The sequence below is a fragment of the Rhinoderma darwinii genome, unplaced genomic scaffold (assembly GCF_050947455.1).
Source record: "Rhinoderma darwinii isolate aRhiDar2 unplaced genomic scaffold, aRhiDar2.hap1 Scaffold_928, whole genome shotgun sequence".
NCBI lineage: Eukaryota > Metazoa > Chordata > Amphibia > Anura > Rhinodermatidae > Rhinoderma > Rhinoderma darwinii.
In genome coordinates, this window is record NW_027464501.1 from 1 (window position 1) to 131,723 (window position 131,723).

At 47.9% G+C, this 131,723-nt stretch overlaps 1 protein-coding gene and 1 pseudogene across 1 annotated transcript; one reads left to right on the top strand and one right to left on the bottom strand.

Annotated features, from left to right (window-relative positions):
• The first annotated feature begins 16,242 nt into the window (after window positions 1–16,242).
• On the top strand, window positions 16,243–92,700 carry LOC142732888 (solute carrier family 22 member 7-like; annotated as a pseudogene).
• Window positions 92,701–107,540: 14,840 nt separating this feature from the next.
• On the bottom strand, window positions 107,541–114,447 carry ZNF318 (zinc finger protein 318). Its single transcript, XM_075849507.1, has 8 exons — window positions 114,296–114,447; window positions 112,772–114,190; window positions 111,830–111,929; window positions 111,468–111,718; window positions 110,831–111,316; window positions 110,597–110,687; window positions 110,395–110,513; window positions 107,541–110,193 (listed from the first exon to the last, which is right to left on the bottom strand). The coding sequence occupies exons 1-8, from the start codon at window positions 114,362–114,364 to the stop codon at window positions 108,049–108,051; spliced, it is 4,680 nt and encodes a 1,559-aa protein (XP_075705622.1). The 5' UTR covers window positions 114,365–114,447; the 3' UTR covers window positions 107,541–108,048.
• Window positions 114,448–131,723: the final 17,276 nt, after the last annotated feature.

Genomic DNA, 131,723 nt, shown 5'->3' on the forward strand with positions numbered 1-131,723 from the left:
TGCCCCCACACAGTATAATGCCCCCATAGCTGCCTCCACACAGTATAATGTCCCCATAGCTGCCCCCACACAGTATAATGTCCCCATAGCTGCCTTCACATAGTATAATGCCCCATAGCTGCCCCCACACAGTATAATGTCCCCATAGCTGCCCCCACACAGTATATTGTCCCCATAGCTGCCTCCACACAGTATAATGTCCCCATAGCTGCCTCCACACAGTATAATGTCCCCATAGCTGCCCCCCACACAGTATAATGTCCACATAGCTGCCCCCACACAGTATAATGTCCCATAGCTGCCCCCACACAGTATAATGTCCCCATAGCTGCCCCCACACAGTATAATGCTACCATAGCTGCCCCCACATAGTATAATTGAATCTCCTTCAGTTCCTTAACCTCACTCGTACTGATAATAGGGTAGGGGAGAGGTTAAGTTCCAAATACTCAGCCTTACCGGAAATAACAATACCCAGATATTTACAAGAGTTAGAGTGGATAATACTTCCAGCACCAGTGCCAATCTCATTGATTGTGTTATCTAGTGATGCCAGATAAGACTTGCCCCAATTTATTATTAGACCAGAGAACCCACCAAACTTGTTAATTATCTCCATGATAACTGGGTAAGAATTAGGGACGTTATCCAGAAAAGGCAAAATATCATCCACATACAAAGATATTTTATTCTTGCTGCCGCCCAGACCAAATCCACTTATTCTATCATCACCTCTGACTGCAATAGCCGGAGGCTCGATAAAAATAGCAGAAAGTAGCGGTGATAGAGGACACCCATGTCTCCTACCCCGCTCAACGCCAAAACTGTCCATAGTGTGGGTATTCACCAGGACTTGGGCATTCGGGTTGGAATATAACAGTTTAAACCACTCTATAAAGGTGTCCCCAAAACCAAAGGCCTTCATCTCCAGCCACAGGAATGACCAGTTCCTACAGTCAAAAGTCTTTGTAGCGTCTAAGGCCACAAGGCTTTTCCCTTCTTATCCATGAGGCCAATCTGGATGGCAGTGAAGGCTTTCTTTAGATTATACAGTCGAGCCCTGTGGCATAAATCCCATTTGATCTTCTGCCACTATTCTTCTTAGAAATCTCTCCAAATCTTATAGCAAGAATTATGGCCAAAATGTTACAATCGGCAGTTAGTAGGGCGATGGGCCGGTAGGACTCCGCGGACGACGGATCCTTATCCTGCTTCAAGATTAAACTAATGAAAGTCTCATTCTGGGATTTGGGTAAAATATCCCGTGTCTGTGAATCATGATAAACCTGTAACATAAGTGGAAGTCGGGTACTTGGTACCTTGGATAGACCGTCAGCTCCAGGGGCTTTAGGACTCGGCAGCAGCTGAATTACCAGTTTCATCCAGCGTTAGTGGGGCCTCGTGCACATCCTGCGCTTCTCTCCTCATTTTTGGTGGGGTAAATTTTCTAAGTATAATCGTGCAGCCTCAATATCTACACCTCCCTTATTACTATACAATTGTACAATTGTAGAAACGCGGCCATTTGAAAAAAACGGCATGTAAAAAAAACGCCCCTTAAAAAGAAGAGCATGTCACTTCTTGAGCCAATTTTGGAGCCGTTTTTCATTGGGTCAACCGAAAAACAGCTCCAAAAAACGCCTGATGCATAAAAAACGGCTGAAAATCAGAGGCTTTCCCTTGAAGAGCTCCGTATTTTATGCCCGTTTTTTGTTTAAACGTGTGAACATAGCCTAAGGCAGATAGAAGAGGGGGAGGGGGCCGCCCTGTCTAGTGCCTCTAGCGATCCCAAAGGATTTCAAAATTCTACCATTTATTGATATTCTCACCATTGGACCGGTATATAATAACTGAATCCGACCTATAAATTTATTGCCCTCATAGTCGCCCATAAAAAACACTGAATCAGAGGCTTCATTGGTATCTAAAGACAGAATCGCCCCCTCCTCCCCCACCTCTACCGCCCCCACTTCTACCGCCCCCACCTCTACCGCCCCCACCTCTACCTCCCCCACCTCTACCTCCCCCACCTCTACCGCCCCCACCTCTACCTCCCCCACCTCTACCTCCCCACCTCTACCTCCCCCACCTCTACCTCCCCACCTCTACCGCCCCCACCTCTACCTCCCCACCTCTACCTCCCCCACCTCTACCTCCCCCACCTCTACCGCCCCCACCTCTACCGCCCCCACCTCTACCGCCCCCACCTCTACCGCCCCCACCTCTACCTCCCCACCTCTACCTCCCCCACCTCTACCTCCCCCACCTTTACCTCCCCCACCTTTACCTCCCCCACCTCTACCGTCCCCACCTCTACCTCCCCCACCTCTACCTCCCCAACCTCTACCGTCCCCACCTCTACCTCCCCCACCTCTACCGTCCCCATCTCTACCTCCCCCACCTCTACCGTCCCCACCTCTACCTCCCCCACCTCTACCGTCCCCACCTCTACCTCCCCCACCTCTACCGTCCCCACCTCTACCGCCCCCACCTCTACCTCCCCCACCTCTACCGCCCCCACCTCTACCTCCCCACCTCTACCTCCCCCACCTCTACCGTCCCCACCTCTACCTCCCCCACCTCTACCGTCCCCACCTCTACCTCCCCCACCTCTACCGTCCCCACCTCTACCTCCCCCACCTCTACCGCTCCCTGTAAGTTCAGGAAGAGTCGCCTTCTATTGATATCTGTGGATTTCCCTGCCATGAATCCTGCCCGATCTTCACGCATCACATTATTTCTGTAGCCTCCTGGCGAAGACCTTGACGAACGCCTTTATGTTGGACTTCCTCTAGCAGATTGGTCCATCCGCATTCACATCCGTAAGATCTTTGCCCGTTTTATGGATAAGAATTCCGGCGGCTCCTCCATGGACGATGGTTTATTTTATCGCTTCGTCCAGGACATCCAGTAATTATTTTCCAGTATCTCGGAGAATTCCTTCTAGATCTGGATTGGGGGACCTGCGGCCTTACTTGCGGCCTCCCTCAGGCTCTTCATTACTTATATTTTCCTCGTGGATGACAGACCGGCCGCTCTAACGTTTATTTCAATCTGTTCTTGCCGCACTTTTAATATTAAGAGATTAATCGGGGGTCAGTCACCTCATTGTCACTCTTGTTTTACCTCCTCCTCCTCCTCCCATTCCAACAACTGGTTTTTGTTTTTCTTTTATAAAAATGTATTTCCCCTCACAGAACACCCATTAACCCCTTCGTGCTCAGTGACATAATATTCCGTCATGGTAAGTGCATCGTTTGCGCTCAACGCTGGAATAGCACGTCGCGGGAGGAAAAGCCATTTCGGCGGTCTTCCCGGCACATACAGGAGCTGTGACAGCTAGTGTGTCGTACAGCGGTTGCCGCAGCTCCTATACTGGGGACCAATCGCTGTGACCCCGCTGATTAACCCCTTAGAAGTCTCGTTCAATAGCCATCGCAGCTTCTTAGGGATTAAACCACCATCGACGTCCCGCTACCTGATAGCGGGCGGCGATGGTTGCTATGGCAACCAGAGGCCTTATAATGGCGTCCGGCTATGCCATCTACGGAAGCCGAGTGGGTCCTGACAAAGTCATGGTGCTTGCTGTCAGTGAGTAGCTGACAGCTTTAATACACTGCACTACGCATGTAGCGATCAGCGACTCCTGCCCTCGAGTCCCCGAGTGGGACAAAGTAATAAAGTAAAAAAAAGTAAAAAAAAGATGTGTAAAAATAAGAAAATAAAAGTAATAAAAGTAAAAATCCCCCTTTTTCCCTCATCAGTCCTTTATTATTAATAAAAATAGATAAACAAATAAACTTTACATAATTGGTATCGCCGCGTCCGTAACGGCCTGAACTACAAAACGATGTCGTTATTTATCCCGCGCGGTGAACGCCGTAAAAGAAAATAATAATAAACCGAACCACAATCACAATTGTTTGGTCACTTCACCTCCCAAAAAATGGAATAAAAAGAGATCAAAAAATGGTTCGGATCGAAACTACAGTTCGTTACGCAAAAAATAAGTCCTCGCACGGCTTTATTGATGGAAAAATAAAAACGTTCTGGCTCTTAGAATAAGGAAACACAAAAAGTGAATGATTTATTACAAAACGTATTTTATTGTGCGAACGCCATAAGACATAAAATAAACTATAAACATCAGGTATCGCCGTAATCGTATCGCCCCGCAGAATAACGTGACTGTCATTTATAGCGCACGGTGAACGCTGTAAAAAAATAGAATAAAAAACAATAGTAGAATTGCTGTTTTTTAGTCACCGCGCCACCTAAAAATAGAATAAAAACTGATCAAAAAGCTGCATACACCCCAAGAAAACTACAATGAATTCCTCCAGGGGTCTAGTTTCCAAAATGGGGTCACTTTTAAGGGATTTCCCCTGTACTGGTAACTCAGAAGCTCTGCAGATGCGACATGACGCCCAGAAACCGAACCAGCAAAATCTACATGCCAAATTTCTCTAAACTGCAGAATCCCGGCAATAAATATTGAGTTGCGTTTCTCGGGTAAAACATTTTGTGTTACAGAAAAAAATGGAATGAAAACGATTTTCTGAAAAAAAAAATGAAATTTGTAAATTTCACCTCTACTTTGCAGCTTTAAATTCCTGTGAAACACTTAAAGGGTTAATAAACTTTCTAAATGCTTTTTTAAATACTTTGAGGGGTCTAGTTTCTAAAATGGGGTGTTTTATGGGGGTTTCTAATATATAGGCCCCTCAAATCAACTTCAGAACTGAACAGGAACCTAAAAAAAAGTGGGTTTTGAAATTTTATTCAAAATATGAGAAATTGCTGTTTATGTTCTAAGCCTCGTAACGTCCGAGAAAAATAAAAGAATGTTCAAAAAATGATGCCAACATATAGTAGACATATGGGAAATGTGAACTAGTCACTATTGTGGGGGGTAGAACCGTCTGTTTTACAAGCAGATGCATTTAAATTCAGAAAAATGCCTTTTTTTTTTTCAAATTTTCTCTAAATTTTGCTATTTTTCACAAATAAACACTGAATATATCGACCAAATTTCACTACTAACATAAAGTCCAATGTGTCACGAGAAAACAATCTCAGAATCACTTGGATAGGTTTAAGAATTCCCAAGTTATTACCACATAAAGTGAAATATGTCAGATTTGAAAAATGGCCTCTGAGCCTTAAGGCCCAAACAAGGCCTCATCCTGAAGGGGTTAAATCTGCTTAACGTGTCCCAATGAGTTGCTAAGGTGACGGACCCCCTAATCATCTGAATAAAGACCCTCAGCTCCTCTTTGGTTTGGTCATGTGGGATTTATTTGAAGTCCTCGCACATTTATCTGAAGTACAGGTTTCGGACGAGGCGCGTGATCTGATAAACTCGTCCCTTTAGATTTCGTTTTCTCTCCTCTATTTAACCTCTCAGTCCCCAGCGCGAAATCTATTCTACGAGACGTCTTATAAAATGGTGAAAAACCAGAAGAGGCCTCGGTGAGTGATTTTCTATTCTCCACAAGTCGTGTAAAGCCGCGTTTTATATACAAGTCCCTAATCTGGTGCAGCCCGAGCCGTCATATAATGTCTCACCTAATCTGTCACGTAAGGGGTCTAACGCAGCATTAAAATCCCCCATAACCTCTTGTGTTGCTTCTTTTTTATTCTTAAGAAACCAATTTAACCTTAACCCCAGTAACTATACGAGGTGACTTCCCGCACGAGGACGTATACTTACTGAGCCGTTCCCGGTGCACACTGTTGGCGACAGGGTGCACCGGGAACCGGGAGATCAGCTGTCCCTGACAGCTGACAGTCCAGTGTTGCCGATCAACGGCTCATGGCTGCTGAATTTGGCAATTAACCCCTTAATTGCGGCGATCGATTGCGCACATCGGCAGCCCCCACGCAATCGTGGGGGTTGCCATGGCAACCGGATGCCAGACATGCCAGACAACGGCCTCTGGGTCTGCCATGTCTGGAAGCCTATAGGGACCAGCCCCTGGCTGTTCCTCGTAGAGTTATTGTCAGAGTGACGTCACACTGACAGTTGGAATACACTACGAGGTGCCATCTACCAGTGTAATGTCTTCTAGCGGCGATCAGAGCTGCAGGTCAAAGAATAAAGTGTCAAAAGGAAAAAAAAAAAAAGGAAAAGAATATTTAATAAAAGTGTAAAAATATTTTTTTTTCCCCTAAAATAAGTTTTTTATTAAAGAAAAAAAATGAAAACGTTAAAAAGTACAAATATTTGGTATCACCGCGTCCGTAACGACCCAACTATAAAACGATAACGTTATTTTACACGCTCGGTGAACCACCGAAAAAAAGAAATAAATGAAACACAAAGCCAGAATCACTATTTTTTGGTCACCACCCGTCCCAAGATGTAGAGTAAAAAGTGATCAGAAAAATCGCATGTACCCCAAAATAGTACCGATAAAAACTACAACCCGTCCCGCAATAAACAAGTCCTGACACGGCTCCTAGGACTGAAAATATAAAAGTTCTGGCGCTCGGATTACGGGGACACAGAAAATCAATGATTTTATAAAAACGTCATTTTATTGCTGCAAAACATAAAACATCGATAAACATCTGGTATCGCCGTAATCGTGCCGACCCGCAGAATAAAGGAAAATGTCATTTATAGCGCACGGTGAACGGCGTAGGAAATAAAGAATTGAACCCGCCAAAATCGCTGTTTTGACGCCCCTAAATCCTCTGGGTGCTCCTTTTGCTTCGGAGGCCGGTGCTTCAGTCCATTACCTTTACCGCACTAGGGCCACATGGGGGATATTTCTAAAAACTGCAGAATCCGGGCAACAAATATTGAGTTGTGTTTCTCGGGTAAAACCTTCCGTGTTACAGGAAAAAATTATTACAATGGATTTCTGCAAAAAAAAATTAATTTGTAAATTTCGCCTCTACTTTTCTTTAATTCCTGAGAAACGCCTAAAGGGTTACTAAACTTTGTGAATGCGGTTTTGAATACTTTGAGGGGTGCAGTTTTCAAAATGGGGTGATTTATGGGGACTTTCTAATATATAAGGCCCTCAAAGCCGCTTCACAACTGAACTGGTCCCTGAAAAAAATCGCCTTTTGACATTTTCTTGAAAATATGAGAAATTGCTGCTAAAGTTCTAAGCCTTGTGATGTCATAGAAAAATAAAAGGATGTGCAAAAAACGATGCAAACAAAGTACACACATGGGGATGTTAATTAGCAACAATTTTGTGTGGTATTACTATCTGTTTTACAAGCAGATACATTTACATTTAGAAAAATGCTAATTTTTGCACATTTCCTCTAAAATTTGACGTTTTTCACAAATAAATATTGAATTTATCGACCAAATTTTTCACTAACATAAAGTACAATGTGTCACGAGAAAACAATCTCAGAGTTATTACCATATAAAGCGACACATGTCAGATTTGAAAAAAATCATCTGTGTCCACAAAGCCAGCACAAGCTGCGTCCTAAAGGGGTTAATAACGACAATGGCGGAGGTATACGTATATATGGCCGCTATTACCGCTGTAGTCACAGACAAGTCTAATCATATATGGGGCAATAACTTGCTTCAAGTGCTGTGTGGCCACCTATTCCTCATTTACAAAATCTACAAAAAACAAAAAAAAGACATTTAAAAATAATAATAATAATATCACGTCCCGCCTTTATCGAACATCAGCAGAATTTTGGGCAAATCCCACAAAAAGAGCGAACATGAAAGCTTCGTTTTAACACGTCTTGATTTTCTAAAGTCCATGTTACAACCGTTTGGTCTCAACGTGTCCAACCTGAAAATCCATTCAAACTCCCGTGTATTTAGAAACGTTGGTCTTTCTCCACCACGTTTTGGAGCTGGGACATGGTGAAAAATCATGAAGCGCAAATCTCGTTCTCCATGTCCCAGCTCCAAAAAACGCGTGGAAACGGGAAGATCCTGACGCTGCTTTCTGATAGTGTATCTGTGGTTATTATTCAGTCTCGTTTTCATATCACACATGGTCTCCCCTACGTGGACACCAAATCACATGAACTGCCCGTCCTGATTCGCAGGTCAGAAAACGTTTAATATTAAATTCTAGATGTGAACGAGGATGCACAAAAATCCCTCCTTTTTTCATAAGGGAACAGGTAATGCAACTAAACGGGGAAAACGTTCCATTGTGGTGCTTTCAGGAACATTTGTGGTGTTTAGGAGCACTATTAGTGTCAGTCGTGACCAGCCTGTCCTTCAGATTGGTGGGGCGTCTATAAGACATAAGACGACATCCTCAATGCTTCTATGACCATCCCTCACCACCGGCCAATGATTCCTAATGATGATTCCTAATTCATTACTAAGATCATTGGATTTAGAAACAAACGGCATTCGGTTCAATCTCTTATCCCTCCGGTTTCTCCACAAAAACTGTTCTCTAAAATATTACAAAGCGCGTTCTCTATATGTATTCACAATATTTTGGGGATATCCTCTAGTACTAGATTTTATTTTTTTTAAAAATCAAAGTAAATTTGATATCAGGGTCTATAATATCTGAAAATGTATGGAATTCTATAAGTTGTATTTCAGTACCCAACCAAATGAAGAAGATGTCATCGATGTATCTCCACCACCACCACCACCACCACCACACATGGCTGAAGTAGTGGGATACATAGATCGATACCTCTTCCAGATCAGCAACAAATAATTAGCATGTGTAGGTGCAACATTCGAACCCATTGCTGTTCCCACTAAATAATTATTAGTAAATATCAATGCAATAAACTCTGTACTGGCTGGAGAAAAATCCACATTTGCTAATTGTCGTGTTGCTGCTTCTACACCTCTAGTCTGGTCACCTGAGGTGCAGAGGCTAAAAATATCGCACCATGCAAAAATGGAAATTGTATCTCTTGTAATTTTACTACAATTCAGATGTATCACGTATGTACCATGTCACATTTATGGAGAATTGCTGAGTAGTCGATCCAAATGACTTGATACATCTGACTTCTAAGCTCTCGTGATCAGAGTCCTCCCTCCTCTTCTCCTCATAGATTGTAAGCTCTTGTGAACAGCGTCCTCACTTCTCTTCTCCTCATAGATTGTAAGCTCTTGTGATCAGTGTCCTCCTCTTCTCCTCATAGATTGTAAGCTCTTGTGATCAGCGTCCTCACTCCTCCTCTCCTTATAGATTGTAAGCTCTTGTGAACAGCGTCCTCACTTCTCTTCTCCTCATAGATTGTAAGCTCTTGTGATCAGTGTCCTCCTCTTCTCCTCATAGATTGTAAGCTCTTGTGATCAGCGTCCTCCCTCCTCTTCTCCTCATAGATTGTAAGCTCTTGTGATCAGCGTCCTCCCTCCTCTTCTCCTCATAGATTGTAAGCTCTTGTGATCAGTGTCCTCCTCTTCTCCTCATAGATTATAAGCTCTTGTGATCAGCGTCCTCCCTCCTCTTCTCCTCATAGATTGTAAGCTCTTGTGATCAGTGTCCTCACTCCTCTTCTCATAGATTGTAAGCACTTGTGATCAGCGTCCTCACTCCTCTCCTCATAGATTGTAAGCTCTTGTGATCAGTGTCCTCCTCTTCTCCTCATAGATTGTAAGCTCTTGTGATCAGTGTCCTCACTCCTCCTCTCCTCATAGATTGTAAGCTCTTGTGATCAGTGTCCTCCTCTTCTCCTCATAGATTGTAAGCTCTTGTGATCAGCGTCCTCCCTCCTCTTCTCCTCATAGAGTGTAAGCTCTTGGGATCAGTGTCCTCCTCTTCTCCTCATAGATTGTAAGCTCTTGTGATCAGCGTCTTCACTCCTCTTCTCCTCATAGATTGTAAGCTCTTGTGATCAGCGTCCTCCCTCCTCTTCTCCTCATAGATTGTAAGCTCTTGTGATCAGCGTCCTCACTCCTCCTCTCCTCATAGATTGTAAGCTCTTGTGATCAGTGTCCTCCTCTTCTCCTCATAGATTGTAAGCTCTTGTGATCAGCGTCCTCACTCCTCTCCTCATAGATTGTAAGCTCTTGTGATCAGTGTCCTCCTCTTCTCCTCATAGATTGTAAGGTCTTGTGATCAGGGTCCTCACTCCTCTTCTCCTCTATTTCCTCATAGATTGTAAGCTCTTGTGATCAGCGTCCTCGATTTTTTTTCTCTACAGTCCTGGCCAAAGGTTTTGAGACTGACACAAATTTTGGTTTCACACAGTTTTTGCTGCTTCAGTTTTTGTAGTGACAATTTGCATTACCTCTAGATTGTTATGACGATTGATCAGATGAATTACAATTAAGTACAAATTTGTTCCTTGCCATAAAAATAAACGTAATAACAAAAAACCCATTTCTACTGCACTTCAGCCCTGACACAAAATAACCTGCTTACATAATATCAGTGATCTTCTCATTAGTTCAGGAGAAAGTGTGAACGAGGACACGGCGCTGATATCACTCTGTCCTGCTGATTTAATTATAAGTGCAGACTGGTTGCTTTAAAAGGGGGGTGGTGCTTAAAATCATTGTCTTCTTCTGTTAACCATGGTTACCTCCAAGGAAACAAGTGCAGTCATCACTGCTTTGCATCAAAAGGGCTTTACAGGCAAGGACATTGCTGCTTCTATGATTAGCCCTAAATCAACCATTTATCGGATTATCAAGAACTTTAACCCCTTAGTGACCACTAATACGTGTTTTAACGTGATTCACTACTGGGCTTTAGGCTAGGCTGACGCCTTTTCACGTCAGCCTAGTCTAAGTCCTGCACGGGTCTCCCGTGCAGGCAGGAGCCGGGGCTCTGCTGTCTGATGACAGCTGAGCTCCTGCTCCAACGCCCGCGATCGAAGTTTACTTCGATCGCGGCCGTTTAACCCGTTAAATGCCGCCGTCAATAGCGACCGCGGCATTTAACTTTGTTTACAGAGGGAGTGCGCTCCCTCTGTCACCCATCGGCGGCCCGCGAATGAAATCGCGGGTCTCCGATGGGGTGTCATGGCAGCCGGGGGACTGATAAAAGCCCCCAGGTCTGCCCTGGACATATGCCTGTTAGGACGCGCCGGAGGCACGTCCTAACAGATTGCCTGTCAGATTTACACTGACAGGCAATAATGCTCTGGTATACGAAGTATACCAGAGCATTATAGCAGCGATCAGAATATCGCACAGTAAAGTCCCCTAGTGGGACTAATAAAATAAGTCATCAAAGTGAAATAAAGATTATTAATAAAAAGTACAGTAAAAAAATAAATAAAACCATTTTTTTCCATAAAAAGTGGTTTTATTTAGTAAAAGTGTAAAAAAAAAAAAAAAAGTACACATATGTGGTATCGCCGCGACCGTAATGACTCCATTAATAAAGTTAATATGTAATTTAAACCGCAAAGTGAACACCGTAAAAAAAAACCGCCAAAAACTATGGCGAAATTGCAATTTTTTTCCATTGCCCCCCAAAAAAGTCATAATAAAAATGAATCAATAAGTCCCATGCACCCCAAAACAGTACCATTCAAAACTACGTCTTGTCCCGCAGAAAACAAGCCCAAAAAATCACTACATTGATGGAAAAATAAAAAAATTACGGCTCTTGGAAAGCGACGATGCAAAAGCAAATAATTTTAGTTCAAAAGTGTTTTTATTGTGCAAAAGTCGTAAAACATAAAAAAACCTCCACATATGTGGTATTGCCGTAATCGTACCGACCCATAGAATAAAGGTCACATGTTAATTACGTCGCACAGTGAGCGGCGTCAATTTAAAAACGCATAGAACAATGGCGGAATTTCAGGTTTTTTTTATAATCCCCCCCAAAAAGGTTAATAAAAGTTAATATAAAAATTATATGTACCCAAAAATGGTGCCATTAAAAAGCACAACTAATCCCGCAAAAAACAAGTCCTCATACAGCTATGTAGACGAAAAAATAAGAACGTTATAGCTCTTTGAATGCGACTATAGAAAAACGAATAAAATAGCTTGGTCATTAAGGCCTAAAATGGGCTGGTCACTAAGGGGTTAAAGGAGAGAGGTACAATTGCTGTGAAGAAGCTTCAGGGCACCCAAGAAAGACCAGTAAGTGCCAGGACCGTCTCCTAAAGAGGATTCAGCTACGGGATTGGTTCAATACTAGTGCAGAGTGTGGTTAGGAATGATAGCAGTCAGGTGTCAGTGCATCTGCACGCACAGTGAGGTGAAGACTTTTGGAGGCCGTCCTGGTGTCAAGAAGGGCAGCAAAGAAGCCACTTTTCTCCAGGAAAAACATCAAGGACAGACTGAGATTCTGCAGGAAGTACAGGGATTGGTCTACAGAGGACTGGGGTAAAGTTGTTTTCTCTGTTGAAGCCTCCTTCAGACTGTTAGGAACATCTGGAAGAATGATTTTCTGGAGAAAAAAAGGGTGGGCGCTACCATGACTCCTGTGTCATGCCACCAGTAAAGCATCCGGAGACCATTCATGTGTGGGGGTGCTTTTCATCCAGGAGAGTGGGCTAACTCACAATTTTACTAAGAACACTTCCATGAATAAAGAATGGGATCTAAACATCCTCCAAAATAAACTTCTCCCAACCATCCAGGAGCAACTTCTCCCGACCATCCAGGAGCAACTTCTCCCAACCATCCAAGAGTAACTTCTCCCAACCATCCAGGAGCAACTTCTCCCAACCATCCAGGAGCAACTTCTCCCAACCATCCAAGAGTAACTTCTCCCATCCATCCAGGAGCAACTTCTCCCAACCATCCAGGAGCAACTTCTCTCAACCATCCAGGAGCAACTTCTCCCAACCATCCAGGAGCAACTTCACCCAACCATCCAGGAGCAACTTCTCCCAACCAAGAAGGAGCAACTTCTCCCGACCATCCAGGAGCAATTTCTCCCAACCATCCAGGAGCAACTTCTCCCAACCAAGAAGGAGCAACTTCTCCAGACTATCCAGGAGCAACTTCTCACAACCACCCAGGAGCAACTTCTCCCGACCACCCAGGAGCAACTTCTCCCGACCATCCAGGAGCAACTTCTCCCAACCATCCAGGAGCAACTTCTCCCAACCATCCAGGAGAATCTTCTCCAAACCATCCAGGTGCAACTTCTCCCAACCATCCAGAAGCAACTTCTCCAAACCATCCAGGAGCAACTTCTCCCGACCATCCAGGAGCAACTTCTCCCAACCATCCAGGAGCAACTTCTCCCAACCATCCAAGAGCAACTTCTCCCAACCATCCAGAAGTAAATTCTCCCGGCCATCCAGGAGCAGTTTGGTGATGAGCAATGCTTTTTCCAGCATGATGGAGCACCATGTCACAAGGTAAAAGTGATGACTAAGTGGCTCATTGAACAAAACATTTAAATTTTTGATCCATGGGCCGGAAACTCCTGAGATCTCAATCCCATTGAGAACCTGTGGTCACTGCTCAGAAAGCGAATGGACAAACAAAAACACAGAAATTGTGATAAACTCCAAGCACTGATCAGGTAAGAATCGGTCATCAGTCAGGATTTGGCCCAGGAGCTGATATCCAGCATGGCAGAGCGAATTACAGAAGTCTTGAAAAAGAAGGGCCAACACTGGAAATATTGGGACTTTACATAAACTTGATGTATTTGTCAATAAAAGTTTATAAACTTCTGAATTGTTTATAATTGTACTGCAGTAACCATAGAAACATCCGACTAAACGATCGAAAAACACTGAAGCAACTGTGAAAACCAAAAATTGTGTCAATCTCAAAACTTTTGGCCAGGACTATATGTAATTTCTGATATTGTCTGTACTTGATCCCTGAGGGATGGCTGGATGGACTGAGGGATTGATGGACTGGGGGAGGAATGGACTGAGGGATGGGTGGATGGACTAAGGGATGGGTGGATGGACTGAGGGATATGTGGATGGACTGAGGGGTGAGTGGATGGACTGAGGGATGGGTGGATGGACTGAGGAATAGGTGGATGGACTGAGGGATGGATGGACTGGGGGAGGAATGGACTGAGGGATGGGTGGATGGACTGAGGGATGGGTGGATTGACTGAGGGATGGACTAAGGGATGGGTGGACTGAGAGAGGGATGGACTGAGGGATGGGTGGATGGACTGAGGAATGGGTGGATGGACTGAGGGATGGGTAGATGGACTGAGGAATGGGTGGATGGACTGAGGGATGGGTGGACTGAGGGATGGATGGACTGAGGGAGGGATGGACTGAGGGATGGGTGGATGGACAAAGGGACGGCTGGATGGACTGAGGGATGGGTGGATGGACTGAGGGATGGCTGGATGGACTGAGGGATTGATGGACTGGGGGATGAATGGACTGAGGGATGGCTGGATGGACTGAGGGATGAGTGGATTGACTGAGGGATGGGTGGATGGACTGAGGGATGGATGGGCTGAGGGATGGATTGATGGACTGAGGGATATGTGGATGGACTGAGGGGTGAGTGGATGGACTGAGGGATGGGTGGATGGACTGAGGGATAGGTGGATGGACTGAGGGATGGATGGACTGTGGGAGGAATGGACTGATGGATGGACTGAGGGATGGGTGGATTGACTGAGGGATGGGTGGATGGACTAAGGGATGGGTGGACTGAGAGAAGGATGGACTGAGGGATGGGTGGATGGACTGAGGAATGGGTGGATGGACTGAGGGATGTGTAGATGGATTGAGGAATGGGTGGATGGACTGAGGGATGGGTGGACTGATCGATGGGTGGACTGAGGGATGGATGGACTGAGGGATGGGTGAATAGACTGAGGCATTGGTGGATGGACTGAGGGAGGAATGGACTGAGGGATGGGTGGATGGACAAAGGGATGGCTGGATGGACTGAGGGATGGGTGGGTGGACTGAGGGATGGCTAGATGGACTGAGGGATTGATGGACTGAGGGAGGAATGGACTGAGGGATGGGTGGATGGACTGAGGGATGAGTGGATGGACTGAGGGATCAGTGGATGGACTGAGGGGTGAGTAGATGGACTGCGGGATGGGTGAATGGACTGAGGGAAGGGTGGATGGACTGAGGGATGGGTGAATGGACTGAGGGATGGGTGGATGTAATGAGGGATAAACTCAGGGATGGATGGACTGAGGGATGGATGAACTGAGAGATGAATGAATTGAGGGATGGAAGGACTGAGGGATTGGTTGGCTGAAGGATGAGTGGATGGACTGAGGGAGGGATGGACTGAGAGGTGGATGGAATGGACTGAGGGATAGGTGGATGGACTGAGGGATATGTGGATGGACTGATGGGTGAGTGGATGGACTGAGGGATGGGTGGATTGACTGAGGGATGGGTGGACGGACTGAGGGATGGGTGGACGGACTGAGGGATGGATTGACTGAGGGATGGGTGGCCTGAGAGATTGATGGACTGAGGGATGGGTGGATGGACTGAGGGATGGATGGACTGAGGAATGGATGGACTGAGGGATTGGTTGGCTGAAGTATGGGTGGACGGACTGCGGGTTGGATGGACTGAGGGAGGAATGGACTGAAGGATGGATGGACTGGGGGAGGGATGGACTGAGGGATAGGTGGATGGACTGAGGGATGGGTGGATGGACTGAGGGGTGAGTGGATGGACTGAGGGATGGGTGGATGGACTGATGGATGGATGGATGGACTGAGGGATGGATGGACTGAGGGATGGGTGGATGGACTGAGGGATGGATGGACTGAGGGATGGATGGACTGAGGGATTGATGGACTGAGGGATGGATGGACTGAGGGATTGATGGACTGAGGGATTGGTTGGCTGAAGGATGGGTGGATGGACTGAGGGATGGATTGATGGACTGGGCAAGACTGTAAAGTCATGAAATGATGTAACTGTTCTGAGTAAAATAATTTCTCTGCCAGTTTCCTCATATTCTCCAGGATTGACCTGCTGACATAAAGTACAACTACCCTAGCCCCCACCTTACAAAACTGCATAAAGTGCTCACAAGTCTACGTGTGACTCCTGTCAAATGACTGTGTGTAAGCCAAAGAGAGCCCAGGGCAATCGATTTGTACAGCACAATGGCCATGAATGAAATGTGACCTATAGTGATGTATGTGGTGGGAACGTCGCTGGCATCTCCACATTTTCCCGTGACTCGGCTCCTCCGCAGTTCTTAGGAGTAAGAGGCTTAAAGGAGCAGGCATGTGGATTTGGGAAGGAATGTGTTAGTTGCAGGGGATCAAGGAGAGTTCTGGAGGAGGTGAAGAAGAGACGATCTTGTCCTTGTAGATCTCAGTGGAGAAGGCCACCACTGAGCTCATGAAGACGTTGTCCAGGATCCTTCATTTATAAAGCTCCTTGGAAGCCATGAATTTCCTGCCTCTGTCCCCCAGCTCCATACTTCCTCCCATAAAGCTGAGCTTTGATGACTTGCTCCATGAGGCTGGAGGGTTTGGAAGATTCCAGGTCTTCACATTATTGATCTTGTGCATTCCCAGGATCATACTTCCCCTCCATTTCCTCCAGCACATCTTCATCTCAGCTGTTCCTCCCCATCACTGCGCCATCCCCAACCACAGGAACCCAGGGAACCTCAGCCAGGAAGACCTCCTGCTCATCAACATCCCCCAAGAACCTGATGGGACCTTCAGCTCCTGTAAGATGTTCTCGGAGCCACAACCTCACCTGATCCTGAACAGATCCCGGGGGACGGTGAACGGGTCCGAGGTGCAGAACTGTGATCAGGGGTGGGAGTACGACCGCTCCATCTTCTCCTCCACGACAGTCACACAGGTAGGATCTTAATATGAGAGACTTCTGGGCGGAAAATCTGCCAAGTTATGCAGCAATATGGGGGCAAGGAATGTACCGCTGGATTCTACAATGCAACAATGCAATCCATGTGTTATATAAGACTGAAGAACATGACAAAAGGAAGTGTAATAAGAATAAAGGGGACTATTAAAAGGACAGATGGAGTGTTATAAGGACGGAGGGGTGTATTATAAGGAAAATCGGTATGATAAGGATAAAGGGGTAGTATTATAAAGATAGCGGAGTATTATAAGGATAGATGTAAGTATTACAAGGGCATAGGGGTAGTAATATAATGTACGAGAGGAGTATTCTAAAGACAGGGGGAGTATTACAAGGACAGAGGGAATTATTATAAGTGCAGAGGGGGAGTATTGTAAGGATAGAGGGGGTATTATAAGGATAGAGGGGAGTATTATAAGGGAAGAGGGAATTATTATAAGTGCAGAGGGGGAGTATTGTAAGGACAGAGGGGAGTATTATAAGGATAGAGGGTGTATTATAAGGATAGAGGGGGTATTATAAGGATAGAGGGAGTATTATAAGGATAGAGGGGGTATTATAAGGATAGAGGGGGTATTATAAGGATAGAGGGGGTATTATAAGGATAGAGGGGAGTATTACAAGGACAGAGGGAATTATTATAAGTGCAGAGGGGGAGTATTGTAAGGATAGAGGGGGTATTATAAGGATAGAGGGGAGTATTATAAGGGCAGAGGGGAGTATTATAAGGACAGAGGGGAGTATTATAAGGATAGAGGGGGTATTATAAGGATAGAGGGGGTATTATAAGGATAGAGGGGGTATTATAAGGATAGAGGGGGTATTATAAGGACAGAGGGAAGTATTATAAGGATAGAGGGGGTATTATAAGGATAGAGGGGGTATTATAAGGATAGAGGGGGTATTATAAGGACAGAGGGAAGTATTATAAGGATAGAGGGGGTATTATAAGTGCAGAGGGGGAGTATTGTAAGGACAGAGGGGAGTATTATAAGGATAGAGTGGGTATTATAAGGATAGAGGGGTATTATAAGGATAGATGGGGTATTATAAGGATAGAGGGGAGTATTATAAGGATAGAGGGCAGTATTATAAGGATAGAGGGGAGTATTATAAGGGCAGAGGGGAGTATTATAAGGACAGAGGGGAGTATTATAAGGATAGAGGGGGTATTATAAGGATAGAGGGGGTATTATAAGGATAGGGGGGGTATTATAAGGATAGAGGGGGTATTATAAGGACAGAGGGAAGTATTATAAGGATAGAGGGGGTATTATAAGGATAGAGGGGGTATTATAAGGATAGAGGGGGTATTATAAGTGCAGAGGGGGAGTATCGTAAGGATAGGGGGGAATATTATAAGGACAGAGGGAAGTATTATAAGGGAAGGGGGGGCATTATAAGGATAGAGTATTATATGTGTAGAGGGGAGTATTATATGGATAAAAGGGTGTATCATAAGGGCAGAGAAGGAGTATTATTAGAATAGGGGGTATTATTGGGATAGAGGGGGTATTATAAAGGTTAAAGGGGCTATTATAAGGGTAGAAAGAAGTATAAGGATAAAGGGGAGCATTATACAGATAAAAGTATTTATTATAACGGCAGAAGGGGAGTATTATAAGGATAGTGGGTATAATAAAGACGGGAGTAAAAGTACGGCAAAGTGGCAGTATTATAAGTATCATAACGGCAAAGCAGGAGTATTTTAAGGATAGAAGGGTGTTTTATAAGGACAGAGGGGTATTATAAGGACAGAGGGGTATTATAAGGACAGAGGGGTATTATAAGGATAGAGGGGAGTATTATAAGGATAGAGGGGGTATTATAAGGACAGAGGGGTATTATAAGGATAGAGGGGAGTATTATAAGGATAGAGGGGGTATTATAAGGATAGAGGGGAGTATTATAAGGATAGAGGGGAGTATTATAAGGACAGAGGGGAGTATTATAAGGATAGAGGGGAGTATTATAAGAATAGAAAAGAGTATTAGAAGGTTAGAAGGGAGTATTAGAAGGATAGAGGGGAGTATTATAAGGATAGAGGGGGAATTATGAGGGCAGAGGGGGAAGGTTATAAGGATAACGGGGAGTATTATAAGGATAGAGGGCAGTATTATAAGGATAGAGGGGAGTATTATAAGGATAGAGGTGAGTATTATAAGGATAGAGGGGAGTATTATAAGGATAGAGGGGAGTATTATAAGGATAGAGGGGAGTATTATAAGGATAGAGGGGAGTATTATAAGGATAGAGGGGAGTATTATAAGGATAGAGGGGAGTATTATAAGAATAGAAAAGAGTATTAGAAGGTTAGAAGGGAGTATTAGAAGGATAGAGGGGGTATTATAAGGATAGAGGGGAGTATTATAAGGATAGAGGGGAGTATTATAAGGATAGAGGGGAGTATTATAAGGATAGAGGGAAGTATTATAAGAATAGAAAAGAGTATTAGAAGGTTAGAAGGGAGTATTAGAAGGATAGAGGGGAGTATTAGAAGGATAGAGGGGAGTATTATAAGGATAGAGGGGGAATTATGAGGGCAGAGGGGGAAGGTTATAAGGATAACGGGGAGTATTATAAGGATAGAGGGCAGTATTATAAGGATAGAGGGGAGTATTATAAGGATAGAGGGGAGTATTATAAGGATAGAGGGGAGTATTATAAGGATAGAGGGGGAATTATGAGGGCAGAGGGGGAAGGTTATAAGGATAACGGGGAGTATTATAAGGATAGAGGGCAGTATTATAAGGATAGAGGGGAGTATTATAAGGATAACGGGGAGTATTATAAGGACAGAGGGGGTATTATAAGGGCAGAGGGGAGTATTATAAGGATAGAGGGAGTATTATAAGGATAGCGGGGGTATTATAAGGACAAAGGGGAGTATTATAAGGATAGAGGGGGTATTATAAGGATAGCGGGGGTATTATAAGGACAAAGGGGAGTATTATAAGGATAGAGGGGGTATTATAAGGATAGCGGGGGTATTATAAGGACAAAGGGGAGTATTATAAGGATAGAGGGGGTATTATAAGGGCAGAGGGGAGTATTATAAGGATAGAGGGGAGTATTATAAGGGCAGAGGGGAGTATTATAAGGATAGAAGAGAGTATTATAAGGATAGAGGGGGTATTATAAGGAAAGAGGGGAGTATTATAAGGATTGAGGGGAGTATTATAAGGATAGAGGGAGTATTATAAGGATAGAGGGGGTATTATAAGGACAAAGGGGAGTATTATAAGGATAGCGAGGAGTATTATAAGGATAGAGGGGGTATTATAAGGACAAAGGGGAGTATTATAAGGATAGAGGGAGTATTATAAGGATAGAGGGGGTATTATAAGGATAGAGGGGTATTATAAGGATAGAGGGGTATTATAAGGATAGAGGGGGTATTATAAGGATAGAGGGGTATTATAAGGATAGAGGGGTATTATAAGGATAGAGGGGGTATTATAAGGATAGAGGGGGTATTATAAGTATAGAGGGGAGTATTATAAGGATAGAGGGGAGTATTATAAGGACAGAGGGGAGTATAATAAGGGCAGAGGGGAAATATTATAAGGATAGAGGAGAGTATTATAAGGATAGAGGGGGTATTATAAGGATAGAGGGGGCATTATAAGGGCAGAGGGGAGAATTATAAGGATAGAGGGGGTATTATAAGGATAGAGGGGGTATTATAAGGATAGAGGGGGTATTATAAGGATAGAGGGGAGTATTATAAGGACAGAGGGGGTATTATAAGGATAGAGGGGGTATTATAAGGATAGAGGGGGTATTATAAGGATAGAGGGAGTATTATAAGGATAGAGGGGTATTATAAGGACAGAGGGGGTATTATAAGGATAGAGGGGGTATTATAAGGATAGAGGGGGTATTATAAGGATAGAGGGGGTATTATAAGGATAGAGGGAGTATTATAAGGATAGAGGGGTATTATAAGGATAGAGGGCAGTATTATAAGGATATAGGGGGTATTATAAGGATAGATGGGGTATTATAAGGATAGAGGGAATATTATAAGGATAGAGGGGAGTATTATAAGGTCAGAGGGGAGTATAATAAGGATAGAGGGGAGTATTATAAGGATATAGGGGGTATTATAAGGATAGAGTGGTATTATAAGGGCAGAGGGAAGTATTATAAGGATAGAGGGGAGTATTATAAGGGCAGAGGGGAATATAATAAGGGCAGAGGGGAAATATTATAAGGATAGAGGGGAGTATTATAAGGATAGAGGGAGTATTATAAGGATAGAGGGAGTATTATAAGGATAGAGGGGGTATTATAAGGATAGAGGGAGTATTATAAGGATAGAGGGAGTATTATAAGGATAGAGGGGGTATTATAAGGATAGAGGGGTATTATAAGGGTAGAGGGGATATTATAAGGATAGAGGGGGTATTATAAGGGCAGAGGGAAGTATTATAAGGATAGAGGGGAATATAATAAGGGCAGAGGGGAAATATTATAAGGATAGAGGGGAGTATTATAAGGACAGAGGGGGTATTATAAGGACAGAGGGGGTATTATAAGGATAGAGGGGAGTATTATAAGGATAGAGGGGTATTATAAGGGCAGAGGGGAGAATTATAAGGATAGAGGGGGTATTATAAGGATAGAGGGGGTATTATAAGGATAGAGGGGAGTATTATAAGGACAGAGGGGTATTATAAGGATAGAGGGGGTATTATAAGGATAGATGGGGTATTATAAGGATAGAGGGGAGTATTATAAGGATAGAGGGGAGTATTATAAGGATAGAGGGGAGTATTATAAGGACAGAGGGGGTATTATAAGGACAGAGGGGTATTATAAGGATAGATGGGGTATTATAAGGACAGAGGGAGTATTATAAGGATAGAGGGGAGTATTATAAGGACAGAGGGGGTATTATAAGGACAGAGGGGTATTATAAGGATAGATGGGGTATTATAAGGGCAGAGGGGAGTATTATAAGGATAGAGGGGGTATTATAAGGATAGAGGGGGTATTATAAGGATAGAGGGTGTATTATAAGGATAGAGGGGGTATTATAAGGACAGAGGGGTATTATAAGGATAGAGGGGGTATTATAAGGACAGAGGGGGTATTATAAGGATAGAGGGAGTATTATAAGGATAGAGGGGAGTATTATAAGGACAGAGGGGAGTATTATAAGGATAGAGGAGAGTATTATAAGGATAGAGGGGGTATTATAAGGATAGAGGAGAGTATTATAAGGATAGAGGGGGTATTATAAGGATAGAGGGGGTATTATAAGGGCAGAGGGGAGAATTATAAGGATAGAGGGGGTATTATAAGGATAGAGGGGGTATTATAAGGATAGAGGGGAGTATTATAAGGACAGAGGGGTATTATAAGGATAGATGGGGTATTATAAGGATAGAGGGGAGTATTATAAGGATAGAGGGGGTATTATAAGGATAGAGGGGGTATTATAAGGATAGCGGGGAGTATTATAAGGGCAGAGGGGAGTATTATAAGGATAGAGGGAGTATTATAAGGATAGAGGGAGTATTATAAGGATAGAGGGGAGTATTATAAGGATAGAGGGCAGTATTATAAGGATAGATGGGGTATTATAAGGATAGAGGGAGTATAATAAGGATAGAGGGGTATTATAAGGGCAGAGGGAAGTATTATAAGGATAGAGGGGAGTATTATAAGGATAGAGGGGAAATATTATAAGGACAAAGGGGAGTATTATAAGGATAGAGGGAGTATTATAAGGATAGAGGGGTATTATAAGGGTAGAGGGGATATTATAAGGATAGAGGGGGTATTATAAGGATAGAGGGGGTATTATAAGGGCAGAGGGGAGAATTATAAGGATAGAGGGGGTATTATAAGGATAGAGGGGGTATTATAAGGATAGAGGGGAGTATTATAAGGACAGAGGGGTATTATAAGGATAGAGGGGGTATTATAAGGACAGAGGGGTATTATAAGGATAGAGGGGTATTATAAGGATAGAGGGGAGTATTATAAGGATAGAGGGGGTATTATAAGGACAGAGGGGTATTATAAGGGCAGAGGGGAGTATTATAAGGATAGAGGGGAGTATTATAAGGACAGAGGGGGTATTTTAAGGGCAGGGGATGTAATCGTAATGGATGAATTAGTTTAGACATTTCGGATCGGGGGAACCCCTCTTTGGGCAGTCGTTGTCTTCTTTTTACGGTTAACCCTTTTTGTGTTACAGTGGGATCTGGTGTGTGAGAAGAAAGGGTTAAGCCAGGCTCTGACCACCTTCTTCTTCATTGGAGTGACAGTGGGGACGGCCGTCTTTGGATATCTGTCTGACAGGTAAGTGGGTGCTGAGGGTGCGGAGTCCCAGTCAACCATGAACATCTATTCATCCCTACAAGATGTGGAATACTGCGATTATCAGTTCTGCAGGGGTTAATCCAGCCGCTAACATATGGCGGACACAGACAACATAAACAGCATGAGCCCCCTGCCCCAGCCCCTCCTCATATCTAAAATTATTACATTCATTGCTCCTATATCTCCATAAAATTTTTTCCCTGCAGCGATGGATAACATCCCTGGTGGGCTGCAGCAGTGACGGGGTTAATGATAACATCCCTGGTGGGCGGGGTCAGTGACAGGGTTAATGATAACATCCCTGGTGGGCGTGGTCAGTGACGGGGTTAATGATAACATCCCTGGTGGGCGTGGTCAGTGACGGGGTTAATGATAACATCCCTGGTGGGCGGGAACAGTGACGGGGTTAATAACATTTCCGGTGGGCGGGGTCAGTTCTGGTGGGCGGGGTCAGTGACGGGGTTAATAACATTTCTGGTGGGCGGGGTCAGTGGGTTAAAGAGGCTGTCACCACATTATAAGTGCCCTGTCTCCTATATAAGGAGATCGGCGCTGTAATGTAGGTGACAGTAATGCTTTTTATTTCGTAAAACGATCTGTTTTCACCACATTATTAGCGATTTTAGATTTATGCTAATTAGTTTCTTAATGCCCAAGTGGGCGTGTTTTTACGTTAGACCAAGTGGGCGTTGTACAGAGGAGTGTGTGACGCTGACCAAACAGTGACCAATCAGTGACCAATCAGCGTCATACACTCCTCTCCATTCATTTACACAGCACTAGTGATATAGCTATATCCCTATGTGCAGCCACATACACACACTATAACGTTACTGCAGTGTCCTGATAATGAATATACATCACTACTAGCCAGGACGTGACGTGTATTCACAATCCTGACACTTCTGAATCTTTTCTGTGAGATTCCAGCAAGGCAAGCGTAATCTCATTTGAAATGACAGGTTACATCGTAATCTCACGAGATTACGTTTGCATTGCTGGAATCTCAGAGACGCTACAGAAGTGTCAGGATTGTGAATACACGTCACGTCCTATCCTGGCTGGTAGTGATGTATATTCATTATCAGGACACTGCAGTGATGTTATAGTGTGTGTATGTGGCTGGACATAATGGTATAACTATACCGCTAGTGCAGTGTAAAATGAATGGAGAGGAGTGCATGACGCTGATTGGTCGCTGATTGGTCAGCGTCATACACTCCTCTGTACAACGCCCACTTGGTCTAAAGTAAAAACACGCCCAGTTGGGCATTAAGAAACTCATTAGCATAAAGCCAAAGATCGCTCATAAAGTGGTTTAAAATAGATCGTTTTTCGAAATAAAAAAATACTGCTGTCACCTACATTATAGCGCCGTTCTCCTTATGTAGGAGTCAGGACACTTATAATGTGGTGACAGAGCCTCTTTAATGATAACATCCCTGGTGGGCGGAGTCAGTGACGGGGTTAATGATAACATCCCTGGTGGGCGTGGTCAGTGACAGGGTTAATGATAACATCCCTGGTGGGCGTGGTCAGTGACAGGGTTAATGATAACATCCCTGGTGGGCGGAATCAGTGACGGGATTAATAACATTCCTGGTGGGTGGGGTCAGTGACGGGGTTAATAACATTCCTGGTGGGCGGGGTCAGTGACAGGGTTAATAGCATTCCTGGTGGGCGGGGTCAATGACGGGGTTAATAACATTCCTGGTGGGCGGGGTCAGTGACGGGTTAATAGCATTCCTGGTGGGCGGGGTCAATGACGGGGTTAATAACATTCCTGGTGGGCGGGGTCAGTAGCGGGGTTAATAATATCCCTGGTGGGCGGGGTCAGTGGCGGGGTTAATGTTTCGGCTTTGTATGGGTGGAGTCTGTTGTATCCTCGGTGTTCGTCCTCTCGTGTGGTCAGTGACTGTTGGGGGAGGAGAAGACTTTCCACCATCTCCTAGGACCTTCATCTTCCACACGTCTGACATTTCCCAGGGAGCAGTTTTTGGGCAGGAGCGGGAGGGAAACACTGGAGTCATAAATCCCCCATCACGTCCCATTTGAGTGGCGGGCCGCAGGAATTGCTTTATTTCAAAACTTAGCTACTGTGTCACACCTTTAGGGGACTGTTCAGACTGTCTCCTGCCGCTCTCTCCTGTTGTTCTCTGCTGCCACTCTCCTGCCGCTCTCTCTCCTGCAGCTCTCTCCTGCCACTCTCCTGCCACTCTCTCTTCTGCCGCTCTCTCCTGTCGCTCTCCTGCATCTCTCTCTCCTGCCGCTCTCTGCTGTCGCTCTCCTGCCGCTCTTTCTCCTGCCGTGCTCTCTCCTGCCACTCTCCTGCCGCTCTCTCTCCTGCCGCTCTCTCCTGCCACTCTCCTGCCACTCTCTCCTGCCGCTCTCTCCTGTCGCTCTCCTGCCGTGCTCTCTCCTGCCACTCTCCTGCCGCTCTTTCCCCTGCCGCTCTCTCTCCTGCCGTGCTCTCTCCTGCCGCTCTCTCTCCTCCTGCTCTCTCTCCTTATGATATCTCTCCTGCCGCTCTCCTGACTCTCTCTCCTGCCGTGCTCTCTCCTGCCACTCTCTCTCCTGCCTCTCCCTCCTGCCGCTCTCTCTCCTGAAGCTCTCTCTCCTTGCCGCTCTCTCTCCTACCGCTCTCTCTCCTGCCGCTCTCTCTCCATCCGCTCTTTCCTGCCTCTCTCTCCTTCCGCTCTCTCTCCTGCCGCTCTCCTGACTCTCTCTCCTGCCGCTCTCTCTCTCTCCTGCCGTGCTCTCTCCTTCCACTCTCTCTACTGCCGCTCTCTCCTGCCGCTCTCTCTCCTGCGGCACTCTCTCCGGCTGCCCTCCCTCCTGCCGCTCTCTAACCTGATGCTCTCTCTCCTGCCGTTCTCTCGTGCCGCACTCTCTCCTGACGCTCTCTCCTGCCGCTCTCTCTCCGTCTGCTCTCTCTCCTGCCGCTCTCTCTCCTGATGCTCTCTCCTGCCACTCTCTCCTGCCCCTCTCTCTCCGTCCACTCTCTCCTGCATCTCTCTCCTGCCGCTCTCTCTCCTGCCGCTCTCTTCTGACACTCTCTCTCCTGAAGCTCTCTCTCCTGCCGCTCTCTCCTGTCGCTCTCTCCTGATACTCTCTCCCAATGCTCTCTCTCCTGCTGCTCTCCTGACTCTCTCTCCTGCCGGTCTCTCTCCTGCCATGCCCTCTCCTGCCACTCTCTCTCCTGCACTCTCTCCTGCTGCTCTCTCTCCTGAAGCTCTCTCTCCTTGCCGCTCTCTCTCCTGCCGCTCTCTCTCCTGCCGCTCTCTCTCCGTCCGCTCTTTCCTGTCTCTCTCTCCTGCCGCTCTCTCTCCTGCTGCTCTCTTCTGACACTCTCTCTCCTGCCGCTCTCTCTCCTGATGCTCTCTCTCCTGCCGCTCTCCTGCCACTCTCTCTCTCTCTCCTGCCGTGCTCTCTCCTGCCACTCTCTCTCCTGCCTCTCCCTCCTGCCGCTCTCTCCTGCCGCTCTCTCTCCTGCCACACTCTCTCCTGCCGCACTCTCTCCTGCCGCTCTCTCTCCTGTCGCTCTCTCTCCTGACGAAGCCGGTCACAGGGCGAAACGCGCGTCGAGGCGTTCACTCAGCCATTCATCTTCCTTGACCTTCTGCGCTCTGCATCATGTCCCAGGGTATGTGCTAGCTGTTTACATGACCGCTTTATCGTGTCCTAGTCGTTGTTAAGTCTATATTTTGGCTATTATTGTAACTATTTGAGTTTTTTGGACACTTCATCTTCTCATGTATAACTACATATTCTGCAGGTTATAGTGGGCATGGGTAGTATCCATTATCTACTTCTGTACATCGCTAGTATTAGCTGGTAGCACTATATCATGTGTGGGCTTTACTACCTATAGTTATAGGTGTATAATTCTGCTATATGCACTATTGGAGCGTGGTCTGGTCAATTTTTTGGATGATTGACTCTGTTGTCATTGTTCATTCCATCTGACCCTGTTGTTTGTATTTCTGTGTATGACGTATCCCATTCTCTTTTCATCATATGTAATTGTCGATTATATTCAATAAAGATTTTTTTGCATTTTTGTATATTATTTTAGTATACTATTTCTCTTAGGGCTATGTCCCTTTATGGTTCGTTTTTAGGTTGTCTACCTGCAATAAGGGACCCGAGGTTTTTTTAGGTTGTCTGCTCTCTCTCCTGATTCTCTTTCTCCTGCCACTCTCTCGTGCCGCACTCTCTCCTGACGCTCTCTCCTGCCGCTCTCTCTTCGTCCGCTCTCTCTCCGTCCGCTCTCTCTCCTGCCGCTCTCTCTCCTGCTGCTCTCTCCTGCCGCTCTCTCTCCTGCCGCTCTCTCTCCTGCCGCTCTCTCTCCGTCCACTCTCTCCTGCATCTCTCTCCTGCCGCTCTCTCTCCTGCCGCTCTCTTCTGACACTTTCTTTTCTGAAGCTCTCTCTCCTGCCGCTCTCTCTCCTGCCGCTCTCTCTCCTGCCGCTCTCTCCTGACACTCTCTCCTGATGCTCTCTCTCCTGCCGCTCTCCTGACTCTCTCTCCTGCCGCTCTCTCTCTCTCCTGCCATGCTCTCTCCTGCCACTCTCTCCTGCCTCTCCCTCCTGCTGCTCTCTCCTGCCGCTCACTCTCCGTCCACTCTCTCCTGCATCTCTCTCCTGCCTCTCTCCTGCTGCTCTCTTCTGACACTCTCTCTCCTGAAGCTCTCTCTCCTGCCGCTCTCTCTCCTGCCGCTCTCTCTCCTGCCGCTCTCTCTCCTGATACTCTCTCTCCTGATGCTCTCTCTCCTGCCGCTCTCGTGCCGCACTCTCTCCTGCCGCTCTCTCCTGCCGCTCTCTCTCCTGATGCTCTCTCTCCTGCTGCTCTCTCTCCTGCCGCTCTCTCTCCTGCCGTTCTCTCTCCTGCCACTCTCTCTCCTGCCGCTCTCTCTCCTGCCGCTCTCTCTCCTGCCGCTCTCTCTCCTGCCACTCTCTCTCCTGCCGCTCTCTCTCCTGATACTCTCTCTCCTGATGCTCTCTCCTGCCGCTCTCGTGCCGCACTCTCTCCTGCCGCTCTCTCCTGCCGCTCTCTCTCCGTCCGCTCTCTCTCCTGCCGCTCTCTCTCCTGATGCTCTCTCTCCTGCTGCTCTCTCTCCTGCCGCTCTCTCTCCTGCCGTTCTCTCTCCACTCTCTCCTGCATCTCTCTCCTGCCGCTCTCTCTCCTGATGCTCCCTCTCCAGACGCTCTCTCCTGACGCTCTCTCTCCTGCCGCTCTCTCCTGCCGATCTCTCTACTGTCGCTCTCTCTCCTGTCGCTCTCTCCTGATGCTCTCTCTCCTGCCGCTCTCTCTCCTGCCGCTCTCTCCTGCCGCTCTCTCTCCGTCCGCTCTCTCTCCTGCCGCTCTCTCTCCTGCCGCTCTCTCTCCTGCTGCTCTCTCTCCTGCCGCTCTCTCTCCTGCCGCTCTCTCTGTCCACTCTCTCCTGCATCTCTCTCCTGCCGCTCTCTCTCCTGATGCTCCCTCTCCTGCCGCTCTCTCCTGACGCTCTCTCTCCTGCCGCTCTCTCCTGCCGCTCTCTCCTGCCGCTCTCTCTCCGTCCGCTCTCTCCTGCCGCTCTCTCTCCTGCCGCTCTCTCTCCTGCCACTCTCTCTCCTGCCGCTCTCTCTCCTGATACTCTCTCTCCTGATGCTCTCTCCTGCCGCTCTCGTGCCGCACTCTCTCCTGCCGCTCTCTCCTGCCGCTCTCTCTCCGTCCGCTCTCTCTCCTGCCGCTCTCTCTCCTGATGCTCTCTCTCCTGCTGCTCTCTCTCCTGCCGCTCTCTCTCCTGCCGTTCTCTCTCCACTCTCTCCTGCATCTCTCTCCTGCCGCTCTCTCTCCTGATGCTCCCTCTCCAGACGCTCTCTCCTGACGCTCTCTCTCCTGCCGCTCTCTCCTGCCGATCTCTCTCCTGTCGCTCTCTCTCCTGTCGCTCTCTCCTGATGCTCTCTCTCCTGCCGCTCTCTCTCCTGCCGCTCTCTCCTGCCGCTCTCTCTCCGTCCGCTCTCTCTCCTGCCGCTCTCTCTCCTGCCGCTCTCTCTCCTGCTGCTCTCTCTCCTGCCGCTCTCTCTCCTGCCGCTCTCTCTCTGTCCACTCTCTCCTGCATCTCTCTCCTGCCGCTCTCTCTCCTGATGCTCCCTCTCCTGCCGCTCTCTCCTGACGCTCTCTCTCCTGCCGCTCTCTCCTGCCGCTCTCTCCTGCCGCTCTCTCTCGGTCCGCTCTCTCCTGCCGCACTCTCTCCTGCCGCTCTCTCTCCGGCCGCTCTCTCTCCGTCTGCTCTCTCTCCTGCCGCTCTCTCTCTCCTGCCGCTCTCTCTCCAGCCGCTCTCCCTCCGCCGCTCTCTCTCCTTCTCTAATGTTCTTGGTACTCCGGAACGTTCTAAACCCTTCATCGAGTTTCTCTCTGGAGTTGACTTCTCACCGGTCGGGTAGAATCGGATGGGAGTCTCCCCCGCGCACTTCTGCTCTGCGTTTTTTTAATATTTAAATATTATTGTTTTGATTTTACGGAATTCTTGCCCCACAGATTCGCGGTCCGACAATTACAGACTAATCACTCGGTTTCTATGATTTTTGCTTTTCTGTGCACAGGAAAATTCTTCTTCTGTCCTGGAGATTCGGGGACCTCGTGGGACCTCCGGGACGTCGGGTGGTTCACAAATATCTTCCCATTTACCAAAAGTTGCATTTAAATATGAAACGTGCGTCCAGACTTGATATCTTTCAGGGGTAATCCTCAGCTGGGACCTCCACATTGAGCCCATCCCCCCACCAGAACACGTCTCGCTGGCTGCTGGACATAAGGAAGGGTCTTTTTCCAGGATCGGGAGAGATTAAGAATTGCGACCTACCTTGTAGCTCGGACCGCGGCCCGGATTTGCGGGCGCACGCACTGCACGGAACTCGACTCCTGTCCACATCAGCAAGCGGCGTCTCCACTGTGATCGCCACGGACAGTCAGTGATGGCTGCCCCTTCTGCTACATAGGGCAGGGATATATAAATAGCTGCCCAGAGACCCGCGGTCTACCAGTCGGGACGGCCCAGAGCGACATTTCTCGGCGGGAGGGAATCGCCGCACTCTCTCATGTTCTTCTCACGGGCTGTGCTGCCACCGTCTATGCGCCATTCTACTCACCGTCTTTCCTACCTGAAGAGACACATCATGATTTTTACTAACAGACAAGAATTGCATTCTCCAACCGGCTCCGCTCCTTCTCGTGGCTTGAATACGGACGCAAAAAGAGTGAAGTGAAGCGTTTGGAACTTCGTGTTTTGTGCAGCTGTCAGTGTGAATATTGGTGTAATTATTTACTCATGGGGAAAGTGATCCGGGACAAACCCAGCAACGGCGCTGTCACCCCCAAGCCTGGAAACAGACGGGACAAACTGAAAACATTTCTACAAAAACGCCACACGGTTTCTGCAGCCCAAGCGGGAAAAAAGGCGCCAGAGTTTTGCGACACTGAAGAATCCATGGATGACGAGTCTCACAGGACGCGGTGGAGCTGGAAAAGAGCTGGAAAAGAGCCGGATTCTACAATGATCTCTAAATCATTCTCAGAAGAGACTCCCGCCCATGCTCTGCAGCCCTTCGTAGAAGAACTGATACTGAGACAGATGTCCGCCATATTGACCAGAGTGGAGCGCAAAGAAACGGCACAACTTGAAATGATGGAATATGCCGACTTTCTGAGGCGAAATTTACAAGAACAGACCCAAGATCCTAACAGACCCGTCCTTCTGAAAGAGGAGCAGGAAAACCGCCGCCGGCCGAAGAATAGAAGATTCAGGGAAGGAATAGCAGAATCGGTGGCGGCAGAAGCTTCACCCAAAGTTGCCAGAGGACGGAGGAGAAAGAAATCCAAAGAGGGCGCTCAGACCCAAGCCAGCTTCTTCGGAACCACCGAGATGTCATGTGTGGGTTACTGCGCTATGTCGGCACTATGGACACTCTGCAGGAGGCTGGACACTCTGCAGGAGGCTGGACACTTGGCAAAAAGCTGGACACTCGGCAAGAAGCTGGACACTCTGCAGGAGGCTGGACACTCGGCAAGAAGCTGGACACTCTGCAGGAGGCTGGACACTCTGCAGGAGGCTGGACACTCTGCAGGAGGATGGACACTCGGGAAGAAGCTGGACACTCTGCAGGAGGCTGGACACTCGGCAAGTAGCTGGACACTCTGCAGGAGGCTGGACACTCTGCAGGAGGCTGGACACTCGGCAAGAAGCTGGACACTCCGCAGGAGGCTGGACACTCGGCAAGAAGCTGGACACTCTGCAGGAGGCTGGACACTCGGCAAGAAGCTGGACACTCGGCAAGAAGCTGGACACTCTGCAGGAGGCTGGACACTCGGGAAGAAGCTGGACACTCTGCAGGAGGCTGGACACTCAGGAAGAAGCTGGACACTCTGCAGGAGGATGGACACTCGGCAAGAAGCTGGACACTCTGCAGGAGGCTGGACACTCGGCAAGAAGCTGGACACTCGGCAGGAGGCTGGACACTCGGCAAGAAGCTGGACACTCTGCAGGAGGCTGGACACTCGGCAAGAAGCTGGACACTCGGCAAGAAGCTGGACACTCTGCAGGAGGCTGGACACTCGGGAAGAAGCTGGACACTCTGCAGGAGGCTGGACACTCAGGAAGAAGCTGGACACTCTGCAGGAGGATGGACACTCGGCAAGAAGCTGGACACTCTGCAGGAGGCTGGACACTCTGCAGGGGGCTGGACACTCTGCAGGAGGATGGACACTCGGGAAGAAGCTGGACACTCTGCAGGAGGCTGGACACTCGGGAAGAAGCTGGACACTCTGCAGGAGGCTGGACACTCGGAAAGAAGCTGGACACTCGGCAAGAAGCTGGACACTCTGCAGGAGGCTGGACACTCGGGAAGAAGCTGGACACTCTGTAGGAGGCTGGACACTCAGGAAGAAGCTGGACACTCTGCAGGAGGATGGACACTCGGGAAGAAGCTGGACACTCTGCAGGAGGCTGGACACTCGGGAAGAAGCTGGACACTCTGCAGGAGGCTGGACACTCGGGAAGAAGCTGGACACTCTGCAGGAGGCTGGACACTCGGGAAGAAGCTGGACACTCTGCAGGAGGCTGGACACTGCAGGAGGCTGGACACTCGGCAAGAAGCTGGACACTCGGCAAGAAGCTGGACACTCGGCAGGAGGCTGGACACTCGGCAAGAAGCTGGACACTCTGCAGGAGGCTGGACACTCTGGTGAACTGTAACATGAAGGAACTTTTTACATCTATCAGGACATTGTGGCATCTACTTTGGCTAAAAAAACGCCCTCTGAGACCTCTTCTGGACCAGTTAAGAGAGCGTCAACTACAATACAAGTGGTTGTTCCACTATACAAATTACCATCAGGGCTCCCGAAGACTTGGCGACAGCGTTGGAACGACCGAATATGGATCCCATTGATTTACCATCCTGGATACCGATGAAGACACAACTCTACCCGAAACAAGAAAACCGACTGAATGGCAAATAACCAGAAAACTGAAATCACCGAAACTGAGGACGCACCCTCCCCCCCCCCGGAAGGTAAATCGTCAATGAACCCAGAGACGGCACCGGTGTCTGACCTCCTTTATCTGGGTGAGAAGTCTTCTGGGCGCCGCTCTGGGGCTCTTATCACCGCCTGCGGCTTCTCCAGGTCTGGGTCATTTTACTGCCTCTTCTGTATTTAGCATTTTGGCCGTTTTCCAGAATATTGACCTTTTACGTTTTGTCTAATTGACAATTTCCTTTATGTAGACGTCTAGACCTGCCGGCGGCGTCTTCTCCTTCCCACACTTCGTATTACTGAGTTATAAACAATCGCTATGCGGCAAATACAAATCAAACCTCGTGGATTCTCAAGGCCGTGGATCATCGGTTTGCTGAGGGAATTGTTATATTTGGTGGCCATTCTAATGTCACGCTCGACCCGTCTTTGGAGAGCTCTACTGGGCAGTCTTGGCCCCAGAATTACGGAAAGTGACGCTAGCTCTTGTTTGATATATGGAGGACACAGGACCCCCACGTGATGGAAACTTCCTATTACTCCACCCTCCACCTTTCCTTTTAATGTCTGGACTATATTCTTCTCTCCGGCTCATGCAGAAATTGGACACCGGTTCGGCGTGTTACCGCTAACGCGTTTTGAACAAAGTGTTCTTACTCATAGCGTAATGTAACAGATTCGAAACGCGTTTTAAAATGAACATTATCCAATCCTGACACATCCGGGAAAAGCAGAACTAACACCATGTTCAGAAACAGATAAATGATGCTGCAGAACTGCAATATATACAGTGGAGGAACTAAGTATTTGATCCCTTGCTGATTTTGTAAGTTTGCCCGCTGTCAAAGACATGAACAGTCTAGAATTTTTAGGCTAGGTTAATTTTACCAGTGAGAGATAGATTATATATAAAAAAAAAAAGAAAATCTCATTGTCAAAATGATCTCTATTTATTTGCATTGTGCACAGAGAAATAAGTATGTGACCCCCTACCAACCATTAAGAGTTCAGCCTCCTCCAGACCAGTTACTGCTCCAAATCACCTTGGTGCCTGCATTATAGACAGCTCTTACATGGTAACCTGTATAACAGACTCCTGTCCACAGACTCAATGATCAGTCTGACTCTAACCTCTACAACATGGGCAAGACCAAAGAGCTTTCTAAGGATGTCAGGGACAAGATCATAGACCTGCACAAGGCTGGAATGGGCTACAAAACCATAAGTAAGACGCTGGGTGAGAAGGAGACAACTGTTGGGGCAATAGTAAGAAAATGGAAGACATACAAAATGACTGTCAATCCACATCCATCTGGGGCTCCATGCAAAATCTCACCTCGTGGGGTATCCTTGATCCTGAGGAAGGTGAGAGCTCAGCCGAAAACTACACGGGGGGAACTTGTTTTTTTTTTTATAATTGTATGTTTTTTATTTTCATTTATCATAACATAAATATACAAAACCGTAGTAAATTCAGACAAGTAGATACATCTTATTCGGATAAAGGCGACAACATTTTGCATAGTATATTGGTCATTTTTACAGACGTCAACATCTTATTACCCCAGTGTAGCATATGGATTCCATATGCAAATTGCCCTCTGTCCGCTTATATATCCGAGAAACATTAAAGAGGTTATTGTCTGTTCTGAGTATGAAATAAAGGATATGAAGTTTTAACTCGTTCCTCAATTCACAGTTGTATCTCTCGCCTACACAAAATAAAGATTAATTCCAACAATATTAACACGACAATCGACAGACACATTAGGATAGGGAAGGGATAAGGTAAGAGTTGTAGCTTTAGGAGATATCTTAATCTCTATATTAAACCTGGATGTACTTTAAGAACAGTGGTCTTTCTCTCTCATGGAGGTCTAGAGGAATCGTACATGTCCCAAAACCTCCACACACTTGTAAAGCGGTCTACGCAATTATTCAGTGAGGCCGTCAATGATTCCAATCTCTTGACCTCCTTTATTCTGTTGTAAAGGGCTTCTAGCGTAGGAGGCGTTTTACGTTTCCAATTGGCCGCAATAAGACATTTCGCTGCTGTCAGTATATGTAGAAGTAACCGGGACTGAACTTTCCCCCAACCCTTCGGAGGCACATTTAAAAGATAAGTCAATGCTTGGTTCGCAGGTCTATTCCCAAATACTTCTTGAATGAGATTTTCTACTTCCCCCCAAAAGGGTCGCACTAGTTTGCAGTCCCAAAAAATATGAGGAAGTGTCCCCACGTCGCTGTGGCATCTCCAGCACCTATCCGATACCAACGGGTAAATGCGATGGAGGAATTCCGGGGTGTGATACCAATGCATTAAAATTTTATACTGGTTCTCCTTATAAGCCGCACATAAAGATGACTTCGCTGCCTGGGACCAGATGATTTGCCACAGCGACCTGGGTAACTCCCTACCCAAATATGCCTCCCACCTGGCCATGTATCTATGTCTGGCTGGCTCTTGAAGGGGGGAGTCTGCCAGAATAGCATACATCTCCGATATTAACCCTCTAGTTGAAACAGTTGTTTTGCAGAGCCTTTCAAAGGCTGTGGGCTTAGAGAAACCCTGTTCTGTTCGTATAGAGCTAGCAAAGTGTGTGATTTGAATGTAACTGTAGTATGAGTTGTTGGGCAAATTGTATTTAGCTTGCAACGTTGAAAACGGTAGAATTGTGCGTTGACAAGGGTCTACTATATCAGCAAAGTAAAATAATCCTGCTCTCGACCATGGCTGTGACATCTTTGTAGTGAGGCTCTCTGGTAGGGAGGGATTATATAGGAAAGGTGTCATTAGGGACTTTAAGGAAGATAATGCATATTTCGCCTTCGATAACCTCCAGATATTCCTAGTGAATGTCATTGTGTGTAGGAGGGGGGTCGCTAAAGTGTCCGTCGTCCCCGACCATAATAATGCATTTGGGTGTGTAGGTGCTATCCACAGTTTCTCAATCTCAGTCCATTTATTATATGCCCTTAGAGAGGTCCAACATGGTATCCTTCTCAAATGTACCGCTAAATAGTACCGGTAAACGTCTGGAACCGCCAATCCACCCGCCCCCACCGATGTAAGCATGACTGATACTGGGATTCTATGTCTTTTACCCGCCCAAATGTATTTCAGTAGTGCTGTTTGAAATCTGCAGATGTCTTTTCGTGGTATAGGGACCGGGAGGGTTTCCAGAAGGTATAAGTATTTTGGTAGGATATTCATTTTAACCGCCGATATCCTGCCAAAAAACGACAGGGGTAGGACAGACCATCTAGCTATGAGTTTGCTTATATCCTCAAAGAAGGGGACATAATTATGTTTGTACAGAGAGGTATATGAGCTAGAGATCCGAGTGCCCAAGTATTTTATTGTATCTGTCTTCCAAGTATATTTAAAGGAAGACTGCAGGGTTGTTATGAGCGCTGGGGCTAGATTGATCGGCAAGGCTTCTGTTTTAGAGTTGTTAATTTTATAACCTGAGTATCGACTATATTCCTTCAGAACCAAGTGCAGATTAGGCAGGGATATTTGTGGATTGCGTAGAGTCAGGAGAACATCATCCGCGAAGAGGGATATCTTAAATTCCCTGTCTCTTACCATGATACCCTGTATATCTGGATTTTTCCTGATATATGAAGCCAGTGGCTCTACGCAAAGCACAAAAAGGAGGGGAGAGAGCGGGCAGCCCTGGCGGGTACCATTGAATATAGAAAAGGTTTGGGATGTAGCATGTGGCAATTTCACCGCCGCGTTTGGAGAAGAGTATAGTGCTCGTATCGCTTGGAGGAAAGGGCCAGAAATGCCTATTGTCTCTAGGGTGGCGAAGAGGAAGGACCAATCTAATCGGTCAAAAGCTTTCTCAGCATCTAAGCTCAGGAGTAAGCCCGATGTTTCTGTTTGATTAACCACATCTATCAGGTCTATAGTTCTTCTAGTATTATCCCCTGCCTGTCTATGCATGACAAATCCCACCTGGTCTTTGTGGACTAGTCCAGGTAGTAGGGAGCTCAGTCTATTGGCTAAAATCTTAGTAAATATTTTTAAATCCGCGTTCAGCAGCGATATCGGTCTATAGTTAGAGCAATCAGTATGATCCTTTTCTGGTTTGGGAATAACCGTAATAAAAGAGTGGAGCATTGAGGGAGGTATCTGTTCCCCCATCAGGAAAGAGTTAAAGAGATCTATCATGTGTGGAGTTAGTGAGTCCTGAAAAATTTTGTAATAAAGATAAGAGAAACCATCAGGCCCTGGTGATTTGCCGCTAGGGAGCTCCTTGATCGTATCTTGCATTTCTTCTAACGAAATGGGTGCATTAAGCATATTAATGTCTGATGCTGTGAGAGTAGGTAGAGAGCTGGGTTTTAAATATTCCAAGAGACATTGGGTTCGGGTTGTGGGATCTGTAGGGAGTTGGGACGGTAGTGAATATAGCTTTGTATAATATTGATGGAATAGGTCAGCCTGTTGTTTAGGGTCAAAGAGTAACTGTCCTTGTGAGTTTTTAAGTACCGCTGGGGTCGAATTTAATTGTTTAGTACGTAACTGTGCTGCTAATAGTGAGTGTGCCTTGTTTCCCCGTTCGTAATATTTCTGCTTAGTATATAATAATAACCGTTCCACTTTGGCTATGGAGAGATCTTTCAATTTTCCTCTCGTCTCAATAATGCGACGGAGAGTAACTGTAGAAGGCGATATAGCCATTTTACGCTCCAGGGAAGCAAGTGTCACTGTCAGATCTTTCTGCTGTTGTTTTGTGTCTCGCTTAATCCGTGAAGAAATAGAGATACAGTGCCCCCGAAGAACTGCTTTATGAGCTTCCCATATTGTAGATAGCGTAGGGACCGAGTTTTTGTTAAGGATGAAATATGTGTCAATGTGATTCTTAAGAGCCTCTCGGTGTATCAGATTTTTAATCAGCCTTTCGTTTAGTCTCCAGTGGCATTGTCTTGTAGTCCGCAAGTCTGAACTGAGGTCAAGTATGATCGGTGCGTGGTCCGACCAAGTGATAGGGCCAATATCTGTCGAGGACGTAGAGCGTAATCCCGGTACATTACCTAAAAAGAGGTCTATCCTTGTATGAGTGTTGTGTGGGTGGGAGTAAAAAGTGTATTGTTTAGCCGAAGGATTAGTTACCCTCCACAGGTCATGGAGATTATGTTTACGGATCAGTCGACGAAAGGCTAGGGTATGTCTGCGTAAGTTTGCTGGTGGTGTGGGTACAGTGAGGGACTTTCTATCCCTTATGTCCGATACTGGAAGGTTAAAGTCTCCCCCTATGTAAAGAGTGTTAGGCGGAAGACGTGCGAGTTTTGCAAACACTTTCTCTAGGAAAGGGACCTGCAGGGTATTTGGTGCATAAATATTACATAACGTGAGTGGGACTCCTCTCAATGTCCCTACCAGGATAACATATCGCCCCATTGGGTCCATAATGGACTTATTAACTTGCAGGGGGCAATCTCTAGATACTAGAATCGCGACTCCCGTTTTTTTCTTATTTTGTGTCGCCGTGTATACCATAGGAAAGTGGGACTGCGCAAATTTAAAGGAGCCCGATCTGTCATGGTGCGTTTCCTGGAGAAAAGCAATATCTGCTTTCAAATCCTTTAATTCTTTGAGCGCTAATCTCCGTTTCACATTAGAGTTTAGGCCTTTAACATTTAATGAAACTATACGCGCCATGACAGATCTAATGTCTGTTGATCAAACACAAATATTAACCCCTGTAAGGGGCCCAACCTGTATCCATGGTATGGTGGCAAGAGACCGCAGTTCCTCTTTTTTTCTTTTGAGCCATGTTCTCGAGGATAACTCCTAATATATGTTTCACTACCAGAGAAAGAAGGGGGTGGATAGGGGAGACATAGACATAAAAACACATAAAATATTAGCCATAAACATATACAGCACCGGTACGTTATCAAGTCATACAATTGACTGTGAATGGAAAATGCTTTCCATATGGAGACATAATAATTCAACCGAGTATTATGCATAAAAATCAATGAAAACACTAGGTGCATATAATGCCCTAGGAAAGTGACTCGTCTCCCTAGGGGATACATTTCCCCAGAAGTCGATACAGCCAGGACCCGTCCTAGCATCCTTTCCTCGAAGATCAGCCAAATCTGGTGATTTGGCCTGAGAATCCTCCACCCCCACCCATTCGAGTATAATACAATTTTTGAACAGAAAGAAAAAAGATAGAGAATTAACACATAACAACTGCATCAAGAAAACATTCAATGCGGCTTGTGCACTAGGAAGTGCATATTCGAGTAATAGCCTCCCGCAACAGTTTCCTTTATCTCCGGATTGGAGATCTGCGACCCCTGTCAACACTAGGGTTCTCCCGTGTATCAGGTTTCTTTTTTTGTAGGACTTTATGCCAGATGGGTGGAGGAGGTGGAGGGGGTAAGACTAGATCCCAACTGGGCAACTTCGGTGCAGAGATATCCAATGTGGCGCAGAAGTCCTGAACATCTATAGGCGACCGTAAAACTGCAGAGCGTCCATCTTTTCTAGCTGTAAGACTAAAGGGGAAGCCCCATCGATACAGGATATTAGCATCTTTCAGGATGGAGAGCAGCGGGCGCAGTTGGCGCCGCTTATGTAGGGTTATCCAAGAGAGATCCGGCAAAAATTGAATTGTAGCATTTCCATATTCAATGGTTCGCTGGGTTCTAGCCTTGGCCATTATGGTTTCCTTCAACTCAAAATCCGTGACACAGCAAATTATATCTCGTGGCAGGGTGCTGGCTCCTTTAGGTCGTAAGGCTCTGTGAGCTCTGTCTAATTTAATAGGTTGGTCCGCGGCTGCACCTATGACTTTGTTAAAAATGGTAGTCAGGATCTGTTTCACATTTTCGTCTTGTTTCGGTTCAGGCACACCCCTTACTCTGATGTTGTGGCGTCTACCCCGATTATCTAGGTCTTCCAGGTGGTTATGGTAATCACTGAGAGCCGTATTTTGGGCCACTACCGTGGATTGTAGCTGGGAAATATATTGGCGGGTGGAGTCGTGGTCATCTTCCAGCGTTTCCACTCTATTTGCTACATATCTTATGTCTTGTCTTACAGCTGCAATGGCGGCGTTACAGGTATCTTTTACCTCCGCTATAAGCACTTTAAAATCCTCTCTGGTAGGAAGCTGACTTAGGATGGCATGCCAGTCTGCCCTTTTAGGTGCAGGGTACTCAGAGTCTGAGGATGAGAGATCCGCCTGAAGATCTAGGGTTCGGTCACATGAGGATGGACGCACTAAGATGGAGGAAGCTTCTCGCTCCGTCTCACATACCTCCCTTCCCCTGTCCCTAAGACGTTTCGAGGAGGAGGAGGAGGAGGGGGAGGGGGTCTCATCTCTCGGAGGTCTCAGAGCCCTGGGCAAAAGTGGGAAATCTTCCAAGGTAAGAGGTAAGTCACTAACCTGTAGGTTCTTGTGTTTTGGGAAGACTCCTTCCGAGAAAATAGGCAGAGTCTCTGCATGTTGCACTAAAGCATCCAAAGATGGCGGACTGATCTCCACGTGGCTGCCCTCCTTCTTCTGGTAATATCTCTGGTCGGCAATTGTCAAACTAGGTGGCTCCGGTATCTGGGTCTGTACTTGCCCTGTGAGCGGTTCTGTATGCGGGTCTCCCTCCAGGGTTTCCGACGGGCACCATGAAGCCTGCGATGCTGTGTCCGAGGAGGGTGCCAGTAATGGCGCCTGCTCTGTCTGCGCGTCTGCACGGAGGAATGCCTCCAGGGTTCCGGGAGTTGGCGCTCCGGAGGGTGCCAGCTTATTCTCCGGTTTCTTAGGACCACGTTTCACCATCTTGCGGGCTTATCGGGAGGCTAAATCCGAAATTAACCGCTGCTAAAAGGGTGGTTAGTAGAGGAGCTCCGGATCGTGCGTCCTACTCCATCGACATCCGGTCACGCCCCCCCGGGGGGGGAACTTGTTAATGATCTCAAGGCAGCTGGGACCACAGTCACCAAGAAAACCATTGGTAACACATTACAATCCTGCAGTGCCCGCAAGGTCCCCCTGCTCAAGAAGGCACATGTACAGGCCCGTCTGAAGTCTACAAATGAACATCTGGATGATTCTGAGAGTGATTGGGAGAAGGTGCTGTGGTCAGATGAGACTAAAATTGAGCTCTTTGGCATTAACTCAACTCGCCGTGTTTGGAGGAAGAGAAATGCTGCCTGTGACCCAAAGAACACCGTCCCCACTGTCAAGCATGAAGGTGGAAACATTATGTTTTCGGGGTGTTTCTCTGCTAAGGGCACAGGACTACTTCACCGCATCAATGGGAGAATGGATGGAGCCATGTACCGTCAAATCCTGAGTGACAACCTCCTTCCCTCCACCAGGACATTAAAAATGGCTCATGGCTGGGTCGTCCAGCACGACAATGACCCGAAACATACAGCCAAGGCAACAAAGGAGTGGCTCAAAAAGAGGCACATTAAGGTCATGGAGTGGCCTAGCCAGTCTCCAGACCTTAATCCCATCGAAAACTTATGGAGGGAGCTGAAGATCCGAGTTGCCAAGCGACAGCCTCGAAATCTTAATGATTTACAGATGATCTGCAAAGAGGAGTGGCCAAAATTCCATCTAACATGTGTGCAAACCTCATCATCAACTACAAAAAACGTCTGACTGCTGTGCTTGCCAACAAGGGTTTTGCCACCAAGTCTTAGGTCTTGTTTGCCAAAGGGATCACATACTTATTTCTCTGCACAATGCAAATAAATATATATCATTGTGACAATGTGATTTTATGTTTGTTTTTTTTTATATAATCTATCTCTCACTGGTAAAATTAACCGAGCCTAAAACTTCTAGACTGTTCATGTCTTTGACAGTGGGCAAACTTACAAAATCAGCAAGGGGTCAAATACTTATTTCCTTCACTGTATGATGATGATGGATATATATATATATAGAAACTTACACGCAGCAGATCAAACAGGAAAAGAAAGGATTTATGGAAAAACAGCGCAGAATAAACTGGAATATCATCAGGTGGACGTCAAACATGGGAAATATCAGGAGAAAGCGAGAACAGCCGATCCCTGTATTGTTAGATCCACTAAGTGAAGATCCGCAGATGACAAAGCAACGATCACATCAGCGGTGCAGCAACTTTATATCTGCAAAATGATTATTTGTTTGAGAAAAATTGGACCAAACGAAAATTGTTGACAAAGTAAATTCTTTTTAGAAAAAAAAATGATTTAACCAGAAATTGGGAGATAAAATGTCGGTGCCTGAGCGCTCACCGCACCCATTCCCCCCCCCCCCCCCCCCCACAGAATAGACGTGCAGGTGCCGGGGGATACACTGTCTAACTGATAATAGTATGTGTTATATATATAAAAGCTCAATATGAATTGCAACCCCGGCAAACGGATCTGCACAGGACACATCATGTACCATAGGCCAACATCATCAATATCATCATCATCAATCATCATCATCATCATCATCATCATCCATCATCATCATCAAACATCATCATCATCATAATCAATCATCAATCATCATCATCATAATCAATCATCATCATCATCATCATCAATCATCAATCATCATCATCATCATCATCAATCATCAATCATCATCATCATAATCAATCATCATCATCATCATCAATCATCAATCATCATCATCATCATCAGCCTAAAAAAGCTCCTCACATGCAAAGAGAATTAAACAGTGGAAATAATTGGGGCTGGAAGAATTGAAATAAGTCTCATTTGAAGCCAAAAATAATATAAAAGTAATATAAATATAAGAAATCTCCCTCCAATTTAACCCTTTAGGGTGACGGGTGTTCATTTGGAGAATCCAAGTCTTCACTATTAAAAAGACGTCTCTTCCGATCTCCTCCTCCGGCTGCTTTTTCACTAGTTCAATATCATGAAATGTAAAGAGCTGTTGTGTCTATCAGTGAAATGTTGGGCGGCCCCGGAGCTCTTGGGTATATCTTCTGTATATCTTGGGTATATCTTGGGTATATCTTCTGTATATCTTGGGTATATCTTGGGTATATCTTGGGTATATCTTGGGTATATCTTCAGTGTATCTTCGGTATATCTTGGGTATATATTGGGTATATCTTGGGTATATATTGGGTATATCTTCGGTATATCTTGGGTATATATTGGGTATATCTTGGGTATATCTTGGGTATATCTTGGGTATATCTTGGGTATATCTTGGGTATATCTTCGGTATATCTTCGGTATATGTTGGGTATATCTTGGGTATATCTTGGGTATATCTTGGGTATATCTTGGGTATATCTTCGGTATATCTTCGGTATATCTTGGGTATATCTTGGGTATATATTGGGTATATCTTGGGTATATCTTCGGTATATCTTGGGTATATCTTGGGTATATCTTGGGTATATCTTGGGTATATCTTGGGTATATCTTCGGTATATCTTGGGTATATCTTGGGTATATCTTGGGTATATCTTTGGTATATCTTGGGTATATCGGATGTATGTTTTTATTTGGTAAATGAAATTCTTTGGTTTTTATACTATGTGTGCAGACATTTCCTCTGTCGCCTCTGCACTGTATCTTATTTGCAGCATTGGGTGTAAAGCGCTCGGTGAGGGGATATCACCCAAACTTCTGCCCTTTTTATGGTTTTAGACAAGGTGGTGTCTTGATTTTCATGGGATGTATTTCGTTGGAGTATAGTTGGAACTATGGGCAGTAGAGGAAACTATTGGGATATTGATGGAGAATTCATTTTTCTACCTTTGTGACTTATTTTTGACAGAATTGCAGCCTTTTTCCCACATCCACTTGTTGTGGCCTCTGTGAGAGTCTCTGCTCTAAGTCTTTACATTGTGCAGAGAAAGATGATGTGAACAGGCTCCTGTAGTTCTGCTGAGCTCACCCTGCGGCATCGCTCGGACAGTGTGACCAGGGCGACCGCTGGATGCATGTGAGATAGGATCACCAGCCAAGGCTTTGCCATATAGAGAAGTAGAAACACCTTTACTTTCTCCCCACTTAGAAGTAAATCCAAAAAAGGGAGTTTGAAAATGAGAAGTAAAGAAGGTAAATTTTAAATTCAGGTGGTTAACATTAACAAAATAGACGAGTTGTGGTATGGAAGCCGCATCTCCGCCGCAGACCATCAGCAGGTCGTCAATATAGCGTCCCCACCACATGACGGCATGGCTGAACGGGTTCATTTCTGAGAAAATAAATCTTTCTTCCCATCAGGACACATATAAATTAGCCAGTGGAGGGGAACATTTAGAACCCATTGGGGCACCTTCAATTTGTATATAAAACTCATTGTCAAAACAGAAAAAGTTATGGCTCAAGAGATATTCTATCGACATTATAATGAACTCCTGCAATTCTAGACTGTATGTACTGTGATTATTTAAATGGATTTCAACAGCATGACGTGCCAAGTGGTGGGGAGTACAGGAATATAGCCCCACGACATCACACGAGAGCCAAGACCAGGTATTGGACCATGTGAAGTCCTGGAAAGATTTAAGAACCTCTTCACTGTCCTTCAGATAGCCTGGGCTTTGTTGGACCAGAGGTTGTCTATCCACGCACTCAATTTTCCGTTGAGCGATCCCATGCCCGATATTATCGGACGTAGGGGACATGGAAAGACTTCTTTGTGCACTTTTGGAAACCCATGAAAAATGGGCAGAATTGGGAAGTCGGGAATAAGATGTTTAGAGATTCTTAATTTAGAACTCTTACCCCTAACCCTCGCTCCGTGTTTATTTAATGATCATGCGCACATTGCGGTTGGATCGGACGGTAGTTTTCGATACGTTTTAGTGTCGGATAATAAATGGTTTACTAGTTTTTTATACAAGAACGAATCCAAGATCACGACGCCCCCCCCCCGACGTATGACAATATTTCTATTTTTATTTAAATTGTCAAGAGCAGAAAATAAATTTTCTGTGAGGTTGTATTTTTGAGTAAATAGATCAGAATTTATATTGGATGACAAAGGGGCTGAGATTTTATCCTGTAGGGATTTTAAATCACTTTCTATGCAAGATTGGAAGTCACCCAAAATGTTAACCCTTGATTGAGTAGGATAGGACCCGGGGTTAGACGTCTTACAACCAACTATCTGTGCATTTTGACAAGTCGGTTCATTCAAAATTTGAAAATTCATTTTCGGAAATAACGCGTTCATGTGAAACATGACCAAGAAAGTGCGCATTGCTGAACGCAAAGGAAATTGAAGCAGATTCAACATTGGTGTTGGAGGAAATTTTCTCCTGGGAATCTTGACATTGATCATTTATCTGCTTCTGAACATGGTGTTAGTTTTGCTTCTCCCGGATGTGTCAGGATTGGATAATGTTCATTTTAAAACACGCGTTTCGATCTGTTACATTACGCTATGAGTAAGAACACTTTGTTTGAAACGCGTTAGCGGTAACACGCCGAACCGGTGTCCTTCTGGACTTTTACATTTATGTCCTAATTAAGCTCTTCTTTTTTTTACATTTTCTAATGTGGACGTGCTGAGGATTTTCTCTATAGCCGGGATGACTTTATCTCATTCTCTACTACACCAGATAACATAAAAAGGCTGACCTGGCAGGTCTGCGTAATAACCTCAAAGATGTCCTGAATGCCAAATCCCCCAAATCATGTATGTTCCATAAACATAAAATTCACACTCATCAGGACAAGGAAAGTTATGACGACCTGAATGAAGAAACAAAAAGATCTGTCCCACATTAAAACAACCAAGATACGGGAAAAATCTCCTGTTCCACGACAGCCGACATTGTGGAGGAGTTGCAGGCGTATCCCGCTGATCGGTGTGAACCAGGAGGCTCAAAATAATCCATCTCTGGCGTCGTTGAACCTTCCAGCTTTAATGGAGGATGACAACTTCGCGTTATTATTGCCAATCTCCATAGTGGGGGTTATAGAGACATCGCTTCGGGTAAAAGTCCGGACGGGCTCGGTGTGAGCTGCTATAAAACCGTCCAAGACATTTCACCACCCCAGATCACCGCACGGTTCAATGACTTATTCCAAGGTTCCTCTTCCCTCGTTGGAGGCGCAGATCACGATTCAAAGATGGGACAGACCCTGAATATTGCAGTAGTTATAGACCTATCGCACTCCTGTGAAAAGTTACCGGCTCGTGGAATAACGAAGCTTTCACCTGCGCTGATTCACCTGGAACATCCAGGATTTCTCTTGGGTAGAGAGGGAGATTGATGCAGTTGATTTTGTGAGACACACACTCCTTCAGTTAATTCTTGCATTTGATTTTGTGAGACACACGCTCCTTCAGTTCTTGCAGTTGATTTTGTGAGACACACGCTCCTTTAGTTCTTGCAGTTGATTTTGTGAGACACACGCTCCTTCAGTTCTTGCAGTTAATTTTGTGAGACACACGCTCCTTTAGTTCTTCTTGACATGGATGCTGAAATGCACATGATGGGGCAGATCGGCTGTACATGAAGAATACTCTACAAGCGATATTCTCCCTCTATTCTCAGCCTAGTGCTAGGACACCTCACAACGGCACCAGGCAGGAATACCCCTTCCCCCGCTTGTCATGATGATGGAGAATTTCACACAGTGTATTAGAGAGGATGCTCTTAGTGAAAGTTTCCAGATAGGAGACACAACCCGTTCTGCTGCAGCGTTTGCAGATGATTTGCTCCTCCTGGGCAGTAACTGGTCTGGGAAGGGGTTAACTCCCTGCCTGAAGGCTGCCGGACTCCTTCCTCTGCGGCTGTAGACTCCACAAACACTGCATCATCTGCCAATCACAGAGCAGCTCAGGCAACCATAGAGTCTCTGTGATTGGCTGACTGGGATGATGCAGTGCCTGTAGGGTGTCAGAGGGGTAGGGGGTGAGAGAGGCAGAAAATGAGAGAAACTTCATAGAGGAGCCACATGTGGCCATAATGGGCCCCTCCCCCTCCCTGGGCCCCTGTGCAGCTGCCACCGCCCGTCTGGGGATCCTGCTCACCCCAACTCTCCCGTTACACAGATGTCTGAGCAGGTCTTACAGGGCCTCCTATACACCTGGGCCACATCTCAGTTGACATGAGGCCGTCCATACATATTAGGTAAATCAGATTTCCAGCAGATTGTTGGTTGGTATTTGGTCTCTTTGACAAATTCATGGCAGATGAGCCTCCATTTATCTCATGTATGGAAAATGCCCCCTCCCCCGCCCCGAGAACGACTTCATGATAGAGAAGATAATAACTCTTCTGCTGTGTTTCAGGTTTGGCCGTAGAGCGATGCTGCTTCTAGCCATGGTCCTGTCTCTGGTGTTTGGAGGTCTCTCTGCAGGTTCGGTGTCATACCCAATGGTTGCTGTGGGCCTGGCACTAACTGGATTCTTCATATCTGGATCCACCATCACGGTCGTGGCTCTGAGTAAGATTTCCTAATCCGTGTGGGGGTGCATTCAACTCACAACGGGCAAAACGATTAACAGCACGTAGGGGTGAGGAGGGCACGTAAGATAATATTCAAGAGATGCAGATATCAGGGACACAGTGTGAGGAACATCAGGCTCAAGGAGCAGGACTTCTAGACTATAGATGACGACGAGCAGGAGAGATCAGGGATGTACAATAAGAAGGTGGCGAGAAACACAGGCAAAGTTCAGAGACATGGACCAAGACCTGGGGGTCATCACTAGAAAGGCTACAGCAAAATGGAGTCACCCGTTGGTGTGAAATAAAACACGTGAAGTCAAGGAATATGGAGCAAGACATGAGAAGGATCAACGAGTATAAAATAAGGGGAGAGGAACCAGAAGGAAACCAACCTGGTGGGACCTTAAAGAGGCTCTGTCACCAGATTTTGCAACCCCTATCTGCTATTGCCTGTGATCGGCGCTGCAATGTAGATTACAGTAACGTTTTTATTTTTAAAAAACGAGCATTTTTGGCCAAGTTATGACCATTTTACAACTGGGCGTGTATTATGTGCGTACATCGGTGCGTTTTTAATACTTTTACTAGCTGGGCGTTGTGTATAGAAGTATCATCCACTTCTCTTCAGAACGCCCAGCTTCTGACAGTGCAGATCTGTGACGTCACTCACAGGTCCTGCATCGTGTCGGCCACATCGGCACCAGAGGCTACAGTCCATGTAGCTACTTACCTGCAAACGTCGATGCTGCTGCAGAATCATCTGTAGCCTCTGGTGCCGACACGATGCAGGACCTGTGAGTGACGTCACAGCGTGATCTGGCAGAAGCTGGGCGTTGTGAAGAGAAGTGGATGATACTTCTATACACAACGCCCAGCTAGTAAAAGTATTAAAAACACCCCGATGTACACACATAATACACGCCCCGATGTACGCACATAATACACACCCCGATGTACACACACAATACACGCCCAGTTGGACTTTTACTTTTAAACACACCCACTTGGACTTTTGCAAGCCTCATTTGCATAACTACAAAAATGGTCATAACTTGGCCAAAAATGCTTGTTTTTTTAAAATAAAAACGTTACTGTAATCTACATTGCAGCGCCGATCACATGCAATAGCAGATAGGGGCTGCAAAATCCGGTGACAGAGCCGCTTTAAGGATAAAAAACAAGAAGAGTTCTCAGTATTCAGTGCGGAACAAGACATGGGAGACATTAGGGAATAAGACAAGACATGGGGAGAGATGGGGACACCAGTAATGGGGAAGATCTGCTGCTAGTGACTAAGATATGGGGGTGACATCATCAGTAAGAAACAAGGCTTGGTGAAGTCAGGGGTACAAAACAAGACTTTGGGGACATCAAAAATGTGGAGCAACATTTGCCAGAGAGCTAGAAGACATTGGTGCAGTAAGGAATAGACAATGTCATGTCATAAAGAAGACACCAAAAGTCTATAACTGGAACAGAGGACCATTAAGGGTGTAGAACAAGACTGAGGATAGATGGGGGGGGGGGGGGGTGAAGAAATAAAAGGAGATTGGGGACAAACATGACTTACAAGCAAAAACTGAGGTACATCAACAGGTGTTTAAAAAAACGAAAATCTTGGATAATGCCTGGGTGCAACAATGGGTGAGGAGCAAGACGTGAGAAGATCAGATACAAGTGTTCATTGTGGAGCAAAATGTCAGGCACATCAAGGGTCAGGGGCATAGAAAGAAGAAAGGATGAAGGAAAAAGTCTCAGGGACCTCAGGGTAAGGGAGATATTGTGGAGATCTCGGTTGTATAGAAGGTTTGGAGGACATCAGGGTAAGGGAGATATTGTGGAGATCTCGGCTGTATAGAAGGTTTGGAGGACATCAGGGTAAGGGAGATATTGTGGAGATCTCGGCTGTATAGAAGGTTTGGAGGACCTCAGGGTAAGGGAGATATTGTGGAGATCTCGGCTGTATAGAAGGTTTGGAGGACATCAGGGTAAGGGAGATATTGTGGAGATCTCGGCTGTATAGAAGGTTTGGAGGACATCAGGGTAAGGGAGATATTGTGGAGATCTCGGCTGTATAGAAGGTTTGGAGGACATCAGGGTAAGGGAGATATTGTGGAGATCTCGGCTGTATAGAAGGTTTGGAGGACCTCAGGGTAAGGGAGATATTGTGGAGATCTCGGCTGTATAGAAGGTTTGGAGGACATCAGGGTAAGGGAGATATTGTGGAGATCTCGGCTGTATAGAAGGTTTGGAGGACATCAGGGTAAGGGAGATATTGTGGAGATCTCGGCTGTATAGAAGGTTTGGAGGACATCAGGGTAAGGGAGATATTGTGGAGATCTCGGCTGTATAGAAGGTTTGGAGGACCTCAGGGTAAGGGAGATATTGTGGAGATCTCGGCTGTATAGAAGGTTTGGAGGACATCAGGGTAAGGGAGATATTGTGGAGATCTCGGCTGTATAGAAGGTTTGGAGGACATCAGGGTAAGGGAGATATTGTGGAGATCTCGGCTGTATAGAAGGTTTGGAGGACATCAGGGTAAGGGAGATATTGTGGAGATCTCGGCTGTATAGAAGGTTTGGAGGACATCAGGGTAAGGGAGATATTGTGGAGATCTCGGCTGTATAGAAGGTTTGGAGGACATCAGGGTAAGTGAAATATTGTGGAGATCTCGGCTGTATAGAAGGTTTGGAGGACATCAGGGTGTGGAGAAAGATTTCGAGACATCAGGGGATAACAAATGTAACCACAAAGATACATTGACTCCCTCTCGCCCCAAGGTTTGGAGTGGGTGGACATGCAGCACCGCACAGCGGCTGGGGTCATACCGAGCCTCTGCTGGAGTCTAGGAAGCGCTCTCCTGGCACTGATTGCTTATCTACTGAGAGACTGGCGCTGGCTGGTGGTGTCCATCACAGCACCATATGCCCTGGGTATAGTCTGCATCTGGTAAGACACTTCCTAGGCGCTAACCAGCAGCCCCAGAAATCACATAACCCGGCTCTGCTAATTCTGGGCTTCTCTTTCCCCCTCTATTCTTCTCTCTTCTCCCCTTTTTTCTCCGCTCTCATTCTCTTTCCTCCTTTCTTTTCTCTTTCCTATTTTACATCTTCCTCCTTCTCCTCTTTTCCTCTACTCTTCTCTTTCCTCCTCTCGCCTACTGTCACTTTTACTACTCTCCTCTCCTTCTGACTTTTACATCATCGTCTCTGCTCCTCATTCCACCTTTTTCTCCTCTCACCTCCTCTTTTCAACTTTTCCTTCATCGTCTCTTCTCTTTTTCCTCCTCTTATCTACTTTCTCATTCTTTCTCTGTCATCCTCCTCCTCTTTCCTCCTCTCGACTTCTCTTTCTATGTCCTCTTCTCTTTCCTTATCTGTCCTGTTTTCCTCCTCTTCTCTCCTCTTCTCCACTCTTACATCCTCCTCTCTCCTTTTGACTTACCTCTTTCCTCCACTCTTCTCTTTCTCTGTCCTCCTCAATCCCCTTCTCATTCCTCATCTCTCCTCCGTTTTCCACCACTTCCCTATTCTTACATCTTCATTTCTCCTCCTCTTCCCTCCACTCATCTCTTCTTTCCTCCTCCTTTTTCTCTGTCCTCCTCTATCCTCTTATTTTTCCTCGTCTCTCCTCCATTTTCCTCCTCTTTCCCACGCTTACATCGTCCTTTCTCCTCCTCTCTTCCTCTTCTCTCCTCTTTCCTACTCTTACATCCTTCTTTCTCCTCCCTCTTCCTCTTCTCTTCTCTTTCCTACTCTTACATCCTCCTTTCTCCTCCTCTCCTCCTCCCTCTTCCTCTTCTCTCCTCTTTCCTAATCTTGCATCTTCCTTTCTCCTCCTCTTCTCTCCTCTTTCCTACTCTTACATCTTCCTTTCTCTTCCTCTTTCCTCCTCCTTCCTCTTCTCCCATCCTTTCCTCCTCTTTCGTTCTCAGGTGGCTTTCTGAATCACCTCGGTGGTTGCTGACTAAGGGCTGGGCCGAAAAAGGGGAGAAGGAGCTGGTGCGATGTGCTGCCATGAATGGACAGAAACTGGATTCTTTCAGTAAAAACAAAGAGGTGAGATAGCCTGCAGATAGTTGGATTATCGCATATGTGCCAGGAATAGACTGGATTATTAATCCAAACTTCTCACTAGAACAGCCACTGAAGTTCATCACTTGGGCGCACTGGAGTTTTCAGTGGAAGGGAAAATTCTGCAGGTTTATAAAGGGCCCCCTCATCTGCATAGGTCTGGCCCATGGGAACTGCCTGAATGTGCCCCACTCCACGCACCCCTATAATAATCTACATGTGAGTGATACAGGGAGCACCATAGGGATTGATACAGCTATCTTGCCTTATAGATATAAAAATCTCCTCCTGTTTTGAGCCTACAGCTCTTATGCAGACCCATCTGTCGCCATGGTTACAGACTACAAACAAGCCCTGTGTTGTCAGATGCTGCTCATGGGTTACTACCTTTGTTTACTCCGCTGCTGCCTGTAGGATCTCAAGAAGAGGAGGCAGACGGAGTAACACGCGGCTGGAGTCAGCGGACGGTTTATCTGGGCACTGTATGGCACTATCTGGGCACTGTATGGCAATATCTGGGCACTATCTGTAGCATGTGAAATTTCCTATAGACGCTATAGATGGAAGCGCTTCTATGGCCCCTACACACTGAACGGCCACTTTATTAAAGACACCCGCACTTTAATAATTGAAGCTTCTCTGTATGGAAATTAGACCCATGACCCTGGAGGGCAACATAATCATTGTATATCGGCATTACTCTGTGAGGCTCTGATAACTCTGCCTAGGCTGTGAGGCTCTGATAACTCTGCATAGGCTGTGAGGCTCTGATAACTCTGCATAGGCTGTGAGGCTCTGATAACTCTGCCTAGGCTGTGAGGCTCTGATAACTCTGCCTAGGCTGTGAGGCTCTGATAACTCTGCATAGGCTGTGAGGCTCTGATAACTCTGCATAGGCTGTGAGGCTCTGATAACTCTGCCTAGGCTGTGAGGCTCTGATAACTCTGCCTAGGCTGTGAGGCTCTGATAACTCTGCCTAGGCTGTGAGGCTCTGATAACTCTGCCTAGGCTGTGAGGCTCTGATAACTCTGCCTAGGCTGTGAGGCTCTGATAACTCTGCCTAGGCTGTGAGGCTCTGATAACTCTGCCTGGGCTCCTAACAGGAAAAAGTTTGTAAAGTTTCCATATAGTTTGTGGGAAGAGATAAACAGAAGCCTCTTCTCTCCCTTTCACATGAGATGGATGCTGTATGTTGACACAAATCGTGGTCATTATGACTGCAGTACTACAGCATAGACTGAGGGGGCACTCTTGTGTATGTGCCACATCTCACTTATATTTATTCCGTCTTACAGAAAATTCAGGGACTGGCCGAGTCATTAGGATCATCCTCTACTGAATACTCCTACATGGACCTGTTCCGGACTCGGTGTCTGCGCAGGATCTCACTGTGTGCGGGGCTGGTGTGGTGAGGAGCGCTCTGTCCCTCTGCTGCTTTTCTTGCTCTTTACTGCCACTTATCCAGTTTTGTGCTGCCGCTTACCCATCTTTGTGCTGCCGCTTATCCAGCTTTGTACTGCCGTTTATCCAGCTTTGTGCTGCCGCTTATCCAGCTTTGTGCTGCCGCTTATTCTGCTTTGTGCTGCCGCTTATCCAGCTTTGTGCTGCCGCTTATCCTGCTTTGTGCTGTTGCTTATCCTGCTTTGTGTTGCCGCTTACCTTGTTTTGTGCTGCCGCTTATCCTGCTTTGGTCTGCCGCTTATCCTGCTTTGTGCTGTCGCTTATCCAGCTTTGTGCTGCCGCTTATCCAGCTTTGTGCTGCGTCTTATCCCTATGCTTTGTGCTGCCGCTTATCCAGCTTTGTGCTGTTGCTTATCCTGCTTGGTGCTGCCGCTTATCCTGCTTGGTGCTGCCGCTTATCCAGCTTTGTGCTGCCGCTTATTCTGCTTTGTGCTGCCGCTTATTCTGCTTTGTGTTATCGCTTATTCTGCTTTGTGCTGCCGCTTATCTAGCTTTATGCTGTTGCTTATCCTGCTTGGTTCTGCCGCTTATCCTGCTTGGTGCTGCCACTTATCCTGCTTGGTGCTGCCGCTTATCCTGCTTGGTGCTGTCGCTTATCATGCTGGGTGCTGCCGCTTATCCTGCTTGGTGCTGACGCTTATCTTGCTTGGTGCTGCCATTATTTTGTTTTACTACATTTAAAAACGTAATCATTTGAGAAAAATCCACAATGGATAGAGCATGGCGAGGGTTAATAATGCCAGCCGATCCTGTAACCAGGCTTCTACGGATCATTCCCATATGGGCGGCCATTACAGTGAACGTGCTGGAGTTCAGGGCGTTATTGGCTGGCGGCCGCCATGACTCCAGTGTTATAATACCAGGTTGTCTCCATCTCTGATCGCACAACTCCCCGCGGGGAAACGTTTCTGTCGCAGGTTCGGAGTCGGTTTCTCCTATTATGGGATCAGCCTGAATATCTCTGGCTTTGGACTCAACCTTTTCCTCACCCACTTCCTGTACGCCCTGGTCGAGGTGCCAGCCAAGTTGGGCACCTACTTTCTGCTGAATTATCTGGGTCGTCGCAGTACACAAGTCTTCACCCTGCTCATGACTGGAGCATGTATAGGAGCCAATTTGGTCATCCCTGCCGGTGAGAATCCCATGAGGAGTCAGTAGATGCCGCGGTAAACACACCACAGGCAAAAGTATGAGCACCCGATTCTGTATAATAAAACCTTGAGGACAAATAGGACTGTATTACTAACCTGTGGGCATAAGGGAATGTATAGTGGACCCGTGAGGTGTGTGGGAATGTATAATAATCCCGGGAGGTGTGTGGGAATGTATAGTGGACCCAGGAGGTGTTAGGGAATGTATAGTGGACCCGGGAGGTGTTAGGGAATGTATAGTGGACCCGGGATGCGTGTGGGAATGTATAATAATCCCGGGAGGTGTGTGGGAATGTATAGTGGACCCGGGAGGTGCGTGGGAAAGTATAATAAGCCCGGGAGGTGTGTGGGAATGTATAGTGGACCTGGGAGGTGTTAGGGAATGTATAGTGGACCCGGGATGTGTGTGGGAATGTATAATAATCCCGGGAGGTGTGTGGGAATGTATAGTGGTCCCGGGAGGTGTTAGGGAATGTATAGTGGACCTGGGAGGTGTTAGGGAATGTATAGTGGACCCGGGATGTGTGTGGGAATGTATAGGGGAGCCGGGAGGTGTATGGGAATGTATAATAATCCCAGGAGGTGTGTGGGAATGTATAATAAACCCGGGAGGTGTGTGGGAATGTATAGTGGACCCGGGAGGTGTTGGGGAATGTATAGTGGACCGGGAGGTGTTGGGGAATGTATAGTGGACCCGGGAGGTGTTAGGGAATGTATAGTGGACCCGGGATGTGGGTGGGAATGTATAGGGGACCCGGGAGGTGTGTGGGACTGTATAGTGGACCCGGGATGTGGGTGGGACTGTATAGTGGACCCGGGATGTGTGTGGGAATGTATAGTGAACCCGTCAGGTGTGTGGGAATGTATAGTGGACCCGTGAGGTGTGTGGGAATGTATAATAATCCCGGGAGGTGTGTGGGAATGTATAGTGGACCCGGGAGGTGTGTGGGAATGTATAGTGGACCCGGGAGGTGCGTAGGAATGTATAGTAGACCCGGGAGGTGCGTGGGACTGTATAGTGGAGCCGGGAGGTGGGTGGGAATGCATAGGGGACCCGGGAGGTGTGTGGGACTGTATAGTGGACCCGGGAGGTGTGTGGGAATGCATAGTGGAGCCGGGAGGTGGGTGGGAATGTATAGTGGACTCGGGAGGTGTTAGGGAATGTATAGTGGACCCGGGATGTGTGTGGGAATGTATAGGGGACCCGGGAGGTGTGTGGGACTGTATAGTGGACCCGGGATGCGTGTGGGAATGTATAGTGGACCCGTCAGGTGTGTGGGAATGTATAATAATCCCGGGAGGTGTGTGGGAATGTATAGTGGACCTGTGAGGTGTGTGGGAATGTATAATAATCCCGGGAGGTGTGTGGGAATGTATAGTGGACCCAGGAGGTGTTAGGGAATGTATAGTGGACCCGGGAGGTGTTAGGGAATGTATAGTGGACCCGGGATGCGTGTGGGAATGTATAATAATCCCGGGAGGTGTGTGGGAATGTATAGTGGACCCGGGAGGTGTTAGGGAATGTATAGTGGACCCGGGAGGTGTTAGGGAATGTATAGTGGACCTGGGAGGTGTTAGGGAATGTATAGTGGACCCGGGATGTGTGTGGGAATGTATAGGGGAGCCGGGAGGTGTATGGGAATGTATAATAATCCCAGGAGGTGTGTGGGAATGTATAATAAACCCGGGAGGTGTGTGGGAATGTATAGTGGACCCGGGAGGTGTTGGGGAATGTATAGTGGACCGGGAGGTGTTGGGGAATGTATAGTGGACCCGGGAGGTGTTAGGGAATGTATAGTGGACCCGGGATGTGGGTGGGAATGTATAGGGGACCCGGGAGGTGTGTGGGACTGTATAGTGGACCCGGGATGTGGGTGGGACTGTATAGTGGACCCGGGATGTGTGTGGGAATGTATAGTGAACCCGTCAGGTGTGTGGGAATGTATAGTGGACCCGTGAGGTGTGTGGGAATGTATAATAATCCCGGGAGGTGTGTGGGAATGTATAGTGGACCCGGGAGGTGTGTGGGAATGTATAGTGGACCCGGGAGGTGCGTAGGAATGTATAGTAGACCCGGGAGGTGCGTGGGACTGTATAGTGGAGCCGGGAGGTGGGTGGGAATGCATAGGGGACCCGGGAGGTGTGTGGGACTGTATAGTGGACCCGGGAGGTGTGTGGGAATGCATAGTGGAGCCGGGAGGTGGGTGGGAATGTATAGTGGACTCGGGAGGTGTTAGGGAATGTATAGTGGACCCGGGATGTGTGTGGGAATGTATAGGGGACCCGGGAGGTGTGTGGGACTGTATAGTGGACCCGGGATGCGTGTGGGAATGTATAGTGGACCCGTCAGGTGTGTGGGAATGTATAATAATCCCGGGAGGTGTGTGGGAATGTATAGTGGACCTGTGAGGTGTGTGGGAATGTATAATAATCCCGGGAGGTGTGTGGGAATGTATAGTGGACCCAGGAGGTGTTAGGGAATGTATAGTGGACCCGGGAGGTGTTAGGGAATGTATAGTGGACCCGGGATGCGTGTGGGAATGTATAATAATCCCGGGAGGTGTGTGGGAATGTATAGTGGACCCGGGAGGTGTTAGGGAATGTATAGTGGACCCGGGAGGTGCGTGGGAAAGTATAATAAGCCCGGGAGGTGTGTGGGAATGTATAGTGGACCTGGGAGGTGTTAGGGAATGTATAGTGGACCCGGGATGTGTGTGGGAATGTATAATAATCCCGGGAGGTGTGTGGGAATGTATAGTGGTCCCGGGAGGTGTTAGGGAATGTATAGTGGACCTGGGAGGTGTTAGGGAATGTATAGTGGACCCGGGAGGTGTTAGGGAATGTATAGTGGACCCGGGATGTGTGTGGGAATGTATAGGGGAGCCGGGAGGTGTATGGGAATGTATAATAATCCCAGGAGGTGTGTGGGAATGTATAATAAACCCGGGAGGTGTGTGGGAATGTATAGTGGACCCGGGAGGTGTTGGGGAATGTATAGTGGACCCGGGAGCTGTTGGGGAATGTATAGTGGACCCGGGATGTGGGTGGGACTGTATAGTGGACCCGGGATGTGTGTGGGAATGTATAGTGAACCCGTCAGGTGTGTGGGAATGTATAATAATCCCGGGAGGTGTGTGGGAATGTATAGTGGACCCGGGATGTGGGTGGGAATGTATAGTGGACCCGGGATGTGGGTGGGAATGTATAGGGGACCCGGGAGGTGTGTGGGACTGTATAGTGGACCCGGGAGGTGGGTGGGAATGTATAGTGGACCCGGGAGGTGGGTGGGAATGTATAGTGGACCCGGGAGGTGCGTGGGAATGTATAGTTTGACCTGTGAGATGTGTGGGAATGTATAATAATCCCGGGAGGTGTGTGGGAATGTATAATAATCCCGGGAGGTGTGTGGGACTGTATAGTGGACCCGGGAGGTGGGTGGGAATGTATAGTGGACCCGGGAGGTGGGTGGGAATGTATAGTGGACCCGGGAGGTGCGTGGGAATGTATAGTGGACCCGGGAGGTTGTAAGAATGGATTCTAGACCCGTGAGGCATATAGGGATGCATAATGGACTACTGAGGTATATAGGAATATATCATGGACCCGTAAGATGTGAAGGAATGTATAACTGGCCCGTGACGTATGTATTTTTTATTTCACAAATAAAGTTTATTGTAATACATCAGAATCACATACAGAGTATATAAGGTATGTAGGGATGTATAATGAACGCTTGAGGTATGTAGGACTGTATAACAACCCATAGGCATTCCGTGCGCTGCCGCATGGGGCTCACTGAAGAGCTGTATTTTCCCATATATATCCGGCTGGTGCACGGATGGTCTCAGGGAGATCTGCAGGCCGTTGCTTCACAGCATCTGTCAGACTGGGTTTCTCGTCTACTTGGACCCATTATTTACTTTCTGCTTGTTCTACAGCGCTGGGGCCACTTCGAACCACTATTGCCATTATTGGAAAAGGCTTCGCTGAGGCAACATTTACGGTCATCATTCTGTACACGGCTGAGCTGTACCCAACAGTGATCAGGTACAGTACGCGCTTCACAATCTTATGCCCTGGATCATGAGTCAGCAACTGGGGAGGGTAAAACATCTGCTAGAGACAAGATTCACAGTGTGGCCTGAGGAAGATGCCGGTGCGGCATTGAAACGCGTAGCCTTCAACAATAAAGCATCATTTACTATTACTACTGGATCCTTCTTGAGTAGCAGCGCCGTACGGGGTCCCGTTTTTTCCAAAGAAATCTCTACAAGATTCACAGTAGTCATCAGTGACATAGCAAGAGATAGGCAAACAAGGCAGAAGAACGTGAGAGGTGGAGGAGTCAGAGCGGAGAACGTGAGAGGTGGAGGAGTCCGAGAGAACGTGAGAGGTGGAGGAGTCTGAGAGAACGTGAGAGGTGGAGGAGTCAGAGAGGAGAACGTGAGAGGTGGAGGAGTCAGAGAGGAGAACGTGAGAGGTGGAGGAGTCAGAGAGGAGAACATGACAGGTGGAAGAGTCAGAGAGGAGAACGTGACAGGTGGAGGAGTCAGTGAGGAGAACGTGACAGGTGGAGGAGTCAGAGAGGAGAACGTGAGAGGCGGCGGAGTCAGAGAGGAGAACGTGAGAGGTGGCGGAGTCAGAGAGGACAACGTGAGAGGTGGAGGAGTCAGAGCGGAGAACGTGAGAGGTGGAGGAGTCCGAGAGAATGTGAGAGGTGGAGGAGTCCGAGAGAACGTGAGAGGTGGAGGAGTCTGAGAGAACGTGAGAGGTGGAGGAGTCAGAGAGGAGAACGTGAGAGGTGGAGGAGTCAGAGAGGAGAACGTGAGAGGTGGAGGAGTCAGAGAGGAGAACGTGAGAGGTGGAGGAGTCAGAGAGGAGAACGTGAGAGGTGGAGGAGTCAGAGAGGAGAACGTGAGAGGTGGAGGAGTCAGAGAGGAGAACGTGACAGGTGGAAGAGTCAGAGAGGAGAACGTGACAGGTGGAGGAGTCAGTGAGGAGAACGTGACAGGTGGAGGAGTCAGAGAGGAGAACGTGAGAGGTGGAGGAGTCAGAGAGGAGAACGTGACAGGTGGAAGAGTCAGAGAGGAGAACGTGAGAGGTGGAGGAGTCAGAGAGGAGAACGTGAGAGGTGGAGGAGTCAGAGAGGAGAGCGTGAGAGGTGGAGGAGTCAGAGAGGAGAACGTGAGAGGTGGAGGAGTCAGAGAGGAGAACGTGACAGGTGGAAGAGTCAGAGAGGAGAACGTGAGAGGTGGAGGAGTCAGAGAGGAGAACGTGAGAGGTGGAGAAGTCAGAGAGGAAAACGTGAGAGGTGGAGAAGTCAGAGAGGAGAACGTGAGAGGTGGCGGAGTCAGAGAGGAGAACGTGAGAGGTGGCGGAGTCAGAGGGGAGAACGTGATTGGTGGAGAAGTCAGAGAGGAGAACGTGAGAGGTGGCGGAGTCACAGAGGAGAACGTGAGAGTTGGCGGAGTCAGAGAGGAGAACGTGAGAGGTGGTGGAGTCAGAGAGGAGAACGTGAGAGGTGGAGAACGTGAGAGGTGGAGGAGTCAGAGAGCAGAACGTGAGAGGTGGAGGAATCAGAGAGGAGAACGTGAGAGGTGGAGGAGTCATTGAGGAGAACGTGAGAGGTGGAGGAGTCAGAGAGGAAAACATGAGAGGTGGAGGCGTCAGAGAGGAGAACGTGAGAGGTGGCGGAGTCAGAGAGGAGAACGTGAGAGGTGGCGGAGTCAGAGAGGAGAACGTGAGAGGTGGAGGCGTCAGAGAGGAGAACATGAGAGGCGGCGGAGTCAGAGAGGAGAACGTGAGAGGCGGAGGAGTCAGAGAGGAGAACGTGACAGGTGGAAGAGTCAGAGAGGAGAACGTGACAGGTGGAGGAGTCAGTGAGGAGAACATGAGAGGTGGAGGAGTCAGAGAGGAGAACGTGACAGGTGGAAGAGTCAGAGAGGAGAACGTGAGAGGTGGAGAAGTCAGAGAGGAGAACGTGAGAGGTGGAGAAGTCAGAGAGGAGAACGTGAGAGGTGGCGGAGTCAGAGAGGAGAACGTGAGAGGTGGCGGAGTCAGAGAGGAGAACGTGAGAGGTGGCGGAGTCAGAGGGGAGAACGTAATTGGTGGAGGAGTCAGAGAGGAGAACGTGAGAGGTGGAGGAGTCAGAGAGGAGAACGTGAGAGGTGGAGGAGTCAGAGAGCAGAACGTGAGAGGTGGAGGAATCAGAGAGGAGAACGTGAGAGGTGGAGGAGTCAGAGAGGAGAACATGAGAGGTGGAGGCGTCAGAGAGGAGAACGTGAGAGGTGGCGGAGTCAGAGAGGAGAACGTGAGAGGTGGCGGAGTCAGAGAGGAGAACGTGAGAGGTGGCGGAGTCAGAGGGGAGAACGTAATTGGTGGAGGAGTCAGAGAGGAGAACGTGAGAGGTGGCGGAGTCAGAGAGGAGAACGTGAGAGTTGGCGGAGTCAGAGAGGAGAACGTGAGAGGTGGAGGAGTCAGAGAGCAGAAAGTGAGAGGTGGAGGAATCAGAGAGGAGAACGTGAGAGGTGGAGGAGTCAGAGAGGAGAACATGAGAGGTGGAGGCGTCAGAGAGGAGAACGTGAGAGGTGGCGGAGTCAGAGAGGAGAACGTGAGAGGTGGCGGAGTCAGAGAGGAGAACGTGAGAGGTGGAGGCGTCAGAGAGGAGAACGTGAGAGGCGGCGGAGTCAGAGAGGAGAACGTGAGAGGAGGCGGAGTCAGAGAGGAGAACGTGAGAGGTGGCGGAGTCAGAGAGGACAACGTGAGAGGTGGAGGAGTCAGAGAGGAGAACGTGAGCGGTGGAGGCGTCAGAGAGAACGTGAGAGGTGGCGGAGTCAGAGAGAACGTGAGAGGTGGGGAGTCAGAGAGGAGAAGGTGAGAGGTGGAGGAGTCAGAGAGGAGAACGTGAGAGGTGGAGGAGTCAGAGAGGAGAACGTGAGAGGTGGAGGAGTCAGAGAGGAGAACGTGAGAGGTGGAGGAGTCAGAGAGGAGAACGTGAGAGGTGGAGGAGTCAGAGAGAAGAACGTGAGAGGTGGAAGAGTCAGAGGGGAGAACGTGAGAGGTGGAGGAGTCAGAGATGAGAACGTGAGGGGTGGAGGAGTCAGAGACGAGAACGTGAGGTGGAGGAGTCAGAGACGAGAACGTGAGAGGTGGAGGAGTCAGAGACGAGAAAGTGAGAGGTGGAGGAGTCAGATACGAGTAATTGAGAGGTGGAGGAGTCAGAGAGGAGAACGTGAGAGGTGGAGGAGTCAGAGAGGAGAACGTGAGAGGTGGAGGAGTCAGAGAGGAGAACGTGAGAGGTGGAGGAGTCAGAGAGGAGAACGTGACAGGTGGAAGAGTCAGAGAGGAGAACGTGACAGGTGGAGGAGTCAGTGAGGAGAACGTGACAGGTGGAGGAGTCAGAGAGGAGAACGTGAGAGGTGGAGGAGTCAGAGAGGAGAACGTGACAGGTGGAAGAGTCAGAGAGGAGAACGTGAGAGGTGGAGGAGTCAGAGAGGAGAACGTGAGAGGTGGAGGAGTCAGAGAGGAGAGCGTGAGAGGTGGAGGAGTCAGAGAGGAGAACGTGAGAGGTGGAGGAGTCAGAGAGGAGAACGTGACAGGTGGAAGAGTCAGAGAGGAGAACGTGAGAGGTGGAGGAGTCAGAGAGGAGAACGTGAGAGGTGGAGAAGTCAGAGAGGAAAACGTGAGAGGTGGAGAAGTCAGAGAGGAGAACGTGAGAGGTGGCGGAGTCAGAGAGGAGAACGTGAGAGGTGGCGGAGTCAGAGGGGAGAACGTGATTGGTGGAGAAGTCAGAGAGGAGAACGTGAGAGGTGGCGGAGTCACAGAGGAGAACGTGAGAGGTGGTGGAGTCAGAGAGGAGAACGTGAGAGGTGGAGAACGTGAGAGGTGGAGGAGTCAGAGAGCAGAACGTGAGAGGTGGAGGAATCAGAGAGGAGAACGTGAGAGGTGGAGGAGTCATTGAGGAGAACGTGAGAGGTGGAGGAGTCAGAGAGGAAAACATGAGAGGTGGAGGCGTCAGAGAGGAGAACGTGAGAGGTGGCGGAGTCAGAGAGGAGAACGTGAGAGGTGGCGGAGTCAGAGAGGAGAACGTGAGAGGTGGAGGCGTCAGAGAGGAGAACATGAGAGGCGGCGGAGTCAGAGAGGAGAACGTGAGAGGCGGAGGAGTCAGAGAGGAGAACGTGACAGGTGGAAGAGTCAGAGAGGAGAACGTGACAGGTGGAGGAGTCAGTGAGGAGAACATGAGAGGTGGAGGAGTCAGAGAGGAGAACGTGACAGGTGGAAGAGTCAGAGAGGAGAACGTGAGAGGTGGAGAAGTCAGAGAGGAGAACGTGAGAGGTGGAGAAGTCAGAGAGGAGAACGTGAGAGGTGGCGGAGTCAGAGAGGAGAACGTGAGAGGTGGCGGAGTCAGAGAGGAGAACGTGAGAGGTGGCGGAGTCAGAGGGGAGAACGTAATTGGTGGAGGAGTCAGAGAGGAGAACGTGAGAGGTGGAGGAGTCAGAGAGGAGAACGTGAGAGGTGGAGGAGTCAGAGAGCAGAACGTGAGAGGTGGAGGAATCAGAGAGGAGAACGTGAGAGGTGGAGGAGTCAGAGAGGAGAACATGAGAGGTGGAGGCGTCAGAGAGGAGAACGTGAGAGGTGGCGGAGTCAGAGAGGAGAACGTGAGAGGTGGCGGAGTCAGAGAGGAGAACGTGAGAGGTGGCGGAGTCAGAGGGGAGAACGTAATTGGTGGAGGAGTCAGAGAGGAGAACGTGAGAGGTGGCGGAGTCAGAGAGGAGAACGTGAGAGTTGGCGGAGTCAGAGAGGAGAACGTGAGAGGTGGAGGAGTCAGAGAGCAGAAAGTGAGAGGTGGAGGAATCAGAGAGGAGAACGTGAGAGGTGGAGGAGTCAGAGAGGAGAACATGAGAGGTGGAGGCGTCAGAGAGGAGAACGTGAGAGGTGGCGGAGTCAGAGAGGAGAACGTGAGAGGTGGCGGAGTCAGAGAGGAGAACGTGAGAGGTGGAGGCGTCAGAGAGGAGAACGTGAGAGGCGGCGGAGTCAGAGAGGAGAACGTGAGAGGAGGCGGAGTCAGAGAGGAGAACGTGAGAGGTGGCGGAGTCAGAGAGGACAACGTGAGAGGTGGAGGAGTCAGAGAGGAGAACGTGAGCGGTGGAGGCGTCAGAGAGAACGTGAGAGGTGGCGGAGTCAGAGAGGAGAACGTGACAGGTGGAGGAGTCAGTGAGGAGAACATGAGAGGTGGAGGAGTCAGAGAGGAGAACGTGACAGGTGGAAGAGTCAGAGAGGAGAACGTGAGAGGTGGAGAAGTCAGAGAGGAGAACGTGAGAGGTGGAGAAGTCAGAGAGGAGAACGTGAGAGGTGGCGGAGTCAGAGAGGAGAACGTGAGAGGTGGCGGAGTCAGAGAGGAGAACGTGAGAGGTGGCGGAGTCAGAGGGGAGAACGTAATTGGTGGAGGAGTCAGAGAGGAGAACGTGAGAGGTGGAGGAGTCAGAGAGGAGAACGTGAGAGGTGGAGGAGTCAGAGAGCAGAACGTGAGAGGTGGAGGAATCAGAGAGGAGAACGTGAGAGGTGGAGGAGTCAGAGAGGAGAACATGAGAGGTGGAGGCGTCAGAGAGGAGAACGTGAGAGGTGGCGGAGTCAGAGAGGAGAACGTGAGAGGTGGCGGAGTCAGAGAGGAGAACGTGAGAGGTGGCGGAGTCAGAGGGGAGAACGTAATTGGTGGAGGAGTCAGAGAGGAGAACGTGAGAGGTGGCGGAGTCAGAGAGGAGAACGTGAGAGTTGGCGGAGTCAGAGAGGAGAACGTGAGAGGTGGAGGAGTCAGAGAGCAGAAAGTGAGAGGTGGAGGAATCAGAGAGGAGAACGTGAGAGGTGGAGGAGTCAGAGAGGAGAACATGAGAGGTGGAGGCGTCAGAGAGGAGAACGTGAGAGGTGGCGGAGTCAGAGAGGAGAACGTGAGAGGTGGCGGAGTCAGAGAGGAGAACGTGAGAGGTGGAGGCGTCAGAGAGGAGAACGTGAGAGGCGGCGGAGTCAGAGAGGAGAACGTGAGAGGAGGCGGAGTCAGAGAGGAGAACGTGAGAGGTGGCGGAGTCAGAGAGGACAACGTGAGAGGTGGAGGAGTCAGAGAGGAGAACGTGAGCGGTGGAGGCGTCAGAGAGAACGTGAGAGGTGGCGGAGTCAGAGAGAACGTGAGAGGTGGGGAGTCAGAGAGGAGAAGGTGAGAGGTGGAGGAGTCAGAGAGGAGAACGTGAGAGGTGGAGGAGTCAGAGAGGAGAACGTGAGAGGTGGAGGAGTCAGAGAGGAGAACGTGAGAGGTGGAGGAGTCAGAGAGGAGAACGTGAGAGGTGGAGGAGTCAGAGAGAAGAACGTGAGAGGTGGAAGAGTCAGAGGGGAGAACGTGAGAGGTGGAGGAGTCAGAGATGAGAACGTGAGGGGTGGAGGAGTCAGAGACGAGAACGTGAGGTGGAGGAGTCAGAGACGAGAACGTGAGAGGTGGAGGAGTCAGAGACGAGAAAGTGAGAGGTGGAGGAGTCAGATACGAGTAATTGAGAGGTGGAGGAGTCAGAGAGGAGAACGTGAGAGGTGGAGGAGTCAGAGAGGAGAACGAGAGAGGTGGTGGAGTCAGAGAGGAGAACGTGAGAGGTGGAGGAGTCAGAGAGGAGAACGTCAGAGGTGGAGGAGTCAGAGAGAAGAACGTGAGAGGTGGAAGAGTCAGAGATGAGAAAGTGAGAGGTGGAGGAATCAGAGACGAGAACGTGAGAGGTGGAGGAGTCAGAGACGAGAAAGTGAGAGGTGGAGGAGTCAGAGTCGAGAAAGTGAGAGGTGGAGGAGTCAGAGACGAGAACGTGAGAGGTCAAGGAGTCAGAGAGGAGAACGTGAGAGCTGGAGGAGTCAGAGAGGAGAACATGAGAGGTGGAGGAGTCAGAGAGGAGAACGAGAGAGGTGGTGGAGTGAGAGAGGAGAACGTGAGAGGTGGAGGAGTCAGAGAGGAGAACGTGAGAGGTGGAGGAGTCTGAGAGGAGAACGTGAGAGGTGGAGGAGTCAGAGAGGAGAACGTGAGAGGTGGAGGAGTCAGAGAGGAGAACGTGAGAGGTGGAGGAGTCAGAGAGGAGAACGAGAGAGGTGGTGGAGTCAGAGAGGAGAATGTGAGAGGTGGAGGAGTCAGAGAGGAGAACGTGAGAGGTGGAGGAGTCTGAGAGGAGAAAGTGAGAGGTGGAGGAGTCAGAGGGGAGAATGTGAGAGGTGGTGGAGTCAGAGAGAACGTGAGAGGTGGTGGAGTCAGAGAGAACGTGAGAGGTGGAGGAGTCAGAGAGGAGAACGTGAGAGGTGGAGGAGTCAGAGAGGAGAACGAGAGAGGTGGTGGAGTCAGAGAGGAGAACGTGAGAGGTGGAGGAGTCAGAGAGGAGAACGAGAGAGGTGGTGGAGTCAGAGAGGAGAACGTGAGAGGTGGAGGAGTCAGAGAGGAGAACGTGAGAGGTGGAAGAGTCAGAGAGAAGAAAGTGAGAGGTGGAAGAGTCAGAGACGAGAAAGTGAGAGGTGGAGGAATCAGAGACGAGAACGTGAGGGGTGAAGGAGTCAGAGACGAGAACGTGAGAGGTGGAGGAGTCAGAGACGAGAACGTGAGAGGTGGAGGAGTCAGAGACGAGAAAGTGAGAGGTGGAGGAGTCAGAGACGAGAAAGTGAGAGGTGGAGGAGTCAGAGACGAGAACGTGAGAGGTGGAGGCGTCAGAGAGGAGAACGTGAGAGGTGGCGGAGTCAGAGAGGAGAACGAGAGAGGTGGTGGAGTGAGACAGGAGAACGTGAGAGGTGGAGGAGTCAGAGAGGAGAACGTGAGAGGTGGAGGAGTCTGAGAGGAGAACGTGAGAGGTGGAGGAGTCAGAGAGAACGTGAGAGGTGGAGGAGTCAGAGAGGAGAACGTGAGAGGTGGAGGAGTCAGAGAGGAGAACGTGAGAGGTGGAGGAGTCAGAGAGGAGAACGTGAGAGGTGGCGGAGTCAGAGAGGACAACGTGAGAGGTGGAGGAGTCAGAGAGGAGAACGTGAGCGGTGGAGGCTTCAGAGAGAACGTGAGAGGTGGCGGAGTCAGAGAGAACGTGAGAGGTGGGGAGTCAGAGAGGAGAAGGTGAGAGGTGGAGGAGTCAGAGAGGAGAACGTGAGAGGTGGAGGAGTCAGAGAGGAGAACGTGAGAGGTGGAGGAGTCAGAGAGAAGAACGTGAGAGGTGGAAAAGTCAGAGGGGAGAACGTGAGAGGTGGAGGAGTCAGAGATGAGAACGTGAGGGGTGGAGGAGTCAGAGACGAGAACGTGAGGTGGAGTCAGAGACGAGAACGTGAGAGGTGGAGGAGTCAGAGACGAGAAAGTGAGAGGTGGAGGAGTCAGATACGAGTAATTGAGAGGTGGAGGAGTCAGAGAGGAGAACGTGAGAGGTGGAGGAGTCAGAGAGGAGAACGAGAGAGGTGGTGGAGTCAGAGAGGAGAACGTGAGAGGTGGAGGAGTCAGAGAGGAGAACGTGAGAGGTGGAGGAGTCAGAGAGAAGAACGTGAGAGGTGGAAGAGTCAGAGATGAGAAAGTGAGAGGTGGAGGAATCAGAGACGAGAACGTGAGAGGTGGAGGAGTCAGAGACGAGAAAGTGAGAGGTGGAGGAGTCAGAGACGAGAAAGTGAGAGGTGGAGGAGTCAGAGAGGAGAACGTGAGAGGTCAAGGAGTCAGAGAGGAGAACGTGAGAGCTGGAGGAGTCAGAGAGGAGAACATGAGAGGTGGAGGAGTCAGAGAGGAGAACGTGAGAGGTGGAGGAGTCAGAGAGGAGAACGTGAGAGGTGGAGGAGTCTGAGAGGAGAACGTGAGAGGTGGAGGAGTCAGAGAGGAGAACGTGAGAGGTGGAGGAGTCTGAGAGGAGAACGTGAGAGGTGGAGGAGTCAGAGAGGAGAACGTGAGAGGTGGAGGAGTCAGAGAGGAGAACGAGAGAGGTGGTGGAGTCAGAGAGGAGAATGTGAGAGGTGGAGGAGTCAGAGAGGAGAACGTGAGAGGTGGAGGAGTCAGAGAGGAGAACGTGAGAGGTGGAGGAGTCAGAGAGGAGAACGTGAGAGGTGGAGGAGTCTGAGAGGAGAACGTGAGAGGTGGAGGAGTCAGAGAGGAGAACGTGAGAGGTGGAGGAGTCAGAGAGGAGAACGTGAGAGGTGGAGGAGTCAGAGAGGAGAACGAGAGAGGTGGTGGAGTCAGAGAGGAGAATGTGAGAGGTGGAGGAGTCAGAGAGGAGAACGTGAGAGGTGGAGGAGTCTGAGAGGAGAAAGTGAGAGGTGGAGGAGTCAGAGGGGAGAATGTGAGAGGTGGTGGAGTCAGAGAGAACGTGAGAGGTGGAGGAGTCAGAGAGGAGAACGTGAGAGGTGGAGGAGTCAGAGAGGAGAACGAGAGAGGTGGTGGAGTCAGAGAGGAGAACGTGAGAGGTGGAGGAGTCAGAGAGGAGAACGAGAGAGGTGGTGGAGTCAGAGAGGAGAACGTGAGAGGTGGAGGAGTCAGAGAGGAGAACGTCAGAGGTGGAGGAGTCAGAGAGAAGAACGTGAGAGGTGGAAGAGTCAGAGACGAGAAAGTGAGAGGTGGAGGAATCAGAGACGTGAACGTGAGGGGTGAAGGAGTCAGAGACGAGAACGTGAGAGGTGGAGGAGTCAGAGACGAGAACGTGAGAGGTGGAGGAGTCAGAGACGAGAACGTGAGAGGTGGAGGAGTCAGAGACGAGAACGTGAGAGGTGGAGGAGTCAGAGACGAGAAAGTGAGAGGTGGAGGAGTCAGAGACGAGAACGTGAGAGCTGGAGGAATCAGAGAGGAGAACGTGAGAGGTGGAGGAGTCAGAGACGAGAACGTGAGAGGTGGAGGAGTCAGAGACGAGAACGTGAGAGGTGGAGGAGTCAGAGACGAGAACGTGAGAGGTGGAGGAGTCAGAGACGAGAAAGTGAGAGGTGGAGGAGTCAGAGACGAGAACGTGAGAGCTGGAGGAATCAGAGAGGAGAACGTGAGAGGTGGAGGAGTCAGAGAGGAGAACGTGAGAGCTGGAGGAGTCAGAGAGGAGAACGTGAGAGGTGGAGGAGTCAGAGAGGAGAGCGTGAGAGGTGGAGGAGTCAGAGAGGAGAACGTGAGAGGTGGAGGAGTCAGAGAGGAGAACGTGAGAGGTGGAGGAGTCAGAGAGGAGAACGTGAGAGGTGGAGGAGTCAGAGAGGAGAACGTGACAGGTGGAAGAGTCAGAGAGGAGAACGTGACAGGTGGAAGAGTCAGAGAGGAGAACGTGAGAGGTGGAGGAGTCAGAGAGGAGAACATGAGAGGTGGAGGAGTCAGAGAGGAGAACGTGAGAGGTGGAGGAGTCAGAGAGGAGAACGTGAGAGGTGGAGGAGTCAGAGAGAAGAACGTGAGAGGTGGAAGAGTCAGAGACGAGAAAGTGAGAGGTGGAGGAATCAGAGACGAGAACGTGAGGGGTGAAGGAGCCAGAGACGAGAACGTGAGAGGTGGAGGAGTCAGAGACGAGAACGTGAGAGGTGGAGGAGTCAGAGACGAGAAAGTGAGAGGTGGAGGAGTCAGAGACGAGAAAGTGAGAGGTGGAGGAGTCAGAGACGAGAACGTGAGAGGCGGCGGAGTCAGAGGGGAGAACGTGAGAGGCGGCGGAGTCAGAGAGGAGAACGTGAGAGGTGGCGGAGTCAGAGAGGACAACGTGAGAGGTGGAGTCAGAGAGGAGAACGTGAGCGGTGGAGGCGTCAGAGAGAACGTGAGAGGTGGCGGTGTCAGAGAGAACGTGAGAGGTGGGGAGTCAGAGAGAACGTGAGAGGTGGGGAGTCAGAGAGGAGGTGAGAGGTGGAGGAGTCAGAGAGGAGAACGTGAGAGGTGGAGGAGTCAGAGAGGAGAACGTGAGAGGTGGAGGAGTCAGAGAGGAGAACGTGAGAGGTGGAGGAGTCAGAGAGAAGAACGTGAGAGGTGGAAGAGTCAGAGGGGAGAACGTGAGAGGTGGAGGAGTCAGAGACGAGAACGTGAGAGGTGGAGGAGTCAGAGACGAGAACGTGAGAGGTGGAGGAGTCAGAGACGAGAAAGTGAGAGGTGGAGGAGTCAGATACGAGTAATTGAGAGGTGGAGGAGTCAGAGAGGAGAACGTGAGAGGTGGAGGAGTCAGAGAGGAGAACGAGAGAGGTGGTGGAGTCAGAGAGGAGAACGTGAGAGGTGGAGGAGTCAGAGAGGAGAACGTCAGAGGTGGAGGAGAAGAACGTCAGAGAGAAGAACGTGAGAGGTGGAAGAGTCAGAGAGGAGAACGTGAGAGGTGGAGGAGTCAGAGAGGAGAGCGTGAGAGGTGGAGGAGTCAGAGAGGAGAACGTGAGAGGTGGAGGAGTCAGAGAGGAGAACGTGAGAGGTGGAGGAGTCAGAGAGGAGAACGTGAGAGGTGGAGGAGTCAGAGAGGAGAACGTGACAGGTGGAAGAGTCAGAGAGGAGAACGTGACAGGTGGAAGAGTCAGAGAGGAGAACGTGAGAGGTGGAGGAGTCAGAGAGGAGAACGTGAGAGGTGGAGGAGTCAGAGAGGAGAACGTGAGAGGTGGAGGAGTCAGAGAGGAGAACGTGAGAGGTGGAGGAGTCAGAGAGAAGAACGTGAGAGGTGGAAGAGTCAGAGACGAGAAAGTGAGAGGTGGAGGAATCAGAGACGAGAACGTGAGGGGTGAAGGAGCCAGAGACGAGAACGTGAGAGGTGGAGGAGTCAGAGACGAGAACGTGAGAGGTGGAGGAGTCAGAGACGAGAAAGTGAGAGGTGGAGGAGTCAGAGACGAGAAAGTGAGAGGTGGAGGAGTCAGAGACGAGAACGTGAGAGGCGGCGGAGTCAGAGAGGAGAACGTGAGAGGCGGCGGAGTCAGAGAGGAGAACGTGAGAGGTGGCGGAGTCAGAGAGGACAACGTGAGAGGTGGAGGAGTCAGAGAGGAGAACGTGAGCGGTGGAGGCGTCAGAGAGAACGTGAGAGGTGGCGGAGTCAGAGAGAACGTGAGAGGTGGGGAGTCAGAGAGGAGGTGAGAGGTGGAGGAGTCAGAGAGGAGAACGTGAGAGGTGGAGGAGTCAGAGAGGAGAACGTGAGAGGTGGAGGAGTCAGAGAGGAGAACGTGAGAGGTGGAGGAGTCAGAGAGAAGAACGTGAGAGGTGGAAGAGTCAGAGGGGAGAACGTGAGAGGTGGAGGAGTCAGAGATGAGAACGTGAGAGGTGGAGGAGTCAGAGACGAGAACGTGAGAGGTGGAGGAGTCAGAGAGGAGAACGTGAGAGGTGGAGGAGTCAGAGAGGAGAACGTCAGAGGTGGAGTAGTCAGAGAGAAGAACGTGAGAGGTGGAAGAGTCAGAGACGAGAAAGTGAGAGGTGGAGGAATCAGAGACGAGAAAGTGAGAGGTGGAGGAGTCAGAGACGAGAACGTGAGAGGTCAAGGAGTCAGAGAGGAGAACGTGAGAGCTGGAGGAGTCAGAGAGGAGAACGAGAGAGGTGGTGGAGTGAGAGAGGAGAACGTGAGAGGTGGAGGAGTCAGAGAGGAGAACGTGAGAGGTGGAGGAGTCTGAGAGGAGAACGTGAGAGGTGGAGGAGTCAGAGAGGAGAACGTGAGAGGTGGAGGAGTCAGAGAGGAGAACGTGAGAGGTGGAGGAGTCAGAGAGGAGAACGAGAGAGGTGGTGGAGTCAGAGAGGAGAATGTGAGAGGTGGAGGAGTCAGAGAGGAGAACGTGAGAGGTGGAGGAGTCTGAGAGGAGAAAGTGAGAGGTGGAGGAGTCAGAGGGGAGAATGTGAGAGGTGGTGGAGTCAGAGAGAACGTGAGAGGTGGAGGAGTCAGAGAGGAGAACGTGAGAGGTGGAGGAGTCAAAGAGGAGAACGAGAGAGGTGGTGGAGTCAGAGAGGACAACGTGAGAGGTGGAGGAGTCAGAGAGGAGAACGTCAGAGGTGGAGGAGTCAGAGAGAAGAACGTGAGAGGTGGAGGAGTCAGAGAGAAGAACGTGAGAGGTGGAAGAGTCAGAGACGAGAAAGTGAGAGGTGGAGGAATCAGAGACGAGAACGTGAGGGGTGAAGGAGTCAGAGACGAGAACGTGAGAGGTGGAGGAGTCAGAGACGAGAACGTGAGAGGTGGAGGAGTCAGAGACGAGAAAGTGAGAGGTGGAGGAGTCAGAGACGAGAAAGTGAGAGGTGGAGGAGTCAGAGACGAGAACGTGAGAGGTGGAGGAGTCAGAGACGAGAACGTGAGAGGTCAAGGAGTCAGAGAGGAGAACGTGAGAGCTGGAGGAGTCAGAGAGGAGAACGTGAGAGGTGGAGGAGTCAGAGAGGAGAGCGTGAGAGGTGGAGGAGTCAGAGAGGAGAACGTGAGAGGTGGAGGAGTCAGAGAGGAGAACGTGAGAGGTGGAGGAGTCAGAGAGGAGAACGTGACAGGTGGAAGAGTCAGAGGGGAGAACGTGACAGGTGGAGGAGTCAGAGAGGAGAACGTGAGAGGTGGAGGAGTCAGAGAGGAGAACATGAGAGGTGGAGGAGTCAGAGAGGAGAACATGAGACGTGGAGGAGTCAGAGAGGAGAACGAGAGAGGTGGTGGAGTGAGAGAGGAGAACGTGAGAGGTGGAGGAGTCAGAGAGGACAACGTGAGAGGTGGAGGAGTCAGAGAGGAGAACGTGAGCGGTGGAGGCGTCAGAGAGAACGTGAGAGGTGGCGGAGTCAGAGAGAACGTGAGAGGTGGGGAGTCAGAGAGGAGAAGGTGAGAGGTGGAGGAGTCAGAGAGGAGAACGTGAGAGGTGGAGGAGTCAGAGAGGAGAACGTGAGAGGTGGAGGAGTCAGAGATGAGAACGTGAGAGGTGGAGGAGTCAGAGAGAAGAACGTGAGAGGTGGAAGAGTCAGAGGGGAGAACGTGAGAGGTGGAGGAGTCAGAGATGAGAACGTGAGGGGTGGAGGAGTCAGAGACGAGAACGTGAGGTGGAGGAGTCAGAGACGAGAACGTGAGAGGTGGAGGAGTCAGAGACGAGAAAGTGAGAGGTGGAGGAGTCAGATACGAGTAATTGAGAGGTGGAGGAGTCAGAGAGGAGAACGTGAGAGGTGGAGGAGTCAGAGAGGAGAACGAGAGAGGTGGTGGAGTCAGAGAGGAGAACGTGAGAGGTGGAAGAGTCAGAGAGGAGAACGTCAGAGGTGGAGGAGTCAGAGAGAAGAACGTGAGAGGTGGAAGAGTCAGAGACGAGATAGTGAGAGGTGGAGGAATCAGAGACGAGAACGTGAGGGGTGAAGGAGTCAGAGACGAGAACGTGAGAGGTGGAGGAGTCAGAGACGAGAACGTGAGAGGTGGAGGAGTCAGAGACGAGAAAGTGAGAGGTGGAGGAGTCAGAGACGAGAAAGTGAGAGGTGGAGGAGTCAGAGACGAGAACGTGAGAGGTGGAGGAGTCAGAGACGAGAACGTGAGAGGTCAAGGAGTCAGAGAGGAGAACGTGAGAGCTGGAGGAGTCAGAGAGGAGAACATGAGAGGTGGAGGAGTCAGAGAGGAGAACGAGAGAGGTGGTGGAGTGAGAGAGGAGAACGTGAGAGGTGGAGGAGTCAGAGAGGACAACGTGAGAGGTGGAGGAGTCAGAGAGGAGAACGTGAGCGGTGGAGGCGTCAGAGAGAAGAACGTGAGAGGTGGAAGAGTCAGAGGGGAGAACGTGAGAGGTGGAGGAGTCAGAGATGAGAACGTGAGGGGTGGAGGAGTCAGAGACGAGAACGTGAGGTGGAGGAGTCAGAGACGAGAACGTGAGAGGTGGAGGAGTCAGAGACGAGAAAGTGAGAGGTGGAGGAGTCAGAGACGAGAACGTGAGAGGTGGAGGAGTCAGAGACGAGAACGTGAGAGGTGGAGGAGTCAGAGACGAGAAAGTGAGAGGTGGAGGAGTCAGAGACGAGAAAGTGAGAGGTGGAGGAGTCAGAGACGAGAAAGTGAGAGGTGGAGGAGTCAGAGACGAGAACGTGAGAGGTGGAGGAGTCAGAGACGAGAACGTGAGAGGTCAAGGAGTCAGAGAGGAGAACGTGAGAGCTGGAGGAGTCAGAGAGGAGAACATGAGAGGTGGAGGAGTCAGAGAGGAGAACGAGAGAGGTGGTGGAGTGAGAGAGGAGAACGTGAGAGGTGGAGGAGTCAGAGAGGACAACGTGAGAGGTGGAGGAGTCAGAGAGGAGAACGTGAGCGGTGGAGGCGTCAGAGAGAACGTGAGAGGTGGCGGAGTCAGAGAGAACGTGAGAGGTGGGGAGTCAGAGAGGAGAAGGTGAGAGGTGGAGGAGTCAGAGAGGAGAACGTGAGAGGTGGAGGAGTCAGAGACGAGAACGTGAGGGGTGGAGGAGTCAGAGACGAGAACGTGAGGTGGAGGAGTCAGAGACGAGAACGTGAGAGGTGGAGGAGTCAGAGACGAGAAAGTGAGAGGTGGAGGAGTCAGATACGAGTAATTGAGAGGTGGAGGAGTCAGAGAGGAGAACGTGAGAGGTGGAGGAGTCAGAGAGGAGAACGAGAGAGGTTGTGGAGTCAGAGAGGAGAACGTGAGAGGTGGAAGAGTCAGAGACGAGAAAGTGAGAGGTGGAGGAATCAGAGACGAGAACGTGAGGGGTGAAGGAGTCAGAGACGAGAACGTGAGAGGTGGAGGAGTCAGAGACGAGAACGTGAGAGGTGGAGGAGTCAGAGACGAGAAAGTGAGAGGTGGAGGAGTCAGAGACGAGAAAGTGAGAGGTGGAGGAGTCAGAGACGAGAACGTGAGAGGTGGAGGAGTCAGAGACGAGAACGTGAGAGGTCAAGGAGTCAGAGAGGAGAACGTGAGAGCTGGAGGAGTCAGAGAGGAGAACATGAGAGGTGGAGGAGTCAGAGAGGAGAACGAGAGAGGTGGTGGAGTGAGAGAGGAGAACGTGAGAGGTGGAGGAGTCAGAGAGGAGAACGTGAGAGGTGGAGGAGTCTGAGAGGAGAACGTGAGAGGTGGAAGAGTCAGAGAGGAGAACGTGAGAGGTGGAGGAGTCAGAGAGGAGAACGTGAGAGGTGGAGGAGTCAGAGAGGAGAACGAGAGAGGTGGTGGAGTCAGAGAGGAGAACGTGAGAGGTGGAGGAGTCAGAGAGGAGAACGTGAGAGGTGGAGGAGTCTGAGAGGAGAAAGTGAGAGGTGGAGGAGTCAGAGAGGAGAACGTGAGAGGTGGAGGAGTCAGAGAGGAGAACGAGAGAGGTTGTGGAGTCAGAGAGGAGAACGTGAGAGGTGGAAGAGTCAGAGAGGAGAACGTCAGAGGTGGAGGAGTCAGAGAGAAGAACGTGAGAGGTGGAAGAGTCAGAGACGAGAAAGTGAGAGGTGGAGGAATCAGAGACGAGAACGTGAGGGGTGAAGGAGTCAGAGACGAGAACGTGAGAGGTGGAGGAGTCAGAGACGAGAACGTGAGAGGTGGAGGAGTCAGAGACGAGAAAGTGAGAGGTGGAGGAGTCAGAGACGAGAAAGTGAGAGGTGGAGGAGTCAGAGACGAGAACGTGAGAGGTGGAGGAGTCAGAGACGAGAACGTGAGAGGTCAAGGAGTCAGAGAGGAGAACGTGAGAGCTGGAGGAGTCAGAGAGGAGAACATGAGAGGTGGAGGAGTCAGAGAGGAGAACGAGAGAGGTGGTGGAGTGAGAGAGGAGAACGTGAGAGGTGGAGGAGTCAGAGAGGAGAACGTGAGAGGTGGAGGAGTCTGAGAGGAGAACGTGAGAGGTGGAAGAGTCAGAGAGGAGAACGTGAGAGGTGGAGGAGTCAGAGAGGAGAACGTGAGAGGTGGAGGAGTCAGAGAGGAGAACGAGAGAGGTGGTGGAGTCAGAGAGGAGAACGTGAGAGGTGGAGGAGTCAGAGAGGAGAACGTGAGAGGTGGAGGAGTCTGAGAGGAGAAAGTGAGAGGTGGAGGAGTCAGAGAGGAGAACGTGAGAGGTGGAGGAGTCAGAGAGGAGAACGAGAGAGGTGGTGGAGTCAGAGAGGAGAACGTGAGAGGTGGAGGAGTCAGAGAGGAGAACGTCAGAGGTGGAGGAGTCAGAGAGAAGAACGTGAGAGGTGGAAGAGTCAGAGACGAGAAAGTGAGAGGTGGAGGAATCAGAGACGAGAACGTGAGGGGTGAAGGAGTCAGAGACGAGAACGTGAGAGGTGGAGGAGTCAGAGACGAGAACGTGAGAGGTGGAGGAGTCAGAGACGAGAAAGTGAGAGGTGGAGGAGTCAGAGACGAGAAAGTGAGAGGTGGAGGAGTCAGAGACGAGAACGTGAGAGGTGGAGGAGTCAGAGACGAGAACGTGAGAGGTCAAGGAGTCAGAGAGGAGAACGTGAGAGCTGGAGGAGTCAGAGAGGAGAACATGAGAGGTGGAGGAGTCAGAGAGGAGAACGAGAGAGGTGGTGGAGTGAGAGAGGAGAACGTGAGAGGTGGAGGAGTCAGAGAGGACAACGTGAGAGGTGGAGGAGTCAGAGAGGAGAACGTGAGCGGTGGAGGCGTCAGAGAGAACGTGAGAGGTGGCGGAGTCAGAGAGAACGTGAGAGGTGGGGAGTCAGAGAGGAGAAGGTGAGAGGTGGAGGAGTCAGAGAGGAGAACGTGAGAGGTGGAGGAGTCAGAGAGAACGTGAGAGGTGGAGGAGTCAGAGATGAGAACGTGAGAGGTGGAGGAGTCAGAGAGAAGAACGTGAGAGGTGGAAGAGTCAGAGGGGAGAACGTGAGAGGTGGAGGAGTCAGAGATGAGAACGTGAGGGGTGGAGGAGTCAGAGATGAGAACGTGAGGTGGAGGAGTCAGAGACGAGAACGTGAGAGGTGGAGGAGTCAGAGACGAGAAAGTGAGAGGTGGAGGAGTCAGATACGAGTAATTGAGAGGTGGAGGAGTCAGAGAGGAGAACGTGAGAGGTGGAGGAGTCAGAGAGGAGAACGAGAGAGGTGGTGGAGTCAGAGAGGAGAACGTGAGAGGTGGAAGAGTCAGAGAGGAGAACGTCAGAGGTGGAGGAGTCAGAGAGAAGAACGTGAGAGGTGGAAGAGTCAGAGACGAGAAAGTGAGAGGTGGAGGAATCAGAGACGAGAACGTGAGGGGTGAAGGAGTCAGAGACGAGAACGTGAGAGGTGGAGGAGTCAGAGACGAGAACGTGAGAGGTGGAGGAGTCAGAGACGAGAAAGTGAGAGGTGGAGGAGTCAGAGACGAGAAAGTGAGAGGTGGAGGAGTCAGAGACGAGAACGTGAGAGGTGGAGGAGTCAGAGACGAGAACGTGAGAGGTCAAGGAGTCAGAGAGGAGAACGTGAGAGCTGGAGGAGTCAGAGAGGAGAACATGAGAGGTGGAGGAGTCAGAGAGGAGAACGAGAGAGGTGGTGGAGTGAGAGAGGAGAACGTGAGAGGTGGAGGAGTCAGAGAGGAGAACGTGAGAGGTGGAGGAGTCTGAGAGGAGAACGTGAGAGGTGGAGGAGTCAGAGAGGAGAACGTGAGAGGTGGAGGAGTCAGAGAGGAGAACGTGAGAGGTGGAGGAGTCAGAGAGGAGAACGAGAGAGGTGGTGGAGTCAGAGAGGAGAATGTGAGAGGTGGAGGAGTCAGAGAGGAGAACGTGAGAGGTGGAGGAGTCAGAGAGGAGAACGAGAGAGGTGGTGGAGTCAGAGAGGAGAACGTGAGAGGTGGAGGAGTCAGAGAGGAGAACGTCAGAGGTGGAGGAGTCAGAGAGAAGAACGTGAGAGGTGGAAGAGTCAGAGACGAGAAAGTGAGAGGTGGAGGAATCAGAGACGAGAACGTGAGGGGTGAAGGAGTCAGAGACGAGAACGTGAGAGGTGGAGGAGTCAGAGACGAGAACGTGAGAGGTGGAGGAGTCAGAGACGAGAAAGTGAGAGGTGGAGGAGTCAGAGACGAGAAAATGAGAGGTGGAGGAGTCAGAGACGAGAAAGTGAGAGGTGGAGGAGTCAGAGACGAGAACGTGAGAGGTGGAGGAGTCAGAGACGAGAACGTGAGAGGTCAAGGAGTCAGAGAGGAGAACGTGAGAGCTGGAGGAGTCAGAGAGGAGAACATGAGAGGTGGAGGAGTCAGAGACGAGAACGTGAGAGGTGGAGGAGTCAGAGACGAGAACGTGAGAGGTCAAGGAGTCAGAGAGGAGAACTTGAGAGCTGGAGGAGTCAGAGAGGAGAACATGAGAGGTGGAGGAGTCAGAGAGGAGAACGAGAGAGGTGGTGGAGTGAGAGAGGAGAACGTGAGAGGTGGAGGAGTCAGAGAGGAGAACGTGAGAGGTGGAGGAGTCTGAGAGAACGTGAGAGGTGGAGGAGTCAGAGAGGAGAACGTGAGAGGTGGAGGAGTCTGAGAGGAGAAAGTGAGAGGTGGAGGAGTCAGAGGGGAGAATGTGAGAGGTGGTGGAGTCAGAGAGAACGTGAGAGGTGGAGGAGTCAGAGAGGAGAACGTGAGAGGTGGAGGAGTCAGAGAGGAGAACTTGAGAGGTGGAGGAGTCAAAGAGGAGAACGTGAGAGGTGGAGGAGTCAGAGACGAGAACGTGAGAGGTGGAGGAGTCAGAGACGAGAAAGTGAGAGGTGGAGGAGTCAGAGACGAGAAAGTGAGAGGTGGAGGAGTCAGAGACGAGAACGTGAGAGGTGGAGGAGTCAGAGACGAGAACGTGAGAGGTCAAGGAGTCAGAGAGGAGAACGTGAGAGCTGGAGGAGTCAGAGAGGAGAACATGAGAGGTGGAGGAGTCAGAGAGGAGAACGAGAGAGGTGGTGGAGTGAGAGAGGAGAACGTGAGAGGTGGAGGAGTCAGAGAGGAGAACGAGAGAGGTGTTGGAGTCAGAGAGGAGAATGTGAGAGGTGGAGGAGTCAGAGAGGAGAACGTGAGAGGTGGAGGAGTCTGAGAGGAGAAAGTGAGAGGTGGAGGAGTCAGAGGGGAGAATGTGAGAGGTGGTGGAGTCAGAGAGAACGTGAGAGGTGGAGGAGTCAAAGAGGAGAACGTGAGAGGTGGAGGAGTCAGAGAGGAGAACGTGAGAGGTGGAGGAGTCAGGCAGAACAGTAGAGGTGAGGAGGTTAGGCGGAAGTCAGAGTCAGGTATGAGAACAAAAGCTATGGGGGAATCAGACAGGAGAACGTAAAAGATGGGAGAGTCAGAGAGAACAGTAGAGGTGTGGAGGGAGTCAGGAAGCCTAGAATTTGATTTGCTTTGCTGTTGCTTCCTGGCATTGATCATCTTGTCAGTCAGGTATAAGTAGGGTGGCAGGCTAAATCTATGGAGAAGAAGTGTGGAGACCATAAGGAGAGGGTAACCTGGGGGTCAGGTTTGATGGAGGTAAAGGGGTTCAGAAGGCATCTGGGGCCTACATCATTCATGTCTGGGGGGCATTGATGGATCAATGTATCTGGATACAGGTAGTAGAATTAATGATCTGCCCCCGGTCTGTAGTGGGAGATTATAGGAACCCCCAGACTTATTATGGGGTCGGCACCTCCTTATCTTACGTAGGTTGGGACACTCTGTAGTTGGGGTCCTTATCTGCTCCCTTATACTCTGCTCTTTGCTCCCCTCAGACAGAAGGGTAACGGTTACACATCGTTTATGGGGAGACTTGGGGTGTCGTTTGCTCCTCTGATGAAGCTGTTGGATGACTTCTGGGCGCCTCTGTCCCAGGTGATATTCTGCAGCATGGCGGTGATCAGTGGCCTGACATCCATGCTCCTCCCGGAGACCTTCCACGTCCCCCTGCCGGAGATCATCAGTGACGTAGAACACAGCAGGTAAGATGGACGATACACGGAAATAACGGCTCCTCGTGGACGCAGACGCCGCGGGTCATTAGATCCCCACAGAACCTTCGAGTCTCACGGTAGAATATCCCCGCCACGGACTAAACCACGCTCCTTTATACCCACGCTGACCAGTCCCATGTGACTTGGCTTCTGGCGGGTGAGACCGTTCAGGCGCCGCTTATGTATCAGGAAATAAATGGGGTTTATACAGAAGCTGTAGATATAGGAGGTGCAGAGGTAGTGGGCATATCCAGGCCCCTTCTGGAGGATCTGACAACAAATATGTGGAGCCGTAAAGTGTGACTGCTGCAAACAGCCCCCCCCCCCCCACAGAGGATGAGCTGGACACGTGACGTGTAGTACCCATGTGATGTAGATCCAGTGTTCTGAGTGGGGGGAGAGCTGGTGACTATGTGTTGACAAGTCCCCCCCCCCCCCCGTCCCTCCCCCCCCCGTGTTATTATAAGCCTATAACAAATAAGAAACCTCCGTCATTCACCATGTGACCAATCCCTGTCCTGGGAGGAGTGCACTAATCTATCGTCTGACTCCCCTCTGTCCCTGACAGTAAGAACTCCGCTCACGATAACAGAGGAACCCTGATGGTTGACCTGCCCCCGAGGACTGAGCGTTGAGCTGCCCTTCTGCTGCCAGACGGACCCAGCGAGATAAGCGGCATCGTTCACTATTATGTTGCTGGATAATAAAGAGAAAGAAATTCTAGTCTACACTGGTGTCTGAGTCATAAGACGAGCGAAACAAGAGAGTGTCGTGGAACGTGCCGCAGGGGGGGGAACGTGCCACAGGGGGGGTGAACGTGCCGCGGGGGTGGAACGTGCCACAGGGGGGGTGAACGTGACGCAGGGGGGGTGAACCTGACGCAGGGGGGGGTGAACCGGACGCAGGGGGGGGGAGGGTGAACCTGACGCAGGGGGGGGTGAACCTGACGCGGGGGGGGGGGTGAACGTGCCGCGGGGGGGGGGGTGATTGTGCCGCAGGGGGGGTGAACGTGCCGCAGGGTGGAACGTGCCGCAGGGGTGGGGGGGAACGTGCCGCAGGGTGGAACGTGCTGCACTGGACGCCATGTCCAATACAAGACCCAGAGCGGTCACCGGGACAGAACACAACAGACAGGACGAGGGAGGACGGTGAACTTTACTGATATATGATCATCCTGTGTGTACGATGTCCAGAAATACGTGACCCCCTCCTAATGGTTGAGTTCAGGGTTTCCGCAACATCCATTGCAAACAGGAGCATATAAATCCAGCACACAGCCGTGCAACCTCCACAGACAGACATTACTAGTAGTGTGAGAGGTCGGGGACTTTATGTCAGAGCCCGGACCCCCAACATCAGCACCGGACCTCAAAAACGGGCGCCATATGATCGGCCAGAATTCTGGAATATCCAACAAACTGATAGCGGTGACGTCCGGGGCCAGAGACGTGCGCCTGATAGGAGTAATGGTGACAATGCAGCCGGTCACCAGCAGGGGGAGCTTCTTGGACTATTTAAAACTGGGGCTAGAAATGAGGCACTGACTACACCTCATGACTCCCGTGAACACAGGTTAACCCCTTCCTCTCCTATGCTTGTTGTACAGAGTGAGTATATTGTAATACGACAGCTGAACTCAGTAGGGGCAATACAAGTGGGTGAGCGGGGCTAGGCCAAACGCCAATCATATCCACACCCGCGACACAGCCCGGTAATGAGACGTAGAAGCAGAACACGTTCCCAGAATGCATTGTATTCCAGCAGCGAAGGGTTAAACACAGGAGACAAACAGAACTTCTAGATGGCGACGTCCCGGATGATCTGCAAAATATCTAGAAAAATTACATCCAGATATCAGTTATATTATACAGCAGTGACATCACCGCTCTCCAGATATCAGTTCTATTATACAGCAGTGACATCACCGCTCTCCAGATATCAGTTATATTATACAGCAGTGACATCACCACTCTCCAGATATCAGTTATATTATACAGCAGTGACATCACCGCTCTCCAGATATCAGTTCTATTATACAGCAGTGACATCACCGCTCTCCAGATATCAGTTATATTATACAGCAGTGACATCACCACTCTCCAGATATAAGATATATTATACAGCAGTGACATCACCGCTCTCCAGATATCAGTTCTATTATACAGCAGTGACATCACCGCTCTCCAGATATCAGTTATATTATACAGCAGTGACATCACCACTCTCCAGATATCAGTTATATTATACAGCAGTGACATCACCGCTCTCCAGATATCAGTTCTATTATACAGCAGTGACATCACCACTCTCCAGATATCAGTTATATTATACAGCAGTGACATCACCGCTCTCCAGATATCAGTTCTATTATACAGCAGTGACATCACCGCTCTCCAGATATCAGTTATATTATACAGCAGTGACATCACCACTCTCCAGATATCAGTTATATTATACAGCAGTGACCTCACCGCTCTCCAGATATCAGTTATATTATACATCAGTGACATCACCGCTCTCCAGATATCAGTTATATTATACAGCAGTGACATCACCACTCTCCAGATATATTATATTATACAGCAGTGACATCACCGCTCTCCAGATATCAGATATATTATACAGCAGTGACATCACCGCTCTCCAGATATCTGTTATATTATACAGCAGTGACATCACTGCTCTCCAGATATCAGTTATATTATACAGCAGTGACATCACTGCTCTCCAGATATCAGTTATATTATACAGCAGTGACATCACCGCTCTCCAGATATCAGTTATATTATACAGCAGTGACATCACCGCTCTCCAGATATCAGTTATATTATACAGCAGTGACATCACCACTCTCCATATATCACTTATATTATACAGCAGTGACATCACTGCTCTCCAGATATCAGTTATATTATACAGCAGTGACATCACCGCTCTCCAGATATCAGTTATATTATACAGCAGTGATATCACCGCCCTCCAGATATATTATATTATACAGCAGTGACATCACCGCTCTCCAGATATCAGATATATTATACAGCAGTGACATCACCGCTCTCCAGATATCTGTTATATTATACAGCAGTGACATCACTGCTCTCCAGATATCAGTTATATTATACAGCAGTGACATCACCGCTCTCCAGATATCAGTTATATTATACAGCAGTGACATCACCACTCTCCAGATATCACTTATATTATACAGCAGTGACATCACCGCTCTCCAGATATATTATATTATACAGCAGTGACATCACCGCTCTCCAGATATCAGTTATATTATACAGCAGTGACATCACCGCCCTCCAGATATATTATATTATACAGGAGTGACATCACCGCTCTCCAGATATCAGTTATATTATACAGCAGTGACATCACCGCCCTCCAGATATATTATATTATACAGGAGTGACATCACCGCTCTCCAGATATCAGTTATATTATACAGCAGTGACATCACCTCCCACCAGATATATTATATTATACAGGAGTGACATCACCGCTCTCCAGATATCAGTTATATTATACAGCAGTGACATCACCGCTCCCCAGATATAAGATATATTATACAGCAGTGACATCACCGCCCTCCAGATTTAAGTTATATTATACAGCAGTGACATCACCACTCTCCAGCTATCAGATATATTATACAGCAGTGACATCACCGCTCTCCAGATATATTATATTATAGAGGAGTGACATCACCGCTCTCCAGATATATTATATTATAGAGGAGTGACATCACCGCTCTCCAGATATCAGTTATATTATACAGCAGTGACATCACCTCTCTCAGATATCAGTTATATTATACAGCAGTGACATCATCACTCTCCAGATATCAGTTATATTATACAGCAGCGACATCATCACTCTCCAGATATATTATATTATACAGCAGTGACATCACCGCTCTCCAGATATCAGTTATATTATACAGCAGTGACATCACCGCTCCCCAGATATAAGATATATTATACAGCAGTGACATCACCACTCTCCAGATATATTATATTATAGAGGAGTGACATCACCGCTCTCCAGATATATTATATTATAGAGGAGTGACATCACCGCTCTCCAGATATATTATATTATAGAGAAGTGACATCACCGCTCTCCAGATATCAGTTATATTATACAGCAGTGACATCACCGCTCTCCAGATATATTATATTATAGAGGAGTGACATCACCGCTCTCCAGATATATTATATTATAGAGGAGTGACATCACCGCTCTCCAGATATCAGTTATATTATACAGCAGTGACATCACCTCTCTCAGATATCAGTTATATTATACAGCAGTGACATCATCACTCTCCAGATATCAGATATATTATACAGCAGTGACATCACCGCTCTCCAGATATCAGTTATATTATACAGCAGTGACATCACCTCTCTCAGATATCAGTTATATTATACAGCAGTGACATCACCGCTCTCCAGATATCAGATATTTTATACAGCAGTGACATCACCGCTCCCCAGATATCAGTTATATTATACAGCAGTGACATCACCACTCTCCAGATATCAGTTATATTATACAGCAGTGACATCACCGCTCTCCAGATATCAGTTATATTATACAGCAGTGACATCACCGCTCTCCAGATATCAGATATATTATACAGCAGTGACATCACCGCTCCCCAGATATCAGTTATATTATACAGCAGTGACATCACCGCTCTCCAGATATCAGTTATATTATACAGCAGTGACATCACCGCTCTCCAGATATCAGTTATATTATACAGCAGTGACATCACCACTCTCCAGATATCAGTTCTATTATACAGCAGTGATATCACCGCTCTCCAGATATCAGTTATATTATACAGCAGTGACATCACCGCTCTCCAGATATCAGTTATATTATACAGCAGTGATATCACCGCTCTCCAGACATCAGTTATATTATACAGCAGTGACATCACCGCTCTCCAGATATCAGTTATATTATACAGCAGTGACATCACCGCTCTCCAGATATATTATATTATACAGCAGTGACATCACCGCTCTCCAGATATCAGTTATATTATACAGCAGTGACATCACCGCTCTCCAGATACAAGATATATTATACAGCAGTGACATCACCGCCCTCCAGATATATTATATTATACAGCAGTGACATCACCGCCCTTCAGATATAAGTTATATTATACAGCAGTGACATCACCGCCCTCCAGATATAAGTTATATTATACAGCAGTGACATCACCGCTCTCCAGATATCAGTTATATTATACAGCAGTGACATCACCGCTCTCCAGATATAAGTTATATTATACAGCAGTGACATCACCGCTCTCCAGATATCAGTAATATTGTACAGCAGTGACATCACCGCTCTCCAGATATCAGTTATATTATACAGCAGTGACATCACCGCTCTCCAGATATCAGTTATATTATACAGGAGTAACATCACCGCTCTCCAGATATATTATATTATACAGCAGTGACATCACCGCTCTCCAGATATATTATATTATACAGCAGTGACATCACCGCTCTCCAGATATCAGTTATATTATACAGCAGTGACATCACCGCTCTCCAGATATCAGTTATATTATACAGCAGTGACATCACCTCTCTCAGATATCAGTTATATTATACAGCAGTGACATCACCGCTCTCCAGATATCAGTTATATTATACAGCAGTGACATCACCGCCCTCCAGATATCAGTTATATTATACAGCAGTGACATCACCGCTCTCCAGATATCAGTTATATTATACAGCTGTAACATCACCACTCTCCAGATATCAGTTATATTATACAGCAGTGACATCCCCGCTCTCCAGATATCAGTTATATTATACAGCAGTGACATCACCGCTCTCCAGATATCAGTTATATTATACAGGAGTGACATCACCGCTCTCCAGATATATTATATTATAGAGGAGTGAGATCACCGCTCTCCAGATATCAGTTATATTAAACAGCAGTGACATCACCGCCCTCCAGATATATTATATTATACAGGAGTGACATCACCGCTCTCCAGATATCAGTTATATTATACAGCAGTGACATCACCTCCCACCAGATATATTATATTATACAGGAGTGACATCACCGCTCTCCAGATATCAGTTATATTATACAGCAGTGACATCACCGCTCCCCAGATATAAGATATATTATACAGCAGTGACATCACCGCCCTCCAGATTTAAGTTATATTATACAGCAGTGACATCACCACTCTCCAGCTATCAGATATATTATACAGCAGTGACATCACCGCTCTCCAGATATATTATATTATAGAGGAGTGATATCACCGCTCTCCAGATATATTATATTATAGAGGAGTGACATCACCGCTCTCCAGATATCAGTTATATTATACAGCAGTGACATCACCTCTCTCAGATATCAGTTATATTATACAGCAGTGACATCATCACTCTCCAGATATCAGTTATATTATACAGCAGCGACATCATCACTCTCCAGATATATTATATTATACAGCAGTGACATCACCGCTCTCCAGATATCAGTTATATTATACAGCAGTGACATCACCGCTCCCCAGATATAAGATATATTATACAGCAGTGACATCACCGCCCTCCAGATATAAGTTATATTATACAGCAGTGACATCACCACTCTCCAGATATATTATATTATAGAGGAGTGACATCACCGCTCTCCAGATATATTATATTATAGAGGAGTGACATCACCGCTCTCCAGATATATTATATTATAGAGAAGTGACATCACCGCTCTCCAGATATCAGTTATATTATACAGCAGTGACATCACCGCTCTCCAGATATATTATATTATAGAGGAGTGACATCACCGCTCTCCAGATATATTATATTATAGAGGAGTGACATCACCGCTCTCCAGATATCAGTTATATTATACAGCAGTGACATCACCTCTCTCAGATATCAGTTATATTATACAGCAGTGACATCATCACTCTCCAGATATCAGATATATTATACAGCAGTGACATCACCGCTCTCCAGATATCAGTTATATTATACAGCAGTGACATCACCGCTCCCCAGATATCAGTTATATTATACAGCAGTGACATCACCACTCTCCAGATATCAGTTATATTATACAGCAGTGACATCACCGCTCTCCAGATATCAGTTATATTATACAGCAGTGACATCACCGCTCTCCAGATATCAGATATATTATACAGCAGTGACATCACCGCTCCCCAGATATCAGTTATATTATACAGCAGTGACATCACCGCTCTCCAGATATCAGTTATATTATACAGCAGTGACATCACCGCTCTCCAGATATATTATATTATACAGCAGTGACATCACCGCTCTCCAGATATCAGTTATATTATACAGCAGTGACATCACCGCTCTCCAGATACAAGATATATTATACAGCAGTGACATCACCGCCCTCCAGATATATTATATTATACAGCAGTGACATCACCGCCCTTCAGATATAAGTTATATTATACAGCAGTGACATCACCGCCCTCCAGATATCAGTTATATTATACAGCAGTGACATCCCCGCTCTCCAGATATCAGTTATATTATACAGCAGTGACATCACCGCTCTCCAGATATCAGTTATATTATACAGGAGTGACATCACCGCTCTCCAGATATATTATATTATAGAGGAGTGAGATCACCGCTCTCCAGATATCAGTTATATTATACAGCAGTGACATCACCTCTCTCAGATATCAGTTATATTATACAGCAGTGACATCACCGCTCCCCAGATATCAGTTATATTATACAGCAGTGACATCACCACTCTCCAGATATCAGTTATATTATACAGCAGTGACATCACCGCCCTCCAGATATCAGTTATATTATACAGCAGTGACATCACCGCTCTCCAGATATATTATATTATACAGCAGCGACATCATCACTCTCCAGATATCAGTTATATTATACAGCAGTGACATCACCGCTCTCCAGATATCAGTTATATTATACAGCAGTGACATCACCGCCCTCCAGATATATTATATTATACAGGAGTGACATCACTGCTCTCCAGATATCAGTTATATTATACACCAGTGACATCACCACTCTCCAGATATAAGATATATTATACAGCAGTGACATCACCGCCCTCCAGATATATTATACAGCAGTGACATCACCGCTCTCCAGATATCAGTTATATTATACAGCAGTGACATCACCTCTCTCAGATATCAGTTATATTATACAGCAGTGACATCACCGCTCTCCAGATATCAGATATATTATATAGCAGTGACATCACCGCTCTCCAGATATCAGTTATATTATACAGCAGTGACATCACCGCTCTCCAGATATCAGTTATATTATACAGCAGTGACATCACCGCTCTCCAGATATCAGTTATATTATACAGCAGTGACATCACCGCTCTCCAGATATCAGTTATATTATACAGCAGTGACATCACCGCTCTCCAGATATCAGATATATTATACAGCAGTGACATCACCGCCCTCCAGATATCAGTTATATTATACAGCAGTGACATCACCGCCCTCCAGATATATTATATTATACAGGAGTGACATCACCGCTCTCCAGATATCAGTTATATTATACAGCAGTGACATCACCGCCCTCCAGATATATTATATTATACAGGAGTGACATCACCGCTCTCCAGATATCAGTTATATTATACAGCAGTGACATCACCGCTCCCCAGATATAAGATATATTATACAGCAGTGACATCACCGCCCTCCAGATATAAGTTATATTATACAGCAGTGACATCACCACTCTCCAGCTATCAGATATATTATACAGCAGTGACATCACCGCTCTCCAGATATATTATATTATAGAGGAGTGACATCACCGCTCTCCAGATATATTATATTATAGAGGAGTGACATCACCGCTCTCCAGATATCAGTTATATTATACAGCAGTGACATCACCTCTCTCAGATATCAGTTATATTATACAGCAGTGACATCATCACTCTCCAGATATCAGTTATATTATACAGCAGCGACATCATCACTCTCCAGATATATTATATTATACAGGAGTGACATCACCGCTCTCCAGATATCAGTTATATTATACAGCAGTGACATCACTGCTCCCCAGATATAAGATATATTATACAGCAGTGACATCACCGCCCTCCAGATATCAGTTATATTATACAGCAGTGACATCACCGCTCTCCAGATATAAGTTATATTATATAGCAGTGACATCACCGCCTTCCAGATATATATTATATTATACAGCAGTGACATCACCGCTCTCCAGATATAAGTTATATTATACAGCAGTGACATCACCACTCTCCAGATATATTATATTATAGAGGAGTGACATCACCGCTCTCCAGATATATTATATTATAGAGGAGTGACATCACCGCTCTCCAGATATATTATATTATAGAGGAGTGACATCACCGCTCTCCAGATATCAGTTATATTATACAGCAGTGACATCACCGCTCTCCAGATATATTATATTATAGAGGAGTGACATCACCGCTCTCCAGATATATTATATTATAGAGGAGTGACATCACCGCTCTCCAGATATCAGTTATATTATACAGCAGTGACATCACCTCTCTCAGATATCAGTTATATTATACAGCAGTGACATCATCACTCTCCAGATATCAGATATATTATACAGCAGTGACATCACCGCTCTCCAGATATCAGTTATATTATACAGCAGTGACATCACCTCTCTCAGATATCAGTTATATTATACAGCAGTGACATCACCGCTCTCCAGATATCAGATATTTTATACAGCAGTGACATCACCGCTCCCCAGATATCAGTTATATTATACAGCAGTGACATCACCACTCTCCAGATATCAGTTATATTATACAGCAGTGACATCACCGCTCTCCAGATATCAGTTATATTATACAGCAGTGACATCACCGCTCTCCAGATATCAGATATTTTATACAGCAGTGACATCACCGCTCTCCAGATATCAGTTATATTATACAGCAGTGACATCACCACTCTCCAGATATATTATATTATACAGCAGTGACATCACCGCCCTCCAGATATATTATATTATACAGCAGTGACATCACCGCCCTTCAGATATAAGTTATATTATACAGCAGTGACATCACCGCCCTCCAGATATAAGTTATATTATACAGCAGTGACATCACCGCTCTCCAGATATCAGTTATATTATACAGCAGTGACATCACCGCTCTCCAGATATAAGTTATATTATACAGCAGTGACATCACCGCTCTCCAGATATCAGTAATATTATACAGCAGTGACATCACCGCTCTCCAGATATCAGTTATATTATACAGCAGTGACATCACCGCTCTCCAGATATCAGTTATATTATACAGGAGTGACATCACCGCTCTCCAGATATATTATATTATAGAGGAGTGACATCACCGCTCTCCAGATATATTATATTATACAGCAGTGACATCACCGCTCTCCAGATATCAGTTATATTATACAGCAGTGACATCACCGCTCTCCAGATATCAGTTATATTATACAGCAGTGACATCACCTCTCTCAGATATCAGTTATATTATACAGCAGTGACATCACCGCTCTCCAGATATCAGTTATATTATACAGCAGTGACATCACCGCCCTCCAGATATCAGTTATATTATACAGCTGTAACATCACCACTCTCCAGATATCAGTTATATTATACTGCAGTGACATCCCCGCTCTCCAGATATCAGTTATATTATACAGCAGTGACATCACCGCTCTCCAGATATCAGTTATATTATACAGGAGTGACATCACCGCTCTCCAGATATATTATATTATAGCGGAGTGAGATCACCGCTCTCCAGATATCAGTTATATTATACAGCAGTGACATCACCTCTCAGATATCAGTTATATTATACAGCAGTGACATCACCACTCCCCAGATATCAGTTATATTATACAGCAGTGACATCACCACTCTCCAGATATCAGTTATATTATACAGCAGTGACATCACCGCCCTCCAGATATCAGTTATATTATACAGCAGTGACATCACCGCTCTCCAGATATATTATATTATACAGCAGCGACATCATCACTCTCCAGATATCAGTTATATTATACAGCAGTGACATCACCGCTCTCCAGATATCAGTTATATTATACAGCAGTGACATCACCGCCCTCCAGATATATTATATTATACAGGAGTGACATCACTGCTCTCCAGATATCAGTTATATTATACACCAGTGACATCACCACTCTCCAGATATAAGATATATTATACAGCAGTGACATCACCGCCCTCCAGATATATTATACAGCAGTGACATCACCGCTCTCCAGATATCAGTTATATTATACAGCAGTGACATCACCTCTCTCAGATATCAGTTATATTATACAGCAGTGACATCACCGCTCTCCAGATATCAGTTATATTATACAGCAGTGACATCACCGCTCTCCAGATATCAGTTATATTATACAGCAGTGACATCACCGCTCTCCAGATATAAGATATATTATACAGTAGTGACATCACCACTCTCCAGATATCAGTTACATTATACAGCAGTGACATCACCGCCCTCCAGATATAAGTTATATTATACAGCAGTGATATCACGCCCTGGCCCCCCCACCTTCCCTCTTAGTTTTGCCCTGGGGAAACATGATCACTCTGGCTACACACATTGACATGAGGTTCAGAGAGCGCTCCCAGGAGGTCCTTCGACAGAAAAAGTTCTGTAGGTTGGCAACCAATTTTCAGAGCCCCGTTACCTCCTTTTACTGCGACCTCTAAAGAACCTATGCAGGGTGATCGGGTCAGATCAAGGGCGGCAAAATAGACATGCTGCTAATCTCTGCATGTACTGTGGAAGAAAGGCTCATTACGTGTGTGTCCCCCAAAGCCGCGAAACTCCAGCGCCTAGGGTTGATAGTAGCGACTCCCCTAGGTGAATATATGCCCCAAAATTCTCTCCTAGACTTTCTACTACAATCCTTATCTTCACAGGAGAAGCATCTCTGTAACGTCTATGGCCACGGTCTGTCGTTCTAACTTATACCTCAACGACCGCGGCCATGGACATCCTGCTGCTGTGCTGTGTCGTCCCCCTGTGAGGCTCCGGCACGCACTTCCAGGTATCGAGTCTCCCGAAGGGTGCTCTTAAAGGGCCAACGCGCACACCTGAAAATCATCATCATCATCAACTCCTGGACTATAAGAGGGTGACCGTCCTTCTTATCCTCGCCTGAGCGTTGTTGTTGTTTCCCTTAGTCTGTCTTGCAAATGGTCTCCTAAGTGTCTTCCAGCTTCCCAGTGTTCCCTGTACCTGTATCCCGTGCGATCTGTACCATCCTGGTGTACTGCTGTGCTGAGCTGTTGCCGTGTTGTGCTGCATCTCCGCGCTTGACGTCTACCTGCCGCCTGGTCCCAGCCGAGCCTGCCTTGCTGCTGCCTACACTGCCTCAGGTACCCTTTCTGGACTATAGACTCTATACCATACCTGTTTGGCCAGCTGCCACCCCGCTATGCGGTACAGCCCAGTGGGTTCCACACCCTCCTCGTGACAATCTCATCCTGTTCCCGCTTATCTGGATTCTGGAGCAGCTGGAAATTTTATACATCAAGACTTAAGGGGGTTTCAAACAGGACGATTATTGGGCAGACGAGCGTTCATATAACGCTCTGTCCAGTGTAAACAGGGGAACGATCAGCAGATGAATGAGCAAACGCTTAGGCTATGTTCACACAGAGTATTTTGCAGGCGGAATTTCTGCCTCAAAATTCCTTTGGAAGTTTGAGGCAGATTTTCCTCTCCCTGCACGCCGATTTTCGCCCGCGGCCATTGAGCGCCGTGGGCATTAAATGCAGCGAAATACGCTTTCCCTGCCTCCCATTGATGTCAATGGGAGGTCAGAGGCGTAAACGCCTGAAGATAGGGCATGTCCCTTTTTTCTCCGACGAGACAGTTTTACCGCTCGCAGGAAAAAAACGCCTTCGCCTCCCATTGAAATCAATGGGTGTCATTTTCGGGCCATTTTTGACTAGTTCTTTGGCACGGTTTCCGCGTAAAAATACTCGGTGTGAACATAGCCTTAATGATCTGCCAGTCGTATCGCTTTAAAAAAGTAACTGATTATCGTTGTCGGCAGCGCATCTTGGTCTGTAAACAGGGAGACGCGCTGCCGACATAATAATGTATGGGGACGAGCGATCAGAGTAACAACCGCTCGTCCCCATCCATAGCTCAGTGTGACAGGGGCAAACGAGCGCCGATTAACCATGTCCCGTTGATTGGTGCTCGCTGCTCCGGCCGCTTATCGGCCAGTGTAAAGGGGCCTTTCGTGGATTGTCTACATTTACCTACAACTCCACTAAAGAAACTTTTAGCAGTGGCTTCAATCAACAGACGTTCACTGACGGATCCAATAGACGTCCACTGACGGATCCAATTATCTCCACTACCGAACTGTTGAAGCTACAAGTAGGAGCTCCTCAAACTGAACAGTTAGTCTTCTATGTTCTTCCTGAGGCCATTAACCCAATATTACTGGGACTTCCTTGGCTTCGTAAACATGCTCCGATTCTTGACTGGAATTCCGGAGAAATCCTCCAGCGGGGACCTCTGTGTTTACATTCAGTAATTGTCTGTCCCAGGTTCATCCTTTCCAACCTCCTGTACCTCAGTCTCTTCCTGGGCTGCTGCCACACTATTGCTTGGTATGCTGACGTATTTAACAAGGAGGACGACATTCTGCCTCCGCATCGTCCTTACGATTGTCCAGTCAAGTTGCTCCCTGGGACTTCATCTCCTCGATGACGAGTATATCCTCCCTCTCTGTATGAGACATGTTGGCATACGTCAAGGAAAACCTGGAGAGGGGGTTCATTGGAAAGTCTACTTCTCCTGCCGGAGCCCGTTTCTTCTTTGATGAAAAAAAAATATGTATCCCTCCGCCCTTGTATCGACCATCATGGTTTCACAGTCAGGATCCAGTACCCCATACCGCTGATCTCTGAGCTCCTCGACAGTATACGTGGGGCCGAAATTTTTACTAAGCTGGATCAACGCGGGTCTTAGAACGTGATCTGTATCCGTAAAGGTGACGAGTGGAAAACCGGATTCAACACCAGCGACGGTCACTACGAATATCTTGTGATCCCCTTTGGACTGTATAATTCTGCAGCCGTGTTCCAGGAGTTTGTTAACATATTCCAGGATCTACTGCACATCTGTGTGGTGGTCTATCTGGACGATATCCTGATCTGCTCGCCAGATATGACCGGAAGCATGTCCGCCAAGTCCTGTCGCAGTTAAGCGGGAATAATCTCTATGTCAAATCGGAAAATTATGTATTCAAAAATAAATCCTTGCCCTTTCTGGCGTATATCGTTTCTGATCATGGACTCCAGACGGATCCGGAAAAGGTAAAATCCTTTATAGAATGGCCTCCTCCTCAAGGTCTTCGTGCCATACAAAGATTTTTGGACTTTGCGAATTTCTATCGCCAGTTCATCCCAAACTTTTCATCACACAGCGCTCCTATCTTCTTTGCTACTATTACCTGCCGCGTGCCGTCGCGGTTGATCCGGGCGATATTGGACACAGGAGTGTGGAGCTGGTGAGCTGGAGGTTTCCTCCCATTCCCTTTTCCCTGTTATTATCACAGCACTCCTATCTCTGCTCTCACCAAAAAGGGGGTGAACGCTAAAGATTGGGCCCCTGAAGGAGAATCTGCATTGCCTAATCTCTAGAGGGTCTTCACTGCTGCTGCCTCCATTCTTCACCATCCTGATGGATGTGTCCCGGCAGTTCTCGTTGGAGGTTGAGGCCTCTTCCATTGGGGATGGAGAACTTCTCTTTCAGAAAAGCTCCAAGGGTGAAACTGTGTCCTGTGGCTTCATCTCAATTCCTGGAACACAGCTGAAAGGATCTGCTCCATTGGAGACCGTGCGCTGCTTGCCATCAAACTGGCCTTAGATGAGTGGAGACATTTACTAGAGGGTTCTGCTCACCCAATTGTCATTACTGATCACAAGAATCTCACTTATTTACAGTCTGCCCAACGTCTGAACCCTCGTCACGCCAGATAGTCACTTTATTTTTTGCCAGATTCAAATTCCAACTCCAGATCCGTCCTGCTGACAAAAACGTCAGGGCTGATGCAATGTCTGGTTCGCTTGAGACGGATGATCTTGAAGAGGACCCTCAACATATCATTGACCCTTGCTGTATTATTCCCGTTAACCCTCCACAGATCATAGACATTCCCCCTGGGAAAATATTTGTTCACCCAATTGACAGGAAGAAAATTCTTATCTGGGGTCATAACTCCAACTTTGCAGGTCACGCGGGCATTCGTAAGACTCGGGACTTTATCTCTCGCCACTATTGGTGGCCCACGTTGCCCCAAGATGTTATGGGTGGTCTCCTCTTGTACCAAGTGTGCTCCAAATAAAATTATTCACTCCAGCCCTTGCCAGTTCCAAACAGCCCCCAACAACACATAGCCATGGACTTCATTACAGATCACCTCTCTGATGCAGGGGCGTATTTAGGAAAGACTGGGCCCCCTGTAGTGTGTCATACAGCCCCATGTAAATTGTGTGATACAAAGCCCCTATAGATTCTGCCATACAGCCCCCCCTGTAGATAGTGCCCCCTCCCCCTTGTAGACAGTGCCATACAGCCCCCCACCTCCCCTCTTGTAGACAGTGTCTCCCACCTCCACCTAGTAGATACTGACCCCCACCTCCCCCTTGTAGACAGTGCCCCCCAAACAAATAAAACAAAAAGATTGTACTTTCCTGCGACGAACGGAGCAGGTCCACAATGCTGACGGGATCCTTGCGTAGGCCGGTTTGATCCAGTGACATCATCATGCCGGCCTGCACAGGGCTCATGTCCCTGCACCTGATAAAACCTAAAAGGAAAAAAAAAAAAGGGTATACAGCGCCACATGGGGCAAGATAAACCTGGTGCATAAGGTAGAACAATTGTAAGGAGAGGTGATTGCGCTCACCGTTACGGGTTGTACAACACTGATGTAAACATGTAAAGATATAAAACAGCTGAAGATCCCCAATCCTGATGCCGGTAACGTAAGACATAAAACCGCAATCCGATTAATTGAAAAGAAAATGTTTGGATATACAGGAGAGCGCAGCTGGTAAGAAAACCATTATGAGTGGTGGATTCCTTGATAATCAGCAGCGCTCTCCTGTATATCTATACATTTTCTTACTTTTCAATTAATCTGCCCCTGATTGGCTGCAGGACTGTAACCTAGTAAATGGCAGAGCGGGGAGACACCTCCCTGCTCTGTCATGGCGTTCATCCTAAGGACGCAGATACTTATGAATGTGGCGCCGCTACCGCTGTAGCAGCCATAACGGCTGCTAGCGGAGCCACCGGGATGGGGGGGCCTGTGCGGCGGGCGGCACGGGTCACTTCATGCTGTGGGCCCCATAGCAGCCGCTGTAGTTACGCCACTGCTCAGGTGGCTGCTACGCCAAGATGGCACATTTTGTTCCTCTGTCTGGTCTTCCATCAGCTCCTCGTCTTGCAAGTCTATTTGTAAAACATGTTTTTCGTCTACACGCTTTGCCCCTCCGTATCGTGTCCCGTCGGCATCCAAATTCTCGAAGGTCCTGTGCAAACTTCTATATGTGAAATTGGACTTTTCGTCTGCTTCCCACCTGCGATCTAACGGTCCAGTTGAAAGAATTAACCAAGTAATTGAATATTATCTTCGCCATTTTGTACCTGCTCAACATGACAACTGGGAACATCTCCTTCCATTGGCCGAGTTCTCTTATAATAATCACACGAGTGACTCTACTGCTACATCTTTATATCCGCGTGTCCCTCTTCCTGTCCCGGCTACATCTCAAGTGCCTGCGGCTTCTCTTTCTTTTGTTTTCTCCAGATCTGGCAGTAAACCAAGTCTGCGATCCTACAGGTGGTGGATCAAATGAAGAAGTGCGCTGCTAAGAAGGCCGCCTGCCCTGCTCCTTCCCGGGGTCAAGGTCTGGTTATCTTCTAGAATATACACCTGGAAATTCTCTTCTACCAATTTGCTCCTAGGTTTCTCGGTTCCTTTGAAGTCTTGCAACAGATTAATCCTGTGTCCTCCAAGGTACATTTACTTCCTACCCTCAAGACTCCCAATTCCTTCCATGTGTCTCTCCTGCAACCTGTGGTCCTCAACCGGTACAAGTCCCCCCCCCCCCCCATTCTACTGCCCCCAGGGGTTACGCTGATGTCTTTGAAGTCAAGGAGGTTCTGGAACGCAAGAGGGTTGGAGGAAAGATTTTTTTATCTTGTGGACTGGAAGGACTTTGGTACTGAGGAGAGATCTTGGGAGCCTGAAGAGAACATTGATGCCCCAACTCTCATCAAGAAGCTCCTACTGCGCTATGGATCTAAGAAGAGGGGGCCTAAGGGGGGGTTACTGTAACACTGACGGCAGGCCCCGCACCTGCCAGCGCCAAGTCTTGTGCCTCTCTCGGCGCTTCCTGTCTGTTGTGGCTCACGGCCGCCGCATCCCTATTACGCGCACGCTCTGGCCACCTATTAAAGGGTCAGACCGAAAGTTACCCAATCACCCCTGCTGTGTCCCAGGACTATTTAAGGCACCTCCTCCATCTCCCAAGTGCCTGAGCAATGTTGTTGCTAACATTGTTAGTCTGCAAAGGTCCGATAGTCTGTTCCTGTATTCAATATCCATGTCCAGTGTCCGTGACAACTTCAGTATCCGTGTCCTGTCAGGTCCAGTGTCTGTGACTACACGTTTCAGCACCGAACGGGCGTCTTCCCTCAGGTCAGGTACAAAAGAAAACCAAACTCACTGGTTTCTATAATGATTGACAGCATGATCAGAAACACATTGAAATTTCATGCTGTCAATCATTATATAAACCAGTGAGTTTGGTTTCCTTTTGTACCTGACCTGAGGGAGACGCCTGTTCGGCGCTGAAACGCGTAGTCTGTGCAATAAAACCCGTTTATCCCATTACTTAAGACTTTCCTTGGATGGAGCGGCGCTATTTCTGGGTTCACCTTTTCCATACACACAAGTTCCTATTTAGCGGCTCCTGAAGCTGCAGCTTCATCATATACAGCAATTCCGCCTCCGCCAATCGCAGCACAACTTCTATAGGTGAGCAGTCATGAATTCATGGGCTTTGCTCCACCTTTATATTGTGTGGCCGCACCACGTGGTGCCGTGTTTTTTACCTTTCTGGATTACAGTATCCGAGACCAGTTCTGCTTCCGATGTAGACATGTGTAGTGTGTGTAGATGTTGACATGTGTAGTGTGTGTAGATGTAGACGTGTGTAATGTGTGTGTAATGTAGACATGTGTAGATGTAGTGTGTAGATATAGACGTGTGTAGTGTATAGATGTAGACATGTGTAATTTGTGTAGATGTAGACGTGTGTAGTGTGTGTGATGTAGTTGTGTAGTGTGTATAGATCTAGACGTGTAGATGTAGAAGTGTGTAGTGTATAGATGTAGACATGTGTAATTTGTGTAGAGGTGTGTAATGTGTGTAGATGTAGTCGTGTGTAGATGTGTAGTGTAGGTAGATGTCTGTGGTGTTTGTGTGTAGATGTAGTTGTGTGTAGTGTGATGTAGTTGTGTGTAGTGTGTGATGTAGTTGTTTGTAGATGTAGTTGTGTGTAATGTGTGTGTAGATGTAGACGTGTGTAGATGTGTAATGTGTGTGGTGTTTGTGTGTAGATGTAGTTGTGTGTAGATGAGTAATGTGTGTGGTGTTTTGTGTAGATGTAGTTGTGTGTAGTGTGTGTGATGTAGTTGTGTGTAGATGTAGCTGTGTGATGGAGACGGAGTATGAACTCTGCACAGCTACAACTTTTATGTTGAGGTATTGGACGTTGCTGAACATAGGTCTGCACGGGAGCTGAAGTGTGAGATTTCTGCACAGTGTGCCAGTCTACATTGTTTTCGTGACTCCTGGGCTCTGCTGAACTGTGAGAGGAGCCTGTAGTGTAACTGTAGGCCAGTGGCCATAGACATCCTGCGTGCCTCTTGTGGCTGAACCGCTGATTGTCACGAGTGCAGGAATAGCCAGAGATCCTGCCGCGCCGCACACATCATCTAGTAGAAAGTTGGAGGCTTTAGGATCGCTGCATTTTTGTTATGGGATCGACGACATTGAACAATACAAAGCAAGTAACCGAAATCCAGCGGCTAGAAATCCCCAGCAGATTGTAGGAGCGACGCGACTCTTCCGCCCGCAGGATGACCTTTCTGTTGCATGCAACACATGGATAAAAATGATAGAAAGACCTATAAACTATGGGGCCCGCCTAAAAACTCCAATCATCCCTGCTCCCCTCTGCACAGCCAATAAGGTCACAAGATCTGGCGGCCCCCACTGACGGGTTTATTGAGGTCAATAACAATCCTAGTGGTGGCTGAAGCCTGCTCCGTGGGGGATCTGCCCGCTCCGTGGGGGATCTGCCCGCTCCGTGGGGGATTTGCCCGCTCCGTGGGGGATCTGCCCGCTCCGAGGGGGATCTGCCCGCTCCGTGGGGGATCTGCCCGCTTCGTGGGGGATTTGCCCGCTCCGTGGGGAATTTGCCTGCTCCGTGGGGGATTTGCCCGCTCCGTGGGGGGATCTGCCCGCTTCGTGGGGGATCTGCCTGCTCCGTGGGGGATCTGTTTGCTCCGTGATGGATTTGCCTGCTCCGTGGGGGATTTGCTTGCTCCGCTAGGATAGCGCTATTCTTTCCGAAGACTTACGGACAATTTGACATAATAAGCAGGTATGAGTTAGAGATGTCACTCGCACCCACCCTCACCAAATCCTGAGAACAAGGGGTCCTTTACTCTAACACCGCCGGCCGCACATGAGTGAGCTGGTCTACCCGGAGTGCCGGGATTGGTCAGATAAGGGGTGACATGTGCAGACAGCGTGAACGGGGGTACAATCGTGTACAATCGGTTATCATGCCGGATGATCATATTTGGCTGAAGTGGTTTGTTAAAGAGAACCTTTCACCTCCCCCTACAGGTGTAGCTGAGCGCAGCATGTAATGGGGGGGGGGGGGCTGCACAAACCCCGGGGCAATTTACATTTCTTTTTCTACCTCCCTCCATTATTTACATATCAGTGCCGTTATATTTGGTGCCTGATATTTAAATAACCCCCTGAAGGGTCAACGGGGCGTGTACTGGCAAGGGGGCGTGTTACTATGGCTGGGAAATTGTCCAATCAGATATGGACAATTCCACCGCAAGAGTGAGCAGAGAAAGTGCGCACGCTCTCACTCTTCAGCTTTCAAGCTCAGTCTTTTCACCCGAACTGGCAAGGGGGCGTCACTAATACGGACAGTGTAAGAGCTGGGGAGCGCAGAGCCACGCAGAGCCGAGCCACGCAGAGACATGCAGAGCCGAGCCACGCATAGCAGAGACATGCAGAGCCAAGCCACGCAGAGACATGCCCCCTTGCCAGTTCGGCAGAAGACTAATCTTGAAAGTGGAAGAGTGAGAGCGTGTGCGCGCGCACACTCTCTCTCGCTCTTGCTGTAACACTGTCTATATCTGATTGGACAGTTTCACAGCCATAGTAACACGCCCCCTTGACAGTTCAGAGGATTATTTAAATAATTGGGCGCAAAATATAACGGCACCGATACCTAAACAACAGAGGGAGGTAGAAAAAAAAATGTAAAAGTTCCCCAGGGTTTGTGCAGCCCCCCCCCCCCATTACATGCTGCACCTGTAGGGGGAGGTGAAAGGTTCTCTTTAATGCAGAATGTACATAAATATCATACATCGGAAACTACCGCCGCCTCCCTGCGCTCGCCCGGCCTTGCCCTCTCTGACTCCAGTCTCTCCCCTACACTTTGACTGGTCTTTAGACTCAGCAGACAACATAGATACGTGGAATTGGAAGAGTCATCTCAGAACCGTCCCCTCTAAGCAGGACTTGGAGGCTCTTGTGGGACGCATGGAGGAGGTCCAGAAAAGAGACCTAGAGGCTCAAAAGCAGGAATTTTCTGCGTTGGGCACCAAGTTTCAGATCTGGAAACCTCTCAGGACGACCATAGGGAAGTCACACAGGAACACACATCCCAATGAACTGATCTCACTCATCATTTGGCCAACCTCGAGAATAGTGGTGAGGGGCTCTTAGAGACGGTCTCCCCTCTGGATATTGAACTTTGCAGAACTCTCACATTGCCCAACAGCTCCTCACTGAATAAGATCAAGCCCACAGGGCACAGAGCCCAAATTCCACAGACCCCTCACATAGTCAGGATGTGGCGTGCGTTATTTTTGCTTGGAGGCCGTCTGTAAAGTGCTCTGACACCGACTCCCTCATTTACAAAGGCTCCAGACTTCACTTTACCGGATCTACCCCCCCCCTCCCCCGAACCACTCAACTCCGCTGTGCGATTAAACCTCTTCTTCCGCTCCGCAAAGATAATGAAATGTCTTACAGAGAGGGATTTCCCTTTCAACTCACGGTTCTTTACCACGGCAAAACAGACAAAATTCAGCAACTTCTCTTACTTCTTGGAAACCCTTGGAGTTAACAATGGTGACCCTACCGGAGAGGTCAGTCCCGCGCCAACTCCTGCCCCCCCCCTCAGAGTGAGAGTTCAACAAGCCAAATCGCCCCGAGGTAGTGAGCGCTACCCGGGGAGTTGCCACATGTACACGTAGATCCAGCCGCGCGCGGCTTGTGAAGTTCCTGGGACTCTTCATTCTTCCAGCAAATAAGGTGAAACCAACATGACACGACAACCGACCTAGGCCCCGCAGTGATCACTTTACATAATATGGACCGGATCAGTACAGGAGACGTGGCTTCTTATTGGTTACTCATGAATTGGTCCCAGAACGTAACACTGTCCAGGTATTATAGACTTTTCTCGGTCATATTGAAGATTTTGTGCCACTCCATTAGGTGGTCCCCTCTGTGCCATCTCACCCGTTTAGAGATGTTCATCATGGAAGTGGATTTATTTAGTCCTCTTCATTCCTCCTTAGGGTAGCAGCGAGAATCCCCGGTATTTCAACAAGTTTTTGTGGTTTTGTTTTACATCTCCCTCTCCCCTTTCTTCCCAAGGTACATTTCATTAAACACAGTGGCTCTCAGACCGAGCAGCTACCTCTTTTGCCATAGATTTGGCTATTTGTTATGATCTGTGGGTATGTGGACCCACTGGGCTGTACCGGGAGAGCCGCTGGCCAGTGTACTAAGTAAAGTCTATAGTCCGAGCACAAGGGTACGTGTGATAGTACAGACAGTAGTGATGGCTAGGCTCAGATCGGACCTTGGCAGCAGACACCAGGCGTAGTGTAATACAACACGACTCCAACTCTTTTAACCCCCTTCCCGCACCTTGGCGTAACTACGTCCAGGTGAGCAGTAACTTCGCGCACCTGGGCGTACAGTTACGCCCGCGCTTTAACAGTTAACCACCGCGCGGCGCTACACCGCAGCGGCGGTTAACTGTACAGGGTGTCAGCCCTGCTCTCCCCGTTGCCGATCAGCGGCCTGTCGCCGCTGAAATCGGCAATTAACCCCTTCGATGTGCAGTGGTCGATTGAGATCACCACATCGAAGAGGTTTACAGCGGATCGGCAGCCCCCCACATGTATTTGCGGGGGCTGGCGATCCTTATCATGGCAACCAGAGGCCAGACAATGACCTCCGGGCTGCCATGTACGGAAGCCTCGGAGGATCAGCCTCCGGCCGGTCCTCCGATGCTTCCTGTCAGTGTGACTGTGACGTGTGTAGTGTAATGTGTTCCAGCAGTGATCAGAGCTGCAAGTCTCAGCGCCCCCTAGTGGGACAAGTGAAATAAGTAAAAAAAAAATAAAAATGTTTTTAAAAAGTGTAAAAATAAAAGTTATAAGTGACAAACAAAGAATGCTTTTTTTCCTATAATAAGTCTTTTATTATAGGAAAAAAATGAACATGTTAAAAAACAGTCCACATATTTGGTATCGCCGCGTTCGTAACGACCCAAACTATAAAACTGTAATATTATTTTTCCCGCACGGTGAACACCGCGAAAAAAATAAACGAAAAACAGTGCCCGAATCACAATTTTTTGGTCACCACCCCTCCCAAAATATACAATAAAAAGTGATCAAAGAGTCGCATGTACGCCAAAATAGTACCAATACAAACTACATCCCGTCCCGCAAAAAAACAAGCCCTTACACCGCTTTTTTGACTGAAAAATAAAAACGTTATGGCTCTCAGAATAGGGTGACACAAAAATTAATTTATTTTATAAATAAGTGATTTTATTGCACAAACGCTGCAAAACATAAAAAAATTATATGCATCTGGTATCGCCGTAATCGTACCGACCCGCAGAATAAAGTATAATGGTCATTTATAGCCCAGGGTGAAGGCCATAAAAAAACAAATAAAAAACATTGTCAGAATTGATGGTTTTTGGTCACCTTACTTGCCAAAAAATGGAATAAAACGTGATCAAAAAAATTTCTGGTACCTAAAATGGTACTAATGAAAAGTACAGATTGTCCCGCAACAAATAAGCCCTCACAAGGCTCCGGTGGAGAAAAAATAAAAAAGTTCTGGCTCCCAGAATATGGCGATGCAAAATGTGCATTGTCCAAATGCGGATAAGATCGGGCGCCATTTATCAGTGCGACACCGGCCACATATCTGCGGATTATTATTTATTTACTGCATTATTATAACCTCTTATTATACCCTGAAGTACCCCACACAGATAACATATGCCCCCACATTATAAACTGAAACACCAGTAAAACCCCAAACAGAACAACTACCAAGCTACATCTGCGCCCCAAAAGCCAAATGGCGTCCCTCCCTTCTGAGCCCTGCAGCGTGCCCAAACACCAGTTTACGTCCACAGATATGGCATCGCCATACCCGGGAGAACCCGGTTAATATTTTATGAGGTATTTGTCTTCAGTGGCACAAACTGGGCATAACATGTAGTGCACTAAAATGGCATATGAGTGGAAAATTGTAATTTTCACTCTGCACCATTCGCTGCACATTAACCCCTTCGCGCACCACAACATAGCATGTCGTAGTGTGGGGGGTGATGTATGGAGCGTCTCATGTGAAAAATAAAGAATTTAAAACGGCAAAAATCGCTGTTTTTTTGGTCACCTCTCTACCTAAAAATGTAATAAAAAGTGCTCAAAAAGTTGTATGTACCAAAAAATGGTACCAATAAAAACGACCGCGGGGAGGAAAAAACTAAAAAGGAAAAGAAAAAAAATGGATCAGTCCAGAAAGGGTTAATTACTTTCTAATGAAAAACCATTTATGACCACACGTGGGGTACAGCCGTACTCGGGAGAAATTGCTTTACAAATGTTGGGGCGCTTTTCCCCCCTTTATCCTTTTGTGAAATTGAAAAAAAATGCAACATTTTAGTGGAAGAAATGTTGATATTCATTTTCATGGCCTAATTCTAATAAATCCTGCAAAAGACTTGTGGGGTCTAAATGCTCACTATATCTCTAGATAGATTCTTTATGTGGTGTAATTTCCACTTTTGGGGGGTTTCCACTGTTTTGGCCTCTCAGGGGCTTTGCAAATGCGACATGGCACCCAAAAACCATTTCAGCTAAATTTGAGCTCCAAAAGCCAAATAGCGCTCCTTCCCTTCTAAGCCCCGCTTTGGGGCCAAACAGCACTTTATTACCACATATGGCATATTTCCGTAATCGGGAGAAATTGTTTTACAAATGTTGGGGTGCTTTTTATCCTTTATTCCTTGTAAAAATTAAAAATGGCTACCTTTTTTCAGAAAAAAGAGTTGATTTTTACCTTTACAGAATAATTCCAATGAATTCAGCAAAACAACCGTGGGGTCAAAATGCTAACTTTACCCCTAGAAAAATTCCTTGATGAGTGTAGTTTCCAAAATGGGGTCACTTTCCATGGGTTTCCACTATTTTGTTCCCTCCAGTGCAATTCAAATGCGACACGGCACTGAAAACTCTTCCAGCAAAATCAGAATTTCAAAATCCAAATGGTGCTCCTTCTCTTCTGAGCCCTGCTGTGGGTCCAAACAGCAGTTTATTACCACATATGGGGTATTGCTATAATCAGGAGAAATTGCTTTACATATGTTGGGGTGTTTTTTCGCTTTTATTCCTTGAAAAAATTAAACATTTCTACGTTTTTTCAGAAAAAAAAGTAGATTTTCATCTTCACAAACTAATTCAAATACATTTAGCAAAAAAACTGTGGGTTCAAAATGCTAATTATACCAGTAGATAAATTCCCTGAGGGGTATAGTTTCCAAAATGATGTCACTTTTGGGCGTCTTTATTATTTTGGCCCCACAAGACCTCTTCAAACCTGACATGGTACCTAAAATATATGCTAAAAAAAAAAAAGGAGGCCCCAAAATCCACTAGGTGCTCCTTTGCTTCTGAGGCCGGTGTTTCGGTCCATGACTGCACTAGGGCCACATGTGGGGTATTTCTAAAAACTGCAGAATCTGGGCAATAAATAATAAGTTACATTTCTCAGGTAGAACCTCCTGTGGTATAGAAAAAAATGTATTACAAATGAATTTTGTAAAAAAAAAATGAAATTTGTAACTTTCACCTCTACTTTGCTTTAATTCCTGTGAAACGCCTAAAGGGTTAATACACTTTCTGAATGCGGTTTTGAATACTTTGAGGGGTGCAGTTTTCAAAATGGGGTGATTTATGGGGACTTTCTAATATATAAGGCCCTCAAAGCCACTTCAGAACTGAACTGGTCCTTGTAAAAATCTCCTTTTGAAATTTTCTTGAAAATATGAGAAATCGCTGCTAAAGTTCTAAGCCTTGTAACGTCCTAGAAAAATAAAAGGATGTTCAAAAACCGATGCAAATATAAAGTAGACATGTGGGTGATGTTAACTAGTAGCTATTTTGTGTGATATTACTATCGGTTTTACAAGCAGATACATTTAAATTGAGAAAAATGCTAATTTTTGCAAATTTTCTCCAAATCTTGGTGTTTTTCACGAATAAATATTGAATTTATCAACCAATTTTTTTCACTAACATGAAATACAACATGTCACGAGAAAACAATCTCAGAATCGCTTGGATAGGTAAAAGAATTCCGGAGTTATTACCACATAAACTGACACATGTCAGATTTGAAAAATCGGCTTCGTCCTGAAGGCCAAAACAGGCTCAGTCCTGAAGGGGTTAAGGCACAGAAACAAGGTAGCACAGGATACAGGTAGCAGGAAAACACTAAGGGACCATATGATAGATTGACACGAGAAAACACAACACTGCTCAGGTAATGAGTGAAGGGGCAGGGACCTTCTTATAGCCCAGGGTGATCATGGGTGATTAGACAATTCTAAACATGTGTGCACGCTGGCCCTTTAAGGCCAGGAATGAGCTCACACATGCACCCTAGTAGTCACTGCAGGGCAGGACGGCCGCATGTGCTGGTATCTCTGGGAAGGAAGGCGTCGGCAGGATGAGTCTGCAGCCGTTACAATATTACTTTTGGCTCTTACAATACCAAGCTAAATAAAATCAGTAAAACAGTCAGACAGCGTACCGGTCCAAACAAAACAAAGTATCCACGTTACCTCTCCAAGAGACCCCGCCCAAGGCCTCAAAAATAATCCTCCTCCTCCATGGTCGCAACCCACAGGATAAGGCAGGTGGAGTCCCCACTCATCTTTCTCCCCCACTATAATGTACAGCTGAACAGGACCTGAAGAGACTCGGTTTCTGGAAGTCTCTGGAGTTACACGTTCTGCAGCTAATTTGTATTTCCCCAACCCCCGGCCAATCGGGCAGAGACCAGTGACCTGTGCGGACAACACTCACCTGATTGTAGGAGCTCGACATTTGCCTGGCTGATGGGAGGCTTCTGGTTATCAGCCCATCTTGATTTCTAAACTCCCCCCCCCCCCCGTGTTATTTCTCCTCTTCAGGTGCCATAGTCCCTGCGGTCCCATTGAGGACTAATAGGCAACACCGAGATAGAAACGTTCCTTCTCCTATTTCCCTTCCTGTTATTTCTTTTTAGCCGCAGAGTCTTTCATTCTTACTTTAGTTCTGGTTTTATTTCAGGGACATGTTATGCTGTATAATCGTTCTTATCTATTTAATGCGCGCGCACACCTTATACGTTCTTTGTCAGATACCTCAGTTGAATATCCAACATTTGTGCACAAAAATAAATGAATGAGTGGACTCTGGGAAGGTGGCGGTGATGGCCCCTGGAGCTGCTAGTCACGTACAGTAGAAGATTAACTCTACACGCAACTACAAGCCGTGTAGCTCTGACCTCCGGATATCACGAGATCCTTCGGAAAGCCGTGCACCGGTCATCAGGGTTCAGTTTGATGCTCAGACCAGAGCAAGACATGGCACCAGGCACGATTAAAGGGCCCAGTGGCCATTTCATTGTATGGTTATTACGACCCATCGGGGAGATAAACGTATTTACACCAAATTTATGACACAACTGCATTTAAAAATTAGGCATTCAGAACAAATGGATGAAGCGCCCTCAACCACTTCACCGGAGACAACAGAAAAAAACAAAAAACAAGAAGACAAAAAAAAAAAAAAAAAAAAAAAAAAAAAAAAAAAAAAAGGGGGGTGGGGTGACTATCTGCGACTGATTCAAACTTCTCCTGCGGTGGTTCTCCAGGAGCACGGGGCTGGTGGGGGAACACAAGACTCTTCGCTGGTTCTTCAAACTCATCTTAATAAATGTGACAATCTGTTCTGTTTATAGAAAGCCCTAAGACCTCGTGCACACGGCCCGTGATTAAGGCACAGACGGCCACAGAGCGTCATCCACAACTCACGGACTGTGCCACACATTGATTTCAATGAGCCCGGACCGCAGATCTGGACCGTATAATGACTCGCCCTACATTTTTGCAGTCCGGGCTCCTGGTGAATGCACGGACCTTGGAAACCACAGTCGTGTGGATGGGCCAAAAGAAATGAATGGTCTGCAATTCATCCGCACTTTTGAGGACGAATTACGGACGCAAAAACACATCCGTGTGCACGAGGCCCTGAGCTTAGAAAAAAGAAATGTACAACCTCGGTCCAAGGCAGACAATGTCCTCGTATTGTCCTGTAGTCACATGGGGCCTGGCGTGTCAATGAATAAATGCTGAACTTCACAGATACGGCGCACGGGTTACTATATCCTTCACAGACACGGAGCACAAGAAAAACAGCAGGCGCCATCGTTTAATGAGTGCAAAAACTTCTACACAGCGCGACTGACTCTTATGTCGAGGAAGTTATTTATTGAACCAAACCGGCGCTGGCTCATCCAGACCCTCAACCCCAAGACTTCAAAACGCCAACACAAAAAATGGTTTATAAACCATGATCATAGAGAGGCTGCGTGCGCACACAAAATCAAAACCGTCTGCAAATACGGAGCTTCAAGGGAAAACAGCTCCTGATTTTCAGCCGTTTTTTTATCATACTCACGTTTTTGGAGCGGTTTTTCTATAGTCGGCCGCGTAAAACAATAGCCCGTCGGAGCAGAACACCGTTTTTCCCATTGAAATCAATGGGCAGATGTTTGGAGCCGTTCTGCTCCGATTTTTTAGACGTTTTTTGGGATGTTAACGGCCAGAAAAACAGCTGAAAACACTCCGTGTGAACATACCCTTCCTTATAGTGGTCCACCACACAATTTTTTTCCCCGGAGGATTTCTGACCACATGTAAGAAAGGAAGAGACTAAGGTGACACTAAAGGGGTTTTCCCACAATTACTGGGCAGCATCACAGAGACCCAACCAGGTCCACCTGTCCGCAGAGATCCCATTTTTTTACTGATGAATCCATGTACTGTGAATGGGCAGATCACCCTGTGATCATAATAACGCCTCACCAAACACGTGTTCTTCACCCCGGCCTGAAGAGCGCATTCTTAGGTCTAGACATTGGCGCTCGCTTCTGTGTCTACTGGCAAGAAAAGAATCCACAAAATCAGAGAGTGGGCGCACCAGACGGTAAGAAATGTATAGCCAACATATAATCTGCCCTGGATTATTTTAGAGGAGCAATCACCAGAATAGGCCATTAATAATGTCACGTGAGGATTAATATCCAGCAGCGATCATAGTGGCGACAAGAAGGAGCCGCAACATGAGGGGAGGTTTAGCCTTTTATTAAAATGTGCAGGATCTGCCGGAGAACGGAGAGCAGCGTCCTGATTGCAGCAACACTCGTAGGGGCCGAAGACAACATTGCTGTGAGGTTCTCCCCCGCATCTTCTTCATATACTACATAACCTGAAAACAAAAAACACAACACGTGTGACCCCAGAACAGGGCCAATATGTACAGAGAATCTCTTACCCGGATCGGTGCGTCCCACGGGGGAGGCCGTGATGTAAGATCTTGACGAGAGACACCAAAATAACAAGTAACAGGGCAAATACACAACACAGAGAAACTATTTACAGCTAGAGCCGCACTCACCCTGACAAATATCCAACTTAAGGAATGTAAAAACAAAATACAACATAAGGATTTACAAGTGACGACAACCCAAGGCGAGGAGCTCCGGCACAACATGGGAGCTCCTCTATTTATGGAGTGTGGTTAATTCTGTTGTCGCGCACCTTGGTGGGATGACGATCGCAACGCGCAGTGTTAATCAGAATCACACGTGACATACACAGACAGATCTTCCATGGCGTCAACCACTGCGGCCGCCAGAGTCGCTTCCTTACATTTGTCCTGGTTCGTTACAGAACTTCTCGATGTAAAACTCAATGGCTGCCGGCTGCTGCTCCCCTGGACTTTGATTGATGCATAACTGGACTGCATAAAGTTCCACCCTGAGGTTTGAGAAGCAGAACTGAAGGAGACTTCTGGAACTTCACACGCCATGTCCGAGTCATCGACTTCCTCACCAGAAACATCCAGTATGACGGGTCTGATGGGTGATCTCACCGGGGGCAGGGCGCTTACTAGTTTGACTTTCTTCTCTGGACTTTCCACCCCTGTTAGGCGGGGGGCTCCGGTAACGCCCGTAGGAGTGGGGGCAGCCTCTGAGTCTTGGTCTTCAGATGTTGTCAAGTCTTCAGGATCTTCCTCAGATGCGATCAGTTTGTAGTAAGAGTCGAGTTCTTGCTGCATGGCACTGGCTTCAGGGGACACATTCTTCTGTGCGGGTAGCAGCAGAGGACTCTCCGATTTGTCTGCTCGGTTATTGGTCTTCTGGGAATCTACTGATGTGATTTTAATGTCTTTATAACCTGCGTCCTGTACGTGACCAAACAGGGAACTGGGCAGGGTTAGCGGCGCTTTCTTAAATTTCTGGTTGAGTTTGGTGGTAGCGCTGTACGTGGGTATGGGCTTCAGCACAGGCACTGGAGGGCTACACGCTGGTCTGCTTGGTTTGACACTACTGACATACGAAACCGGCGTCGGCTTGTGTTTGGTTTCTGGTGATTTTTGGACATTTGTATCCTGGACTTTGGTGTGTTGCACAGGTAAATATTCCAGCCGACCGGTCATAGGGTTCATTGAGAACGTGGAGGCCTTAATCTCTTGAGGTGCCTCCTTCTCTGATTTACTGGAAGACTTTGATTCTTGCGGTTGCTGGACGTCGCTTTCTTCTCGTCTTGGCGCAAGGCCGGCCTTACTGGTCTGTTGGTTACTGGGAATGATGGCGCTGTCTGATTTAGAATCATTAAAAGGACTGTTGGCTGATTGAGCAGATGTCGTGTTACTAAGTGAAGATGGAGCAGGACTTGGAGCAGGAGATCTGGTGCTCTGCATGTGCTGGACCGGCGCTGGTTTGGTGGGACCAGTGATCGTTGTATGTGAAGTGCTGCTGGATTTCTGAGGACATGAAGTCAGGGACTGCTTAGGGACTGGACTGTCTTTCTCACTCTTCACTTCCTGATTCTCCAGTGTCTCCTTTTTACTGACGGTAACATTCATCAAGTCTTGTCCTTGAATGGTCTGCACGGCTTTAGGGCTCTGTCCAGCTGACGTTTCGTTCTCTGTTTTTGCTGCAGAATCTGGCTGCGCGCCTTCTTTAAGATTTACAACTTCTCCACCAAAAGCTTTAGAGACCAAGTCCTCTGGGAAGACGCCTGTGGGTTTGTTTCCAACTATAGGGATAGATTTTGATGTTGCATTTGAAGACCTTATAGACAGGAATGTGTTTAGAGGGGCCGGCTTGCTCATGGTCACCGCAGGCGTCGCTAAACGCATGTTCATCAGACTCGGCAGGTTAGGCCGCACTTTAGTTTGAGCTGTGGAAGTAGCCGATGTTACGAAGGATGAGGGAGCAGTAGAGGTGACGGTCGTGGAATGAGACGGGGACAAGGCATTTCCCGGCAGGGTACTGGGTTTACCCAGAAGTTTTATAGCAAAACCCTTTGGCTTCAAACTAAGAGCTTTGGGATCCTCCTCCTTTGGTTTGTTTGCTGCGTCGTCTCCCCCTGAAGAGTTGGCACCCGCCGGGGGTTTGTTTTCGGCTGCTTTCCAGATAAACTTCCCAAAGGTGGGATTCTTGGGAGGTTCCCGTTCTGGCGTTTTATTTGGTTTGTGGTCGGAGGACGGCGGAGATGTGTGATGTTTGGATTTGACCTTCCTTTCTTCTTCTTGCTCTTCTTTCTTGGCTTTCTTAGACTTGCTGTGCTCGTGGGCTTCGTGTTTCTGCTCGGCCATCTTGCGTTTTTGCTCGGCTTGTTTACGTGCCACCTCCTGAGCCGCAGTCAGGCTCGCCTTCTTCTTCTCACGCCGCACTGCTTCATAGTTCATGTGCGCGTCCGTGTGTTTCTGTTGAGTAATAAAAATCAATAAATAATCAGAGATTTTAAGAATAAGACGTTCTGAGCTCCTTATTGAAAACCTTCATCGTCAGGAGGGTTTCCCAGAAATTCTTTAATTTAATGAAATGTTAAAGATAAAGAGTCCAAAGCCGTCCTCCAGACTTACCCGGCCCTGTGTGGATTAATGATAGACATAAAGGAGACGAACCTTGTACTTATCATTGTGGGCATAAGCTCGGAGATGCTCTGCGGCTGCCGTGTGATCCGGGAACAGCTCGTCACACAGCTCACAGTAGAAGCCGTTAACCGGGACCAGGAACTCGGGACCTACGACATGGGACAAGGCAGGAGCGTGAGAGACGGTACGAGCCCCGTATGCCCCGCGCTCAGGGTGTGGAGGGCGGCCTCACCTTTCAGAGGGATATTTACTTTCTGCTTCTTTGTGCTGCTGGCTTCTTGAGCTTTCTTTTTCACCCACGGCCTCTTCGTCTCCTTTACACTCTATATGGATATGAAGAGTAAAGCAAAAATGTGTGAACAGGATACGGCTCTACGTACGGATTATATACAGGAGAACTAATCCCCCCAGACCCGGTGACCGGTTCAATCACCTCTCATACCCAGAGCGCCGTGCAGCTTCTTACCTGGTTGTGCTTCTTATCGTGAAAGTGCAGCAGGAACTCGGGCAGCGTCATGCAGATCGCGTTACAGCCCTCACACCAATGGGAGCCGGAATCGTAATATTCAAAGATTTGAGATATATCAAAGGGAGGAGGTTCCTCAGACTTGGGGAGGGTCTGAGAGGAAGGAGCGCTGGGTCGTGGGCTTTTTGATCGGGATTTGTCTCTTGACTTTGAAACGTCCTCAGATTTTGAGGAGTAAGGTGAGCGGGGCTCTGGGGAGTTCCTGGGGTCGGGGCTCAGCACAGGTGGAGCGCCTTTACATTTGACATCTTCTGACTTCAAAGTGACGTAGGAGAAGTGGGCGGCCCCCGCTGCCTGTGCATCGGCTTCAGACTTCGAGCCGCTCTTGGCTTTAAGGTCAATCTTAGACGCTGGGTCGCCGCTGGTCTTGAAGTCATTTGCAGACTTTGAGAAGTCACTACTGGTCCTCGAATAATTATCCGAGTCCTGGACAAATAAACAAGACAGGTCTAAGAGGAGCAGCAACAGCAACAACTATGGAAGAAGCGCAGGTAACATGCAGCAAGAGCGGAGGCGGACAGACACACAGTGAACGGGTGCGGCCGCTGAACGCTGCGGAGCAGACCTTGGTGCTCACCCTGGTCGGCGCGGGAGAACACGGCCGCCTCTCCTCTCTCTTGGGTTCACTCTTCTCAATGAGCTCGGTGGGGCTGACCCCCAAGATCTCCGCCACCTTGGTCAGCTGCTGCTGCTTCTGTTTTGTCACATTAATCTCCTCGCACAGGGAGTGAATCTGCTTTTGGGCACTCTCCAATACATTATTGAGTTCCTCCAGCAGAGGGTCCTTGTGTCCGTCCTTCTCCCGCCGCTTCTTCCTCAGGAGAAGACCTGTGACAGACACGACATTTGCAGGTTAATGGACACCAGGAGTGACCTCCAGCCACAGAGGAAAATATAGTGAATAATGTATGTGGATTCCTGGCACTTAGTAACACTCACCCTGCTGGACTCGCAGTTGCTCCACCTTGGCGCTGAGGGTCTTCAAGCTTTCACTCTTGACTTTGTGCTCCTTCCTGACATAGTCCAGCTCCTCCAACACCTTCAATAAATGAAATGCTCTTTTTCTTTTGGGTCATAACCTGAGGCGGCCCACGCTTTATACTGCATCACAGCCCCTACAAAGAGACCCCCCCCCCCCCCACCACAACTTCACACTTACCTGCAGAAGACAAACTCCCCCGAGGCTTCAGTCAGCAAATAAGGGACGTGTCACGGGACTTCCGAGCTCTAAACTAAGGGGTCTCTTCTTCCCGCCCAGATCCCTGCCCTCCGCCCGCTAATGACAGCACATAGGGGATCACAGGTCGGCTGCGGACAGCCCCCACTATCATACACAACTGGGTAACCAGTGTTCAGAGGTCGGTCAGCTTCCTAACAGCCGAAACCCCCAGAAAGGTCAGGCAGGGGGGCGTCAAGCAGCAGGGGCCGGGGAGTGTCTGCCCACAGGACAATCAGGCGAAACCTCGGCCCCTCAGTCCTTATTCCTCCATTACCTGGTCCCTTATACCGTTAATGGGTTATGTATGGGCTCTAGGGATCTATGAAGCGGGGGGGGCGGGGTCAAGATGGACGACCTTCTAGGCACCTCCCAGATAGGGAAGGGCTGCGGAGCCGGGAACACGGTGGCTGTACAGGAATCCCAGCTATATAATAATCCGGGTCATTATCATCAGTAACGCTGCTGCATCTGTGACCTACAAGGGGACTGGGATGTTAAATGATGGGTGGGGTGTCACGCTCCACTGTGGGGTACCGCGGGGTTCTCACATTACTCTGCACATCCGGAGCTCTTACCCCCTGAACCCCTGGAGCTGTGGAGATAAAGTGCAGGGTGAAGGCTGCAGTGACGCTTTACGCAGCAACGGAGGCCTCGGGACTTACTTTCATTTTCTCGGTCTCCTTGTTTTTGCGGTCGGCCCCCTGTTTCGCCAGCAGCGCAGATAACGGAGTGGTGGGTTTCACCTCAGTTTTTGCTTCAGAAATATCGTCAGTGGTCTCGATGACACGCAGGTTGCTGCGGGGGTTGTACACGGGGGAGGGTGTACTGACTGGGACGCTCATATGAGGGGGTGTCTGCATGTGAGTAGGTGAGGGCTGGGGGGCCATGGTGGTATACATCCAGTTGGAGGTGGGATAGGATACATAGGAAGCATAGGGATTGTAGTTTGGGGGCGGCATGTTATATCCAGGGACCATTTGGGGGTACGAGTTATAGATGGGGGTATGGGAGGGGCTCATTGGAGGTGGTGTGGGATTGGGCACAGGGCTGGGGGGGGGTAAATGAACTGGGATCTCCACTTTGGGCACTGAAGGAGTCTCTTTAGGTAAAGGCTTCCGCAATATAAGTCGGGGTTTCCCTTTAGGGAAGGGTGCGGGGCTCTGCTGCATCACCGGTGGGGTGGGCTCTTTTGGGGCTGGTTTTACGGGGGGCTTAGTCTTTTCTGCAGCCTCGACTTCCTCTTTGTTTTCGGTTTTGACGCGGGGCTCAGAGGGTTTGGCGGGGCTGGCGGTGGCGGCGCTATGGGGCTGCGAGATCTTGGGCAGCGCTTTCTTCCCATGAAGTCGCTCTTCTGTCCGGACGGCGAGTTTCCCAATTTCTGCAACGCCGATATCGAGCCCGATGGTCTTCAGCAGATCGCTGATCTTCTCAAATTCCTGTTTGCTAGGGGAGCTCTTAGCCGGCGGGGCGGAGGCAGAGCGGGGGGGTGGAGCTTTTGGAGGCTCCAGCTTCTTTTCCTCCTCGTCTCCGTAGAGGAACCGCTCTTCATCCTCAATCTCGGTGGAGCTTCGCTGCTTTGGATCGGGGGTTTGATTTGGCAGAGGAGACTGTGCGGGGTCCTGCACATGGGGCAGTAAGAAGCGGCTGTCCGGCTCAGCTGCCGCCTTCTGCTCAGGGAAGGCATTGCTGGTGCTGAACTCTGCGCTCTGAGGGGTGGCGGCGTTCTTCTTTAACAGGCTCCCCAGAGTGGAGGAGTAGGGGGTCACCTTGGGACCGTCTGTCCGCTGGGCACTTTTTCCTTTTACAGCTGCCTTTGTGCTGCTGAGGAGTCTCCAGCTCGCCGGCACGGCTGAATTCGGGGTAATGCCGCGCGTCGGTGGAGACTCCGGCTTCTGTACAGTGGCAGCCGCTGATGGAATACACGCGCCGGCGGCGCGGTTCTGGAGGAGACCCATCTTCACCGCCAAAGACACAGGACTGAGCGCTCGGCTTTCCGTGGTCACATTATTGTTGTCCGCACTTTTCCCATCCCCCGCCGAACCGACACTTATTACATCCGTGGTACTAGAGAAGTTATCAACCTGAGGGACAAAGGAAGAGACGTCAGCGATGTAGCAGAGCGCAAATATCCACCGCACCAAACACGTCAGCGTCACAAAGAAGAATCAAGGAAACAGCGATGGCACCTGAGGAGACGGGTCCCGGCTGATGGGCTCCACGTCCGCGCGTTTCTTCAGAATGGACTTCTTAGGCATCGGCTGCGGCACGGCGTGGGAGTCAGCGGAGCTCTGGTAGACGGGCAACGGGGAGTCAAGACCAGATGACTTCACACCCCCAGACCTGGGACAAAAAAAGACACCACCAACTGTAGTCTCACCACCTGCTGTGCAGAACGAAATCTACTTTTCTCTGTTATCAGACATGTCAGGCTGGGGAGAGGATGACTGTAGGACAGGTGAATACAATCTATTGTTCTCTGTTATCAGACATGTCAGGCTGGGGGAGGATGACTGTAGGACAGGGGAATACAATCTATTGTTCTCTGTTATCAGACATGTTAGGCTGGGGGGAGGATGACTGTAGGACAGGTGAATACAATCTATTGTTCTCTGTTATCAGACATGGCAGGCTGGGGAGAGGATGACTGTAGGACAGGTGATTACAATCTATTGTTCTCTGTTATCAGACAGGTCAGGCTGGGGGAGGATGACTGTAGGACAGGTGAATACAATCTATTGTTCTCTTATCAGACATGTCAGGCGGGGGGGATGACTGTAGGACAGGAGAATACAATCTACTGTTCTCTGTTATCAGACATGTCAGGCTGGGGGAGGAGAACTGTAGGACAGGAGAATACAATCTATTGTTCTCTGTTATCAGACAGGTCAGGCTGGGGGAGGATGACTGTAGAACAGGAGAATATAATCTATTGTTCTCTGTTATCAGACATGTCAGGATGGGGGAGGATGACTGTAGGACAGGAGAATACAATCTATTGTTCTCTGTTATCAGACAGGTCAGGCTGGGGTAGGATGACTGTAGGACAGGAGAATACAATCTATTGTTCTCGGTTATCAGACGGTGATTACAATCTATTGTTCTCTGTTATCAGACATGTCAGGCTGGGGGGGTGAGGATAATTGTAGGACAGGTGAATACAATCTATTGTTCTCTGTTATCAGACATGTCAGGCTGGGGGAGGATGACTGTAGGACAGGTGATTACAATCTATTGTTCTCTGTTATCAGACATGTCAGGCTGGGGGAGGATGACTGTAGGACAGGTGAATACAATCTATTGTTCTCTGTTATCAGACATGTCAGGCCTGGGGGGAGGATTATTGTAGGACAGGAGAGTACAATTATTGTTCTCTGTTATCAGACATGTCAGGCTGGGGAGGATGACTGTAGGACAGGTGGATACAATCTATTGTTCTCTTATCAGACATGTCAGGATGGGGGAGGATGACTGTAGAACAGGTGAATACAATCTATTCTTCTCTGTTATCAGACATGTCGGGTTGGGGGGAGGATGACTGTAGGACAGGTGGATACAATCTATTGTTCTCTGTTGTCAGGCTAGGGGGAGGATGACTGTAGGACAGGTGGATACAATCTATTGTTCTCTGTTATCAGACATGTCAGGCTGGGGGAGGATGACTGTAGGACAGGTGATTACAATCTATTGTTCTCTGTTATCAGACATGTCAGGCTGGGGGAGGATGACTGTAGGACAGGTGAATACAATCTATTGTTCTCTGTTATCAGTCATGTCAGGCTGGGGGAGGATGACTGTAGGACAGGTGAATACAATCTATTGTTCCCTGTTATCAGACATGTCAGGCTGGAGGAAGGATGACTGTAGGACAGGTGAATACAATCTATTGTTCTCTGTTATCAGACATGTCAGGCTGGGGGAGGAGGACTGTAGGACAGGTGAATACAATCTATTATTCTCTGTTATCAGACATGTCAGGCTGGGGAGGATGACTGTAGGACAGGTGAATACAATCTATTGTTCTCTGTTATCAGACATGTCAGGCTGGGGGAGGATGACTGTAGAACAGGTGAATACAATCTATTCTTCTCTGTTATCAGACATGTCGGGTTGGGGGGAGGATGACTGTAGGACAGGTGGATACAATCTATTGTTCTCTGTTGTCAGGCTAGGGGGAGGATGACTGTAGGACAGGTGGATACAATCTATTGTTCTCTGTTATCAGACATGTCAGGCTGGGGGAGGATGACTGTAGGACAGGTGATTACAATCTATTGTTCTCTGTTATCAGACATGTAAGGCTGGGGGAGGATGACTGTAGGACAGGTGAATACAATCTATTGTTCTCTAATATCAGACATGTCAGGCTGGGGGAGGATGACTGTAGGACAGGTGAATACAATCTATTGTTCTCTGTTATCAGTCATGTCAGGCTGGGGGAGGATGACTGTAGGACAGGTGAATACAATCTATTGTTCTCTGTTATCAGACATGTCAGGCTGGGGGGAGGATGACTGTAGGACAGGTGATTACAATCTATTGTTCTCTGTTATCAGACATGTCAGGCTGGGGGGAGGATGACTGTAGGACAGGTGAAAACAATCTATTCTTCTCTGTTATCAGACATGTCAGGCTGGGGGGAGGATGACTGTAGGACAGGTGATTACAATCTATTGTTCTCTGTTATCAGACATGTCAGGCTGGGGGGAGGATGACTGTAGGAATGGTGAATACAATCTATTGTTCTCTGTTATCAGACATGTCAGGCTGGGGGAGGATTACTGTAGGACAGGTGAATACAATCTATTGTTCTCTGTTATCAGACATGTCAGGCTGGGGGAGGATGACTGTAGGACAGGTGAATACAATCTATTATTCCCTGTTATCAGACATGTCAGGCTGGGGAGGATGACTGTAGCACAGGTGAATACAATCTATTCTCTGTTGTCAGGCTAGGGGGAGGATGACTGTAGGACAAGTGATTACAATCTATTGTTCTCTGTTATCAGACATGTCAGGCTGGGGGAGGGTGACTGTAGGACAGGTGAATACAATCTATTGTTCTCGGTTATCAGACATGTCAGGCTGGGGGAGGATGACTGTAGGACAGGTGAATACAATCTATTGTTCTCTGTTATCAGACATGTCAGGCTGGGGAGGATGACTGTAGCACAGGTGAATACAATCTATTCTCTGTTGTCAGGCTAGGGGGAGGATGACTGTAGGACAAGTGATTACAATCTATTGTTCTCTGTTATCAGACATGTCAGGCTGGGGGAGGGTGACTGTAGGACAGGTGAATACAATCTATTGTTCTCGGTTATCAGACATGTCAGGCTGGGGGAGGATGACTGTAGGACAGGTGAATACAATCTATTGTTCTCTGTTATCAGGCATATCAGGCTGGGAGAGGATGACTGTAGGACAGGTGAATACAATCTATTGTTCTCGGTTATCAGACATGTCAGGCTGGGGGAGGATGACTGTAGGACAGGTGAATACAATCTATTGTTCCCTGTTATCAGACATGTCGGGCTGGGGAGGATGACTGTAGGACAGGTGCATACAATCTATTGTTCTCTGTTGTCAGGCTAGGGGGAGGATGACTGTAGGACAGGTGGATACAATCTATTGTGCTCTGTTATCAGACATGTCAGGCTGGGGGAGGATGACTGTAGGACAGGTGATTACAATCTATTGTTCTCTGTTATCAGACATGTCAGGCTGGGGGAGGATGACTGTAGGACAGGTGAATACAATCTATTGTTCTCTTATCAGACATGTCAGGCTGGGGGGAGGATGACTGTAGGACAGGAGAATATAATCTATTGTTCTCTGTTATCAGACATGTCAGGCTGGGGGAGGATGACTGTAAGACAGGTGAATACAATCTATTGTTCTCTGTTATCAGACATGTCAGGCTGGGGGGAGGATGACTGTAGGACAGGTGAATACAATCTATTGTTCTCTGTTATCAGACATGTCAGGCTGGAGAAAGGATGACTGTAGGACAGGTGAATACAATCTATTGTTCTCGGTTATCAGACATGTCAGGCTGGGGGAGGATGACTGTAGGACAGGTGAATAAAATCTATTGTTCTCTGTTATCAGACATGTCAGGCAGGGAGAGGATGACTGTAGGACAGGAGAATACAATCTATTTTTCTCTGTTATCAGACATGTCAGGCTTGGGGAGGATGACTGTAGGACATGTGAATACAATCTATTGTTCTCTGTTATCAGACATGTCAGGCTGGGGGGAGGATGACTGTAGGACAGGTGAATACAATCTATTGTTCTCTTATCAGACATGTCAGGGTGGGGGAGGATGACTGTAGGACAGGTGAATACAATCTATTGTTCTCTGTTATCAGACATGTCAGGCTGGGGGAGGATGACTGTAGGACAGGTGAATACAATCTATTGTTCCCTGTTATCAGACATGTCAGGCTGGGGAGGATGACTGTAGGACAGGTGAATACAATCTATTCTCTGTTGTCAGGCTAGGGGGAGGATGACTGTAGGACAGGTGGATACAATCTATTGTTCTCTGTTATCAGACATGTCAGGCTGGGGGAGGATGACTGTAGGACAGGTGAATACAATCTAATGTTCTCTGTTATCAGACATGTCAGGCTGGGGGGGGGGGGGGAGGATGATTGTAGGACAGGTGAATACAATCTATTGTTCTCTATTATCAGACATGTCAGGCTGGGGGGAGGATGACTGTAGGAATGGTGAATACAATCTATTGTTCTCTGTTATCAGACATGTCAGGCTGGGGGAGGATTACTGTAGGACAGGTGAATACAATCTATTGTTCTCTGTTATCAGACATGTCAGGCTGGGGGAGGATGACTGTAGGACAGGTGAATACAATCTATTGTTCCCTGTTATCAGACATGTCAGGCTGGGGAGGATGACTGTAGCACAGGTGAATACAATCTATTCTCTGTTGTCAGGCTAGGGGGAGGATGACTGTAGGACAAGTGAATACAATCTATTGTTCTCTGTTATCAGGCATATCAGGCTGGGGAGGATGACTGTAGCACAGGTGAATACAATCTATTCTCTGTTGTCAGGCTAGGGGGAGGATGACTGTAGGACAGGTGAATACAATCTATTGTTCCCTGTTATCAGACATGTCAGGCTGGGGAGGATGACTGTAGCACAGGTGAATACAATCTATTCTCTGTTGTCAGGCTAGGGGGAGGATGACTGTAGGACAGGTGAATACAATCTATTGTTCTCTGTTATCAGGCATATCAGGCTGGGAGAGGATGACTGTAGGACAGGTGAATACAATCTATTGTTCTCGGTTATCAGACATGTCAGGCTGGGGGAGGATGACTGTAGGACAGGTGAATACAATCTATTGTTCCCTGTTATCAGACATGTCGGGCTGGGGAGGATGACTGTAGGACAGGTGCATACAATCTATTGTTCTCTGTTGTCAGGCTAGGGGGAGGATGACTGTAGGACAGGTGGATACAATCTATTGTGCTCTGTTATCAGACATGTCAGGCTGGGGGAGGATGACTGTAGGACAGGTGATTACAATCTATTGTTCTCTGTTATCAGACATGTCAGGCTGGGGGAGGATGACTGTAGGACAGGTGAATACAATCTATTGTTCTCTTATCAGACATGTCAGGCTGGGGGGAGGATGACTGTAGGACAGGAGAATATAATCTATTGTTCTCTGTTATCAGACATGTCAGGCTGGGGGAGGATGACTGTAAGACAGGTGAATACAATCTATTGTTCTCTGTTATCAGACATGTCAGGCTGGGGGGAGGATGACTGTAGGACAGGTGAATACAATCTATTGTTCTCTGTTATCAGACATGTCAGGCTGGAGAAAGGATGACTGTAGGACAGGTGAATACAATCTATTGTTCTCGGTTATCAGACATGTCAGGCTGGGGGAGGATGACTGTAGGACAGGTGAATAAAATCTATTGTTCTCTGTTATCAGACATGTCAGGCAGGGAGAGGATGACTGTAGGACAGGAGAATACAATCTATTTTTCTCTGTTATCAGACATGTCAGGCTTGGGGAGGATGACTGTAGGACATGTGAATACAATCTATTGTTCTCTGTTATCAGACATGTCAGGCTGGGGGGAGGATGACTGTAGGACAGGTGAATACAATCTATTGTTCTCTTATCAGACATGTCAGGCTGGGGGAGGATGACTGTATGACAGGTGAATACAATCTATTGTTCTCTGTTATCAGACATGTCAGGCTGGGGGAGGATGACTGTATGACAGGTGAATACAATCTATTGTTCCCTGTTATCAGACATGTCAGGCTGGGGAGGATGACTGTAGGACAGGTGAATACAATCTATTCTCTGTTGTCAGGCTAGGGGGAGGATGACTGTAGGACAGGTGGATACAATCTATTGTTCTCTGTTATCAGACATGTCAGGCTGGGGGAGGATGACTGTAGGACAGGTGAATAAAATCTATTGTTCTCTGTTATCAGACATGTCAGGCAGGGAGAGGATGACTGTAGGACAGGAGAATACAATCTATTTTTCTCTGTTATCAGACATGTCAGGCTTGGGGAGGATGACTGTAGGACATGTGAATACAATCTATTGTTCTCTGTTATCAGACATGTCAGGCTGGGGGGAGGATGACTGTAGGACAGGTGAATACAATCTATTGTTCTCTTATCAGACATGTCAGGCTGGGGGAGGATGACTGTATGACAGGTGAATACAATCTATTGTTCTCTGTTATCAGACATGTCAGGCTGGGGGAGGATGACTGTATGACAGGTGAATACAATCTATTGTTCCCTGTTATCAGACATGTCAGGCTGGGGAGGATGACTGTAGGACAGGTGAATACAATCTATTCTCTGTTGTCAGGCTAGGGGGAGGATGACTGTAGGACAAGTGAATACAATCTATTGTTCTCTGTTATCAGGCATATCAGGCTGGGGAGGATGACTGTAGCACAGGTGAATACAATCTATTCTCTGTTGTCAGGCTAGGGGGAGGATGACTGTAGAATAGGTGATTACAATCTATTGTTCTCTGTAATCAGACATGTCAGGCTGGGGGGGGGGGGAGGATGATTGTAGGACAGGTGAATACAATCTATTGTTCTCTATTATCAGACATGTCAGGGTGGGGGAGGATGACTGTAGGACAGGTGAATACAATCTATTGTTCTCTGTTATCAGACATGTCAGGCTGGGGGAGGATGACTGTAGGACAGGTGAATACAATCTATTGTTCCCTGTTATCAGACATGTCAGGCTGGGGAGGATGACTGTAGGACAGGTGAATACAATCTATTCTCTGTTGTCAGGCTAGGGGGAGGATGACTGTAGAATAGGTGATTACAATCTATTGTTCTCTGTTATCAGACATGTCAGGCTGGGGGGAGGATGACTGTAGGAATGGTGAATACAATCTATTGTTCTCTGTTATCAGACATGTCAGGCTGGGGGAGGATTACTGTAGGACAGGTGAATACAATCTATTGTTCTCTGTTATCAGACATGTCGGGTTGGGGGGAGGATGACTGTAGGACAGGTGGATACAATCTATTGTTCTCTGTTGTCAGGCTAGGGGGAGGATGACTGTAGGACAGGTGGATACAATCTATTGTTCTCTGTTATCAGACATGTCAGGCTGGGGGAGGATGACTGTAGGACAGGTGATTACAATCTATTGTTCTCTGTTATCAGACATGTCAGGCTGGGGGAGGATGACTGTAGGACAGGTGAATACAATCTATTGTTCTCTTATCAGACATGTCAGGCTGGGGGAGGATGACTGTATGACAGGTGAATACAATCTATTGTTCTCTGTTATCAGACATGTCAGGCTGGGGGAGGATGACTGTATGACAGGTGAATACAATCTATTGTTCCCTGTTATCAGACATGTCAGGCTGGGGAGGATGACTGTAGGACAGGTGAATACAATCTATTCTCTGTTGTCAGGCTAGGGGGAGGATGACTGTAGGACAGGTGGATACAATCTATTGTTCTCTGTTATCAGACATGTCAGGCTGGGGGAGGATGACTGTAGGACAGGTGAATACAATCTAATGTTCTCTGTAATCAGACATGTCAGGCTGGGGGGGGGGGGAGGATGATTGTAGGACAGGTGAATACAATCTATTGTTCTCTATTATCAGACATGTCAGGGTGGGGGAGGATGACTGTAGGACAGGTGAATACAATCTATTGTTCTCTGTTATCAGACATGTCAGGCTGGGGGAGGATGACTGTAGGACAGGTGAATACAATCTATTGTTCCCTGTTATCAGACATGTCAGGCTGGGGAGGATGACTGTAGGACAGGTGAATACAATCTATTCTCTGTTGTCAGGCTAGGGGGAGGATGACTGTAGAACAGGTGATTACAATCTATTGTTCTCTGTTATCAGACATGTCAGGCTGGGGGGAGGATGACTGTAGGAATGGTGAATACAATCTATTGTTCTCTGTTATCAGACATGTCAGGCTGGGGGAGGATTACTGTAGGACAGGTGAATACAATCTATTGTTCTCTGTTATCAGACATGTCGGGTTGGGGGGAGGATGACTGTAGGACAGGTGGATACAATCTATTGTTCTCTGTTGTCAGGCTAGGGGGAGGATGACTGTAGGACAGGTGGATACAATCTATTGTTCTCTGTTATCAGACATGTCAGGCTGGGGGAGGATGACTGTAGGACAGGTGATTACAATCTATTGTTCTCTGTTATCAGACATGTCAGGCTGGGGGAGGATGACTGTAGGACAGGTGAATACAATCTATTGTTCTCTGTTATCAGTCATGTCAGGCTGGGGGAGGATGACTGTAGCACAGGTGAATACAATCTATTGTTCCCTGTTATCAGACATGTCAGGCTGGGGAAGGATGACTGTAGGACAGGTGAATACAATCTATTGTTCTCTGTTATCAGACATGTCAGGCTGGGGGGAGGATGACTGTAGGACAGGTGATTACAATCTATTGTTCTCTGTTATCAGACATGTCAGGCTGGGGGGAGGATGACTGTAGGACAGGTGAATACAATCTATTGTTCTCTGTTATCAGACATGTCAGGCTGGGGGGAGGATGACTGTAGGACAGGTGATTACAATCTATTGTTCTCTGTTATCAGACATGTCAGGCTGGGGGGAGGATGACTGTAGGACAGGTGAATACAATCTATTGTTCTCTGTTATCAGACATGTCGGGCTGGGGGAGGATGACTGTAGGACAGGTGCATACAATCTATTGTGCTCTGTTATCAGACATGTCAGGCTGGGGGAGGATGACTGTAGGACAGGTGAAAACAATCTATTCTTCTCTGTTATCAGACATGTCAGGCTGGGGGGAGGATGACTGTAGGACAGGTGATTACAATCTATTGTTCTCTGTTATCAGACATGTCAGGCTGGGGGGAGGATGACTGTAGGAATGGTGAATACAATCTATTGTTCTCTGTTATCAGACATGTCAGGCTGGGGGAGGATGACTGTAGGACAGGTGAATACAATCTATTGTTCTCGGTTATCAGACATGTCAGGCTGGGGGAGGATGACTGTAGGACAGGTGAATACAATCTATTGTTCTCTGTTATCAGTCATGTCAGGCTGGGGGAGGATGACTGTAGGACAGGTGAATACAATCTATTGTTCTCTGTTATCAGACATATCAGGCTGGGAGAGGATGACTGTAGGACAGGTGAATACAATCTATTGTTCTCTGTTATCAGACATGTCAGGCTGGGGGGAGGATGACTGTAGGACAGGTGATTACAATCTATTGTTCTCTGTTATCAGACATGTCAGGCTGGGGGGAGGATGACTGTAGGAATGGTGAATACAATCTATTGTTCTCTGTTATCAGACATGTCAGGCTGGGGGAGGATGACTGTAGGACAGGTGAATACAATCTATTGTTCTCGGTTATCAGACATGTCAGGCTGGGGGAGGATGACTGTAGGACAGGTGAATACAATCTATTGTTCCCTGTTATCAGACATGTCGGGCTGGGGAGGATGACTGTAGGACAGGTGCATACAATCTATTGTTCTCTGTTGTCAGGCTAGGGGGAGGATGACTGTAGGACAGGTGGATACAATCTATTGTGCTCTGTTATCAGACATGTCAGGCTGGGGGAGGATGACTGTAGGACAGGTGATTACAATCTATTGTTCTCTGTTATCAGACATGTCAGGCTGGGGGAGGATGACTGTAGGACAGGTGAATACAATCTATTGTTCTCTTATCAGACATGTCAGGCTGGGGGGAGGATGACTGTAGGACAGGAGAATATAATCTATTGTTCTCTGTTATCAGACATGTCAGGCTGGGGGGAGGATGACTGTAGGACAGGTGAATACAATCTATTGTTCTCTTATCAGACATGTCAGGGTGGGGGAGGATGACTGTAGGACAGGTGAATACAATCTATTGTTCTCTGTTATCAGACATGTCAGGCTGGGGGAGGATGACTGTAGGACAGGTGAATACAATCTATTGTTCCCTGTTATCAGACATGTCAGGCTGGGGAGGATGACTGTAGGACAGGTGAATACAATCTATTCTCTGTTGTCAGGCTAGGGGGAGGATGACTGTAGGACAGGTGGATACAATCTATTGTTCTCTGTTATCAGACATGTCAGGCTGGGGGAGGATGACTGTAGGACAGGTGAATACAATCTAATGTTCTCTGTTATCAGACATGTCAGGCTGGGGGGGGGGGAGGATGATTGTAGGACAGGTGAATACAATCTATTGTTCTCTATTATCAGACATGTCAGGCTGGGGGGAGGATGACTGTAGGAATGGTGAATACAATCTATTGTTCTCTGTTATCAGACATGTCAGGCTGGGGGAGGATTACTGTAGGACAGGTGAATACAATCTATTGTTCTCTGTTATCAGACATGTCAGGCTGGGGGAGGATGACTGTAGGACAGGTGAATACAATCTATTGTTCTCTGTTATCAGTCATGTCAGGCTGGGGGAGGATGACTGTAGGACAGGTGAATACAATCTATTGTTCTCTGTTATCAGACATGTCAGGCTGGGGAGGATGACTGTAGCACAGGTGAATACAATCTATTCTCTGTTGTCAGGCTAGGGGGAGGATGACTGTAGGACAAGTGATTACAATCTATTGTTCTCTGTTATCAGACATGTCAGGCTGGGGGAGGGTGACTGTAGGACAGGTGAATACAATCTATTGTTCTCGGTTATCAGACATGTCAGGCTGGGGGAGGATGACTGTAGGACAGGTGAATACAATCTATTGTTCTCTGTTATCAGGCATATCAGGCTGGGAGAGGATGACTGTAGGACAGGTGAATACAATCTATTGTTCTCGGTTATCAGACATGTCAGGCTGGGGGAGGATGACTGTAGGACAGGTGAATACAATCTATTGTTCCCTGTTATCAGACATGTCGGGCTGGGGAGGATGACTGTAGGACAGGTGCATACAATCTATTGTTCTCTGTTGTCAGGCTAGGGGGAGGATGACTGTAGGACAGGTGGATACAATCTATTGTGCTCTGTTATCAGACATGTCAGGCTGGGGGAGGATGACTGTAGGACAGGTGATTACAATCTATTGTTCTCTGTTATCAGACATGTCAGGCTGGGGGAGGATGACTGTAGGACAGGTGAATACAATCTATTGTTCTCTTATCAGACATGTCAGGCTGGGGGGAGGATGACTGTAGGACAGGAGAATATAATCTATTGTTCTCTGTTATCAGACATGTCAGGCTGGGGGAGGATGACTGTAAGACAGGTGAATACAATCTATTGTTCTCTGTTATCAGACATGTCAGGCTGGGGGGAGGATGACTGTAGGACAGGTGAATACAATCTATTGTTCTCTGTTATCAGACATGTCAGGCTGGAGAAAGGATGACTGTAGGACAGGTGAATACAATCTATTGTTCTCGGTTATCAGACATGTCAGGCTGGGGGAGGATGACTGTAGGACAGGTGAATAAAATCTATTGTTCTCTGTTATCAGACATGTCAGGCAGGGAGAGGATGACTGTAGGACAGGAGAATACAATCTATTTTTCTCTGTTATCAGACATGTCAGGCTTGGGGAGGATGACTGTAGGACATGTGAATACAATCTATTGTTCTCTGTTATCAGACATGTCAGGCTGGGGGGAGGATGACTGTAGGACAGGTGAATACAATCTATTGTTCTCTGTTATCAGACATGTCAGGCTGGGGGAGGATGACTGTATGACAGGTGAATACAATCTATTGTTCCCTGTTATCAGACATGTCAGGCTGGGGAGGATGACTGTAGGACAGGTGAATACAATCTATTCTCTGTTGTCAGGCTAGGGGGAGGATGACTGTAGGACAGGTGGATACAATCTATTGTTCTCTGTTATCAGACATGTCAGGCTGGGGGAGGATGACTGTAGGACAGGTGAATAAAATCTATTGTTCTCTGTTATCAGACATGTCAGGCAGGGAGAGGATGACTGTAGGACAGGAGAATACAATCTATTTTTCTCTGTTATCAGACATGTCAGGCTTGGGGAGGATGACTGTAGGACATGTGAATACAATCTATTGTTCTCTGTTATCAGACATGTCAGGCTGGGGGGAGGATGACTGTAGGACAGGTGAATACAATCTATTGTTCTCTTATCAGACATGTCAGGCTGGGGGAGGATGACTGTATGACAGGTGAATACAATCTATTGTTCTCTGTTATCAGACATGTCAGGCTGGGGGAGGATGACTGTATGACAGGTGAATACAATCTATTGTTCCCTGTTATCAGACATGTCAGGCTGGGGAGGATGACTGTAGGACAGGTGAATACAATCTATTCTCTGTTGTCAGGCTAGGGGGAGGATGACTGTAGGACAGGTGGATACAATCTATTGTTCTCTGTTATCAGACATGTCAGGCTGGGGGAGGATGACTGTAGGACAGGTGAATACAATCTAATGTTCTCTGTTATCAGACATGTCAGGCTGGGGGGGGGGGAGGATGATTGTAGGACAGGTGAATACAATCTATTGTTCTCTATTATCAGACATGTCAGGGTGGGGGAGGATGACTGTAGGACAGGTGAATACAATCTATTGTTCTCTGTTATCAGACATGTCAGGCTGGGGGAGGATGACTGTAGGACAGGTGAATACAATCTATTGTTCCCTGTTATCAGACATGTCAGGCTGGGGAGGATGACTGTAGGACAGGTGAATACAATCTATTCTCTGTTGTCAGGCTAGGGGGAGGATGACTGTAGAACAGGTGATTACAATCTATTGTTCTCTGTTATCAGACATGTTAGGCTGGGGGGAGGATGACTGTAGGAATGGTGAATACAATCTATTGTTCTCTGTTATCAGACATGTCAGGCTGGGGGAGGATGACTGTAGGACAGGTGAATACAATCTATTGTTCCCTGTTATCAGACATGTCAGGCTGGGGAGGATGACTGTAGCACAGGTGAATACAATCTATTCTCTGTTGTCAGGCTAGGGGGAGGATGACTGTAGGACAAGTGATTACAATCTATTGTTCTCTGTTATCAGACATGTCAGGCTGGGGGAGGGTGACTGTAGGACAGGTGAATACAATCTATTGTTCTCGGTTATCAGACATGTCAGGCTGGGGGAGGATGACTGTAGGACAGGTGAATACAATCTATTGTTCTCTGTAATCAGGCATATCAGGCTGGGAGAGGATGACTGTAGGACAGGTGGATACAATCTATTCTTCTCTGTTATCAGACATGTCGGGTTGGGGGGAGGATGACTGTAGGACAGGTGGATACAATCTATTGTTCTCTGTTGTCAGGCTAGGGGGAGGATGACTGTAGGACAGGTGGATACAATCTATTGTTCTCTGTTATCAGACATATCAGGCTGGGAGAGGATGACTGTAGGACAGGTGAATACAATCTATTGTTCTCTGTTATCAGACATGTCAGGCTGGGGGGAGGATGACTGTAGGACAGGTGATTACAATCTATTGTTCTCTGTTATCAGACATGTCAGGCTGGGGGGAGGATGACTGTAGGACAGGTGAATACAATCTATTGTTCTCTGTTATCAGACATGTCGGGCTGGGGGAGGATGACTGTAGGACAGGTGCATACAATCTATTGTGCTCTGTTATCAGACATGTCAGGCTGGGGGAGGATGACTGTAGGACAGGTGAAAACAATCTATTCTTCTCTGTTATCAGACATGTCAGGCTGGGGGGAGGATGACTGTAGGACAGGTGATTACAATCTATTGTTCTCTGTTATCAGACATGTCAGGCTGGGGGGAGGATGACTGTAGGAATGGTGAATACAATCTATTGTTCTCTGTTATCAGACATGTCAGGCTGGGGGAGGATTACTGTAGGACAGGTGAATACAATCTATTGTTCTCTGTTATCAGACATGTCAGGCTGGGGGAGGATGACTGTAGGACAGGTGAATACAATCTATTGTTCCCTGTTATCAGACATGTCAGGCTGGGGAGGATGACTGTAGCACAGGTGAATACAATCTATTCTCTGTTGTCAGGCTAGGGGGAGGATGACTGTAGGACAAGTGATTACAATCTATTGTTCTCTGTTATCAGACATGTCAGGCTGGGGAGGGTGACTGTAGGACAGGTGAATACAATCTATTGTTCTCGGTTATCAGACATGTCAGGCTGGGGGAGGATGACTGTAGGACAGGTGAATACAATCTATTGTTCTCTGTTATCAGGCATATCAGGCTGGGAGAGGATGACTGTAGGACAGGTGAATACAATCTATTGTTCTCGGTTATCAGACATGTCAGGCTGGGGGAGGATGACTGTAGGACAGGTGAATACAATCTATTGTTCCCTGTTATCAGACATGTCGGGCTGGGGAGGATGACTGTAGGACAGGTGCATACAATCTATTGTTCTCTGTTGTCAGGCTAGGGGGAGGATGACTGTAGGACAGGTGGATACAATCTATTGTGCTCTGTTATCAGACATGTCAGGCTGGGGGAGGATGACTGTAGGACAGGTGATTACAATCTATTGTTCTCTGTTATCAGACATGTCAGGCTGGGGGAGGATGACTGTAGGACAGGTGAATACAATCTATTGTTCTCTTATCAGACATGTCAGGCTGGGGGGAGGATGACTGTAGGACAGGAGAATATAATCTATTGTTCTCTGTTATCAGACATGTCAGGCTGGGGGAGGATGACTGTAAGACAGGTGAATACAATCTATTGTTCTCTGTTATCAGACATGTCAGGCTGGGGGGAGGATGACTGTAGGACAGGTGAATACAATCTATTGTTCTCTGTTATCAGACATGTCAGGCTGGAGAAAGGATGACTGTAGGACAGGTGAATACAATCTATTGTTCTCTAATATCAGACATGTCAGGCTGGGGGAGGATGACTGTAGGACAGGTGAATACAATCTATTGTTCTCTGTTATCAGTCATGTCAGGCTGGGGGAGGATGACTGTAGGACAGGTGAATACAATCTATTGTTCCCTGTTATCAGACATGTCAGGCTGGGGAAGGATGACTGTAGGACAGGTGAATACAATCTATTGTTCTCTGTTATCAGACATATCAGGCTGGGAGAGGATGACTGTAGGACAGGTGAATACAATCTATTGTTCTCTGTTATCAGACATGTCAGGCTGGGGGGAGGATGACTGTAGGACAGGTGATTACAATCTATTGTTCTCTGTTATCAGACATGTCAGGCTGGGGGGAGGATGACTGTAGGACAGGTGAATACAATCTATTGTTCTCTGTTATCAGACATGTCGGGCTGGGGGAGGATGACTGTAGGACAGGTGAATACAATCTATTGTTCTCTGTTATCAGACATGTCAGGCTGGGGGAGGATGACTGTAGGACAGGTGAATACAATCTATTGTTCCCTGTTATCAGACATGTCAGGCTGGGGAGGATGACTGTAGGACAGGTGAATACAATCTATTCTCTGTTGTCAGGCTAGGGGGAGGATGACTGTAGGACAGGTGGATACAATCTATTGTTCTCTGTTATCAGACATGTCAGGCTGGGGGAGGATGACTGTAGGACAGGTGAATACAATCTAATGTTCTCTGTTATCAGACATGTCAGGCTGGGGGGGGGGGGAGGATGATTGTAGGACAGGTGAATACAATCTATTGTTCTCTATTATCAGACATGTCAGGCTGGGGGGAGGATGACTGTAGGAATGGTGAATACAATCTATTGTTCTCTGTTATCAGACATGTCAGGCTGGGGGAGGATTACTGTAGGACAGGTGAATACAATCTATTGTTCTCTGTTATCAGACATGTCAGGCTGGGGGAGGATGACTGTAGGACAGGTGAATACAATCTATTGTTCCCTGTTATCAGACATGTCAGGCTGGGGAGGATGACTGTAGCACAGGTGAATACAATCTATTCTCTGTTGTCAGGCTAGGGGGAGGATGACTGTAGGACAAGTGATTACAATCTATTGTTCTCTGTTATCAGACATGTCAGGCTGGGGGAGGGTGACTGTAGGACAGGTGAATACAATCTATTGTTCTCGGTTATCAGACATGTCAGGCTGGGGGAGGATGACTGTAGGACAGGTGAATACAATCTATTGTTCTCTGTTATCAGGCATATCAGGCTGGGAGAGGATGACTGTAGGACAGGTGAATACAATCTATTGTTCTCGGTTATCAGACATGTCAGGCTGGGGGAGGAGGACTGTAGGACAGGTGAATACAATCTATTGTTCCCTGTTATCAGACATGTCGGGCTGGGGAGGATGACTGTAGGACAGGTGCATACAATCTATTGTTCTCTGTTGTCAGGCTAGGGGGAGGATGACTGTAGGACAGGTGGATACAATCTATTGTGCTCTGTTATCAGACATGTCAGGCTGGGGGAGGATGACTGTAGGACAGGTGATTACAATCTATTGTTCTCTGTTATCAGACATGTCAGGCTGGGGGAGGATGACTGTAGGACAGGTGAATACAATCTATTGTTCTCTTATCAGACATGTCAGGCTGGGGGGAGGATGACTGTATGACAGGTGAATACAATCTATTGTTCTCTGTTATCAGACATGTCAGGCTGGGGGGAGGATGACTGTAGGACAGGTGAATACAATCTATTGTTCTCTGTTATCAGACATGTCAGGCTGGAGAAAGGATGACTGTAGGACAGGTGAATACAATCTATTGTTCTCTGTTATCAGACATGTCAGGCTGGGGGAGGATGACTGTAAGACAGGTGAATACAATCTATTGTTCTCGGTTATCAGACATGTCAGGCTGGGGGAGGATGACTGTAGGACAGGTGAATAAAATCTATTGTTCTCTGTTATCAGACATGTCAGGCAGGGAGAGGATGACTGTAGGACAGGAGAATACAATCTATTTTTCTCTGTTATCAGACATGTCAGGCTTGGGGAGGATGACTGTAGGACATGTGAATACAATCTATTGTTCTCTGTTATCAGACATGTCAGGCTGGGGGGAGGATGACTGTAGGACAGGTGAATACAATCTATTGTTCTCTTATCAGACATGTCAGGCTGGGGGAGGATGACTGTATGACAGGTGAATACAATCTATTGTTCTCTGTTATCAGACATGTCAGGCTGGG

Excerpts from the sequence above, each read along its gene's own strand:
- ZNF318 (XM_075849507.1), bottom strand. The coding sequence starts at position 114,364 with ATGCCTAAGAAGTCCATTCTGAAGAAACGCGCGGACGTGGAGCCCATC. Across the intron at positions 111,719-111,829 it reads GCAACTGCGAGTCCAGCAGG|GTCTTCTCCTGAGGAAGAAG; the intron begins GTGAGTGTTACT and ends TGTCTGTCACAG. Across the intron at positions 110,194-110,394 it reads CCCACAATGATAAGTACAAG|AAACACACGGACGCGCACAT; the intron begins GTTCGTCTCCTT and ends ATTACTCAACAG.